We start from the raw sequence: 125,415 nt of genomic DNA, 5'->3' as shown, positions 1-125,415 counted from the left end.
ATATTGCACCACTGCACTCCAGCCTGGGCAATAGAGCAAGACTCTATCTCAAAAAAAAAAAAAGTATGTGTCCCCTTCTCCCTTCCCTGGCATCGCATCCCTCCCGCCGCACCCGCATTGACCAGGCTTTCTATGCTGCCTCATTTACCCTTCTCCCCAACCCCCACGCAGGGGGCTGAAGTGCCCCTTCTCCACGTTCAGCTCCAACTTCTCTGGAAAGGGACTCTGTCTCCCTCATCTCTCCCAGGCCCCTGGACTCCCTGGCTCCTCCCTCCTCCACTGCCTCTTCCTCCCTATTCCTCAGACACAGCCACTCCCAACCTCCAGGCTTTGCCCTCTTCTCCCTCTATGGCCCTCAGCCGCTCCCAAATATTCATTCACTCCTTCATTCAGCCAAGGCACGGGGGCCGCCATGTGCTCCGCTTTGCCTTCTGTTCGAAGGAACAGCTTGGGAGACAGCTCCTGCCGAGAGGGAGAGCATGTTTGGGGAGGGCAGTCATCGCACTGTGATGAGTGGGCAGCTGAGAGTCCCCGGACTTCCCCAGAAGAATCTGAATTTACACTTCTCTTCCTGCCACCCAAGGCCAGGTCCACCTACAGTGTCAAACGCTAAGGCCCCTCAGGGTCCCTCCCGGCTGTGAACCTCTCTCCCCAGGCCTCCTTCGCTTGTGCTCCTTCCTGGCTCCTGCCCGCCCTAGGGGGAGCCTTGCAGGAGGCAGGGGGTGGTGGCTCGCGCCTATAATCCCAGCACTTTAGGAGGCCAGGGCAGGTGATCACTTGAGGTCAGACGTTTGAGACCACCTGGCCAACATGGCAAAACCCCGCCTCTACCAAAGCTACAAAAAATTAGCCGGGAGTGGTGATGCACGCTTGTAATCCCAGCTACTCGGGAGGCTGAGGCAGGAGAATCACTTGAACCCAGGAGGCGGAGGTTGCAGTGAGCCGAGATCTCGCCACTGCACTGCAGCCTGGGTGACAAAAACAACAACAAAAACACACACACACAAAAAAAGCTTGTGGAGGCGGCAGACTACCCTGTGTCTCCCTCCTCAGCTTCTCATTCCTCTCACTCCTCAACCCCTGAAACTTGGCTGCTGTCCCCTGCTCCCTCCTGGTGCCTCCAGCAGTTTTGCTAACTCCAACTGTGCTTCCCTGTCTCAGCCTCAGCTTTCCGGCCCTTCCTGCAACATGTAGCTCTGTTATTCCCTCCCTCTTCCTTGAAACACTGTTCTTCCCTTGGCTCCTGTGACACCACACGCCCCTGTTTTTCTAAAACCCACATCTGGTTGGTCAGTTAAAGGCCTTCTGCGGCTCTAAACTCTGTACGGTTGTTCCACCCCTGCCCGCTTGGCCAGGGCTGCTGCTCCGTGTGGCATCCTGTGCTCCCTGCAGTGGGGGACTGTGCGTTTCTGCTGTTAGGGTTGCCAGATTCCATAAGTGGAACAAACTGAAACTCACTGTTTATCTGAAATTTATTTTCTATTTTATTTATTTTTAGACAGGGTCTCACTCTGTGGCACTCTGCTGGAGTGCAGTGCAGTGGCACGATCTCGACTCACTGCAACCTCCGCTTCCTGGGTTTAAGTGATTCTCCTGCCTCAGCCTCCCAAGTAGGTAGGATTACAGCTGCGCACCACCATGCCCGACTACCATTTATCTGAAATTTAAATTTAACTGGCCAGGCACAGTGGCTCACGTCTGTAATCCCAGCACTTTGGGAGGCTGAGGCATGTGGATCACATGAGGTAAAGAGTTCAAGACCAGCCTGGCCAACATGGTGAAACCCCATCTCTACTAAAAATACAAAAATTAGCCAGGCATGGTGGTGGGCATCTGTAATCCCAGCTACTTGGGAGGATGAGGCAGTAGAATTGCTTGAACCTGGGAGGAAAAAAAATAAATTAAAATAATAAAATAATTTGAGACAGAATCTTGTTCTGTCTCCAGGCTGGAGTGTAGTGGCACCATCCTGGCCCACTGCAACCTCCCCCTGCCAAGTTCAAGCTATTCTCCTGCCTCAGCCTCCCAAGTAGCTGGGATTACAGGTGTGCACCACCACACTCGGCTAATCTTTGTATTTTTAGTAGAGACGAGGTTTCACCATGTTGGTCAGGCTGGTCTCAAACTCCTGATCTCAAGTGATGCCCTCGCCTTGGCCTCTCAAAGTGCTGGGATTACAGGCATGAGCCACCATGCCCAGCCGTCTTGTATTTTTATGTGCTAAATTTGGCACCAGCTTGGTGCCTGGTGTAGAGCACGCACTCAGTAAATGTTAGCTGAAGGAATATGGGCAGTGATGGCGGCAGGCACAGGTGCTGTGGGGCACAAAAGAAGCAAAGTCCCTAGAGGAGGTAACACCTGAGCCCTGCAGATGGAACTATTAGGTCATACACCAACAGCCCCTCCATGGAGATATCTCCCACAGCGGGTTGAATAGAATCCCCCCAGATTATATGTTCAAGTCCTAACCATCCCCCTACCCTGTATCTATGAATGTGAACTTAATTGGAAATAGAGTCTTTGCAGATGTAATTAAGTTAAAGCTCTTGGGATGAGATCATCCTGGATTTAGGGTGGGCCCTAAATCCAATGACTGGTGTCCTTAGAAGAGAAAGCAGAGGGAGATTTGAGATACAGCAGGAAGACAGCATGTGAAGCCAGAGCCGGAGACTGGAACGAGGCAACTAGGAGTCAAGGGCTGCCAAGGAGAGAGGCATGCAGTGGGTTTTCCCGCAGAGCCTAGGAAAGGAACCAGCTCTGCCAACACCTTGATTCTGAGCTTCTGGGAGAACTGGGACAAAACGAATTGCTGTTGTTTTAAGCCATCTGGTTTGTGATACTTCATTAGGGCAGCCCGGGAAAACTAACACACTCCCAAGGCTCCATGTTTCCCAAAATCTCTGTTTCTTCCTTCAGGACCTTCGCCCCCAGAACCCTCTCTAGTACCAGACCTCTTATCCGGCCTGTGTAGCCAACCACCAGCATGGCCCCAGTAATCTTTTGTTGTTGTTGTTGTTATTTTTTTAAGACAGAATCTCACTCTGTTGCCCAGGCTAGAGTGCAATGGGGCGATCTCGGCTCACTGCAACTTCTGCCTCCTGGATTCAAGTGATTCTCCTGCCTCAGCCTCCCAAGTAGCTGGGATTACAAGCATGTGCCACCATGCCCAGCTAATTTTTTTTTTTGTATTTGTAGTAGAGACGGGGTTTCACCATGTTGGCTAGGCTGGTTTCGAACTCCTGATCTTAGGTGATCCACCCATCTCAGCCTCCCAAAGTGCTGGGATTACAGGCAGGAGCCACCGCAACCCGGCCTCTTTTTTTTTTTTTTTTTTTTTTTTTTGAGACCGAGTCTTGCTCTGTCGCCAGGCTGGAGTGCAGTGGTGCCATCTCGGCTCAATGCAACCTCCACCTCCTGGGTTCAGGCAATTCTTCTGCCTCAGTCTCCCGAGTAGCTGGGACTACAGGCACCCGCCACCATGCCCGGCTATTTTTTGTATTTTTAGTAGAGACGGAGGTTCACCATGTTGGCCAGGCTGGCTTCGAACTCCTGACCTCGTGATCTGCCCGCCTTAGCCTCCCAAAGTGCTAGGATTACAGGTATGAGCCACCGCACCCGGCGCCTCTGTTCTTTATAACCCAGTCTCAGATGTTCTGTTACAGCAGCACAATGGACTAAGACAACGGCAGAACCCCACCTTTGCTCAGGTGATGGGTAGGGGTCATGGCAGGTGTGCTGGAGTACAAGCACCATGGGTCCAATCCAAGCCTGGGAATCCTATTCTCCTTTGAGGGATTGGTTTAAGGGGCATGGGCCTATTCTGGGATTCCTGGGAAGGGTTGTTCTTCCTGATAACAAGACAAATGCCAAGGAGAAAGTCTCTGCTCCCTGCCCCTCCTCTCCCACTCTGGAAATTGTCCTCAGAGGATGGGATGCTTGGAGCAGCTGCAGCCATCTAGTGATCATGAGGAGAAATCTGATACGTGGAAGGGACAATGCTGAGAAAGAAGAAGCACCTGAGACCTTGATGACCACTGAGTCTCTGTCAGTGGTGACACTGACCTCCTGACTCCTTAGGAAAGATAAAATGCCTGCTTTGCCCAAATCATCACTGAGTGGCTGTTCCTCTACTTGCAGCCACATGCATCTTAACTGAAAGGGAGGGGACACAAAATTTTGAAAATATGTCTCTGGTATCACCCAGCTTGGGACTGGCTTTCAGCTCTGCCACCATCAAGCTGTGTGATCTTAAGCAGGTGACCTGAAGCCTCAGCCTTTCATCTGGAAAATAGGGCTGCTCTGGGGGAAAAATAACCCAGGTGAGGCATTTTGCACATGGTGGTTGGTATATATATGCATTCATTTCATTTGTTTATTCCTCCATTAATTTATTTAACAATCGGATTTAAACACCTACTATGTACTTGCACTAATAGGGTTTGGGAATGTAGTTGTGAAAAACTAACTAATAAGCACTTGAAATTGGTTCTTACTTCTACTATTATTGCAAGACTTTGCCTTCAAGGAGCAGGTCCTGATATGTTGGTAAAATCAAGATAGGTTTGGCAGAAGTGATCTTCTTGGACCTACCAGTGTGGGTATCTGTAGTGACAGGGGCCGGGGACAGATAGGGAGGGGAGGAGCCGTTAGGAAGGGAGCTGGGGGCAGTTAGGGAGGGGAGGAGCAGTTAGGAAGGGAGCTGGGGGCAGTTAGGGAGGGGAGGAGCAGTTAGGAAGGGAGCTGGGGGCAGTTAGGGAGGGGAGGAACAGTTAGGAAGGGAGCTGAGGGCAGTTAGGGAGCTGGGGGCAGTTAGGAAGGGCTTTCCTGGGGAAGTGGTGCTTGGGACACCTGAGGCTGATTCTCCCAGCAGCCATTTGTTAAGCACCTACTGTGTACCAGCTGCTGTGGAACTGTGTAAGTTGCTGGGGTAAGATAGGTGCCCCACCCTCCGGGCTCACAGCCTCCAGTAGGTGATAAACAGGTATGTGGGGTCAGGTGCAGTGGCTCATACCTGTAATCCCAGAACTTTGGGAGGCTGAGGCAGGCAGATAACTTGAGCCCAGGAGTTCAAGACCAGGCTGGGCAGCATAGCAAGACCACATCTCTATAAAAAATAAAAAGTTAATTGGGTGTGGTGGCACACACTTGTAGTCCCAGCTACCCAGGAGGCTGAGGTGAGAGGAATGCTTGAGCCAGGGAGATTGAGGCTGCAGTAAGCTGTGATCTTGCCACTGCACTCCAGCCTGGGTGACTCAGTGAGACCCTGCCTCAAGAAAAACACAAAAAAACAAAAAACAAAAGCCAGTAGGTGGTTCCATTAGATTGTGATAAGTGATGAGATAGGGAGGGGGCAGATGTCCTGCAGAAGGTGATATCTGAGCTTCATTTTGAAAGGTAAATAAGAATTAGACAGCAAGGGGCCAGGCACAGTGGCTCATGTCTGAAATCCCAGCACTTTGGGAGGCCAAGGTGGGTGGATCACATGAGGCCAGGAGTTTGGGTGGATCACATGAGGTCGAGAGTATGAGACCAGCCTGGCCAACATGGTGAAACCCGGTCTCTAGTAAAAATACAAAAAAATTACCCAGGCATGGTGGCACACGCCTGCAATCCCAGCTACTCGAGAGACTGAGGTAGGAGAATCATTTGAACCTTGGAGGCAGAGGTTGCAGTAAGCCGAGATCGCGCCACTGCACTCCAGCCTGGGCAACAAAGCGAGACTGTCTCAAAATAAATAAATAAATAAATAAATGAAAACAAACAACAACAAAAAAAACCAGGCTGGGCACAATGGCTCACGCCTGCAGCACTTTGGGAGGCCGAGGTGGGTAGATCGTGGGGTCAGGAGTTCAAGACCAGCCTGGCCAAGATGATGAAACCGCATCTCCACTAAAAATACAAAAAATTAGCCACCGTGGTGGCAGGCGCCTGTAATCCCAGCTACTCAGGAGGCTGAGGCGGAGAATTGCTTGAACCTGGGAGGTGGAGGTTGCGGTGAGCCGAGATCATGTCACTGCACTCCAGCCTGGGCGACAGAGCGAGACTCTGCCTCAAACAAACAAACAAAACAAAATAACAACAAGAAAAAAAAAAAAGAGAGAGAGAGAGAATTAGACAGCAAGGAAAGGAGGAGCTTCGTTCCAGGTATTTTTTTTTTTTTTTTTTTTTTGAGATGGTGTCTCACTGTCGCCCAGGCTGGAGTGCAGTGGTGCGATCTTGGCTCACTTCAACCTCCGCCTCCTGGGTTCAAGCAATTCTCCTGCCTCAGCCTCCCAAGTAGCTGGGACTACAGGCACGTGCCACCACGCCCAGCTAATTTTTGTATTTTTAGTAGAGATGGAGTTTGCTGTATTGGCCAGACTGGTCTCGAACTCCTGACCTCGTGATCCACCCACCTTGGCCTCCCAAAGTGCTGGGATTACAGGCGTGAGCCACCGCGCCTGGCCCCAGGTATTGTATATATAAAAACTTGGAGGAAAGAGAGGGGACTTGGGGCATCCTGGGCATTTCCAGTTGTTGAGTGTAGCTAAGGCATATCGTTAAGTGGGATAGTTTGAGAGCTGTATTGTTTCTGAGGCTTTGATTGCAAGTGACAGAAAACAGAAATCAACCAGCCTTCAACAATAAGGAAAAAATGTATTGACCTACTCCTTACATAACTAAAAGGTCCAGAGGTTCAGGCCAGGTGTGGTGGCTCACGCCTGTAGTCCCAGCACTTTGGGAGGCTGAGGAGGGCAGATCACCTGAGGTCAGAAGTTCGAGATCAGCCCGACTAACATGGTGAAAACCCGTCTCTACTAAAGATACAAAAAAATTAGCCAGGCATGGTGGTGGGTGCCTGTAATCCCAGTTTTTTGGGAGGCTGAGGCAGGAGAATTGCCTGAACCTGGGAGGCGGAGGTTGCAGTGAGCCGAGATTGGGCCATTGTACTCCAGCCTGGGCGGCAAGAGCAAAGCTGCATCTCAAAAATAAAAATAAAAGGTCCAGAGGTTCAGTGACTTCAAGTGAGGTTGGTTGGGTGACTTTTTCTCCTCCACCTCTGGGTTCAGGTGATTCTCATGCCTCAGACTCCCATCTTTTCTTTTTTTTTTTTTTGAGACAGGGTCTCACGCTGTTGCCCAGGCTGGAGTGTAGTGGCACACTCATGGCTCCTGGGTTCAAGCAATCCTCCCACCTCAGCCTCCCTAGTAGCTGGGACCACAGGCACATGCCACCACACCTGGCTAATTTTTTTTTTTTTGTGTAGAGGCAGGGGTCTTGTCATGTTGCCCAAGGTGGTCACCAACTCCTAGGTTCAAGCGATTCACCCACCTCTGCCTCCCAAAGTTCTGGGATTACAGTGTGAGCCACTGCACCTGGCCTTGGGTGGCTTTTTCCATCTCCTTGTGGTATTCTCCATAGTGTTGGCTTTCCCCGAAGATCAAAGATGGCAGCCAACACTCCTGTGCTCATCTTCCTGGTCTTTGTCTTATATTTACAACATGCTGATTGGACCAGCTTTGGTTTCTAGTTCATTTCTGAAGCATTCATGGTATCCAGGTCCTTGGGAAAGGCTGGCATTGGCATGGGATCAACGCCATAGCACCACATGGATCCCCAAACAAAAAAGGGGAAGGGGGATGGATGTCAGGGGACCAGATTTTGAAGGAGATAAGTCATGCTAAGGAGCTTGATCTTAATCCAAGGAAAATTAGAAGCAGAGGATTGACTTGATCAGATTGGGTTTTAGAAAGATCCCCCTGGAGGCTGGGTGCAGTGGCTCACACCTGTAATCCCAGCAGTTTGGGAGGCTGAGGCAGGTGGATAGCCTGAGGTCAGGAGCTCGGGACCAGCCTGGCCAACACGGTGAAACCCCATCTCTACTAAAAATACAAAAAAATTAGCCGGGCGTGGTGGCGGGCACCTGTAATCCCAGCTACTCGGGAGGCTGAGGCAGGAGAATCGCTTGAACCCAGGAGGTGGAGGTTGCAGTGAGCCGAGATCGTGCCATTGAACTCCAGCCTGGACAACAAGAGCGAAACTCCATCTCAAAAAAAAAAAAAAAAAAAAAATCACCTTGGCTGGGCATGGTAGCATGTGCCTGTAATCACGGCTACTCAGGAGGCTGAGACAAGAGGGCAGCTTCAGTCCAGGAGTCCAAGACCAGCTTGGGCCTTATAGGGAGACTGTATCTCAAAAAACAAAAAAGAAAGATCACCCTGGCTGTCGAATAAAGAACAGATTAGAGGAAGGCAAGAGAGGAGGCAGAGAGTCCAGTGGGGGACTCTTTCAGGAATAGGATGAAGGCCAGGAGGGGCAGTGGGAGAGGGGACTTCACAAGAGTTGGAGACTGATGGATCAGGAAGTAAAGAAGAGGGAAGAGTGGAGGGCCACTCCCAGTTTTCTACTTTGGATCCCAATGGGGAGAGAGATAAAGGGTCTGTAATCCCAGAACTTTGGGAAGCCTAGGTAGGCAGATCACTTCAGGTCAGGATTACGGGACCAGCCTGGGCAGCATGGTGAAACCCCGTCTCTACTAAAAATACAAAAAATTTGTCAGGTATGGTGGTGCATGCCTGTAATCCCAGCTACTCAGGAGACTGAGGCAGGAGAATTGCTTTAATCTGGGAGGTGGAGGTTGCAGTGAGCCAAGATCATGCCACCAGACTCCAGCGTGGGCAACAGAGTGAGACTCCTTCTCAAAAAATAAAATAAAATAGACCGGGCATGGTGGCTCACGCCTGTAATCCCAGGACTTTGGGAGGCCGAGGTGGGTAGATCACCAGAGGTTGGGAGTTTGAGACCAGCCTGACTAACATGGAGAAACCCTGTCTGTACTAAAAATACAAAATTAGCCGGGCATGGTGGCGCATGCCTGTAATCCCAGCTACTTGGGAGGCTGAGGCAGGAGAATCGCTTGAACCCTACAGGCGGAGGTTGCAGTGAGCCAAGATCGTGCCATTGCACTCCAGCCTGGGCAACAAGAGTGAAACTCCGTCTCAATAAATAAATAAAATAAACGGAAGAGGGATAGGGAAGGGGCAGGCTGGGCACATGGTGGTGAAGATTGGTGAAGATTCAGAGATGGTTTTGGACAGGACTGGGAGACAGCAAGTGATGCTGAGTCCAGAAGGCAATTGGTAGGATATAGGGGTTCAGAGCCTGGGGTCAGGGGTCTGGGCTGGGGAAGGAGGGGGTTATCCACAGCCCACAGTTTGATATATCTGAGCCTGGGGAATTGAGGGAGTGGATCGAGCCCAACGGACCCACATGAAAGGTTTGAAGTCCAGCTAGGAAGGGAGCCAGGCAGGAGCTCACATCCTGGAGCTAGAGGTGGCCCTGTCTGTCCAGTCCTGCCCAGAGTTGGAGTGAGAACATACCCGCCAAACGTCCTTTGGGTTTAGAGATAACAAAGTCACTGGTGACCTTGGAGGAACGGTTTCTGTGGAGTAGTGGAGTTGGGGAGTGAGTGGGAGGTGAGGACAGGGATGGAGGGGTGTGAACATCTCTTTAAGAAGCACTTTTTTTTTTTTTTTTTAAGGCAGCAATACTGCTAGCTGAAAGGGGCAACTCAGGTGAACATGGGATGGAGTGAGGGGTTGGAGTGGGGTACCAGAGGTGCAGGGGTGTGTGTGTGTTTAGGATGAATGGACTTAAGCAGGTTCATGTGATGAGGGGGGAAGACAAACATGAGTAAGGAGAGGAAAATGAAAATCAAGGTGCTCAGGATTGGGGTGTGTGTGTGTGGTGGGACTGGCGCTGAGGGTGATGCAAAGCCTGGGAGTGAGGTTGGCCTTGAAGGGGGAAGGTCCATGTATGCTACAGGGAGGGGAAGGAGCAGACAAAGGCCATGAAGGGGTTCCTCCCAGACGGCCTCAGTTCTCTCTGGAAGTGGGAGGCAAGGTCCTATGCTAAAAGCCGTATGGTGGGTGAAGTGGGGGAGGGGGACTGTGGGGAGAGCAGGAAGGGTACTCACTGCTCAGCCAGAAGCCCTGGATGTGCCCTGGCAGAGCAGAGCTCACCCGCAGAACCCAGCAGCCCTGAGGGAAGGGCTGGGCATGGGGCATGCAGATGGGTGAGCCAGGCCAGGGTTTGCAGGGTGAGTGGAGCATCCTGGGGCACCAGGTGAGGCTCAGAGAATGGTGAGCCACCTGTTTGGCTGGATCATACATGGGCTAGAAACCCCTTGAGTACTGGGCTATGACACCTTTGCCTGGAAGGCAATAGGGAACCATGGAAGGCTGAGCAGGAATGGGACATAATCGAAGCTATATTTAAAAATTTGTGTTCAGCGGCCTGGCGTGGTGGCTCACACTTGTAATCCCAACACTTTGGGAGCCAAGGCAGGTGAATCGCTTGAGATCAGGAGTTCCAGACCCGCCTGGCCAAAATGGCAAAACCCCGTCTCTACCAAAAACACATGGCAAATTAGCCATGGTGGCGCATGTCTGTAATCCCAGCTACTCAGGAGGCTGAGGCAAAAGAATCATTTAAACCTGGGAGGCAGAGCCTAGTCTGCTGCATCCTCCCCTACGTGCCACTCCCAGATGTGCCTGTCTTGCCTCCCTCTGCCCCCTCCTTGCACAGCCACCGTGCCAGGGTGCTGCCAAGCGCCAGATTGCCACCTCTGTCACCTCTTTCAGCTTCTTCACAACCCTGGGTGGGGGGTGAGGTGGGGTGGGGGAAGGAGTGCCGGCTAGGCCAGGGGGGTCACCGACAGGGCCCAGAAAAGAGGAGGGCAGCACCCTGGGCCACACAGCCTGCCCAGGGCCCCAGTGGGCAGCAGGGGAGGGAGGAACCGAATTCCTGTCTGGGCAGGACTGAGAGGGTGGGGGCCCCAGAGGGAGCTGCTGTGGTCCTTCCACTCTAGCCCACCTCCTCCATTTCCCCAGGGTCACATCCCTCCAGGCCCCCAGTCGATGGAAGCACCTCCCCCCAGCCCCCTAATTGCTCAGCCAGGTCTTGGCTCGGATCCCACCACACTCCCTCCCCAACCCCAGGGCCCTCCCGCTGCCTCCCTCCCTCCCCAAGTTTAGCCCCTTGGCTGTGGCCACTGATGGCCTGGCCAGGGTCCCAGGCACCACACCACAGCGGCCAGGCTCGCTGGGCCGGAGCTCGGGACAGTCCCAGTCTGTCTGGCAGGGCTGGCGGGCTTGGGATTGGCTGGAGCTGCCCCCGCCTGTGGGAGGAGGGAGCGGCAAGGGGAAGCCGGATGGCTTGCCCAAGGTCACCCTCCTTTTCCCTCCCAGCATCCCTGTTCAACCTTTGTCCCCTCGGCCTCACCTTGAGGAAGGAGGAAGCAAGAAACCCAGCAGGCAGAGCGCAGAGAAGGCCAGTGAAGGCAAAGGGCTCCTGACACGTATTCATTCAGCAAACACTGCCTACTGTATGCCATGCCCCTAAAGCACAGCAGCAAACAGAGCCCCTGCCCTCATGGGGACACAGCCCAGCCAGAGACAGGCAAGGAAACCACCACAGGCATCATACAGACTTGTGTTTCTGAGCTGTGTGTGTGGCAAGGGCGCTGAGTGGGACTCGGCCTGGCTAGGGCCGGCTTCCCTGGGGACTGGAGAGGTGAGGAGCCTTTTCTGGCCCAGGCAAGGGATGCTGCTTCTGGCGGAGGCCTGTGTAGGGGCTGTGCAAGGCCTCAGTTTCCTCATCTGGAACACCGTAGGAAACAAATGTGCCCTGATCGCGCTTGCTTCCAGGCGGCCTGCAGCCCTCGAAAAGAAGGCGCTGTTGCTTCCAGTGGAAGGGTGAGCCAGAGCTCATCAGCGAAAATGGCGGGGAGGGCATTCCCGGGAGCCCTCCGGCTCGCGCCAAGCTCGGAGGTAGCTCGGGGAGGTGAGGGCCCCGGGTTCTCGGCCGCGCTGCCCAGCTTCCTTGGCCCCTTCCGCTGCCTCAGGCTGCAGGAGAGGAGGGGCTGGTCCCCGGGCTGCCTCTCCTTCCCTCCCCTCCCACACCCCCATGTTCCTGGCCACGTGGCACCTCTGTGCCCCAGGCCTGGGGGAGGATGATTTCTGACCTGGGGACAAGTGGAGCCAGGGAAAGGTGGGTGGGATCTGGGATACCGCGGAGCCCGGATCCGGTGGCGCAGCCCCGCCCCGCAGCCCCGGGGCGGCAGGGAGGGGGTGCTGTCTCTTTAAGAGCCTTCAGGCTGCTGGGAGCAGATGGCCAGGCCGGCCGGGGCCCCTTGTCCTTTGTGTGGCTTCGCACAAAAGAGGGGGCCAGCTGGGGAGGGGGCGGCTGTAGCAGGTGGGAGGGGTGGGGCCTTGCCCCTCCCCCTCCTAACCCTGCACCCTTGCCCCTCCATGAGGGGGTTCTTCACTAGGAATGCGCCTTCCCTCTGGACCCCGTGGCCCCCACAGTCGCCCCCAAACTCCTAGGACACACTTCCTGTGTCGTGGCCCACCTCCTAGGCAGAAGCCTCATTGCATCAGGGCCTAGGGACTCTCCCAACCCCCGCCCCAAGGAATAAACCTCCCCTCCCTGTCCCCACCTCCAGAGCAGAGTCTTCCTTTGGCCCAGAGTGCCTGGCTCTAGATAGAAATGAAGAGAATGAGATTCTTAGGAGGCGGGGGAGAGGGATGCTGGGCCGAAGGGAATCCAGTGGCTGGGGATCCCTGCTAGAGAGACTGGGGGTACCTGGGGCAGCCCTGGAGTAGGGAGGCAAGAAATAAGCAGGATGCTGAGCCTGGGGGTGGGGGCAAAGAGGCTGGGCCGGGTCCCCAGGTTTGAGTCTGGAAAGGAGGCAAGGGGGGATGGGGGGCTCCACTGAGGCCCTGCCTAATAGGGGGCGGGGGCAAGATGGAAGACAGCACGGTAGGAGAGGCTGGTGTGCAGCAATGGTTGCCTGCCAGGCAGGAGGGGACAGAGATGAGAGAGTCTCCAAAGGGTGGAGGTGCTGGGGACAGGGATGGCGCCCTGCTACTCAAGGAGGGGTCGGCTTGGGAAGACTCTCAGTCTTGAAGCAGACCTCCTTAGCTCAGACCAGTCCCTGGTCCATTCATTCTCCTCCTTTGTCCAGACCTCCTCACCCTGGGGCTTGGTGCCCAATCCATGATTCAAGAGGAGGATAAAGGCCCCGTAGCCCTGGCCCGAGGTGTGGCGGGCAACGTGGCCGCTGGCTGGGTGGCCCCATGTGACTCGACGGCGCAGCAGCCGGGTGGGGTCGAGCCTGGCTTTCCCTGGCTGTCCGCAGGAGCCCCCAGGAACAAGCGGCCCCAGCCGGGTCGTGGCCCGACCGCAAGACCCCGGCCGCTCGGCCGCAGGCAGCGGGTGGGGGCAGGGATCCCTGGCTGGGCCCTGGGCTGCCTCTAAATTTAGGAATCTGATTACAGAGTGGCCAAGGAAGGGAAGGGAGAGGAGGGCGCGAGTGCGGGCTCGGCTCAGTCTGGGCACAGCGGGGTGTGCCCGGGTGGAGGTGTGTCCAGGAGACTGGGGCTCCGGGTGAGAGGGGCGGCGGGCGGGGGCTTCAGCTTGTGTGCGCTGCAGCACGTGCCCCGGGCGGCGGGGACGGGCACGGGCGCAGCTCGCAGGCTCGGAGCCGCCGCCGGTGTGTGCGCTGGCTCTTTGTGTGCCTGGCAGGGTGGCTGGGTCTGGCTTTGAAAGTCTCTGCCCACCCCCTCCCCCATCTCCGTCTGTGCCGCTCTACCCGCTTCCCTGTCTGTCACTCTGCCCGTGCTTGTCCGGGGGGAGGGGGATGCTGCTTCCAGCTGGGGTGACAGTGAACCCAGTGGGGAGGAGACCCAGCTCCTCTCTCCCCTGCAGCCCAGACCTTCCCCTACACCTCCCACTCCCCATCCCTCAGCCCTTGCTACCACTGTTTAGGGGTGCACACTGCAGCAGTTAAAGGGAATTGGGGAGACTCTTGGGGACCCACAGATCCACCAGAAGCCAGCCTCTGGCTGGGTAGCTCTTGGAGGAATTCATTCCTTGCCTGTCCAGCCTCCCATCCGTTCTGGCCCCCAAGGGCGCATGAGGGGGGTCCCCCCTGCGGAAGGGGGGCGGGGAGTTCCTTGGCAGGAAGGGAAATGGAAGGAAAAGCTGGGCTCCACCCGGGCGGGCAGGCGGCCCCAGGGCCCCCGGGGCAGGCGGCAGTAACCCGAGCCCACTGGTGTGTGGTGCTGGTGTGCGCGTGGGTGGGGCTGACCCCTGGCTGCTCCTGGGGGTCAGTGGGGTCTCCCCCAGGGGCAAGTCTAGGAGCCCAGGGAGGCGAGGGGAGCCCCCGCAGCGGGACACGCGCCCCACCAGGGTCCTGATCCCACCCCCTGGAGGTCTGGCCCCGGCCCCCAGGCCCCGCCCCCCGGGCCCTCCCTCCCACCCCAGGGCCAGATGTTCAGCTGGCGGAGGCATCGGCTGGGGGAGGGGTGCTGAGGCCGCAGCCGGCACTACTTCCCTGCCAGCAGCTTCATTGTGTGCGCGAGGAGCGAGCGGCGGCGGAGAGCGGGCGAGCAAGCGGCAGCCCGAGCGCGGCGGGGAGAGCGAGCGCGCCGGGGAGGGTGCGAGGCGGCGCCCGCGGCTGCGCTCCGCCCGCCTCCCGGCAACTCTGCCCAGCGCCGCGCGCCGTGCGCGCCGTCCCGCCGCCGCCGCCGCCGGTGCCCCGGCCGGCTGCCGTCGCGGGCAGGGGTCTTCTTGGGACACGGGTCCCCGCCCGGGGACTGGGGCATCCCCGGCGCAGCCGAGAGGCGCAGAGCCCGGGGGGCGCAGATTGCGCTTCAGCGCCCGGCCGCTGAACGGCGTGGACAGGTGGGCGGTGGGGTTCCAGGGCGCCCCGAGGACAGGGGGCCCCGACTTCAGGGGAACCCCAACCCTGAGGGGCGTACATAGTAATCGCGCCCCAGCCACACCGGACCTTGCGCTCATCCCTTGCGTCCCTGACTTCTGCACAAACTTTTCTGACGCCCTGGTCGTGGGGGTCGTGGAGAGCGCTGGGGCTGCCAGGTGGGCTCCCACCCCGCCGGACCCTAGCCACGCTGACCTCCTGCCTCTCCTAACCTCAGTGGCGACCTCTCCAGGCCGGGCCGGGCTTGGCACTCGGAGCGAGTGCGGCAACCACTGTCGCTCTCCGAAGGCTCCCGCGCCCCCCGGGGCAGCTGGGCGGGGTAATGCCCTCGGTGATGGAGAAGCCGAGCGCGGGCTCTGGGATCCTGTCCCGCAGCCGGGCCAAGACGGTGCCCAACGGCGGACAGCCCCACTCGGAGGATGACAGCAGCGAGGAGGAGCACTCGCACGGTGAGCCCGGTGGCCTAGGGTTAAAGGCGCGCCGGCCTGGGGGGAGCGGAGTGGGGCGGGAGGGGGAAGAGTTGCAGACCACGAGCCTGTTACACTGATGGCTCCTGCCTCTCCTGGATTGGAGCCTCTGCGTTGCTTCTCCCATAAGCCCAGGCTGCCGGCACAGCCAATCTGGAACCTGGGCCCCTAGCTGCTGTGGAGGCGTCCTGCCGGCCCCTGCCCTGCCCTCAGCCCCTCAGGGACCGAGGCATCCCTCCCTTGCATAGAGTGGGTCCCTCATACCTTGCCACCTTGCAGGGAACTGAGTTCTGGCTGGAGCAGGGGCTGGAGAGACACCTCCACACAGAGCTGTGAGGCTCCTGTGGTGGGAGGGAGCCTTGGGTTCCTTGCAGGGCTGTGGTCCAGGTCTAGGGGCTGCCCTCCAACCCCGCTCCCCTCCCCCCAGCCGGAACAAAGCACCCTGCTTGGCCTGGGCTCTAAAACTGTCCCCTTGTCTACCCTCCAGCCCCAATGGCCATGGCTGGACAGGGTCTTTTCCTCTTCCAGTCCCTTCTGTGGCTGCAGGTAACTGAGGGGGACAATGAGGGAAACGTGAGCCTCCTGGAAGGTGGGGGCCCTGGGTGGTCAGGAAGGAGAACTCCAGGCCAGCCACCTCCCCCGCCACATCCTCCCTCCCGCCCGCCCTCCCTGGAGTCCTGACTGCCTCCCCTGGCTCCACAGACAGCATGATCCGCGTTGGAACCAATTACCAGGCCGTAATTCCGGAGTGCAAGCCTGGTGAGCGGCAGGACAGGCTGTGAAGTGGGGTGGGGGTGGAGGCCTGGGGCTTGGCCTGCAGCCCCACCTGGGGCACCCTTGGCTGGCTCCCCTGGAAGGACAGGCTGGCAGGGGTGGGTGGCCCCACAGCATGGTTTGCTTTCCTGCCCTGCCTTCCTGTCTGGGTCTCTGCCCCTCCTTCCCTTCTGGGCCTCAACCTCCCTGGCTCCACTCCTCTGCTGCCCTCTGGCCATGGGTCCAGGCTTGTGCCACCAGGCTGATCTGAGTGTATTCCCTCCTGCTCCTCGGCCTTTCAGAGAGCCCCGCACGCTACAGCAACAAGGAGCTGAAGGGGATGCTGGTGTGGTCACCCAACCACTGTGTGTCAGATGCCAAGCGTGAGTGGGGCACAGTCCTGGGATGTGGGGGCTTGGGTTCATCCCAGCTCCAAGCTAGCTCTTCTCAGAAGGGGGCTGGAGGCTGAGGTCCAACCCTTGCCCTGGGGCTCGTGTTCAGGGACCTGGCTGTTGGGGGGTGGTCCCTTTCTGGACAGGCCTGGGTTAGGAGCTATAACCCCCTTCACTGAGACCCTGCCCGTGCTGTCCCTGCAGTTGACAAGTACATTGCGATGGCCAAGGAGAAGCATGGCTACAACATTGAGCAGGTGAGCCTTGGCCCCCAGGGACTTGGGAATGGGGTGGAACGGTGCTGGGGGCAGCTGAGCCTGAGCTGCCCCTTGCCCCGGGCCAGGCGCTGGGCATGCTTCTGTGGCATAAGCACGATGTGGAGAAGTCGCTGGCCGACCTGGCCAACTTCACCCCATTCCCTGACGAGTGGACAGTAGAGGACAAGGTGCTGTTTGAACAGGCATTTGGCTTCCACGGCAAGTGCTTCCAGCGGATCCAGCAGATGGTAAAGCCCTTCCATCCCCACTCCCCGGTGCTCCTCTGCCCCTCTTTTCTGAAGAGCTTACCTGGGGCCCAGAGTCTTGAGTGGGCCCCAGCTTCTGGCGTTGCCTCCTCCAGCTGCCTGACAAGTTGATTCCCAGCCTGGTGAAATACTACTACTCTTGGAAGAAGACCCGCAGCCGAACTAGTGTGATGGACAGACAGGCCCGGCGGCTGGGGGGCCGCAAGGACAAAGAAGACAGGTGGGGGCAGGAGCAAGCACTGGGCATGGGGGTAGGTAGAGCTCCTGGCAGCTGCCTCATTCTCTCCCTGGCCCCTGTGTCAGCAGTGATGAGCTCGAAGAGGGTCGAGGAGGCGTGAGTGAGGGAGAGCCCGATCCTGGAGATCCCAAGAGAGAGGTGAGCTCCCAGAGCCTCTGGGCCCTGCCTGCCTGTCCTCTTGCCTCTCTCTGGCTCTGCACCACCCACCTGCCTCTCCTTTCACTGGCAGCCTCTACCCTCTCGGCCCCTGAATGCACGCCCAGGCCCTGGGAAAAAGGAGGTCCAGGTGTCTCAGTACCGCCACCACCCCTTGCGAACCCGGCGTCGCCCACCCAAGGGCATGTACCTGAGCCCTGAGGGTCTCACGGCAGTGTCAGGAAGCCCGGACCTTGCCAACCTCACGCTCCGAGGTCTTGACTCTCAGCTCATCTCCCTCAAGCGCCAGGTGGGGCCCTGGGAAATGAACGGGCTATGCAAAGGGGGCATTCGGCACCTGGGAACTGAAGTCTGGGGGGGAGCTGAGGTGTAAGCAAGATGGTTCAGGGGCCGAGCCCCATCCTCTGAACTCTGAGTAATGTGGTGTTCTTTTTGGGCCTTCTTTTAAAAACTGGTCTGCAGGCTGGGTGCGCTGGCTCACGCCTGTAATCCAGGCACTCTGGGGAACTGAGGCGGGCGGATCACCTGAGGTACACAGTTCAAGACCATCCCCGCCAACATAGTGAAACCCTGTCTCTACTAAAAATACAAAAATTAGCTGGGCGTGGTGGCACACACCTGTAATCCCAGCTACTCGGGAGGCTGAGGCAGGAGAATCGCTTGAACGTGGGAGGCGGAGGTTGCAGTGAGCTGAGATTTCGCCACTGCACTCCAGCCTGGGCGACAGAGTAAGATTTCATCTCAAAACAAACAAACAAACAAACAAAAAACTAGGCCGAGCACGGTGGCTCATACCTGTAATCCCAGCACTTTGGGAGGCTGAGGTGGGTGGATCACCTGAGGTCGGGAGTTCGAGACCAGCCTGACCAACATGGAGAAACCCTGTCTCTACTAAAAAAAATACAAAATTAGCCAGTCGTGGTAGCAGGCGCCTGTAATCCCAGCTACTCAGGAGGCTGAGGCAGGAGAATGGCTTGAACCCAGGAGGCGGAGGTTTTGGTAAGCTGAGATTGCGCCATTGCACCCCAACCTGGGTAACAAGAGTAAAACTCCTTCTCAAAAAAAAAAAAAAAAAAAATATATATATATATATATATGTATATATATATATGTGTATATATATATATGTGTGTGTGTATATATGTGTGTATATTTATATATATGTAAAAAATATAAACTGGTCTGCAGAAAGGGGAGAACCCCAGCGGCTCCCCTACTGAGTAGTTGTTTAGGGGGAACAAGCCAGATGGTGGATGGCAGAAAGCTTTGCCAGGGCAGTGGTGCTGGTGTCCGTGCAGAGGTAGGGTCCCGTGAGGGGCATAGTGGCCTGCCTGAGATGGGAGTCTCATGTTCCTCCACTTCCTGGCCTTCCCAGGTACAGAGCATGAAGCAGACGAACAGCAGCCTGCGCCAAGCCCTGGAGGGCGGTATTGATCCACTCCGCCCCCCGGAGGTATGGCTGCTCTTTAAATTAGGGTGCAAAAGGGGATTTCTCTCCAGAGGTAGAGCAGAAAGAGTACTGCTTGGGGAGCAGGGCTGCCATTTGCATGGTTTTGAGTCTAAAGGATATGTTGTTCCTTGCTTTCCAGGCCAACACCAAGTTCAACTCCCGCTGGACCACAGATGAGCAGCTTTTGGCTGTCCAAGGTGGGTTAAACTGTGGTGAGAAGAGAGGACCCCAGGAATCTATCTCCCCACCCTCCAAGGAGTGGGGGGGCAGAGGGGAAGGGTCAGGGAAGTAACTAGTTCTAAGGGGTATTGACACTGCTGCCCTTTTGACCCTTGCAGCCATCCGTAGGTATGGCAAAGACTTTGGGGCTATTGCAGAGGTGATTGGGAACAAGACTCTGACCCAGGTGAAGACTTTCTTTGTGAGCTACCGGCGCCGCTTCAATCTGGAGGAGGTGCTGCAGGAATGGGAGGCTGAGCAGGATGGGGCCCCTGGAGCCCCAGTCCCCATGGAGGAGGCTAGGAGAGGGGCTCCATTGCCAGCCCCAGCCCTAGAGGAAGATGATGAGGTGAGAAGGGGGTGAGAGAAACCCCTCAGAGAGGAGAGGAGAGGCGAGGCGAGGCGCTGCCTTGGTCCTTAGACTGGGCTGAGGGTGGGAAGAGCCTGGCTTTTCACTCTTTCCTCTCCCCTCAGGTCCAGATTACATCGGTCTCCACGTCAGTGCCCCGATCAGTGCCCCCTGCGCCACCACCCCCTCCACCTCCCACCTCGCTGTCCCAGCCGCCCCCGCTGCTGAGGCCACCTTTGCCCACGGCTCCCACTCTGCTCCGACAGCCACCCCCACTGCAGCAGGGCCGCTTCCTCCAGCCCCGGCTGGCCCCCAACCAGCCCCCGCCGCCTCTCATCCGCCCCGCTCTGGCTGCCTCCCGCCACAGTGCCCGCCCTGGCCCTCAGCCCCCACCCACCCTGATTGGAGCCCCTCTGGAGCCTCCAGCGCCCTCACTCTGAGTCCTGAGGTCCTCCACCAACCACAGGCTCCAGGACCCCTTTGCTGGCCGTCCCCAGGCATCTCTGGTGTCACTGAGGACAGAAGGGACTAGGGCTCTGGCGGGGTCTTTGTCAGACCAGAGTTGTGGACAGCTCAGCCCCGCCCTTTGGGTTCTGCATGTGTTCCTGGCAGCTGGGCCTGTCTCCTGGGGCCATGGCCGGGCTCCGGGGCCTTTGAGCTGGCCTGAGGGCACTTTCGCTTCCTGGCCGGGACTGGAATGGCTGCCTCCTAGTCTGCTGGGGCTTGGCCTCTGGGTCCTGCCCTTTGTGTGTCCGGGGTAGTGACCTTAGTGTGGAGTGGGGAGAGGGCAGTTGGGTGTGCTGGCTGTTCTCATTCCTCTTTCCCTTCTTTTAGCAATAAGTCTGGGGTGAGGTGGGGAGGGAGGCTGCAGGGGGGGAGGTGGGCAGAGCGGCCTTACAGCAGCAGAGGCTGGAAGAGAAACTCTGTCTTCAGGGGCCAGCTGGGAAATGCTAAGGAGCTGAGGGTGCCCACCAAGCCCACCTTCCAGAAACTTGGAGAAATGGGGGTTGGGAACTTATGCAGACATGGATTTATTTTTCAACATTTTTTAAAAATTAAAAAAAATAAAATCTAAGCTTACTGAGTTTTCTTTCCCTTTTGGTGCAAGGGCCCTGGGCTTTGCTTCCTGTCTCTGCCCTGTGGGTAAGTGGGGAGCTGGGCCCACCCAGCACTGGCCCCAGACAGGAATCAAGTCTCTCCTGCAAGGCAGGCGGGCTGGGCTACATCTTGCCCACAGGGGACTGGGTCCCTGCCTGGCTGGGAGAAGAAACAGGAGGAGGCAGCTCAGATTCCAAACATTCTCTTTATTACGTGTTTGATCCAGAGGAGAAACTAAGTGCAGGGTTAGGGAGGAGGGGGCTAGACGGGGAGGGGCCACCTTGCCTGGGTGCCCCGGGCCCCTACCCCCTTTGGGAGCCAAGCCATGCCCTCCCGGCCCCCTCAGAGCACCCGGGCTGTTCCATAGGGCAGGAGGGGGGAAGGGAGGGAGGGGGAGCCCTTGGTCTGAGCCGCAGTAGGAGTGTGGGGCAGGAGGGCTGAGGTTGGCGAGGCCCCTTCCTAGGACGCAAGGGCTCGGCTTAATCGCTGAGCCTGGCCTGGGAGTGGGGGTGATGAAGAGGGGTGGAGTCATCATAAATCAAAAAAAAAATAAAATAAAATAATAAAATAAAAAATAAAACCCATCACAAAAAAATGTACAACTCAGGTGAGGGTAGGGGCAGCCTCTGTGTAGGACTCCCTCCCCCAATTTCTCAAGAACAGAAACAGCAGAGAAATAAATTAAGGGATGCAGTGGCCACCACCAGCCAAGCGCCCCAAACCGCCCACGCCCACACTGGCCACTGAGGGTAGCAAGCTGGGAGTCGCTTCGCCTATCTGTCCCCCACCCTGTGGAGGGCAGATGCTCCCAGCCCTGCTGCCTAACCCAGCCTTCTGCCAGGTGGCCCTGGGCAGTGTCTCCTGAGAGGAGGGGGCGACAGTGTCAGGAAGAAAAGGCAAGGCTGAGAGATGAGAGTGGCGAGGGAAGTCACTGCTATGGAGAGAGCTGGTGCCCAGATTAATGCCAATGAAGGGGAAGCCATGGGGAGAGGAAGGGCGAGGGGGCTGTGCTTTCAGACAAAGGCTCCCCCATCACAGAGTGCCCAGTGGCCCTGCTCTGGAGACCAACAGCCCAAGAGGCCCCCTGGGGACCGAGGAGCCAGTCTGCCCTGCAGTCCCCTCCCCTCTCCCAGCCCTGGGGTCAGCCCCTCCTTCTACCCGGGAGGGGTGGGAGAAGATGGCACAGACTTTTGAGGAGGGAACACATGTCCCCACAGCAGCTTGTGGAAGGAAATGCCCAGCTCTGGGAAGGAGGGGCAGAGGGTACAGTGTGGAGGGAGGCGGAGCCTTGTGCCAGCCCTCTAGCCTCGGCAGCCCCGGAGCAGCCCCCAGCCCCACCCACTGCAGGGCTGCGCAGCACCCCCGCCCCCTGCCCCACCACCCAGGCCTCCAGCCCAGGGGCCTGAGGTCAGGGGAAGGCCACCTCTGGTGGTTTGCTTGGAGGGGAAGGAGGGAGGAGAGGGGAGAAGCCCACAGTGGGCCTGGCGGAGGGCCTGACGGGAGCTCCACCACTCTTGCCTGAGAGTGTTCCAGCCCTGAGCCACCCTCCCGGGAAACCCCACAGATCCAGTCTTGACTGTCCCAATGGGGCAGGGAGGAAAGGTGGCCGCTGGGATTTTTTTTTTTCTTTTTTCTTTTTGGTAATAAAAAATTTCTTGGTTTAGGCGAAATACTCTGTGCAACCGCAGTACCGAGGGGGAGCCCTGCCCCCCCATCCACCCTCCCCTTCCTTTGCCTCCAGTAGGGGAGAGGGGAAGGGGGAATCTCTGGGCAGGGGTGAATGTGGGGGGCGGGAGAACAATCTCTCACCCCCCACAAACATGTAAGAGAAAACTGAGAAGGGCCAGGGAGGGGAGAAGTGCCAGCAGGGGAGACACACCAATCCATCGCTGCAGTCTCGCCCAGGTGGGGCGGCGCGGCGGCTGGCAGCCCGTCCAGCTGGCCCGCCCCCGCCGCCCCCGCTCCTGGCAGCCTGTTAAAGCTTCAGCTCGTTAGCTATTTTGGAGGCAATGTTTTTGAAGGCCATGGAGGTGCCCGATATCCGCTTAAATCGAACCCCATTGAGAGAGAGCCGCGGCAGTTTGCACACCTCCATCTCCCACTGCACGAAGTCCTCGTGGCCCGGCGTGCCGTGCATGCACAGCAGCATGTACTTCTCATGCAGCTCGCTCTGGCAGCTGTTCGCGTCCAGCACCTTGCGGATCTCCCGCATCATCTCGTTGGGCTCCATGGAGCTCGTGGTCTTCATACTCCACGTGAAGCGGAGGGAGCGGGGCTTGGCCTCCCGAAATTCTTCTTTTTCTTTGTCGTTGCCGCCACTGCCCACCACATGAGGTCTGTGGAGACGGCAGAGGCGGGCGTCACGAGGGTGCTGAGGCACCCCACCCCAGGAGAGCCACCCTGGCAGACAGCCCCTGAGCCCAGAGAGGAGAGCAGGAGGGAGCAGGAGCAGCCAGGCGTGGCCCCTGGCCTGCGGGGGCGGAGGGTGGCAGTCCTCCAACCCCCATCTCTCAGGACAGTGAAGGGGAGAAGCCAGCCTTGGGGTAGGTGGGGTGGGGTCAGGGAAGACGCCAGTGCCCTCAATAGCATGAGCACAGACTCTCCAGAAAGAAGCCTCGGAGCACAGGGAGGTGGGATAGTCCAGGGGTAGGAATCTGTAGCCCCGACCACCCGACCCAGAACTCCGACTTCCAGAATATACCAGACCTGAGAAGGGCCCGTAACTCCTGCAATTGGGTTTGGGAAGGGGAAACTCTCTGAGGAAAGGGAGGCCCCAGAGGGTAGGGACAGGGCAGAACCACGGGAGGAAGAGCCAAGTGGCAGAAGGAAGAGAGGAGCAGGAGGCTGTGGCAAGCCCGGTGGCCCGGGCAGGGCCAGTGCTGGCTCCAGCCCTCTCACCTGAGCGTCTCCACTCGGTCTTTGCTTTCAGGTTCATTCAGGTTCCTCAAAAAACAGAGCGAGGGAGAGTTTAGTGCTGGGATCTCTCGCTCCTTCCGCCGCCACAGACCCAGATGCGAGTGGGTCTGGGGAGGTGCCACCAGTGGGTGGGCAGGACCCAAGCCCAGGGCCCTCTGCCCATCACCTGGCAAGCCAACAGGGCTCTGCAGCACCTCACACTGGCGGCTCAACCATTCCTTTCCAGCAAGGAGCTCAGCACATGGGGCCTGTCCCTCCCCACACTCCCAGATCTGTGCTGGGGAGAAGGAGCCTCTGCTCTGGGGGAGGAGGGGGAGTGGCTGTGCACGCACTTCACTGAGCACACTGAGCACACGGCCCGGCACGAGGCTGCTCCCCCACAGCCAGGGCTCACGCGCTGTTCTGGGGGTTGCGGGTGTTGAGTGCGTTTTTGGAGCCACACGCTAGGGTCTCAGGACTGCAGTCCTTTTGGAGGAAAGGGGCTGCAATGCTTTGGATCTCTGTAGGAGGAGGGGCCGTGGCTACGCAAGGGCCTCTGTCAGGAGACTCAAAGTGCCAAGGCCTGGGTCTGTGTGGTAGTCACCTGGGGATGGGTGCCTGCTGCTAAGTGGAAAAGACCGCCTCCTCCGACCTTTCCCAACTCCCCTACCTGCTGGCCTGCCAGGCCATCTGCTCATACACAGGGAGGACGAGGGCGGGGTGGGGCGGGGCAGGGCAGGGCAGACACCTTGGGTGGGTAGGTGGGGAAGAGGTCTGGCCCCGCTGAGCGGCTTCTCCAGCTCCTGGCTGGAAGATGGGTGTCTGGAGCTAGGAAATTGGGGATTGCAGAGGAGGAAGGATGTGAGAGGAAGGAGGAAGAGCAGCAGCACATAGAAATAAACAGGAAGACACAACCAACACAGGGGTGCATACAAGCACACTGCGAGCAGGGAGCCCGGCTGTGCGAGGAAGGCACCCTCCCTGCTCTCTCCAGACCCCCTGTGGGGCAGCCCCCTGCTGGGGCCCCTTGAGGCAGCAGCCAGCCATGCAGTCAAGAGCTGGGTGGGAGGAGGAGGGGATGGGGAAAGCCTGAAGACCCTGTCTGGATGTTCCTCCATCAGCTGTGGCACCAATGTGCCTGCCAGGCACCCCAGTCCCATTGCAGGGCCTGAGCAGACAGCCTTGGGGAACAAGCACTCTTAACCTGGCCCTTGGTCTTCAGCTTGGTATTTGGCCCCCGAGGCCTGCAGAGAGGATAAGCATAAGGCCAGGGGTGAAAGAGCCAGGAAGGGGCCTGTGAAGGGAGACCCCTGAGTAAGGGTGCAGCGATCTCCTGTTGTTTTGCTAAGGCTTGGGGTAGAATGGCCCTTGCCCTAGAATGTCCCAGTTCCCCGCACTTTGGAAGAGACAGGCCATACCTGGAGAAAACAGCCTAGAGGAGAAGAGGCTTGATTTATCCAGATGCTGCTGGTGGCAGGGGTGCTGGGGCAGGGGTGCGGGTGGGTGGGGCTAGTTCTGCAGGAGCTGCCAGGAGGGGGTGCTGTGCTCCATTTGTGAGACAAAAGCTCCTAAGGTCTGGGGGAGCCAGACTGAAACCTTGGGGCCCCAGGGTCCCTGTAGTGTCTCCAAAGTCCTGCGATCCCATAGGCCACGAGGAAGAGGTCACACAGCTCTGAAGTTCAGGAAGCCCAGGAGCCAACAAACAAGATACCATCCCAGATGCACTTGTAACCCTGGAGCTTCCTCATAGCGCATGCACGTGACAAGGGAAAGGGCAGGAAAGGATCCCAACACTTGTGACCAAAACCTGGGGTGAGGGGGAGTGGGGGTGGGGTGAGGTGGGTGAGAGACAATCTTAAAGGGAGGCTTCCCTGAGACAGTCTCCCCTTACTTGAGGACAGGCGTAACTGTGGGCCCAAGGAAGGCCCTCATTTTTAAAGCCATTTGCCCTGAGTGGGCCAATGTGGCCTCTTAGCCCTGCCTGTTTGTACTGGGGGCACGGAGGGCAGGCCTTGTGCTGATGCCCAATCAGAGGCAGTCTTCATCCCTTTAAGATGGCAGAGAGAGGAGGGCCACACAGACTTGGTTAAGCAGATGGAGGAGAGTAAGAGCCAGAAAAGGGGAGTTAGTGATGGAGGCAGGACACAGGACACAGACACACACACACACACACACAGCGGGCTCAACGCCTACCTTCTGGCAAACCTGAAAGACAGATTTCTAAAAAAACAAACAAAAAAAAAGACAAAATAAAAAAAGAAATAAAAAAAAAACCAACAAGACGGTATGTGGATAAGCAGGTGGGGAGGGTGGCTTTACAGGTTCAAGGGTCATCCCATTTTCGGAAGAGCCGCTCAGCGAGACTAGAGTCCCAGACTTTCAGATCTGCCCACACTCTCTGCAGGCCTCACACTTGCATTCTGGGGCTCGGATGGGGCAGTGGCTTTGGCTCCTCCAGCAGAGTGGAGTGAAACGTAGAGGAAGGGCAGGCGAGCCTGTTCTCTCAAAGCCCCTGCTGCTTCCTGAGCTGCTACTCCAAGGCAGGGAGACGAATGGCAGGATGGGGATGCGGAGCATCCCAGGAGGCCAGCCAGTTGGCTGGATGTACTTCAAGCTGCCCCTCTGTGGTGGCTGGGGGCTCAGGTGTAAGAAACCCCGTGAAGAGACCCCCACCCTGGGTCCAACACAGGAAAGCTTTGGCACATCGGAGTTAGGTTAGGGAGGAGGCCACTGTAGGCCCTCGCCAGTGATTTCATTTATAGGTTTCACCCTAAGAACCCCCAGGCAGAAGGGCATGGCTGCAGCTGCAGCCAGAAACAGAACCAACTAGCGGGAGAGGCAGTCAAAGGGGCAAGAGACCAGGACAAAATTTTCCTTGCTGGCCCCAGCCTGGCTCATGCCTCATGACTTTGCAGCTGCGTCACCAAATATAAGTTTCCATGGGAACCCAGGAGAGAAGGGGGGGCTTTTATTTTAGCATCTGAGTTCACACTCTCCTAGAGAGGAGGCGGCATCGGCCATCTGCTTGGGGCCAGGGAATGAGGGGTGCCTGTGAGGAGTTGGGGAGAGGCCTAAGAGGGGTGGGCCTGGGCACATAAGGTGTTGACAAAGACCTAATTTCTTGTGCTTCCTGAAGCCTCTTCTAACCCCAGGACCCAATACCGGCACAGTGTCCCAAACCCCAACCCCCAACCCCCAACCCACCCCGAGTCAAGTAGGAAGGCCTGGCCTGAGCCTCTCTGCCACCCAAAGCTCCTTGCTTACCTGCGTACAAACTTGGAGGTGAACTTGCTGAAGATGCTCCCAGAGGCCCCCCGCCGGCCCTGGCTGTGGCCAGAGGGAGAGGCTGGGGTCACACCGTAGGGCAAATTCTGCTGGTCCCGCACCTGTCGGAGCTGCCCAGCATGGAAGGTGCTTCGGCTGGACACACCCCGCGGGAAATTAGTTCGGTCTGGGGCTCCACCACTGCTGCTGATGTTGTGGGCGGATGGGGAGGCGACAGGGACACGCTGGGGGGCTGTGCTGTGGGAAGAGAAGTGGGGTTGAGGGGGACGAATTAGGGTACAGGACAGCCATCATCACTGGGCACCTGGACACCCTGTGGTGGGGACAGGGAGGGGGATGCTAGGGCAGAGGCAGCCATCACGAGGACACAGAAGGAAGGGTGTGACTACTGAGGACAGTGGTGAGAAGGAAGTCTCGTGGAAGTGGAAGGAGATGGTTTGGGAAGGGAGGGAGGGAGGCAAGGAAGGACCCGTGTGTGGAGTGTGGCTTAGACTGGAGAGAGCGGGCTCCCTGGGAGCCGGGCAGACTGGACCCTCAAGGGGGCAATGGGGACCAACCCTTGAGGATTGAGTCCCTGTGATGCCAACTATCCCCGGGGTCCCTAAGGAAACCCGGGAAGGTTCAGAACAAAAAGGTTTCCCTTTGGAGCCTCAGGACAGCTTCCTGCATACCTGTTCTGAGAGGGAGAACTGGAAAAGAGGGGCATTAATGCTTTTTGTTCCCTCCACTTCCTGGCCGCAGGGGACAGACCCATTTCTTGTGGCTAAGATGACAAGAACAGAGCAGGACCCCCAAGTGGGAAGAAGAAATTGCTGGGGCAAGGGGATAGGGTGGGCTGAGGGCAGCAGGTGCACCAGCTGCCCCAGCACACTTGCCTGGGCCGCGGCACCTCACAGTTACTCTCCGTGGGGGGCAGCCCAGAGGCCTTGTTGGGGTGCACGGAGGCCGACATGGATTTCTGGTGCTGGCGGGGCCGGGCCGCAGAGACTGCGGCAGAAGCAGAAGCCGTGGAGGCCCGGGACCCTGGCATGGTTAGGCTAGGAGACAAAAGCAGCGGAGAGGCCCGTGTTAGGGGTGAGTGAGGGCGGGAGGCCTGGATTAGGAAGCAAGGGCAGGGGAAGGGCCAGAGCTCGGGAGCTCCGGCAGGGTAGAGGTCAGGCCTGGGCAGCAGCGGGATGCAAGTCAGAACTGAGGAATGCGGGGCTGGGAAGTGGAGGTGAGTGAGGTCGGGAAGCAGCGAGGTGGGTCAGTGCCTGGGAAGAGGAAACCAGAAATGAAGGAGAGCAGACAAGGGGCCGCTGCCTCCAGGCTGCACTGGCCTCCTAAGAATTCTAAGAACAGGAGAGTTGCTTCTACAGAAAGAGTGGGGTATTGCTGAGGGGAAACTTTCATAAACTCAGAAGAGATAGAGCCAGGAATGCAACACCAAGAAATGCGGCCAGTGAAGGCTGGGGAGCTCTGGTCTCATGGGGATGGCTGGAGTCGCCCTCTATGTGTACACCCCTCAAGGTGGGCATCTCTTGGTTCTGTGCTGAGCTGGGACCCCCAACACAAGGCCTTAGCTGTTCATGTCTAGAGGAGGGCAGCTGCCATGCCCTGGCCGTGGTCAAGAAGCGAGCATGTAGCTGAGATGGCCATGGTCAGCCCCACCCTTGGCAAACTGCAAGAAGCAGTCAGAGGAAGATGGGGAGGAGGCAATGGCGTGGAATAGGGGAGGGGAAAGCTGGACTGGACACAGCCAGGATGGAACTCCAGGGAGCAGGGAGCAATGCGCTGGCAGGGACAGGAGATGGTGCTGCTGACAGACATCACTCTGTGAGACATGGCTCCTAGGGAGTGGGGCAGGCAGGGCCCGGGTCTCTCACCTGTCTTTGCCATTCTGGATGGAGGCCTGGCCGAGGCTGGCCCGCTCCAAAAGTGGGGAATTCCTGCTTCGATTTGTGCTGGTGGAGAGGACGCTGTTCTGTGGGGAATAAAGAGCAAGCATTCTATCAGAAAGCCAAGTGGTCTACAGCCAGGTTCTCCCCCCAGGTTCATGGAACAGGCTTCCTGTCCCTTCCACCTGAAGCAGACAGTGGTAGGTTAAGGAAAGGATTCTGCATTTACTCCTGGGAGTGAGGCTTCCTACTATAAGCAGAAGTAGCAGCCAAAGGGAAGAGTCTGAATTAAGAGAAGAGCTGCCTGGAGAGGGCAGGCCCCACTGCAGGAAGGAAGGAGAGGGCGGGGGGTATGGCTCACCGTGGAGGGGGTTGGGGTGGTCTTCTTCCTCTCCAGACCGGGCAGGGGGCTGGCAGGCACCTTGGCTGTGCTGCTGGCTTTCCGCCCTGACTCCCGGTCCTCCTCAGGCCGCTTATTTTCTGCGTTGTTACTCTGAGTCTTCTTAGAGTAAGAATTAGAGGTGGGAATGGCAGGACCAGCTGCTGGGCCAGAGGGAGGGTGGGAATGGGTAAGGCCAAGGGGTCCACTGAGCGCCAGCCCCATGCACGCTCATCTCCTACAGGGCTGGCCAACAACCCAGCAAGCCCCCATTCCACAGAGGCGAGAGAAGGGAAGTGGCTTGCCCATAGCCACACTACTGTTAAGTGGCTGTACCAGGACTGAAACTTAGCTGTGTTACCCAGGTCCCCACAGAACCTGTGACCTCTCTGGAGAGGGGTGAGTCCCCACCTACAACTCCCAAAAGCATTTACCCTGGTCGCTGAAGCGCCGCTGCTTGGGATTGGCCGACACGCTGCGCTGTACCTTGTGGGATGGGGATGGGGCGCTGCTATTGGTCAGATCAGCTGAGGGCCGGGGTTTCAGGGTGATGGTGTCGCCTTCCAGCTGAAAGAAACAGAAAACAGCTTCAAGGGAGAGCAGAAGTCACGTGCAGATCCCTACAGATGGACACATTTACACATACCGCCCTCTGCCAACACTCAAACACCCCAGGATCATACCAGACATCCACTTGTAAGACCAATACATCCCCCAGGAGGAGACCCTGGAGACATACATACTCTGACACAGACAATGACAAACACAGCCTCAGAGAGGAATACATAAGCCCACACACCCAGAGACACAAACATCCGCAAGAACACATGTCCAGACTCAAGACCACTCCCCTCAACACAGAGCAATATGGGCCTATACCAAGTGTCACCAGGTGCCTCTTAAGGATCCCACCACCAGAGGGAGAGCAGGGCAGGGAGGCTGGGAGTTCATGTGGGGACACTCAGATGATGAACAAAACCCAAATGGGCAGAAGAACAATCACAAAGTCTCCAGATCCACAGACGGGAAGACGGACACACACACACACACACACACACAGATACACACATCCAAACGTAAAGCACTAGACAGAAGCAACAGACTCAATCGCCGGGTATGGTGGCGCATGCCTGTAGTCCCAGCTACTTGGGAGGCTGAGGCAGGAGAATCGCTTGAACCCGGGAGGCGGAGGTTGCAGTGAGCCAAGATCCTGCCATTGCACTCCAGCCTGGGCAACAAGAGCGAAACTCCGTCTCAAAAAAAAAAAAAAAAAAAAAAAAAAAAAGGCAACAGACTCAAGCTTCCCATCAGACACACACACCCACCCACCCAGAAATGTACACTTCCAGATACAGAAAGAGACACAAAGATATCTAGATCAACGTAGAAGTGCTAGCCAATGACCTAGACGTATCTAATCAATGCAGACTATCCTAGATCAACTCACCCGTATTGAAACTCTGACCCAGTCCCACACTGACCCTAACCAGCCTTCTATTAATTCACTCATGGAGATCAGTGAATGGGCCAGAGGACCTTAGACACCAAAGCTGAGGCTTAAAATTGGTGAGCAGAGAGCACACCTACTCAGAGATGAGCTTCTGCCCTCAACAAGTGTTAGAAGCATGGGTGCTACTGACAGTGAGGCTGGCCAGGTCAGAGAATGGAGCAGGGAGCACACACCTCGGAGCTCTTGTAGCCCAGGAGCAGATAAGTGGCCATCACCTCGTTGTATCTCTGGCCCACCAGCGAGTCCTGGATCTCTTCCCGTGTATAACCCATGGACACCATCAGCTCTGCACAGGGGGACATACAGTTAAGACTGGCCTCAACTCCTAGGCAAGCTTAACCTCACAGCCCGGCACAGCCTCACCTGTCCGCCGGGGGTCCTTGTAGTCAGGGAGTGGCTCCACGTAAGGCTTTAGTTCATCATCTTCGTGACCCACATTCATCCATCGATCTTTCATGATTTGCTGGGGAACACAGAGAAAGACAAAGGCAGGGGGAAGAAACTCAGCTGGAAAGTTTCTGTGGGGACCCCAGGCCCTTCCGCCAGTTGGGCTCCACTGCTCACCTCTAAAGTGCCTCTCTTGCTGGGATTAAGAATGAGAAATTTCTTAAGCAGGTTTTCACAGTCCGTGGACATGTAGAACGGAATACGGTATTTTCCCCTCAGTACCCGTTCCCGCAGCTCCTGTAGGAGGATCCAGGGTTAGAAAATTGAAATCACCCCAAGGCCAAAGGAAGAAACCTAATATCCAAGATCCTGAGAGCTTAAGCCTGGCCAAGCAGACATAAATGAAATATGGAAGAAGGCAGACAGCCTGGGGAAAAGACACCTCACCAGAGAGGCAAGTGAAGTCAAATACCCTCGTACCCTCTAACTTGACCAGTCCGAGGCCTGCAATCCGGAGTGCCTTGGGGGATGAACACACACACAGTTTATCCCATCTTTCGAGAAAGGAACTGAGGTTATTCATTCCCAGGTGCAGAAGGCCTTTGACTGCTGCTACCTCAGCAAGCCCTTCTCTGAAGCTTTGGCTCGGGACAAATGTAGACAGGTGGCAAAGGCGGGAGGTCAGGGCTAAGACCAGAGGCCGAGAGGAAATGAGAAGCAATAAAAAGCTTGCACTTCACTCCACCTTGAGGTTCTGTCCATCAAAAGGCAGGGATCCGCTGACCAGTGTATAGAGGATAACTCCTAGGCTCCACACATCCACCTCGGGTCCATCATATTTTTTGCCCTGGAAGAGTTCTGGGGCAGCATAAGGGGGACTGCCACAGAAGGTGTCCAGCTTGTTCCCAAAGGTGAATTCATTGCTGAAGCCAAAGTCTGCAATCTTGATGTTCATATCAGCATCCAAGAGCAGGTTTTCTGCCTGGGAGGTAAGATGGAAAACATCAGGGACCCAAGTGAACCAGACTAAGGCCCTGGGCAGGAAGGAGCTGAGGGGAATGGGAGAACAAACGGAAAGTCATCTTCAGTCTCAGAACTTTCTCCACCAATTTCAGGGCAGGGCTTCAATCAGCATGAATAGGCTGGGCAGGAGGAAGGCAGTGCAGGCCACTCCTCACACGAGCAGCCATGGGAGAGATGGGATCTGAAGGCCCAGAGACCCTATGAGCTGTGCAAAGCTTCAGCATCAGGCCCAGGTTAATCAAATCATGTCTGTGAGGACTCAGCAGCCAAGAGACCCACAGGTGTCCTCAAACTTGAGTATCTTGGTAATGGAGATGGTATGTGCGTGCCTGCCTGCAAAGCAGCTGGAATACAGCTGTGGAACTTTCAGCACTCTTCCCTGGGTCAGCTACCAGGTTGCCTGAAAGACCGAGAAAGCCTGGAGTGTGCCTGCCTCGCTTGGCAGCACTGAAAAGTGATGTGCCAAGAGGTGAAATGGCAGAGGCCCCCTGCTCAAGGGCTGGAATGGAACCCGAGGTCAAGCCACAAGGCCTCTATCAGAGGCAGCCCTAGGGGCTTTCTGGTCATCTCAAAAAAAAAAAAAAAAAAAAAAGAAAGAAAAAAAGAAAGAAAAAAAGAAAGGCTGGAGTTTCCTGGAACACTCAGGGCCTGATGGTTATTGATGGTTTTATCATGGAGAACCAAGAGGCAACAACCTGGCCCCCACTCAAAGGCACAAGGAGAAGTGCATGCCTTACCTTTAAGTCTCTATGGACAATAAACTTCTGGTGACAGTACTGCACAGCAGACACTATCTGAAAGGAAGGAAGAAGGGTTAACCCAGGGGTGCCTGAGGGTGGGCCACGGGGGCTGACAGAGCAGTGACCCTGTGACCCAGTGCTAACCTGCCACATGGATAAGCAGAGCCCAAAGTACTCTCCAAGGGCCACTTACAGACAGGCAGCTTATCCTTACATGTCAAACCCCAAAAGGCAGAGGTCAGGCCTAGCTCCTACGGAGGGAGTCACACCTACCTGGCGGAATTTGGCTCGAGCCTCTTTTTCTTTCATCCTGCCATGAGCCACTAGGTAATCAAATACCTCTCCTGTAAGAGACCAGGCAGGGATCTCAGTCAGAGCTGGCTGGAGGTGGAAGAAGTGGGGGCACAAGAAGAGGCAGTTCCACACCTACCGCCACTAGCGTACTCCATGACAAGGTAGAGCGTTTTCTCAGTCTCAATCACTTCAAATAATTTAACTACAAGAGAAAAGGCCAAGCCTTAAGTCAAGAAGCAAGAGGGGCCACATACTGCTCTTCAACATGTCCAGGAGCATCCTAGGAACGAAAGTCTCCCCTCCTTTAATGATCCCCCACTCCCAAGAACAAGTTCCTCTCATGCCAGCCAAACTGCTAAGGACAGCCCAGTGTGCCAGAAGGGGAGATGGATTTTGAGCTGAGCTTCCCCAGGGGCATCCTTGAAGACTGCAGCCTCCAGAAGGCAGTGCGCCTCCAGGAGAAGATGACATGCTGGAAAGCAGTGCCTTGCTGTTGGGGAAGAAGAAAGAAATGACAACTTGTGCTCACCTATGTTGGGATGATTCAAAACCTTCATTATTCTTACTTCGCGGAATAGCTGGAAGATAAAATACCAGGGGTCATGCTTGCCCAACTTGCTCCCCTCAGGTCTCTCCAAACACAGTCCCTGCCAGGATTATTTTTTCCCAAAAAACCAAAACCAGGCAGAGAAAAGAAAATAGGGTGGTTGTCTAGCTCATGCCTGGCCTTCCCCATGGCTGGGAAGTTGGGGAAGCTGGAGGAGGGCTGGCTGTGGGGACGTGCTACCCGGGATGGCATCAGGATGAGCCAGCCATGCCCTCTGCTGCGTCTACCAAATCCAGCCCCAAAACAGCAGGCGGGTTTTGGCTGGGTGCCTCTACTGGAGGGAGTGTGAGCCCATGTGTGTGAATATTCAGAACCTGAGCTGCTGCCTTGGTTCAGTGACAGTACACACCCCAGCTTGGTCTGTGTAAAGGGGTGGTAGAGCACCAGAGGGGGACCTCATCATTTTCTGATTTACAGTAGTCAGAGGGCTCTGTTCTAGGGGATAGGCCTTTCCTTCCTGGGCCTCCAGGGTGGTGACAGAAGAAGCCACTCCTATATATAGCTGATGCCAATTTTAATCAAATCCACCTCCACACACTCACGCTCTCTTTGTGAAACAAAACCAGGGGTTCCAAACCATGTATTTCCATAAAGAAAGATGACAGAAATGAACTCCTTCCCCTCTGCGGGGGCCAGAGAACTGGAGGTGGGGCTTTTTGTAATTTCAGGCCTCATCACTTGCACAAAGAACAGAACTAGTTTTTGTTGTTGTTTTTGTTGGGGGTAGGGGAAGCCCTAATTCAAGATATGGTTTATGGAATTAAGTGAATACATTTGTTTCCCCTTTAATGATGCCCCAGAGCCTTCCTGAGCTAGAAAGGAAAAGAAGAAAAAGGCTTTCCAATCCTCAGGAACTCAATGCTGACCTTACCCTTTATTAGGGCGTAGGTTTTTCTTACTTTTTTCCCTGGTCCAACAGATATTTTGGATGAAGAGGCAAAAAGCCTGGATACCACCCTCTGGGGCAGTAATGGGGAGCAGCACTGAAATGGGGCCAGAGGCAGCTGCCAGGGCTTCTTCCCCTGAGGCTCCTCACCTGGCATGGAAGTGACATTCTTCTGGGAGAACTTGGGGTTTTCTGGGCTCATCTAGACCCCTGAGGGGGCTAGCTTCTTCAATGTTCATTTTTCAGGGATCATTGCTGAGATCACATTTTTGGCCAGAATCAGACTGGCTTTAGTAACAAAGAGTCTCAAAAGGTTTTGAAAATGGCTCTATTTGTCTGGTGTTGGTGCCTTTCAGAGAGTCAGGAAGAATTAGGGAGAAAAACCAAGAAGAATTAGGGAGAAAAACAAGGTCGGGAATAAGATGGCTTGGTGGACAGGCAATTATTACAATGGCAGGCTAGACTGCTCCCAAGGCCAAATGGCCCACCCCACGCTGACTTCTTCTTCTGTGGGGTTGGAGCCAGGATGTCATGAGCAGCCCTTTTTCCCTTCCTCCTGGAAAGCGCCAAGCAGGGACACCCTGGTGATGACAACAATGTTTCCACTGAACTGAAGAACCCTTGAAGGGATCCCAGGGGTAACAATAAGTAGGAAACACCTTGGTTCTGGCTATTTGCACGTCGGGGGAACAACTCATCCACTCTAATTCCATGAGCATTGCCCTCAACAACAATCCTCAGCCGCTACTCCTAAGGTTCCCAGTATCACTGTATCTGACTCTGTTAGCACAAATCATGCCTTCTCCTAACTCAACTGCCACAATATGCTTACGGAGAAAGTATCTGATTTGCCACAAGATCAACAGAACTAGGTTTTCTTCAGAAAATTTGAGCTGGAGCTCATTCTCTAAAAGGTAGCTGGCACAGAACCCAGGGGCAGGTTCCCTGCTTCCTCTTATTCTTGTATTTCTAAAGCCATTCCCCTGGATCATTCCAGATCTTGAAGTAGCTACATGTGTTTCTAGTAGTGGCTACAAACATGTGTTTTTGCATAGGGCTGGCCACAAGCCAGAAGATAACAAGATGCAGGAAGTAGGTCAGACAGGTAGGCCAAGTGGCTGGGAATGAACAGAAAGACTTCACAAGAGCCAGTGCCTATGGCCAGGAAGCCCACTCAGGAGGAGTCACCACAGAGGATCCAACTAAAGCCCCGAAGGTAGCAGAGCCATGGGAGGGAATGGTTGGGGGGTGGTGAGTGAAACGGCCAGAGAATTTAAATTAGGAATTCAAGAGAAGGTCTAAATGGGGTCAGTAGATCATTGACCCCAGAAGACAGATTTAGAAAGGGACAGGAGGGCTGGGGGCAGTAGTTCACGCCTATAATCCTAGCACTTTGGGAGGCTGAGGCGAGCGTATCACTTGAGGTCAGGAGTTCACGACCAGCCTGGCTAACATGGTGAAACCCCATCTCTACTAAAAATACAAAACTTAGCCAGGTGTGGTGGCGGGCGCCTATAACCCCAGCTACTCGGGAGGCTGAGGCAGGAGAATCACTTGAAACCAAAAGTCGGAGGTTGCAGTGAGCCGAGATTACACCACAGCACTCCAGCCTGGGCGACAAGAGTGAGACTCTGACTCAAAAAAAAAAAAAAAAAAAAGGACAGAAGGTGCCATGTGCTTACTTTCTGGAGGCTAGAGGAGTTCAGTTGAGTCTTGTCAATGATCTTCACAGCTACCTGTGGATGAGACAAAAAGGCCCCAAATCACTTCTCTGAACAGGCGAAACCCAGGATTCCAATCTACTTCCTCCTTTATATTTCCTACTCCTTTTCATCCCACAGCTTTTTGCACCCCTATATCTCAGATCTCATTTCTGCTGGATAAACAAGAGGTTGGCTGCAGTAGTAGTCCCATCACCACCTGCTGGAGTGTCAACAGGGCTGGGAGGTGCTGCTATGTCCCCAGTCCCAGTCCTCACCTCTTTCCCGGTCAGGATGTGTCGGGCCAACTTCACCTTGGCAAAGTTACCCTTGCCAATGGTCTTGAGGAGCCGGTAGTTTCCAATGTGGGGCTGCTCATCAGCAGAGGTGGCTGAGTTGCGGCCCCGAATCATGTTGGACTTACTGCTGGGCTTGGAGTCAAGGTGTCCCAAGGTGGGCTGCAGGATGGAAACAGAGATACCATTACATGCTACACATCCAGTCTTCTAAACGCTCTCTGCAAAATATGTAAGGGATGAGGGTGCAGGGGCAGACTCCAGGGGGCTGGTAGGCATGTGAAGAATCATAGGGCAGAAGAAGAAAGGAGAGGGGGCTGAGATGACAGCCAGTCTTCACTCCAAAGGAGCATATCATAAGGTCCAGTGCCCAGGTCCTGTGGGTAGCAAAGCTCAGGAGCAGAGCTGTCCCATCACTGGCTCCCTGAACCTCCACTGGCAACACAACAGCTCGTCTGGTTCAGGAGGGAGAGCCGGTACCCCGCCTCCCTCCATGCTGCCTGTGCACAATGCGAGAAGACTGCATCTCAAAGTCACAGTAGCAACATGGTCATAACTGCTTCAACGCCCTCATCGCCACCCAAAACTTACATGAACCTTTATTTTTTATTTATTTATTTTTTTGAGACAGAACTTTACTCTTGTTGCCCAGGCTGGAGTGCAATGGTACGATCTCAGCTCACCGCAACCTCCACCTCCCGGGTTCAAGCAATTCTCCCACCTCAGCCTCCCGAGTAGCTGGGATTACAGTCATGCGCCACCACGCCTGGCTAATTTTGTATTTTTAGTAGAGATGGGGTTTCTCCATGTTGGTCAGGCTGGTCTCAGACTCTGGATCTCAGGTGATCCGCCCGCCTCGGCCTCCCAAAGTGCTGGAATTATAGGCGTGAGCCACTGCGCCTGGCCATAATAACTTTGTTGGGTAGAAACGCGGTAGCCCTTCCTGCATCGAAAGACTACATGGCCGGAAGTCGAACCCGAGTCTCCCGCGTGGGAGATGAAATTTCTGCCGCTGAACTACCAATGCCCCCACTGAACCTTTATTATTTATCACTTTACATTTATTTGCCGTCTCCCCCAGTAAAAATGGAAGCATGTGAAAGCAGGCATATATTCTTTATTCACTGATACATCCCAGCACTTAGAGGGACTAGCTTATGTTTGCTGCTCAATGAATACTTGTACAATGAAAGAACTGAACGATTAGGTCTGAGCAAGGCAGCAGTCTGCCGTGCTCTGCCCTCCTGGCTCAAATGAGGGGATGAGGAAGCAGAAGCTACAACGACCAGCACTGAACAGGCATATAAACATAATACAGGTTGAATATCCTTTATCCAAAATGCTTAGGACCAGAAATGTGGCAGATTTTAAATTGTTTTGGATTTTGGAATATTTGCATATACATAATCAGATATCTCAGGGATGGGACCCAAGTCTAAACATTTATTTTTCATGTGTACATTATATACATGGCCTAAAATTTCATGACATTTTAAAATAATTTTGTGCATGAAATAAAGTGATTGAATTTTGATTATAACCTGTCATATGGGATTATGTGTAGAATTTTCCACTTGTGGCATCATGCTGGCATTCAAAAAGTTTAGATTTTGGAGCATTTTGGCTTTTGGATTATGGATGTTCAACCTCTACAAAAAGGGTATGGTCTAGACAAAAAACATACATCTATGTGAAGACGTGTACATTCCTCAAAGTGCTAAACACAGACTGTGAGCCAGCAATTCCGCTCCTCAGTATATACAAAAGAGAAATGAAAACAGAAATCCACAAAAAACCTGTAACCAAGGTTCACAGCAGTATAATCCATAATAGTCAAAAAGTGGAAACAATTTAAACAAACGCAGCATATCCTTACCGGGGAATATTGGTTGGCAGTAAAAAAGAATATATGCTACAACACAGAAGAAACTTGAAAACAATGTTGAGTAAACAAAGCTGGTCATAAAGAACCACATATTGTATGATTCCATTTTATGAAATGCCCAGAACAGGCAAATCTGTAGAGACAGAAAGTAGGCTAGTGGTTGCTGAGAAGGATGGGGGAAATTTAAGGGTGAAAACTAAGGAGTATGGGGTTTCTTTTTGGGATAATGAAAATGTTCTAAAATTGATTGTGGTGATGGATACACAACTGTGAATTTAAATTTCAAATGGATAAGCTTATGGTATGTGAATTATCTCTCACTAAAACTGTTCAGAGTCTGGGCCAGGCAAGGTGGCTCATGCCTATAATCCCAGCACTTTAGGAGGCTGAGGCAGGAGCATCACTTGAGGCCAGGAGCTCGAGAGCAGCCTGGGCAACATAGGGAGACTGTCTCTACAAAAAATTAAGAAATTAAGAAATCTTGGGAGGTTGAGGCGGGTGGATTGCTTGAGGTCAGGAGTTCGAGACCAGCCTGGCCAACATAGTAAAACCTTGTCTCTACTAAAAATACAAAAAATTAGCTGGGCGTGATGGATTACAGGTGCCTGTAATCCCAGCTACCAGGGAGGCTGAGGCAGGCTTGAACCCAGGAGGAGGTGGTTACAGTGAGCTGAGATCGCACCACTGCACTCCAGCCTGGGCAACAAGAGTGAAACTCCGTCTCAAAAAAAAAAAAAAAAAGTATTAAGAAATCAACTGGGTGTGGTGGCACGCACCTATAGTCCCAGCTGCTCTGGAGGATGAGGCGGGAGGATCGCTTGAACCCAGGAGGAGTTCGAGGCTGCAGTGAGCCATGATTATGCCATTGTACTCCAGCCTGGGTGATAAAAAAAATATGCAGAGTCTAGTCTAACTCCTGATTAGAGCCCTGGTTTATGTCTCACAAAGAACATCTGGAGCGATCGCTCCAACATACTGCAACAAAGCATATGAGGCAAGAGCCTCATCCCAGAACCACCCAGAGCTGCCTTGGAAACTTCAAGGAAACAGTTTGGAGGGCAGCAGGGTGACCAGAGGAGTGCGAGTGAAAGTTCTTCCTTTCACGGCCCCTGCTGGCTGTAAGTGAAGCACTCAAAAACCACAGAGAAAAAGAATGACTTGCTACTACCCAAGGAACTGTCCAGCATTCCTAGACAAGAAGCTTGCTAGCTCAACCAGATGCTTTTCAGGCAGAAACGACAGCAGCAAGTTAAGTACAGTATCCTGATTCTGACATTTCCCCTTCTTCATTGTGCCCATGTAGGGCCTTTGCATAGTAGCTGCAGGCTGTCTTTTGGTGAGCTGTTTGACCAGATCCAAGAAACACATGGGGCTGGACCTTGGAGGAGGAAGATCCCATGCATTTGGTAGATGTTTGAAGGGGGAGGCTCCTCACATCCCAGAAGAGGCCCTTTTAACTTCCTTCCTTCTCTCTTCCTCATCAACCTTTGCATCTCCATGAAGCCCCCCAGCTCTTACTGTCTGCTCATTCCAGCCCACAGGGCTCTCTGGTGCTCTGTTCTCCATGCACCCTATAGCTTACCTAAGCCTGGTTGGTCCTTGAACAGTGTCTGCAAGACAAGTGGATTTTTAAATACCTGCTTTTTTCCCTTCCAAAAGAACTCTAGGGTTCACACCCCTTGGAGAGAAGGGCATTTCTAGGCCCTGCTGGCACCTGATTGGGCCAGTCTCCTGAAGGGTACCCTAGCTCTGTCCAGCAGGGTACTGAAAGCCTGGTCCCCTCAGTCTACCTTTTTCTCAGCCCCATCCTCCCTTTCAGTGCTGCTAGACTGCCTCCAACCCTACCCAGTCTGCCTAAGGGGCAATGAACAGGAAAAAAACCTTCCTTCTGCCCCAACTCCTACTAGAGGAAGATGGGTGGGAAAGTTTCCTTGGCAACCTCTAGTTCACCTTCTAAGTTTGTTGTCACTCCCTGTTTCTCCGAGGATATAAACCCAAGGCAGCAGGAAGTGTGACGGTCTCTAAGTTCTCAAAATCCAGACCAGGGATTTAGCATCTACCTGCAGACTTGGGCCTTTTGCCAGCTGAGACCAAATCTGGGCATCCCATGCCCATCCTGAGCTCTGCTCTGCCCATCCCTCTTGGTGAACCGAGGGGCTGGTCTGTGTGGCACAGCAGGTCAGCGTTCCCTGCCTGGCCCTGCTGCACACTGGGCCTCAAGGAGCTTAACAACCACAAGCAAGATTCTGCCATTCATTCTCTTCCTTTCTGGTTAAGACTGTCGGAGATAAACTGCCAGGTTTCAAATCCTAAATCTGCCACCTACTCAGCACATATTAACTTTATTATTATCATCAACATCATCAAGCCAGGCACAGTGGCTCATGCCTTTACAGGCAGCACTTAGGGAGGCAGAGGCAGGAGGATAGCTTGAGCCCAAGAGTTCAAGACCTGCTGTTCACAAAAAGGAAAAAAAAAAAAAGAATATATTTTAAAAGGCAATATAGTGAGACCCCGCATTCACAGAAAGGAAAACACACACAAACACAAAAAACCCCAGAACAAAACAAGTGTAACATCAACATTATCAAGAAGGAGGTGAGACTATTACAAATGGGGAAGAGAACTACCCAAAAAACGACCAGTGGCCAATATTGCCAGACATCTGTGCCAGGCAGGATCCTGAGGAACTCTGCAGTCCAACAGAACCAGGTTCAAGTCCTGGCTCCCCCACCTACAAGCTTTAATTTCCTTATCTGTAAAGTGGCAATAAACATTCCCTACTTTACACAGGTAGATGAAAGAATACATGTAAAACGCCTTATCCAGTGTTCAGTAAGAGCAACCATTATGTCCCCAAATACTGCTGTCTGCCAATCCAGAAGTCTCACTGTCAAAACAACCTTCCAAATCGAAGTTGAGCCCACTAAGCCAGCTACAGCTCAGTTGGAGGCTGACAAGAGATGCTATGGGCCTTTCTGCAGAAGGGGCCAGGTTGAGTGCCCGCTCTCCTCCAGACCTGGTGAAATGCCACACTCCCTCAACCTGTTGCTAGCCGACACCAGCACCTCTAGCCTTCAAAAGAGGGAAGAAGGAGAGTCAGGAACTCAAGACACGGTGGCTGTGAAGGGCTGGTCCCATGCTGGGTATCCAGCACAGGGAAAGAGAGGAGGTTCTGCTTGTTCAGGAGCCAGAGAAGCAACAAGCACTGGTGCTTGCTCTTTGATCCCCTGCTCCAAAGTCACCAACCCCCTTTTCAGGACTGAACCACAGGACTCCAAGTGCTCAATCCTTCCCTTACTTACCCCTGCACCCCCTCTTCTATGCTGTAAGATGTCTCCCACAGCAGGGATGTGAGCCAGGGTAAAGAAGCAAGCCGCTGGGAGGAAGCAGAGAAAAGAGAAAGAGAAAAGAAAGGAGAAAGTCTCCAACAGAAATGCTTCTTGGGCCAAGGCCCCAAGTGAGGCAACTTCCTCACCTAGCTGCTTCCCTGAAGGATAAAGAGGTAAGAGTATGCAGTGGCTAATATGGACAGAGAGTTTCCCTTTTTTGGTTCTGGCTGCACCATTCAGCTTGGCCCTGGGTCTCACCAACAGGATGGCGGGCTGAGGATTAGCTGCCCTGCTGGGCCAACTCAATAGGACCTGGTGAAAGCCACGCTCTCCCCTCTACCACCATCCTCCCTGCTTATAGTAAGATGTGGCACACCAGGCACTCCTAAAGCTTTGGCCTATATCATACTCCACGCAGGCCCTAAAGGATGGAGGAGGCCTGTCAAGAGTAGCCCCTATGGCTCTCAAGTAGCCTTTAGAAAGAATAAGGAGTCACCCTGCAAGGCAGTTATTTGGAACCAAAAGGCAAACCAAGCAGTTATTAAGCAGGCCTGATTTGGAAGTAGGGCTGCAACAACTTTGGGGTCTGCTACTGAGAGGAAGAGAGAAGGCAGGACATGGAAGAGAAAATAAAAAGATAGTTTTGCCCACTGGGCCTGTCAGGCCCCTTCCGCCTGGGATCTCAGACTCGGCCTAGGCGTGTTGTCAGGCTTGCCCGGAAGACAGCCTCCACCCCGAGAGGCCTGGCGCTGACTCAGGTAGGCAGGGCTCCTGCCCTAATGCTGGAGGCTCCTACCAACAGTTGTCCCGTGGAAAAGCTCATGCTTTGGGGCTCTGCATTCAGGGCTGGCCTCAAGTGTCCTTTGGCTTCCCGAGGGCTGAGAAGGGGCCAAACCAGGAGGGGTGATACTCCCTGGCCAGAAGCAGAGTAAGCCAGGCACTATAGAGTCAGGGGAGAAAAGTGTCCCTTGGGCACCAGCCCTGGGCGATGGCCCCAGATCCTAGGCTCCCCCTCACTGTAGCACCGGGGCATCCTCTCTGAGGCCTCGGGCCTCTGCTTCCTACCAGCCCCTCTTTGCCCACTTGTCAAGCCGCTTGTTCTCAGGGGAGACTCTTCTGGTATGTGCCCCCTCTTCCTTTCCTAGTCAATGCCTCTTCCACATCTGGACACCTTCCCATGAATATTACTATGCTGGACTCAGGCAAGGCGCCCCTTAGCAGCTCTCTAAAGATCCTATGTTTGAGGTGAGAGGGTAGAAAGAGGAGGAGGCAATCCTAGAATAAAAAGGGGGACAACATACCCGACTGGAGAAAGGGAAAAGGACTACCAGCGACTTCCATTCAGCAGAGCCCACAGCAGAACCTGTCAGGCAGCGAGGGCAAAGTACAGAGGCCGGGAAGAGCCAGGCCCAGGGCGGGGGCTGCCGGCTCAGCCAGCCACCCTTACTCAGCCGGAGCAGGCGACACCTTCTACCACCTCGTCAGTGAAAAGTAGCTAAGCAGCCAGGCCGAGCGGTTCCTGCCTGGGAACCTGGACGGTGTCGCAACCGAAACCACCACTAGCAGAGAGACTGGGTTTGGCAAGGAGAGCAACAGGGACAAAGCCCCGCTGGCTTCTCAAGGGCCAGAGCCTGGTGGTCAGGAAGTACGTGCAATTCCAGGACAGTACACCAGAAGCAAGGTGGGAGGGAAGGGGCAGGAGGGGAATAGGGCAGGAAGGGAGACAGAGAGAGAAAGAGGCGGGTTTAGATCAACTTCCTTCTCCCCTCCCCCTGCCTCCCTCCCCGGAAGTGGGCAGCCCCACCCTCCCCAAGGTGCTTTGCTGGGTAACAGCTGGTGAGAGGGTGAGGAGACTCACTGCAGCCACGGCTGTCATAAAACCCTAGCTCACCTGTAGCAGATGGGACCTGGGTAGGGGCAGATGACTTTAACAAAGCCTCCAATAGGGCTGGGGAGGAATATGTGTGACTCAGATGTGCTGACCCAGAGTGGCGGCCCTGCCAAAGACCAGCAAACCACCCCCTCAAGAACGAAGTGGGGAGGAGAGTAAGCAGAAACCAGCAAGCTGACAGTGGCGGATGGACCTCCTACTTCCTAAAAAAGCAGTGCTTAACCTTGGAAACATGCACATTCCACTTAGACACAAAACATTTTGAGCATACTTTCAGGGAGTTCGGGGACTCTGTAAAGCCCCCTAGAGGTCTATGTTTTCTAGATTAAGAGCCTTTACCACTGATAGAGCATTCTATCAATGAAAAAATCATGTTTAATCCTAGATTTTGCCCAAAAGCTAGAAACAATCCAAATGTCCCTTTTAAGTTCCTTCCAGCCCTGCTTCTGAAAGTTCATCCCTAGGTTCTCACTCACCTCCAAGTTTCCAGTCACCAATCCCCTGCCTTACCTTCAAAACAACACTGCTTTCTCAAGGAATTCCAAAGGCCTGGGATTCCTCACACCTTCCTCCTGCTAAGCCCCCACTATCTGGGCACATGGTGAGCACGGGACAAGCTGGATGTCTCTCATCTGGAGAAGACTCCCTTCCAGACCAACGACCCCTGTCTATGTGCTGGTTGCAGCCTTGCCTCTGATTCTCAGAACAATTTCTCATTCATCCCCTATTCTAGGCTAGGCTCTTTCTCATTAAGGAACTCTGTGACCTTCTCATGTTGGTAGCCATTAACCCTCTAGGGAAGGGCAAAGCTTCCTCTGTGCTCTCACAGCACTTAAGCATATATCCCTGCAAGACCATGCTACTCAGGAGTGGCCAAGAAATGTTTGCCTTACACATGAGCCCTGGCCAACAGATTCAACATTTCTGATGCTACTGTATGTCCAGCGCTTACACTTTGTTTTCTCCAAACACAGACCCACAGGGTAGGTAGTCTCCCTGTTTTCCATTGAGAAATTGGCATTCAGAGGTTATGAGACTTGCCCAAAATCTCACAGCTTCTCAGTACAGAGCTGGGGCCGGAGCCCAGAGCTTTTGTCACCATTTCAGCACTCTGCTGTTCTTGACAGTCAGTCCCCCTTACCAGTTTCTCATCAACCCTTCTTGATGCCTAATCGTGCTCTCATTTCCCCCAAAAGATAAGCCCCTGGCTCCTCCTCCAAAAGCTAGGAGGCAGAAGGTATGAAGACTCAGGAAAGGTGCTCGGGACAATGGGAACGACAATGTTTGATTCAGGCCAATGGTGGAGTGCTGTTTAAAGGCCTATCCCAGTGGTTCCACAGCAACCCTTCATTTTCCCAGCCCCCTAAAAGTAGGCCCTGACTTCAGTGGGCCCACTGGATCCTGGGCTCACGCTTGCCTGGGCCCTCTGGCCCTTCACTCACTGGTAGACTGAGAACCAGAGCAGGATCAAACAGCTTCATTTTTCTAGTCCCTTCATTTTTCTAGGGCTTTGCCATGTGACAGGACTGTTTCCTCAATCCTATTTGTGGGAGACAGTAAGGGATTTTGTAAACTGAGGAAATACAAAGCACTGACTTCAAACAGAAAGGCTGGGAAGAAATAGGGTAGGATTTAGATAAAAAGCCACATGGGGGCCGAGCATGGTGGCCCCCACCATGTAATCCCAGCACTTTGAGAGGCCGAGGCTGGTGGACTCGAGGTCAGGAGTTCGAGATTAGCCTAAGCAACATGGCGAAACCCCATCTCCACTAAAAATACAAAAATTTGCCGAGCGTGGTGGCATGCACCTGTAATCCCAGCTACTTGGAGGCTGAGGCATGAGAACTGCTTGAGCCTGGGAGGTGGAGGTTGCAGTGAGCAGAGATTGCACCACTGCACTCTAGGCTGGGCGACAGAGTGAGACTCTGTCTCAAAAAAAAAGCCACACGGGGCTGAGCACTGTCGCTCATGCCTTAATCCCAGCACTTTGGGAGGCCAAGGTGGGAGGATGACTTGCGCCTGGGAATTTGAGACAAGCCTGGGCAACATAGTGAGACCCTCTCTCTCCAAATTCAAAAATTAGCCAGGCATGGTGCCATGGGTCTGTAGTCTCAGCTACTCGGGAGGCTAAGGCAGGATAATTGTTTCGGTCCAGGAGGTGGAGGTAACAGTGAGCTATGATTGTGCCACTGCACTCCAGCTTGGGTGACAGAATAAGACTCCTCTTTTATTTATTTATTTATTTTTTTTGAGATAAGAGTCTCACACTGTTGCCCAGGTTGGAGTGCAGTGGTGCGATCTCGGCTCACTGCAACCTCTGCTTCCCGGATTCAAGTGACTCTCCTGCCTCAGCCTCCTGAGTAGCTGGGATTACAGGCGCCTGCCACCACACTCAGCTAATTTTTTTTATATTTTCAGTAGAGACGAGGTTTCACCATGTTGGCCAGGATGGTCTTGATCTCCTGGCCTTGTGATCTGCCCGCCTTGGCCTCCCAAAGTGCTGGGATTACAGGTCTGAGCCACCACACCCGGCTTTTTTTTTCTTTTTTTTTGAGATGGAGTCTTGCTCTGTCACCCAGGCTGGAGTGCAGTGGTGCGATCTCGGCTCACTGCAACCTCCGCTTCCTGTGTTCAAGTGATTCTCCTGCCTGAGCCTCCCAAGTAGCTGGGATTACAGGTGCGTGCCACCACGTCCAGATCATTTTTGTATTTTTAGTAAGATGAGGTTTCACCACCTTGGCCAGGCTAGTCTTGAAGTCCTGGCCTCAAGTAATCCACCCGCCCCAGCCTCCCAAAGTGCTGGGATTACAGACATGGGCCACTATGCCCAGCCTCTTTTTTTTTTTCGAGACAAGGTATGACTCTATCACCCAGGCTAGAGTGCAGCAGCACGATCTTGGCTCACTATAACCTCTGCCTCCTGGGCTCAATCCATCCTCCCAACTCAGCCTCCCAAATAGCTGCAACTATAGACCCATGGCAATACGCCCGGCTAATTTTTGTATTTTTTGTAGAGACAGGGTTTTGCAAGCTTGTCCAGGCTGGTACTGAACTCAACAATTCAAGTGAACTACCCACCTTGGCTTCCCAAAGTGCTGGGATTATAGACATGAGCTACCATTCCCAGCACAAGACTCTGTCTCTTAAAAAAAGTCATGTGCCTGTGGCAAGTCCCTATTTATTTATTTATTTTTAGACACGGTCTTGTTCTGTTGCCCAGGCTGGAGTGCAGTGGTACGATCTTGGCTCACTGCAATCTTTGCCTCCTGGGCTCAAGTGATCTTCCTCTTGAGTACCTGGGACTACAGGCATGGACCACCAAGCCTGGCTAATTTTTGTATTTTTTGTAGAGACAAGATTTCTCCATGTTGCCTAGGCTGGTCTCGAACTCTCTGGGCTCAAGCAATCCTCTCACCTTGGCCTCCTAAAGTGCTGGGATCACAGGAGTGAGCCATTGCGCATGGCCATATGGGACATCTTGTAACTGGGAGTTGGAGTCCCTTGTTTTTTTAACCCTTCCTCCCTCACTGTATCCAGAAACCGTCTTTTCATCCTTTGATTCTGAGCAACTATTGCTATCAACTGCCAAGAGTCAATAAACCAGAGGAGCATTCAGTGTAGGAGAGCTTGTAAAACTGGCAGGCACTCACCAGTGGAGAGCCTGGATGCTCCCACCCCCAAAATTAACTGTGACTGTAAAACTTAAGAAACAGCCACATTCCTTTACTATCCTATTGTAGATGGGAGGCAGGGGCTGCTCCCTCTTTCCAGCCAGGGTAAGAGCCTCCCTCACAAAGGATAACCAGAAGAGCCTGCAACTTAAGCACAAAGCCAAAACCAAGGTGGTTTACTGCCCTTTAGCTCTCTGAGCTGCAATCCTCACCACAAGGCAGGAAGATCAGCACTGCAGCCTGGGCCATGAGGTGGGGCTCCCCCAGGACTCAAGCCTGCCTGGGAAAAACCTGACATGGCATAAGAGGTGAGAACAGAGAGCAACCTCCAGCTCACTCTCCTTCAGGCCTGGAAGCCACAATGCAAAGAGCACTCTCCAAATCTCCTCTGTCTTCAGAGCCACTTGAAATGCTGGGCTCCTCTTGAAACTAGATTCTACTGAGCAACCAGGGTTTTAGAGGCTTCCAGGACCACTTTCATCCCTGAGAATTTGCTTGCTGGGGTCTGGTCGCTAAATCCCCAGCTACTGTTGCCCTAGCAAACCTTTGTTGAGCAGTACTCTGGAGCCCTGGCTCCAGTTGCAAAGCTCAGTGAGATATGGCTTCTGCCTTCCAGAAACTTAGAAGAGGTAAACTATACAGAAAACTTAATATAGTCGCTCTGTCCACCTCTGTTGCTTACCAGCTGACTGAACATGAGCAAAGTGACATAACTTCTCCAAATCTGTTTCCTCATTTGGGACATAAAGATACTAGCTGTACCCATTTCACAGAATTAGAGTGAAGATTAAATGAGAAGATCTGGCCAGGCGTGGTGGCTCACGCCTCTGATTCCAGCACTTTGGGAGGCCAAGACAGGCAGATCCCTTGAGCCTAGGAACTCGAGGCCAGCCTGGGCAACGTGGCGAAACACAGGCTCTACAAAAAAAACACAAAAATTAGCTGGGGTGTGGTGACATGTGCCTGCAATCCCAGCTACTTGGGAGGCTGAGGTGGAAGGATCACCTGAACCCAGGGAGGTAGGCTGAGGCTGCAGTGAGCCGTGATCACACTGCTGCACTCCAGCCTGGGTGACAGAGTAAGACCCTGTCTCAAAGGAAAAAAAGAAAAAAGAAAATCCATGTCAGTGTTTACCATAGAACCTGGTGTTCAGTAATGTCTTGATGACGTATTCTATTATTATCTAGCTTCACTTTTGGGTAGGAACCATTGTTTCCCATCTCCAAGGGTTCTCTGGGCTCTGGGAAGAGCTACGATACCTAGAAATTTGACTCTAAGTACCAGTAGAGCTAAGTTGATTCCTGTCATCCTGGTATTCCCTCTAAACAAGGAAAAGTCAAATTCTTGCCATGGCTGGGCAATCAGGCAAAGAGGACCCTCTTTCCTAACATAAAACCATCCTGCAGGAGGAGTAGGTGAATGACATGGTGCCCATGCCTCTGCCCTCTGTGTGGCCCAGAGGATGATGACAGTGGTCCTGCCAGGGTTCTTCCCTTCTTCATCAGTTCCTTAACTCCCTCCTCCCAGAAAAGGTCCATGAAACAACTGACATACCAGTACCACACGGTGCCAAGGGCTGGGGGAAGCTCACACTGCCAGCCTTGCACTTTATGCGGTTCCTCCCATACCAGTGGGTTACCGTAACCATGGAGACCAACAAGTTCCTCCATATCACAGGAGAGCCAGCCTGCCAGTAGCCCAGGGCTCTGGGGGATGGGGGTGGTGGGGGTAGACAGAATGAAGCCAGCAGCATAGAGGTTTGGCTCACTTTACAGAGGACTGTGGGGAGGTAGCAGATCCTAACCAGTGCAGCTGAGGTGGCTGGGCTTCCTCCTAACCTCGTTTTCTTTGCCTAGTATGTATGTTCTTGGCATATTTTCTGGGCTCTCTAGACACTGGGCTTTTCTTCCTAGCTCCACTGCTGTATACTGGGGCACCATATATGGTATAGTAGTGAAGGGTGTCATTCTGGAGTTAGACTGTAGTGATAACCCAGCTCCACCACTCTGTACATGCACATATACAAAAAACTGGAACAATAAAGAGAAGATTAGCATGGCCCCTGTGCAAGGATGACACACACATTTGTGAAGCATTCCTTTTTTTTTTTTTTTTTTGAGACAGAGTTTCGCTCTTGTTGCCCAGCCTGGAGTGCAATGGCGTGATCTCGGCTCACCACAACCTCCGCCTCCCGGATTCAGGTGATTCTCCTGCCTCAGCCTCCCGAGTAACTGGGATTACAGGTATGCACCACCACGCCCGGCTAATTTTGTATTTTTAGTAGAGACAGGGTTTCTCCACGTTGGTCAGGCTAGTCTCGAACTCCTGACCTCAGGTGATCCGCCCAGCTCGGCCTCCCAAAGTGCTGGGATTACAGGTATGAGCCACTAAGCCCGGCCCATATTTTTTAAAAGATTAAAAATTTTATTATTTCAGGCTGGGCATGGTGGCTCATGCCTGTAATCCCAGCACTTTGGGAGGCCGAGGTGAGCGTATCACCTGAGGTCAGGAGTTCGAGACCAGCCTGGCCAACATGGTGAAACCCCATCTCTACTAAAAATACAAAAATTAGCAGGACATGGTGGCACGCACCTGTAATCCCAGCTACTAGGGTGGCTGAGGCACGAGAAACTTGAACCTGGGAGGCGGAGGTTGCAGTGAGCCGAGATCACACCACTGCACTCCAGCCTGGGCCACAGAGCAAGACTCTGTCTCAAAAAAAAAAAAAAAAAAAAATTATTATTTTGAATAAATAAATAAAAATAACAAGAAAAAAGAATGGGTCAGAATTGTAGTACAAAGAGCTACCCAGATCTACACATACTAAAAGGAAAGTGGTCATCTATCCTACGTGCCTTCCTATGATCCAGGTAAGTCCTCTTATCCCTTGTTTATCTTAAATCCAGACACTGTCTTAGCTGGGAGTGGTCACTCACTTCTCTAGACTCTCAGCACTCTATCTGTACTCTTCATTTCTTCTTCTTTTGTGAGATGAAGTCTTGCTCTCTCGCCCAGGCTGGACTGCAATGGCACAATCACAGCTCACTGCATCCTCAAACTCCTGGGCTCAAGGGATTCTCCTGCTTCAGCCTCTCGAATAGTTGGGACTACAGGTGTGTACCACTATGCTCGGCTAGTTTTTTATTTCATTTTTTTTTGTAGAGATGGCATCTTGCCATCTTGCCCAGGCTGGCCTCAAACTCCTAGGCTCAAACAATCTTCCTGCCTCAGCCTCCCAAAGTGCTGGGATTACAGGCGTGAGCCACCACACCCAGCCCCATTAATTTCTTGTTTGTGTCCTCATATCTTAACCCCCTCATGCTCTGACAGATCAGAGCCAGTACCTCCCTCACCTTCATATACCCTCAGTGCCCAACGGTGCCCACACCTAGCTGGCCCATGTTACAATACTTAGGGAATAAGAGAGGCACATGGCCAGGCTGGTCTCGAACTCCTGACCTCAGGTGATCTGCCTGCCTTGGCCTCCCAAAGTGCTGGGATTACAGGCGTGAGCCACTGCACCAGGCCAGGTCTGTCTTATTCATGGCCCAGAACAATGCCCAGCACATAGTATTCAATAAAGTACTGAATGAATAAATGTGCACAAATGAATAAATAAGAAAACATGTTGCAGTGTCTTCATGACAGTCTTTGGGACCAAATGATAACCGATAGCCCACATCAGTGTACTCTGCAAAAAATACCCATGAGGGTAGTGAGCCATGAGATCCCCTATCCCAGTGATGGATGAAAAGTGAGTGATCACCAAGGTGAGCTGGAGACAGACTCAGAATATAGGCACAGCCAGGGACCAGCAGCGCCCATCCCACTTGCTCCCCTGAATCAAGCCCTAGCCGTCCTTTCATCAGAGGGAAAACCCTCTCCTTCAAACTTCCTGCTGCCCATGACAACCCCCAGGTCCTCCCACTTAAGACAGTTCTCTCTGCCTCTCTACATTTAGTTTCTCTACTGCTTTGCTATCAAAACCATTGTGTCTTGCTGTGACAATGAATGCAACTCGAGCCATTCTAAGAGCTACCAATTGGGGACAGACAGTGACTTGTATAAGAATCTAGGAGACAATTATTTATTGTTTGCCACACTAAGAGTTCTGCTTTGATATTTCTTACTTGAACCAATGTACTGACTCTAAGGCCCTGTTAACTCTAGGGTGTCAAAATAATTTCATCCATACACACCTGCCTCCTGTCCTGCTGCACAAATCAGCATTCCCACCCTGCCCCCAACCCCTCCCCAAACTGCCTCCTGTTACAGAAAAGCAAAGGAACTAAAAACGGCAGCTGGGGAGCTCAGTTGACTCACCCAGCATAATCATCTCCTCCCAGAATCTCCCATCTTCTCCTGGGGTTTTTGCCAACACAAAGTGAAAAAGAAGCATGAGATCTTAAAAAAAAAAAAAAAAAAACTCTCAGCATTTATGCAACAGTCTTTCTACCTGGGTACAGATTTAACCCTTTGTTTCTGCCCTTTCCAGTGTGGTTTCCTTAAAACTTGCTTGTATGCTGAGGATAAGATCCAGCCTGGAGCTGGGAAACAGGCCTTCTAGACCCCCTAGTCCCAGCATTGCTTCTGGAAAGTGCAGAACAAGGCATGTGCCTCTTCCTGCTGCATCTTTCTCTGGAAGTGAACAAATACTGCCTCCCTACTCCTCCAGTTTCAAAGAGGGAGTTGAATAAGGAGGAGGAAATGTCAGAAAAAAACACTGGGACAAAGTTTGTTGCTCCAGAAGTCACCATGGCCAGAGGTCAGAGCGCATCAGAAACCACCCCAAGGCTGTCACTGCCACACTCACCTCAGAACTGTCTCCTTGTTGGGCCAGGCTGCAAAGTGACTACTCCACTTAAATGACCACTAAAAATCCAACTGGCCGATCTTTCTAGAAGCAAGCCCTTACTGGGCTGCTCCTGCTGAAGGGAGAGGTGCTATCTTTCTCCTGCAGCAGATCATTAAAAAACCAAGCAGGAGAGGGCACCATAGTTGTAGAATGAGGGCATCCTGTTTCAGGTGCTACTGGACTATGGATCAAATCAGCTGACATGGAGAACCCAGACAAACCTGCCCCTCAAGGCAATCACAGAAGACAAGGGTAGCTCTCCAGCAACCTTTCTGGGTAGGAAGAGGAGGGTGCTTCTTTTTTGTCATTTGGCATATAGGAGGACAACTTACTTGTATGATAGATAGTGCCATGACCACAAAATATGATTTTTTAAATGTTTTTTTTTTTGAGACAGAGTTACTCACTCTATCGCCCAGGCTGGAGTGCAGTGGTGTCATCTCAGCTCATTGCAACCTCTACCTCCTGGGTTCAAGTGATTCTCCTGCCTCAGCCTCCAGAGTAGCTGGGAGTACAGGCGCTCACCACCAGGCCCAGATTATTTTTTTTGTATTTTTAGTAGAGATGGGGTTTTACCATGTTGGCCAGGCTGGTCTCAAACTCCTGTCCTCAAGTGATCTGCCTGCCTCGGCCTCCCAAAGTGCTGGGATTGCAGGCGTGAGTCACCGTGCCCAGTTGAATACAAAATAAAAAGACACTTCCACAGGCAAATGCAAATCTATTGCAGTATATTAGTCAAGAAATCCCCAAGTTACCAAAAGTTCTGTTCTGAGAAGGAACTCTTTCCATAGAAACATGTTACAAATGGTAGCTGTGTTCTCAGGCCAGCCCATGAGGTCCCAGCATAGTATTTCAAGGGGTACGTGAATCGTACTTAAGAGTTAAAACCATAGCCCAGAACAGGAAATGAATTCAGAGTTCCAACTCAGGACCTGGGAACAGATTTTTGCTCTCCAAGCACCATGGGCAGCAGACACTGGGGCTCCCTAGCCCTCAAGCTCTGGGTGAGGGCTTGAATCAAGAAGACTTGAGCCAGGTGCGGGGGCTCACTCCTGTAATCCCAGCACTTTGAGAGACCGAGGCGGGCGGATCACGAGGTCAGGAGATCGAGACCATCCTGGCTAACATGGTGAAACCCCATCTCTACTAAAAATACAAAAAATTAGCTGGGCGAGGTGGCGGGCGCCTGTAGTCCCAGCTACGCAGGAGGCTGAGGCAGGAGAATGGCGTGAACCCGGGAGGCGGAGCTTGCAGTGAGCCGAGATCGTGCCACTGCACTCCAGCCTGGGCAACAGAGCAAGAGAGACTCCATCTCAAAAAAAAAAAAAGACTTGAACAAGAGAGCTTCAAAGCATTTGGGGTAGAGCTTAAGGCTGGGTAGGAGAGAGGGTCTGAGAAGATATAAACCCAAATGGAGATGAGGATTGAGGCTAGAGGAAAAGAATTTTAAATGGGTGCTGCCTTACACAAAAGAAGAGCTAATTAAGGAAGACCAGGTAGAACAACTTCCAGCTAGAGGAGAAAAGACAACCTGCGACAGTACCCTGACATAACAGGGACAAATGCTCTTTACAACTGTCTTCCCTACTAGGCAACTGACGCGGGGGCTGTGCTTCATACCTGCCTTACTGGGCTTGCCACTGCTGCTGCAGTCTCAACCCTGCACTGAGAGCTGGATCCTGTTACTAAGTGGCCATGGCCTGGGCAGGTATCCTGGCCAGCTTGCCAGATCAACGGAGGATTAATTTGTCAGCAGTTAGGTGAACAGTGGAAAGCCCAAGCTTCTCAGGGAGACTGAGTATATGTCAGCTTATGGCTTTAGGCTGAAGGTGCCCCTCAAAGCCAACCACTGCTGTTTATTCACTGGCGGCAATGACAATTTCGCTCCAAGGGGCCCTTGCTGTTTGTACTTTCTACCTAGGAGCAGAGTATGGCAAACCAGATGACAGCCATTTTCCATTACATGTGCCTTATTAAAAAGCACTTTTTTTTTGAGACAGGGTCTCTGTCACCATGCCGGAGTGCAGTGGTGCGATCTTGGCTCACTGCAGCCTCGACCTCCCCAGGCTCAGGTGATCCTCCCACCTCAGCCTTCTGAGTAGCTGGGACTACAGGTGCCCACCACCATGCCCAACTAATTTTTGTATTTTTTGTAGAGATGGGGTTTCACCATGTTGTCCAAGCTCCTCTCAAGTGATAGGCATGAGCCACTGCACCTGGCCAAAAGGCACTTTTTATACTTAATTCATCCTTTCAGCATCCTATGAAAAGAGTCTGGGCTGGGTGCAGTGGCTCACGCCTGTAATCCCAGCACTTTGGGAGGCTGAGGCGGGCAGATCACTTGAAGTCAGGCGTTCGAGACCAGATTGGCCAACATGGTGACACCCCATCTCTACTAAAAATACAAAAATCAGCCGGGCGTGATGGCGGGCACCTGTAGTCCCAGCTACTCAGGAGGCCCAGGTGGGAGGATCACCTGCGTCGGGGGAGGTCGAGGCTGCAGTGAGCCGAGATCATACCACTGCACTCCAGCCTGGTTGACAGAGCAACACTCCATCTCAAAAAAAAAAAAAAAAAAAAGAGTCTGATTGAACTGTCTAAGAGAAGGGAACGGCCCAAGGCAGCAGAAGACCTGGGCTTTGAGCTTTCTAACCTCTGTGGTATGAACCTGGGAATGGCACTCTTTAGTGAGATTAGCTCATGCACTGGTCGAAGCCCTCAGGAACCAGAACCACCCATTACAAGTGGCTGGGAGGAAGGGGGCCGCTTTTGGGCATTGTTAGACGTGCTGCTACACAGACTGTGGACAAAGGAATGCTGGGTGTTTTGAAGGAGGCAAGCAGCCAAGTCTGTAGCTCTCCACCTCTGAATTCACTCAGAGATGGCAGGGAAGAAAAGATGGCTCCAAGAGGAATACAGCTCCTACCCAACAAATCCTAAAAGGCAGCTCTAACTGGCAATAGGAATGGTGGCATAAATGAAGAACCAGAACCAAGGAAGAAACCCACCCAGGATACCTCTCATCAGTAGAATTTAGCTGGGTGGCCACAGGCCACGGCTACCCATTCTGTTGCTCTACATAGTTCATGCTAACTACCAAGGACAAAGAACCCCACAGCCATAAAGGGGTCCCTACCAAGTCTTGAAAACAGAAGGTAAACAATCAGAAATTACCAAATATCCATCTAAAGCATGGACAGCAATGCCTGGCAACATGCTGGTTATTTCTATAATTCCATATCCTTTCCCAGCTTATTCTGTAGGTTGCCAGAAAACATAGCTTGGACTTCTTTACTCAAAGCTTATCATGAATTCTCTGCATCTCCAGAAGGAGATGGATGTTTTCTCCAAGAGAGTCCTGCAGTTGAAGGCTAAGTTCTGGTCATCTACGCACATGGCTTGAACTTGCACTTGGGTTCAAGTCTGTACCCAGGCAGAAAGGCTGCTGTATAAATGGAGCTAGAAAAGGCTCCAGCAGCTTAACCATTTTATCCCTTCCACAAAAGGCCACTCTACTCTCCCCTGATGAAAACACGCACATCCCGCCCTAGATGTATGGGCCTGGAAACTTTGCAAATCAACAGTCTTTATGGGAAATGTGATCAGTGTTTCACACACACATGCGTGTGCAGTGTGGCCAGAGTAAGTCCATTCTCATACACAGTGCTTATTGAAGCTGGGCGCTGCCTCTTCAGCTGTGAGATAAAGGAAACCTGTGTGCATGCGTATGGGGAGGGAAGTGATGGTGCTGGTGAAAGCTCAGCCACACTTCCAGCTCCTGAGTGTGTCTGCCATAGAATCCAGCAGCCTCTCTGGCAGCCAGGCACCCATCGCCACTGTCCTTCACACAACATAACAGGATCACTGTTTAGGAAGATGGGATTTTTGGTGTTGGGTTTTGTAGCCCATGAACTAGCATACATCTGCCCCATCTCAAGGGCAGTTTCCTGAAACAGCTGCAGGTCCTGGGCCCCTGCAGACAGGATTTGAGAAAGATAAACAAGATGCCAGAACTAGAAATTTTAGGGTGATAAAGGAATGAAAGTTGGCCACAGTGTCTCACACCTGTAATCCCAGCACTTTGGGAGGCTGAGGTAGGCGGATCATTTGAGGCAAGGAGTTCGAGACCAGCCTAAGCCACATAATGAGACCCCCATCTCAACAAAGAAAAATTAGCTGAGCGTGGTGGCTCATGCCTGTAATCCCACACTTTGGGAGGCTGAGGTGGGCAGATCACGAGGTCAGGAGTTTGAGACCAGCCTGAACAACATGGTGTAACCCCATCTCTACTAAAAATATAAAAATTAGCTGGGCGTGGTGGCGTGCACTTGTAATCCCAGGTACTCAAGAGGCTGAGGCAGGAGAATCACTTGAACCTGGGAGGCTGAGGCTGCAGTGAGCCGAGATCGCACCACTGCACTCAAGCCTGGGTGACAGAGTGAGACTCCACCTCAAAAAAAAAAATTAGCTGGGCATGGTGGCATGCACCTGTGGTCCCAGCTACTCAGGAGGCTGAGGCAGGAGGATTGCTTGAGCTAAGGAAGTTGAGGCTGCAGTGAGCCTTGATTACACCACTGCACTCCAGCCTGGGTGACAGAGTGAGACAGTCTCTTAAAAAAGGAGAAGGAATGAAATTGTCCTCTTCTCACAGCTGAAAGCCCTACCCCATGGGAGCAGACTTTTCCCACCTGGTCCTAAGGCCTCACACACACTCCCATTTACCTTTCTTCGCAGACCAGGATTCCTGCTGGTATCTCCACTCTACCCTGACAGCTCTACCATGTCAAGTGACCGTAGTATCTAACGCTGATGCTGGTTACCCCATGAAGAGATAACCAAGGTCATGTGAGCTGGGCCAACAAGTTCTGCTGCACTTGTTTATAGACAAGGGGATTAAAACAACCTGTCAAGGGAGGGGAGGGGGCAAACCCTGTGCACAGGGCAAGCACTGGCAACACAGCATAGAGGCCTCCCGCCAAGAAATTTTTTGCTCAAATATAAAGCAGAAATCTCTCACCAAACACCAAACCAGCTAACTATGCCAAATACCACTTATGATCAAGTGACCTTGAGGCACTGCTCAATTTTTCCAATGTTCTTTGGGTTTTTGGGGGGTAGAGTGGAGGGAAAACTAGGAAGGTAGGCAACATAAGGTCCCTAAAAAGCCCCAAGTTCAATTAATACCCAAGCAAAGCATGTAGGGCTGAAAAAAGAGGAGATGTCTTAAGGGTATATTTGTATAAAGCAAGCATTCAATTCTCAGATGCCTAAACTCTCAATCAGAAATCAAAATGCCAAAACAGAACTTTCTGTGACCACTTATGTTGGAATCAGGAGGAAAGTAATTGCTTTTAGCTGCAGTTCCAGTGCAGAGGGGATCAGGCAGCAGAGAGTCTGGACACCAGGCCAAAGTCATCCTCTCTAACCAGAGGGTCAACCTGACAATAACAGTCGCTGACCGCAAGACAAAGGAAGGAAGAGGGAAAGGTGGTCAGCACCTGATCCCCTGGCCTCAGGCACTACAGGCCGCAGAAGCTATATGGCTATGGCGCAAAAGCTGACCCCTGGCTCTGTGAACTTACAGGCTTTCCACCGCTCCTCTGCAAAACCATTTGTCACAGCCCCTAAATAACCAATCTTCAGGCCAGGCACAGTAGCTCATGCCTGTAATCCCAGTCCCTCGGGAGGCCGAGGCAGGCGGATCACCTGAGTTCGGGAGTTCAAGACCAGCCTGGCCAACATGGTGAAGCTCTGTCTCTACTAAAAATACAAAAATTAGCTGGGCGTGGTGGCGCATGCCTGTAGTCTCAGCTACTTGGGAAGCTGAGGCAGGAGAATCGCTTTAATCTGGGGTGTGGAGGTTGCAGCGAGCCGAGATCACGCCACTGCACTCCAGCATGGGCAACAGAGCAAGACTTCGTCTCAGAAAAAAATAAAATAAAATAAACAATCCTCCCCATTCAGCAGGGTAGGGCTACTACTGGCTGGTCTCTGCCTCAGGCTCTCAAGTCTTAGCCGCGAGAGGATGTTTCCTTTTGGGTTTTCCCACAGCTGGCTGTGGAGGCTGGCAGAAGACTCAAGTGGTGCCCCTTTCCTAGCCAGCCAAAGGGGGAACGTGAAACAACTGCTGGCAGCCTGTGCTCCCACTCCAACATCCCCTTTCTCGCAAAGGAACAGCTACCACTCTCTTGACCTTTCAGCCCGTCTTGTTGAGGCCAGGGAAGATGCACCCAACCTAAGAAAACTGAAGGTAGTAAGTTAGCGACAAGAGAATGCAGCTTAGGAACTAAAGAACCTGGCTTTTGGGAAAAAAGGGATATTGTACTCTAAAGGATTCTAAGAAGAAACTCCCCAAACCACCCAGCCAGCTCTTCTGAAGAGCAGGGGTATTTAGGAGTGCTTTCCATTTCCCAAGCTATTAGACAACAGGGTGGCCTTGGGCAGACTTGGCAGACATCTAGCTGGGTCACCATCACCCCTAAGGAGACTGGTCTCCAGTAGCAGCAGAATGAGTGCACACACCTGCCACAGAGTGCCAGCCCGGGACAGTAACGTGCTCCAGAGTTCACATACTCATGCGCCCAGGAATCTCCTCCAGATCACTGCTGACATGCAGAGCAGGGAGGTGGACTGAGTCCCGCTCTGAGCTGGTCACTCCAGTTTGCCTGGCAGGGTAGGGGTGGGGGTGGGGGCAGGGAGAAGTGGGGGAGAGGAGAAGGAGGGGGAAGGGAGATTATGATTCTCTATTTTCAAGCCCTGCCTCTAAAACCAGGGAGGGAAGTGCCAGGGTTCCCGTTGCAGGAGCTCCAATCTCTGGGCACTACAGAGCCAACCAGCTGCATAAGAATTTTGGAGAACGTGCACATCAAACAAGTTGGGAAAAGGAGGGGAAACCAACCACAGTAGAAGTGGGTTGGTCCCCTGCCAAGAACTCTGAATGGTACTCCTATCAGAACTAGAACATAGCAGGAGGTGGGCAGGTTTGTAGCCTCTGGGAAAAGGCAGGAGGGAAAGCAGTAAAGACTGGACAAGCATGGAAACAAAACTCACTCCCTGGCAGGAGATGACAGCCTATGGAGTCAGAAGTGAAATGCTGTCCCAGTAAACCTTTCCCAGTAGGACAATCACATTCTAACCTTAGGTCAATTTTCATATGCTTCGCCGGCTATGACCTGGACCCTGCAGTGTGGAACACGGTCACTTCTACAACCGTATAAGTTAAGGTCTGCACTCCAAGCACTTGTGAGGGAAGAGGGACTCTCATTGGCTGTGTTGTGCAATCTAGTCTGTGGCCAAGGGCAAAGCAGAAGCCACAAATGATGGGCCCTCCCACAGGGAGAGGAAAGCTCCTCCCTTTCCAGAACACAGCCCAAGGCTGCCACAGAGAGGTGCTGTTTAGTGACAGAAATATCTGTCAGGAGTGGCCGGAGGAATGGCCACTACGTACTGCCTCTTTCTCACCAACTGCTACCATCAGCCTCCACTGGCTGCCTCTCAAAAGCCTGCAGAACCTCCGGTGGCAGGAGTGTTCTCTGAGTCATTCCCTCAAGAGAAAAGGGAAAGTGGGCCTGAATCCTGGGCCTGAAGAAGCCTCACAGTGCCCTCAGCCAGCCCTTGCTGCAGAGCAAAAGCCAAGGATTGAAATCCTGGACAACCTACTCTTCACCCACACCTGCACACAGCGAATACTCTTCACCCACACCTGCAGAGTGAATACTCTTCACCCACACCTGCACACAGCGAATACTCTTCACCCACACCTGCACACAGCGAATACTCTTCACTCACACCTGCACACAGCGAATACTCTTCACTCACACCTGCACACAGCGAATACTCTTCACCCACACCTGCACACAGCGAATACTCTTCACCCACACCTGCACACAGCGAATACTCTTCACCCACACCTGCACACAGCGAATACTCTTCACCCACACCTGCACACAGTGAATACTCTTCACCCACACCTGCACACAGTGAATACTCTTCACTCACATCTGCACACAGTGAATACTCTTCACTCACACCTGCACACAGCGAATACTCTTCACTCACACCTGCACACAGCGAATACTCTTCACCCACACCTGCACACAGCGAATACTCTTCACCCACACCTGCACACAGCGAATACTCTTCACCCACACCTGCAGAGTGAATACTCTTCACCCACACCTGCACACAGCGAATACTCTTCACTCACATCTGCACACAGTGAATACTCTTCACTCACACCTGCACACAGCGAATACTCTTCACTCACACCTGCACACAGCGAATACTCTTCACCCACACCTGCACACAGCGAATACTCTTCACTCACACCTGCACACAGCGAATACTCTTCACCCACACCTGCACACAGCGAATACTCTTCACCCACACCTGCACACAGCGAATACTCTTCACCCACACCTGCACACAGCGAATACTCTTCACCCACACCTGCACACAGCGAATACTCTTCACCCACACCTGCACACAGCGAATACTCTTCACCCACACCTGCACACAGCGAATACTCTTCACCCACACCTGCACACAGCGAATACTCTTCACCCACACCTGCACACAGCGAATACTCTTCACCCACACCTGCACACAGCGAATACTCTTCACCCACACCTGCACACAGCGAATACTCTTCACCCACACCTGCACACAGCGAATACTCTTCACTCACACCTGCACACAGCGAATACTCTTCACTCACACCTGCACACAGTGAATACTCTTCACCCACACCTGCACACAGTGAATACTCTTCACCCACACCTGCAGAGTGAATACTCTTCACCCACACCTGCACACAGCGAATACTCTTCACCCACACCTGCAGAGTGAATACTCTTCACCCACACCTGCACACAGCGAATACTCTTCACCCACACCTGCACACAGCGAATACTCTTCACCCACACCTGCACACAGCGAATACTCTTCACTCACACCTGCACACAGCGAATACTCTTCACCCACACCTGCACACAGTGAATACTCTTCACCCACACCTGCACACAGTGAATACTCTTCACCCACACCTGCACACAGCGAATACTCTTCACCCACACCTGCACACAGCGAATACTCTTCACCCACACCTGCACACAGCGAATACTCTTCACCCACACCTGCACACAGCGAATACTCTTCACCCACACCTGCACACAGCGAATACTCTTCACCCACACCTGCACACAGTGAATACTCTTCACTCACACCTGCACACAGTGAAAGCACTCCCTTACTCCAGAAGATGGCACATGGCAGTAGGGGGAGCATCAACAGTCATCTCAAAAGGCACCCAGGACTGGGAAAAGAAGTGATGGCTTCATATTTAAAGCATGCCTTAAAAAAACAACTTTCTGTATGCACGCACGTACACACACACACAAATATGTATATACACACACACAAACATAACTGATTTTATGTATGTGTGTGCAGGTATATACATATATACATGTAAAATTGATATCCAAATTAGATCCACATGGTTTCTGCATTTTTGCCCACACTGTATTATGAGCTGGCTGTCTCCCCTTCCCCGCCTGCAGCTCCAGACTAACTCTCTTCCCTTCCTAGAGTCTCATTCTGGAACCTCACTCTGGGTTCCAGCCACCTGTCTTCAAATGTAGAATGGCCTCTCAGACCTCAGGTCTTGGCCACAGCTTTCCACTGCCTGGAACACTTTCCCTCTAGCAGTCACTCCCATTGCTCTTTGTGGTGAGCCTCAGCTCAGACATCGCTTCCACCAGGAAGCTTTCCTGATCCCTGCGTCATTTCACAGGGTCTCTCCGGACATTTCCCAGCTTGGGCCTTCCTGCACTAGCACTTCATTGCTTGCTGAACAGCCTCCTTCACAACTCTTGTTGGCTGTCTTGTTCACTATTACACAGACTGAGAGCAGCATAAGGGAATTTCCAAGACTAAATCACTTCGTGTCTTCAGTGCCCAGCCACAGTGCCTGGCACCTAACAGGCTCTCCAGAAATGCTTCCCTAACTCACCATGGGAAGTCTCGGGGTCAGAGTCTTCTTGCTTTTCTCAGAGTGACTCCTCACCCAAAAGCTCTTTGCATAGCTCTGCTCCATGTGATCCCTTTTAGCCTGGGTCAGGACTAGAATGCTGGTGCCCACTTTTAAATCATTCCCGGCTGGGCGCCACGGCTCATGTCTATAATCCCAACACTCTGGGAACCCAGGTGGGAGGATCGCTTGAGCCTAGGATTTGAGACCAGCCTGGGCAATATTTTAAGACTCTGTCTCCACAAAAGTACAAAATACAAAATAAATAATCATTCCCTAGGGCCTCTGGCACCTCTATGGACACAGTCTCTGGCAGGATTTCAGAGCTCCTCTCCAGTGTGTAGAATTGGGGCCTGCTACCCTTCCACTTGTCCTTTCCCAGCTTGCCTTCTGCCGTTGAGGGCTGCAGCCACCCTTCTGAAGTGATGGCAGTGGGGGCACGGTGCCAAGGGCCTAAGATCCATTCTACACCCAGCTCTGCACAATTTATGTCACCTTGGGCAAGTCATTCACCCTCCTGGGACCTTTGTTTCTATGCTTATAAAATGAGGCACCAGAGACGAGCCCTGAGTGTCTTCCTGTGTGGATGCGACAGCCCTCAGTGCCTCTGTGCTCACAAGCCTTCCAGCTCTCTTCAAGACCACAGCAGGAAGTGGGCATCGTCTTCATGTCCTGAAGATCGCTTCCTGACCTTGACTTACGTCAAGACAACCTGCCTAAAAGTCTGGCTCCGGAAGTAAACCTCACCTAACATGCCTCAACACCAGGCTGGAAAATCTCTTCCACCTAAGGCTGAAAAAATGAAAAGCAACCTAGGTAGACAACTCCAGAAATCAAGATACTAAGCAGCAGCACACCTCAGAAACATGACAACCCTAAACTCTGGGTGCCCTCAAGAAGGATCATCTCCCTCCCTAGACTTCATTTACTCACAATTTACAAGCTCCTGGCCCCTCCCAGACTCTCCACATACCATAAATGTGGCCACAAGGCACAGGGAAAGGCACAATCTATTTCCAACAGGCCCCAGGGCTCTGCAGCCTTAGTTTGAGCAGCCCAGAGTAGGGACAGCTCCTGTTAGGGTAAGTGGCACACCTAGTTCCTAGCACCTGCCCCCACCTGCAGCATGATCCCCTCAGCTCGGCAAGTCTGCAGGCTTCCAGGTGGGGAGCTGCCTGCCTGCCGCGAGCAGGTAATCCATGAAGAGAAATTGAGTTGGCAAAGCCTAGCAAGCAGCAGTTTCAGCCTCCCTGCCCAGGGTGGGGGTGGGTGGGGCGAGGGGGGAGCAGGGAGGCAGGTACAAGCAGACCAGTTTAACAGGTCTTTATTTCCACCACCCCACACAGCTGGTGCCTTCTTCACCAGTTCAATAAAAAGAGATTCAAAAGTCAGATGGCGCTTTCATACCACACATCACAAAGACCAGAATCAAGGTAGAAGAAAATGGTCATCCTTCTCACTCTTCCCCCACTCACAGTGGTCTCGGAAAACATGGTCCCTAATCTCACAGTTTATGGGTCAATCAGGAAAAGCAACTGATCTGCTCTGAGATGCTCAAAGGAAAATCTGGGTCCTCACCATCATCAGGCGCTGAGCTGGTGTAAAATCAGTTCTTCCCGTGCCATGCTCCTGGGCTTTTCTCCCACTATAAATAACTCCAGCCTTCTGACAGACCACATGATCTCTCCAACGCTGGACAAAATTCCCAACACTAGTGTTCCTCTGCCCACCCATCAAAAAGGCAAGACTGAGCCCACTGTAACCAGGAGCAACAACGCAGGCAGACACATTGGTGTCAGGGGCAAGGACAGAACTCAGCAAAGCCGGGAGGGCTTGGCTCTCTGGCCCTGGTTCCTACTCCAGGAAGCCAGACGATTTCCTCAGCAGTGCATCCTCCCTGTGGTTTCCTCTCCGAGTTCTTAACACAACCCAGCAATGGTGTAAATCTTCTCCCTCATCTTCTCATCCTGAAAAAGCACTTCTTTGTAGTGATTACCACACCTACTTAAGATACTGGTTAAAACTTGTGACTTACACAGCCAAAGAATCAGATAGACAGATATCTGATTTACAAATCAATATGGACACACTTCCCTAAGGGTAACTGTAATGGAGAATACCCATGTTACGATTTTTTTAATTAATTTTTTTTATTTTTTTGAGACAAGGTCTCAAGCAATCCTCCCACCTCTGCCTCCCAAGGAGCTGGGACTACAGGCCTGCACCGCCACACCCAGCTAACTTTTCTATTTTTTATAGAGACAGGGTTTCACTACGTTGCCCAGGCTGTTCTCAAACTCCTGGACTCAAGCAATCTGCCCACCTCTACCTCCCAAAGCGTGGGGATTACAGGCATAAGTAACCGCACCCAGCCTCATGTTACAATTTAAAAAAATTTTTGTTTCACAAATAATTCATTGAGAGGTGACCATGTCCAAAGTACTCCAACAGTTTCTGGGTGTCCAAAGTGATACAGACAAGGATAAAATACAGCCCAGCCTTCAAAGAAGGTAACAATCTAGTAGGAGATAAGCACAAATCACACAATCCAGTGTGGGACCCAAATCCAGGAACTGAAGTTATGGTCAGCCTATTCCCCCAATTTACTGTCTATGGCTTTTGTTTTTTTTCAGAGGAACAATGGGCTAAGAGAGATCTGAAGATCCCTGTGTCACTTCCAGCTAGGACCTGGCCTTCCATGAATGAGGATGCCTGCCCACGGCATCAGCCATGGTGAGAGTTAGGCAGTGCTGGAATGAGAAGCCAACTCTGGGAAACTCACTGAAGAACCAGTCATTTAGCTTTTCTTGTCTTTCATCTCCCTCTGGAAACTTGAGACAGGCCCAGTACACAAGCAAAGGTGACATGAGAAGTGCTTAAAAAACCCAAGTTGAAAATAATGCCACTCAAGACTCTTGGTAATGGAAATGAAGTTGGAAAAAGCCCCTTACAATACCAACAGAAGAAGTTCTCTTGGGGAGGAGGTGGAAGGGATTCCTGAAGTTCTATATCCAAAACCCCAGTATCACAATGCTAGCTGTGACCAAGGAGGCACATTTATATATTTTTCCTTTACTTCCCAATTATTGGTTGTCTGGTTTCCCTAATTCCCATTCAACCAGTTCTATAGCTCAGCCCATAAAACTATACCTTGGCCAAGTATGGTACCTCACACCTGGTATCTCAGCACTTTGGGAGGCTGAGGCAGGTGGATCACTCGAGCCCAGGAGTTCAAGACCAGCAAGGGCAACATGGGGAAGCCCTGTCTCTACAAAAAACGCAAAACATTTGCTGGGTGTTGTGGCACATGACTGTGGTCCCAGCTACTCAGGAGGCTAAGGTTGGGGGATAGCTTGAGCCTGAGAGGCGGAGGTTGCAGTGAGCCAAGATCATGCCACTGCACTCCAGCCTGGGTGAGAGAGTGTGACCCTGTGTCAATAAATAAACAACTGTACCCTTATCCATCAGGCTACCAGCAGGTTCAGAGCTCTTCAGGAAGACAGCAGGGAGGAATGAATACTAATTCCTGACAGTGCCTGGCAAGAAACAAAATTCTCTAGACAGACAGAAGATTCTATGACATCTAAAAAAAGTCAGTTAATCAGAGCCTGGGGGGTAAAGATTGCGGCCCCAGTCTACTGTTAGGAAAAAGACACAATTCTGAATCTAGTTCTCCTATCTTAAATGGGAAAAGCTAGTGAGACGGTTGGTCCAAATCACCTCAAAAGAAAATTACTTCTTGAAATTAAAACAAAAAACAAAAAAAACAGATGAGGGTGAATGGGAATTGGTTTATTTAAAATCTTTCCTGTACAGTAGATAGTGGATTAGCTACACAAGCCTCTTCGGAAATGATGTACCAAGAGGAATTTGATAATAGAAGCATTCTGAATGTGAAACTGGGAGTTCAGCACCTAAACGTTTCTTATTGAGAAAAATCCTCACACCACAGTCATAATGAAGGTTTAACATCAGTGTTTGACATTTTGTCATTAAGAGATTGGTTTTAACAGTCTGGATTTGGCAGCCTGCCCTATCGGCTGTTTCACAAGCAGTTTCTGTGGTTTCAAGAAAGGCAGGGTGTTCGCTTTTAAACACTACTTTTTTTTTTTTTTTTTTTTTTTTTGAGACTGAGTCTTGCTTTATTGCCCAGGCTAGAGTACAGTGGCGCAATCTCTGCTCACTGCAACCTCTGCCTTCTGGGTTCAAGCAATTCTTATGCGTCAGCCTCCCAAGTAGCTGGGATTACAGGTGCACACCACCATGCCTGGCTAATTTTGGTATTTTTAGTAGAGACAGGGTTTCATCATGTTGACCAGGCTGGTCTCGAACTCCTGGCTTCAGGTGATCTGCCCGCCTCGACCACCCAAAGTAACACTATCTTAAAATATATATTTCAGAATAGGGTCCAATCATTCCAAGAGAGAAAGAGGGAAGGAAAACCAAATGAAATAAAGGAATGTGGTGCTACCAAACAGAACAGGAGCACACCAGAGAGCAGGGTAGAAGAGACATTATTCACCACCGGCACCAAAATGGCAAGACAAGCCAACTTAGTACTTCTTACTACCAAGTTAGAAAATTAGGACACAAAAGTGGCACTAAAGACATGAGCTTAATAAAAGGAAATCCCTACACGAACTTCATCTCTCCAAAATCAACTTACCTGGCCCAAATCTATCTGTTTACTTGAAAAAACACAACAAAACCACCCCAACGGTGCCACATCAACGAAAAGGACTGTCATCAATTAGCAGCCACACCTCTCTGCCAGCATGAGATGTCGGTAATTAAGGTAGAGATTTTTCTCCCTGGGAATACAAGTACAGAAGGGCAGAGCCCCTATGGACCTAACCCATTATGACAGCCTTTTCATTAGGAAGGAAAGCACTGCCACACTCTCCAAGGAAGCCGCGGCCATAGCATTAAAGAACACCTGAGTGAATAGCAGCTACCTCTGTTGAGAGATAAAAATGTATTGGAGATGGGGTACGGGAAGGGGCAGAACCACTCCGAAGAAAGCCAACAGGCTGTCTTTCTCAAAAAACGTACATGGACCTTGGCTTTTCCACTCTTAACAAAAAGGGCACCTGTGGTCCCAGCTAGTTGAGAGGCTGAGGTGGGAGGGTCGCTTGAACCTTGGGGGCCGAGGCTACAGTGAGCTGAGATCACACCACTGCACTCCAACTTGGGTGACAGAGTGAGGCTCTGTCTCAAACAAACAAACAACAAACAAAACACCAAAGAGATGGGTTCTAAAGTAGTTCAGAAATTGCACATAACTACATAACTGGGCTGGATACAATGGCGACTGCCTGTAATCCCAGCACTCTGGGAGGCCAAGGCATGTAGGTTGCTTGAGGCCAGGAGTTCCAGGCCAGCCTGGGCAACATGACGAAACCCCATCTCTACAAAAAGTGCAAAAAATTAGCCAGGCATAGTGGCACACGCCTGTAGTCCCAGCTACTTGGGAGGCTGAGGTGGGAGGACTGCTTGAGCCTGGGAGGTCAAGGCCGAGATTGCATCAGTGTACTACAGCAGCCTGGGCAACAGAGTCAGACTCTTGTCTCAAAAGAAAAGAAAAGGCACATAACTGTGATTTCGGATAAGTAAATCTTATTTATTTATTTAATATTAGAGATGGAGTCTTGGTTTGTTGCCCAGGCTGGTCTCAAACTCCTGGGCTCAAGTGATCCTCTCACCTTGGCCTCCCAAAGTGCTGAGAATACAGCTGTGAGCCACCGACTACATCCAGCCCTAAGTGATACTTTAATCAAGGGCAACAGAGCAGGCACAGTGGCTCACGCCTGTAATCTCAACACTTTGGGAGGCCAAGGGGGGTGATGGTCACTTGAGCCCAGGAGTTTGAGACCAGCCTAGCCAACAAAGCAAGACCCCATTCTCTACAAAAAATAAAAATAAAGCCAGGCATGGTGGCTCATGTCTGTAATCCCAGCACTCCGGGAGGCCAAGGTAGGCGGATCACCTGAGGTTGGAAGTTCAAGACCACCACCAGCCTGACCAATATGGAGAAATCCCGTATCTACTAAAAATACAAAAAAAAATTAGCCGGTGGTGGTGCATGCCTGTAATCCCAGCTACTCGGGAGGATGAGACAGGAGAATTGCTTGAACCCGGGAGGTGGAGGTTGCAGTGAGCCGAGATCAAGCCTTGCACTCCAGCCTGGGCAACAAGAGTGAAACTCCATCTCAAAAAATAAATAAATAGGCTGGGCGCGGTGGCTCACGCCTGTAATCCCAGCACTTTGGGAGGCCGAGGCAGGCAGATCACAAGGTCAGGAGATCGAGACCATCCTGGCTAACATGGTGAAACCCTGTCTCTACTAAAAATAAAAAAAAATTGGCCGGGAGTGGTGGCGGGGACCTGTAGTCCTAACTACTTGGGAGGCTGAGGAGGAGAATGTCATGAATCCAGGAGGCAGAGCTTGCAGTGAACCGAGATCGTGCCGCTGCATTCCAGCCTGGGCAACAAAGCGAGACTCCGTCTCAAAAAATAAATAAATAAATAAAAATAAAAATAAAAAAATTAGCTGGGTGTAGTGGGACGTGCCTATTAGTCCCCAGCTGCTCAGGGGGCTCAGGCAGCACTGTGTAAGTCCAGGAGGTTGAGGCTGCAGTGAGCCATGTTTGGGCCACTACACTCCAGCTTGGGGGACAGAACAAGATCTTGTTTCAAAAAAACAGTGGTGGTGGTGTGTGTGTGTGGCTGGTGGGGGCACAGTGGTTCACACCTGTAATCCCAGCACTTTGGGAGGCAAAGGCAGGCAGATCACTTGAGGTCAGGAGTTCAAGACCAGCCTGGCCCACATGGTGAAACCCTGTGTCTACTAAAAATACAAAATTAACCAGGTATGGTGGCAGGCGCCTGTAGTCCCAGTTAATCAGCAGGCTGAGACACAAGAATCGCTTGAACCCAGGAGGCGGAGGTTGCAGTGAGCCAAGATTGCGCCACTGCACTCCAGCCTGGGTGACAGAGAGAAACCCTGTCTCAAAAAAAAAGTGGGGGGGTGGGGGGTGGGGGGAGGGCAATAGCTTGCTCACCTCTTTACTCTCATCCCACGCTGGCATCTTAAAATAAAAGGCACCCTTGCCAAAGTTAGACAAGCAAGTAAATTAAACCATACACTCAAGTTTAACTAAAATTCTGTAGAGAGACACAAAGTAACCATTCCTACTAAGAAACAACTGCAGACATCTAGGATATCTAGATGTCTAGTCCCCATAGCTAGCCATGTGCACAGCTATGGGGATCGGCTTCAGCAGAGAGAAGCAAACCAAAGGAGAGACTGAGCAAATGCAAACAGGAAGTAGTGGCATAAATTACACCAGCGATGGGATAAAGAGACACATAACAGGATATCCAGAGTTCAGCTCCCAGGACTGAATTGGCAAGTCCTAAACACACACAAGGCCTGGCACCACCAGCTACGGTGCTCAGGGCTGCTGGTAGTCAAGGCTACAAGCAAGTAGCTCTGTGCCTGTGTGTGTGCAAGTGGCACACAGACGGTTGTAAGAGACAATCTGAGTTTGCTTCCTAGAGACAAAATATACACAGTCAAGATCCACACACAAAAGCTGCTTATGTTTTGTGGGGTTTTTTTTTTGGTGGGGAGTAGGGTGCTTACAAAGAAAGAGTTCTAGAATCCCAACATTTCATGGGTGCCACAGAGCAGGACAGTCAAACCTAGAAATCCATCATGTCCTATACTTTAAGGTACTTAATTGTTGGTTATTAATTTTAGGACTCGGGGCTTTGGTTTTTCTAAAGGGGTTCTTGAAATTCCGGAAGATGGGAAAAGATAAAGATGTGAATCAGAAGCTGGGGTTAAAGAGGGTTTCTTAAAAAGGTCTCCCATAGCTCTTGCATAGAGCCCTCAATAGTAGGGAGGTAAGCCCAGAAAGCTGTTCCCACTCCATCCACACCATTTCAGCCACATTTACCAATGGCCACCAAGGACAAAAGAAACAACTGGAGGCAGAGGAGGCCATTTGTGACTCTAAATTCCACCTGCAAGACATCTGCCTCACACTGACTGGGAGCTAATCCTAAGGAAACTATCTTCTACTGCCTGGACACAACTGAAGCCAGGGACAAAGGATTCTTCACAACCAAGAAAAGCTGGTTCTGACAATGACATACTCTGGACCACCTGGGTTTGTAGCCTTAAACAAGTTATTCAGCATTTCTGGGCCTCTATTTCCTCACCTGTAAAATAGTAAGATCTACTAACTTACAAAGAGTAAATGAAGCCAGGCATGGTGGCTCATGCCTGTAATTCCAGCACTTTAGGAGGCTGAGATGGGTGGATCACCTGATGTCAGGAGTTTGAGACCAGCCCGGCCAACATGTTAAAACCGCATCTCTACTAGAAATACAAAAAATTAGCCGGGCATGGTGGCAGATACCTGTAATCCCAGCTACTCGGGAGGCAGAGGCAGGAGAATCGCTTGAACCCAGGAGGCGGAGATTGCAGTGAGCCAAGATTGTGCCATTGCACTCTAGCCTGAGCAACAAGAGCGAAACACCGTCTCAAAAAAAAAAAAAAAAAATTAGCTGGGCATGGTGGCAGATACTTATAATCCCAGCTACTTGGGAGGCTGAGGCAAGAGAATTGCTTGAACCCGGGAGGTGGAGGTTGCAGTGAGCCAAGGTTGTGCCGTTGCACTCTAGCCTGGGCAACAAGAGCGAGACTCTGTCTCAAAAAAAAAAAAAAGAAAAAAAAAAGAGTAAATGAGTTAATGAATGTAAAACAGCTAAACAAGTGCTTGCGACAGAGTAAGGCCTCAATAAATGTTAGCTATTCTGTCTACAGCTAAAGATACACAGCCTCAGAGGCAAACCATGCAAAAATGAGGAGACCCTGGCTACTCTTCAACCACTCAGTCCATTTCCTTTAAGGCTGAGTTTCCCAATGACTTGGACCAGATTAATGTGCTTAGAGGGCCATCCAGGAGGTGCCATTACTAAGCTGTTGCCTTAACTAATAGAGTAAACAAATATTTGAAATTAAAATTCTTTTTTTTTTTTTTTTGAGATGGAGTCCCGCTCTGTCGCCCAGGCAGGAGTGCAGTGGTGCGATCTCGGCTCACTGCAACCTCCGCCTCCCAGGGACAAGCAATTCTCTGCCTCAGCCTCCAGAGTAGCTGGGATTACAGACGCCCACCACCACGCCTGGGTAGGTTTTTTATATTTTTAGCAGCCAGCCTTGGCCAGGCTGGTCTTGAACTCCTGACCTCGTGATCCACCCGCCTTAGCCTCCCTAAGTGCTGGGATTACCGGCGTGAGCCACGGCGCCCAACCCAAAATTAAAATTCTTTATCTTCCACATAGACCAGTAGCTGAAGAGAGAAAATAGCACATTAAGTTCAATTCTGGAACTGAAATGCATGCCACATGTAAATCTGAAAAGAAATATGCTTTGTGGAAAAAGCAGATTATGGGACTTGCTGAGTGATGGGAAATGGAGCTATGATCCTGTATGTAGACACGAATTGATATGTTGAGCACTTGATTGAACAGTTTTAAAAAAATGATTCCAATGAGATGTGATTCTGAGCAAATGACATGAGTTTTTGTTGTTTTTTTTTTTTTCATTGAGATGGAGTCTCACTTGGTCACCGAGGCTGGAGTGCAGTGGCGTGATCTCCGCTCACCGCAACCACCGCCTCCTGGGTTCAAGTGATTCTCCTGCCTCAGCCTCCTGAGCAGCTGGAACTACAGGCACGCGCCACCATACCCAGCTAATTTTTGTATTTTTAGTAGAGACGGGGTTTCACCATGTTGGCCAGGATGTCTCGATTTCCTGACCTCGTGATCCGCCCATCTCGGCCTCCCAAAGTGCTGGGATTACAGGAGTGAGCCACTGCACCCAGCTGACATGAGTTTTAAAAGATTTGCTTAAAGTTGGTCAAAGTGACTATTAGAGGAGGCCCAAGGTCTATTATTTGTAGGACTTAGGGAAGCTGTTAAAAGTTAGAGGTGCTATGGAAATTGGAGAATGAGTATATGCAAAAGAACAAGGTTGAGAATTACAGGGTAGTTTAGAGATTATATACTACTACAATTTTCCCTATCACTTAAGGACTTAACAAGGAAATACAAAGTTCACACCCTGCTACAAACACTCCAAATAAACCTACCTCTTACAGGAAAAATAAAGTATACCTACATAAGAGTGGGGTTTATAGGTATGTTTCATTAAGAAACAAGGGTTAGAGGCCAGATGTGGTGGCTTATGACTGTAATCCCAGTACTTTGGGAGGCCGCAGCAGGTGGATCACCAGGTCAAGAGTTCAAGACCGGCCTGGCCATCATGGCAAAATCCTGTCTCTGCTAAAAATACAAAAATAAGCCGGGCATGGTGGCATGCACCTGTAGTTCCAGCTACTTGGGAGGCTGAGGCAGGAGATTTGCTTGAACCTGGGAGGTGGAGGTTGCCACTGCACTCCAGCCTGGGCAACAGAGTGGGACTCTGTCTCAAAAAAAAAAAAAAAGAAAGAAATAGGGGTTAACCCGGGCATGGTGGCTTGCGCCTGCAATCCTAGTACTTTGGGAGGCCAAGGCGGGTGGATCACGAGGTCAGGAGTTCAAGACCAGCATGGCCAACATGGTGAAACCCTTTCTCTACTAAAAATACAAAAATTAACCGGGTATAGTGGCGGGCACCTGCAATCCCAGCTACTCAGGAGGCTGAGGCAGGAGAGCTGCTTGAACCCGGGATGCGGAGGTTGCAGTGGGCCGAGATCGTGCCACTGCACTCCAGCCTGCATAATAGAGCAGGACTCCCTCTCGGGGGGAAAAAAAAAGAGAGAAGAAAAAAAAGAAAAGAAAGAAACGGGTTTAAAAGAGTCAAGTACAAAAGGAAAAGAAACAAAAAGAAACAAAGTATGTCAGGTCTCAAGCCACCCAGGGAATAGACTATTGAGTGTCTGGCCTTAGTGACTGCAGCCTACCAGCCCTCAGCTATTGTAGGCACCAAGGTTCTTCAAGGATAGAAGCTGTGTAAGCTTTGCAGTTTTCAAATTTGGAATTGACCAATACCCAACATAAAAAAAAAAAAAAAAAAAAAAAAACACAAACCTACTGTCATAATAAAATCCAAGTAAGCCAAATGATCTTTTTAATGGAATAAAAAAACACAAAGTAATGCTATGTATTCAAAGGAGGAAATGAGCCAACTTTGCCCAGGGTCCATCAGGTCACTGAGAACCAGCTTCCTCAGCTAGAACAACTGAAAACCAAGACAGCAAGTGCCTTCCTGAGGCCCAGCCAGGGCCCCAGAAATTGCAAAACAGAGGCTCATTATGAGGTCATAGCAAGTAATCAATCAATCGAGGACAGGGATTATCAGTCCTATCTCTGTTTACAAAAGAGTTCTCACACTGTCTGGAATCCCTTTACTCTTACTGATGACGTCAAATGGCTTTCTTCATGTGGGTGATAGCTACTGATATTTATTGTATTAAAATTAAAACTGGCCAGGCACAGTGGCTCAGGCCTGTAATCCCAGCACTTTAGGAGGCAGAGGCAGGCGGATTACGAGGTCAGGAGTTCAAGACCAGCCTGAACAACATGGTGAAAACCCTATCTCTACTAAAAGTACAAAAATTAGCCAGGCGTGGTGGCGCATGCCTGTAATCCCAGCTACTCAAGAGGCCGAGGCAGGAGAATCGCTTGAACCTGGGAGGTTGCAGTGAGCAGAGATCGCGCCATTGCACTCCAGCCTGGGTGACAGAGTGAGACACTGTCTCAAAAAAAAAAAAAAAATTACAACCGAGAAAATGTTACACTATTAACTAATGTAAAATTATATTACAGGGCCAGGCGCAGTGGCTCATGCCTGTAATCCTAGCACTTTGGGAGGCTGAGGCAGGCAGATCAATTGAAGCCAGGAGCCTAGCCAACATGGCAAAACCCTGTCTCTATTAAAAATACAAAAATGAGCCAAGTGTGGTGGTGTGCACCTGTAATCCCAGCTACTTGGGAGGCTGAGGCACAAGAATCGCTTGATCCTAGGAGGCAGAGGTTGTAGTGAGCTGAGATGGTGCCACTGCACTCCAGCCTGGGTGACAAAGCAAAACTCCATCTCAAAAAACAAAACAGGCTGGGCGCAGTGGCTCACGCTTGTAATCCCAGCACTTTGGGAGGCCGAGGCGGGCGGATCACGAGGTCAGGAGATCGAGACCACGGTGAAACCCCGTCTCTACTAAAAAGACAAAAAATTAGCCGGGCGTGGTGGCGGGCGCCTGTAGTCCCAGCTACTCGGAGAGGCTGAGGCAGGAGAATGGCGTGAACCCGGGAAGCGGAGCTTGCAGTGAGCCGAGATTGCGCCACTGCACTCCAGCCTGGGTGACAGAGCAAGACTCCGTCTCAAAAAAAAAAAACAAAACAAAACAATAATAACAATGATGATAATAACACAGCCAGGCACAATGGCTCATGCCTATAATCCCAGCACTCTGGGAGGCTGAGATGAGAGGATTGCTTGAGCCTGGGAGGTTGAGACTGCAATGAGCCGAGATCATGCCATTCCACTCTAACCCAGGTGACAGAGTGAGAACCTGTCTCAAAAAATAAAAAATTAAAAAAATGTATGAACCAAAGTCATGGAGAACCAAACCAAGTTTTGTCTACAACCATGATTCTTACAGTTTTTGGTTTCAGGACTCTTTGCATTTTGAAAAATAACAACACCCAGAAGCTTTGGTTTATATGAATTTTATCTATCAATATTTACTATATTAGAAATTCAAATGAGGAAAAATTTAAATATGTATCAATTCATTTAACAGAACATAGGTAAACTCATTACATGTAAACATAAACGACTTATTTTTAATAAAAAACTTATTTTCCAAACCACAACTAAATATATACCGAGGGAAGTCTACCTGATGATCTAATCTTATAATGCAATCAAAACACAACAGCTGACCAAAAAACAGGCCGGGGCAGCGGTGGCTCATGCCTGTAATCCCAGCACTTTGGGAGGCCAAGGCAGGCAGATCACCTGAGGTAAGGAGTTCGAGACCAGCCTGACCAACATGGAGAAACCCTGTCTCTATTAAAATGCAAAAATCAGGCAGGCATTGTGGCAAGTGCCTATAATCCCAGCTACTGGGAAGGCAGAGGCAGGAGAATTGCTTGAACCTGGGAGGCAGAGGTTGCAGTGAGCCGAGATCGTCCCACCACACTCTACCCTGGGTGATAAAGTGAGACTCGGTCTCAAAAAACAACAAATACTAACAAATTAAAGAAACAAAACAAACAAAAAAGAGATGAGTATAAAAACTGAAAAATTTAGGCCAGGCGCGGTGGCTTATGCCTGCAATCCCAAAACTTTGGGAGGCCGAGGCGGGTGGATCACGAGGTCAGGAGATCGAGACCATCCTGGCTAACACGGTGAAACCCCATCTCTACTAAAAATACAAAAAATTAGCCGAGCATGGTGGCAGGCGCCTGCAGTCCCAGCTACTCAGGAGGCTGAGGAAGGAGAATAGCGTGAACCCAGGAGGCGGAGCTTGCAGTGAGCCCAGATCGCACCACTGCACTCCAGCCTGGGCGACAGAGCGAGAGAGACTCCGTCTCAAAAAAAAAAAAACTGAAAAATTTAAAAATGGAAAAAAATGAGAAAAATAAAAAACAAGACAGGTTGCAGTGGCTCATACCTGTAATCCTAGCTCTTTGGGAGGCCGAGGTTGGCGGATCACTTAGGCCAGGAGTTCTAGACCAGCCTGGCCAACATGGCAAAACACTGTCTCTACTAAATATACAAAAATTAGCCGGGTGTGGTAGCGCACACCTGTAATCTCAGCTACTTGGGAGGCGGAGGTGGGAGGATCAACTGAGCCTGGAGAGGTCAAGGATGCAGTGAGCTGAGATCACGCCACTGCACTCCAGCCTGGGCGACAGAGTAAGACTCTGTTTCAAAATAAATAAACAAACAATAAAGAAATGAAAAGGGAAAATGAGAAAAAAAATTGAGAAATAAAGAAAAAAGGGGAGAAAAAGAATAAACAAGCCACATATTTAAAAAAACAAAAAAACAACAAAACCCACAGGGCCAGTGGAATATGTATCAGAAGGAGGAAATCAGTTATCTTTGGTCAAAGTCCCTCACATCAGAAAGAACTAGCTTCTGGAACCAGAAGGACTGCAAACCAAAGTACTGAATGCCTCTTTGAGGCCCAGGCAGGGATTATACTGGGGCTGGGAACCAGCAAAACAAGAGCTCCTTATGAAGTCATAGCAAGTAACCAACCAACCGATCAAGACAAAGGCCCCATGTTTTGTCTGCTACAGTGGTTTTCTCACCTTTGGTCTCAAGAACCCTTTATGTGCTTAAAAAATTATTGAGGACTACACAGCTATCTTATTAGAAATTGAAACTAATTTTAAAAAATACTGATTAATCCATTCAAGATCATAAACCCACGTTTATACTAATAATCTTTTTAAAATAAAAAACCTGTATTTTCCAAAACAAAATGAAATTTCACAAGAGTAGCAGTGCTTTACATTCTTGCACATCTCTTTAATGTCTTGCTTAATGAAAGGCAGCTGACTTCTCTCTGCTTCCACATTCAATGTGTTTTCATAAGTTGTTTTGATTGAAACATATGAAGAAAATCTCACTTCACAGAGACATGTAGTTGAAAAATAGAGTTCAACAGCCTTTCAGATACTGAGGATTTTCTTCTTTGATACTACACCAAAATTCAACAAGTGGTAGTTTTTAAAGGCTAGTTGCAATGTAGAACCTGAAATTTTATCAATGAACATTTCATATACTTTTACGTTAAAATCCATTAGTCATCCTGCACTTTGTTTTTTTTTTTTTTTTTTTTTTTCGAAATAAGGTCTCACTCTGTTGCCCAGGCTGGGGTACAGTGGCACAATCACAACTTACTACAGCCTTGACCTCGTGGGCTCAAGAGATCTTCTCACCTCAGCCTCCTGAGTGGCTAGGACTACAGGTGCATATCACCACGCTTAGCTAATTTTTAAAAAATTTTAGCAGAGATGATGAGGTCTTGCCATGTTGCACAGGCTGGTCTTGAACTTCTGACCTCCGGCGATCCTCCCTCCTCAGCTTCCCAAAGTGCTGACATTACAGGTGTGAGCCACCATGCCTGGCCTCATCCTGCACTTTGAACGGCTCTTTCACCCACTAGCAATCTGGAAAATATTTCTTCACTGAATTGTGCAGAATTTCCAAATACTGACATTTCACACAATGTCAAAAAATCATACTCATTAATTTTACTACCAATCTCAGAAAAGTTTTAGCAGACACAAGTTTTCCAAAATTCTAATTTTCACTTGAAAACTTGAATTTTATCAATGGCAACAATGACAGGCTCACTTTGTTCATTTTCATAAAATGTCCATAGAACAACTCTAGTTTGTCCATCAGTTGTTCTTTCAAGAAAAAATTATGATCCCTGCAACTGGTTCAGCTCCAACACACGTACTTTCCTCAAGTTTGGCATACAGCAGCAATGCTTCATGAATACTTTGTATTTCCTCACTTGGAATACCTTTTTTTTTTTTTTGAGATGGTGTCTCGCTGTTGCTGGCCCAGGCTAGAGTGCAATGGTGCGATCTCGGCTCACTGCAATTCTCCTGCCTCAGCCTCCCGAGTAGCTGACGTTACAAGCACCCACCACCACACCCAGCTAATTTTTGTATTTTTAGTAGAGACAAGGTTTCACCATGTTGGCCAGGCTGGTCTCAAACTCCTTACCTCAGGTGATCCACTCGCCTTGGCTTCCGAAAATGTTAGGATTACAGGCGTGAGTCACCACGCCTGGCCTAAAGAGACCTTTATTAAAGGGTTGATAAAATAAAAGACTGGGCATGGTGGCTCACACCTGTAAGCCCAGCACTGTGGGAGGCTGAGGCAGGCGGATCACTTGAGGTCAGGAGTTTGAGACCAGCCTGGCAAACATAGTAAAACCCTGTCTCTACCAAAAACAAAAAAAAACAAAAAAAAACAAATAGAAAAACTAGCCAGGCGTGGTGGTGCGGACCTGTAGTACCAGCTACTGGGGAGGCTGAGGTGGGAAAATCACTTGAACCTGGGAGGCAGAGGTTGCAGTGGGCTGAGGTCGCACCACTGCACTCCAGCCTAAGTGATACAGTGAGGCCTTGTCTCACACACACACACACACACACACACACACACACACACAATTAATAGTCTTGGCCAGGCATGGTGGCTCATGCCTGTAATCCCAGCACTTTGGGAGGCCGAGGCAGGTGGATCACCTGAGGTCAGGAATTTCAGACCAGCCTGGCCAATGTGGCAAAACCCTGTCTCTGCTAAAAATACAAAAATTAGCCGGGCGTGGTGGTGGGTGCCTGTAATCCCAGCTACTTGGGAAGCTGAGGCAGGAGAATCACTTGAACCCAGGAGGCGGAGGTTGCAGTGAGCACAGATCACGCCACTGCACTTCAGTGTAGGAGACAGAGTGACACTCTGTTTCAAAAATAAATAAATAAAAATAAATAAGTAAATAAATAAAAATGATAGTCTTTAATCCTTCATTCAAGACATTCTCAAGTAAAAATGGCTTTTATTTTTCAACCACAAGTTTGTGGTGGGAAAGAAGACCATGACAATGACCACTGGTAGAGTTTAGTGCCACTTCCTTGATCCATGTTACGGCACCAGCAGTTTTCTCCACCACTGCTTCTGCACCAAGGGTGCAAATGGAAATAAAGTTGTTCCAGGATAAATCATGAGATTCAGGAAGTTATTCAACCCTTTGAATATTTATCACCATTTGTATCTGCTGCTGAGCATTCACATAAATTATTCTTTGATGAGCAGTTGGTGCTGATACAGCAAGTCGAGCCACATCTATAGATTTGCTCATTTGTAAGGTGAAAGTAAAATTCTGTAAATAAGATATTAACTTGGTCTTCATGTGTGCAGCTACATCTTTTTTTTTTTTTTTTTTTTTTTTTTTTTTGAGATGCAGTTTCGCTCTTGTTGCCCAGGCTGGAGTACAATGGCACGATCTCGGCTCACTGCAACCTCCATCTCCTGGGTTCAAACGATTCTCCTGCCTCAGCCTCCCAAGCAGCTAGGATTACAGGCATGTGCCACCACACCCGGCTAACTTTTGTATTTTTAGTATAGACAGGGTTTCAACATGTTGGCCAGGCTGGTCTCGAACTTCTGACCTCAGGTGATCCACCTGCCTTGGTCTTCCAAAGTGCTGGGATTAAAGGCATGAGCCACCACACCTGGCTAAATCTTTAATTTAATGAATCCTGGTAACATTTAAAGCGGCACTGCCTTGAATTTTACTGACTTTTCATCCAGTGGGCATTCAGGAATGTCAGCTGTTCAAGACTTCATTCGTCTCTCAGTTTCTGTGTGGGCTTTTCCAGCCAAAGCAATGTGGCAACTTATCCTGTTAGATAGAGGCTTCAGTGACTTTTTTATTTCTAGTTTAAAAGCTGGAAGAAATTTTGGCTTTTAAAGAGCTCATAGTACGTACGCATAAAATATGCAACTCCTTTTTCTTTAAACTCTAAATGATCTTGAAAGAATGCCACAACTTAACCGGTACCATAATACTACATGAAAATGTTCTGTCGCATAAGACACAGTAAGGTACATTGTGAACATTTATGAAACTGAGAAGGTAGCTTTCATTATACTTTCATTTCTTTTCTTCTTTTTTTTTTAGTTCTTATTTACAGTTCTGCCCAGTTTCTTTAGAGTCCTCCTTTATACTTGTTGGTATGTCCACTTCAGTATTTTTCAACATACAAGTTGCAGCTATGGGTTGAAAAAGCAAGTCTTCTAATCTCCCTTTTTTAAGCCAACAATCCACCCTTACATATAAGAGAAATATTATAAATTTTTTTCTATTTTAGAATAAGGTGCTAAAATAAGTTGTCAATAAAATTTTTAAAATTAGGAGTTTTCCCAAAAGTTTTTACAAGCTTACAAGCAAGTTTTACAATTAGTACTTATTTCTTATATTTTCTCAAAGGTTCCAGGAAAATGTTGGGATTTCAAAATAAGGATTTATTAGACAGTAATGAAGTGTACAAAAAGATGATAGCAGTTATAACTGAAGAAAGCTAGTAAGAGCACAGAAGTTCTAAGAACAAACTGAGTCCATCAATGAAAACTTCCATATTTTTAAAGTACTACCTTAAAAATTATAGAAAACACAAGAATACAGAATTACATATTTCATTAGCCAGAAGAATGTGATGTCACCACCCATCATTTAGCCTCTGGAAAATGCCACTGTATACTGGTGAGGGAATGAGAGTGAAAAAGGCAACACTGTGTTAATGTTAGGACGAACAGACTTCGTGTATCACCTGAAAGAGTCTGAGGGTCTCCAGATCACACTTAGAACCGAATTCAATATTACAGTGTCCAAAATTCTCAAGTACCTCTCCAGATCTCTCCCAAGACAGGGTCTATACTTAACGGCATTACCGATGGGTTAGAGGAAACAGCCTAGAATCAGCTTAAACCCTGTCACCAGGGAAACCAGAATGCTGTCCCTAATAAGTTGCCAAGCCTGGCTTTACTGAGAGAAGTGGCTCCAGAAACAAGAAAAAAAAATGTTTTCTAAAGCAGTGAATCCTTAATGTACAGAAATCAGAGGAATGAGAGAAAAAAAGGACCAGGTGGTCTGGGATTCTATACCTGAAGGAGATCTCAGAAGGAGATCAAAATTCATATCCTGAGCCATGCCATAAACAGGCACAGAAACAGGTTAGGGAGAGTGGAACAAGGAAATGAAAAACCTAAGATGGACTGGAACGAGGACACGATAATGAAGAAAGAGAGTTCAAAGAAACCAAACAGAAAAAAATAAAGTGAAACAAGTCAGCAGAGGGGGCAAAAGGAAGAGAAAAATACAATGAAAGAAATAGTCCCTGATGAGTTTTTTTTAAAAAAATTTTTTAGAGATGAGCTCTCACCATGTTGCCCAGGCTGGCCTCAAGCAATCCTCCAGCCTCAAGTGACCCTCCTGCCTCAGCCTCCCATTACAGGTGTGAGTCACTATGCCTGGCATCTCCATGAGTTCTGAGGGGACACTGTTACCTTCCCCCAGCCACAGCTGCAATGTGAAAAAACTAAGCAACTTACCTGCTGCTCTGCGAAGGCATGCAGGCTCCAGAAATGACAAGAGATGAAGATAAACAAGCAACCAACAGAGACCAAAATCTGAGCTCAAGATTCAAAGTCCGCAAATTTCCAGGAGCAGAAATGCCTGTGTCCCTTTGGGTCTCTGAAAGGGAGATAACAAGAACCTGCCCTTGAAGGCCACTCTACGAGGGAAAAAGGAACCTACAATCATGGGCTGCTGAGTTCCCACATGGTCTTTAAGAAAAATTGGGTGCTTTCTCCTGTGGCCAAAGGGTCAATATCGTACTTGAAGAAAGGAACATGGCTGAGTGTGTAATCCCAGCACTTCAGGAGGCCAATGCGGGAGGATCACTTGAGGCCAGATATTCAAGACCAGCCTGGGCAACACAGTGAGAACCCATGAGAAAAAAAAGAAAGCAAGAAAGAAAAAAGAGAAAAGAAAAAAGAAAGGAACATGATGGTATGAATCCCTGCTATTGGTGCTGCAGAGTAGAACCCTAGGGCTTCCCCTTTGACACACAGATCTCAACTCTCAAAAAACTCAAGCTCTGGTGACTTTGGATTTGGCCTTCTAGCCATGGATGAGGCTGCACATCCACCGCCATCATCTGCAACACAGAAATACAGGCAGGCAGTGGGTGGTGTTTTTTTTTTTCTTTAATCAAGAAAACTACCTAATATTGATGCCTTATAAAAAATGATCTAAAAGTGTTCTCAGAAGTATATGAATCTCTCCAGTAGCGTTCCATTTTTTTTCAGATAGGTGATTGGTAAAAAAGCAAACTAGGGAGGGTGCAGTGGCTTACGCCTGTAATCTCAGCACTTTGGGAGGCTGAGGCGGGCAGATCATGAGATCAGGAGTTCAAGACTAGCCTGGCCAACATGGTGAAACCCCGTCTCTACTAAAAATACAAAAAAAAAAAAAAATTAGCCAGGCATGGTGGCGGGTGCCTGTAATCGCAGCTACTCGGGAGGCTGAGGCAGGAGAATCGCTTGAACCCGGGAGGCGGAGGTTGCAGTGAGCCAAGATGGTGCTACTGCACTCCAGCCTGGGTAACAAGAGCAAGACTCCATCTCAAACAAACAAACAAACAAACAAACAAACAAAACAGAAATGTTAGAAAAAGCACCTATAGGACCCCAGTGACTTGAAGATGCCAGAACAAGATTTTTTCAACTGATTACAGAGAAATCCCAAACATCACCCCTTATACTGACCTAGAGTTGTGTGGTGCTCAGATAAAATTCACTGTGTTGTTCAACTGGAACAATAATGACAATGATCATTTTGCTGTGCCAGGCGCTATTCTAAATGCTTTCTATTCATTAACTCTTTTAATACTCATAACAGCTATACCTATAAGATAGGTACTATTCTTCTCCCATTTTACAGATGAGCAAACAGACACAGAGGGAACCTAAGATCACAGGAGAGGATGATCCAGGATTCCAATACAGGAAATCTAGCCACAAAACCTGCTCTTATTGTTTGTTTGAGACAAAGTCTCGCTTGTTGTCCAGGCTGGAGTGCAGTGGCATGATCTCTGTTCACTGCAACCTCCACCTCCCAGATTTAAGTGATTCTTGTGCCTCAGCCTTCCGAGTAGCTGGGACTATAGGTGTACAACACCACGCCAGGCTAATTTTTGTATTTCCAGTTGAGATAGGGTCTTACCATGTTGGTCAGGCTGGTCTCGAACTCTGACCTCAGGTGATCCGCCTGCCTTGGCCTTCCAAAGTGCTGGGATTACAGGCATGAGCCACTGCACCCAGCCCACCAAACCTGCTCTTAACCATAGTGGAACCACTATCGGAAGTCAAAAAGTGTTCAAAAAGTGTTGGAGTCTCCTCTCAGCTGTGCCATAAGCTCAACATAATCAGTACACTATGTGAGATGGTGCTGGCCTACGGAGCCCCACTTCCTGTGACTGGAGAACCAGTAATTCAAACTTTCATGGGCAAAAAGACAAAGCAACAATCTCCAAGTGGCTTCAATACTACATGCAAAGATAGCCAATGACAGTCTTCTGTGGCGGAGAAGTAGGGAGTGATGGAGTCAGTGAAAAGTCCAGAAGGTGGAGGGGGCCAGGTGTGACCTGTAGTCCCAGTACTCTGAAGCTAAGGTGGGAGAATCACTTGAGCCTAGGAGCTATTTGAGGCCGCAGTGAGCTATGATCACACCACTGCATACTAGCCTGGGTGACAGGGTGAGACTCTGTCTCTTAAAAACAACAACAAGGTCAGGAGCGGTGGCTCACGCCTGCAAACTCAGCACTTTGGGAGGCCGAGGCAGGCGGAGCACGAGGTCAGGAGATCGAGACCATCCTGGCCAACATGGCAAAATCCCATCTCTACTAAAAATGCACGGTGGCTCACGCCTATAATCCCAGCACTTTGGGAGGCCAAGGTGGGTGGATCATGAGGTCAGGAGATTGAGACCATCCTGGCTAACACAGTGAAACCTCGTCTCTACTTTAAAAAAAAAAAAGTACAAAAAATTAGCTGGGTGTGGTGACGGGCGCCTGTAGTCTCAGCTACTTGGGAGGCTGAGGCAGGAGAATGGCATGAACTCGGGAGGCGGAGCTTGCAATGAGCCGAGATCACGCCACTGCACTCCAGCCTGGGTGACAGAGCGAGACCCTGTCTCAAGAAAAAAAAAAAAAAAAATTAGCCGGGTGTGGTGGTGCATGCCTGTAGTACCAGCTACTTGGGAGGCTAAGGCAGAATTGCTTGAACCTGGGAAGCAGAGGTTGCAGTGAGCTGAGACTGTGCCACTGTACTCCAGCCTGGGCGACAGAGCAAGACTCCGTCTCAAAAAAACAAAAAAAACAAAAAGACACAACAAAAAGATGGAGAAAAAAGGGAGCTGCACATGGGATATCAGAAACCAAAGCAAAACTCGTGCTGAAATGGTAATCAGAAGCAATGAGTAGCTCACTGTAGTATCAACAGGGGTAACTAGTCCCCAAGGACAAGGTCTAGGCTGGCGCTCTGTCTGCAGGTAGTTACACTCACTAATTACTAAACGTTCATATTTTGGCATTTCCTGCTTAGCTAGGAGACTGGAAAATAATCCTACCTGGCTGGGCCTTGCTCCCTGAGAAAGACTCCCTACTGCTATTGCACACGTGGTGACCGGTAGCTTCCACCGTTCCTACAGGTTGTTTCCCATGGCTGAAGTCCCTGTAAGCTGCCACAGACCAAAAACTATTTTTTCTCTCTTTTCTTTCCCAGCAGGCCTGGACAGACAGTCCCATTGCGTGGACCAAAAAAGGCCTGGGATGTCACTGAATTTAGCAGCCAGATCATAGCAGTAAGGAGTCCTGCTCCCCTTCCAGACCCATAAATGAGGAGCCAAAGGCAGACCCAGTCCCTTCCTCCTGGCCAGGCTGAGGGCCTTTCACCAAGTTGTGAACTGGGAAGGGGGCCCAAAAAAGGAGTTAATGTTTTAGAGCTTTCAGTGAAAGGTGTAAAAAGCAAAGCTGTCTTCAGGTTCAGCATAGGGTGGAGAGAAAGCCTCCTCCCTGGAGTGAAGGACCAGCTCAGAGATCCATTCAGTGTTTGGGGAGAAGGGGGGTGTTGACAGATAGATGTCTTCCAAACTTCCACCTCAACAAACACAGCCCCAAAGGAGGCAGACCTTTGTATTGCCAACTTCCCAAAGAGCACACAAGAAAATAGGCCGAGGCTGCCCAAAACCAGCTTGACTGGTTCTACAGAGAAGCCCCTGGTCTGCTCCGCCTTCCTCATGTTAAAAAGAAAAAGGCCAAAAAGGTGGCTGGAAGCCAGTCACTGAACACAGCCCTCCTCTCTTTCTGCCAGGCACCAGTTGTCCCTCAGGATCACCTAGCTACCAGTATCAGTGTCCATCTCCCCTCCTCTCCTACCAAATCTTCTGTTTGTTTAGTTTTATAAGCCTAAAATTAATGATTTGGTGTAAAAAGGAAATGAATTTACTCTTGCCCTTTTTGCCATTTTCTAACGAGAAATGTAAGGAATAACCGCAAGTAGGGGGAAATAAGTGCCAACCCAAAGACAGACATCTGTGGAAAGAACCCCCACAGGGACTGACAAACCTTATTTATCTTGAGATGGGGCCTCACTCTGTTGCCCAGGCTGGAATGCAGTGGCATGATCACAGCTCACTGCAGCCTCAACTTCCCAGGCTCAAGTGATCCTCACATCTCAGCCTTCTGAGTAGGTGGGATACAGGCATGTGCTACCACACCCAGGTAACTTTTTAAAAATATTTTTGGGCTGGGCGTGGTGGCTCACGCCTATAATCCCAGCACTTTGGGAGGCCAAGGTGGGTGGATCATGAGGTCAGAAGATCGAGACCATCCTGGCTAACACGGTGAAACCCGTCTCTACTAAAAATACAAAAAAATTAGCCAGGTGTGGTGGTGGGCGCCTGTAGTCCCAGCTACTCGGGAGGCTGAGGCAAGAGAATGGCGTGAATCCGGGAGGCGGAGCTTGCAGCGAGCCGAGATCGCACCACTGCACTCCAGCCTGGGCGACAGAGCGAGACTCTGTCTCAAAAAAAAAAAAAAAATTTTTTTTTGGCCAGGCAGGGTGACTCATGCCTATAATCCTAGCACTTTGGGAGGCTGAGGCAGATCACGAGGTCATGAGTTCAAGACCAGCCTGACCAACAGGGTGAAACCCCGTCTCTACTAAAAATACAAAAATTAGTGGGGTACAGTGGTGTACGCCTGTAATCTCAGCTATTCAAGAGGCTGAGACAGGAGAATCACTTGAATCCGGGAGGCAGAGGTTGCAGTGAGCTGAGATTGCACCACTGTACTCCAGCCTGGGCGACAGAGCAAGACTCCATCTCAAAAACAAAAAAAAATTTTTTTTTTGTAGAAATGAAGTCTCTCACTATGTTGCTCAGGCTGGTCTTGAACCCCTGGGCTCAAGTGATCCTCCTGCCTTGGCCTCCCGAAGTGCTGGGATTACAGATATGAGCCACCACGCCTACCTTGAGAAACTTGAAACATTCCAGACAAAAACAGACATGAAGATAAAGGGATCTAGCCTATTTATACTTATCAGAGGAGGAGATGTCTAGAGGGCAAGAGGAGGAACTCGGATGCCTCCTCCTCTGAGACACAACTGGAAATCAAGAGGTCAGATTCTCTCTGGGTGCTGTTTTAGAATCAGCTGTTTGCACCGTCTCAGTCTAAAAGATGAGCAACGATGCCAGGTGCGGTGGCTCCTGTGATCCCAGTACTTTGAGAGGCCACGGCAGGCGGATCACTTGAGTCCAGGAGTTCAAGACCAGCCTGGCCAACATGGTGAAACCCTATCTCTACTAAAAATACAAAAAGTGGCCAGGCGTGGAGGTGCGCACCTGTAATCCTGGTTATTTGGAAGGCTGAGGCATGACAATTGCTTGAACCTAGTAGGTGGAGGTTGCAGTGAGCTGAGATCCTGCCACTGCACTCCAGCCTGGGTGACAGAGCAAGATTGTCTCAAAAAAAAAAAAAGATGAGCAATGACCTTCAATGGCCTATATCAAAAAGGAAGGGGGCGGGGGGCAGTAACATTCTGCTCAGGAGTTAGCACTCTCAGGGTTAACCTGGGGATAGCCTGGCTCTCCAGCAGTGGGAAGAGGGTGACTTCCTCCCCCACAGGTTTGTAAAGGCTCACTCTTCCCTTTACAGAGACAGAAGGGAGAAAATGCATAGATAACACTTCAGTGACTCACTCATGTTTGATGAAGGCTGGGAGGAGGCCTGGAGAATCCAAGCTTCAAGCGCAAAACGTACAAATACTGGAATCTCCCGTCAAGAGAAAGAAATTTAGCCACCTATCTGGTTTGTCATTTTGCTGAACTTCCACTGAAGGAGGAAGGGCCAGGTTTAAACTCCACCCACCCTTTCCACATCCATCTCAATTTTTGCTTTGATGGGAAAGTGGGGCAACTGGCGGCCCCACCATGGCTAAAAGAGAATCAAATCCTTTCTATACTTTTTCTCAAAGCAGAGGTCTAGTAGCTCCAGTCCACAGCTTAACCAAACAGAGGGAATAGGGGCTGGTCCTGGTTACTGCAGGAAAGCCTCATCAGGCAGTCTCAGGAAAGGAAGATGATCACCCTCCTCACCCTTTCCATCTGCTGAGGTTACTTCATTCCAATCCATTAATGGGCTTCAAAGTGCTGCTGGGGGGAGTCCATTTAGCAGAGAAGCTATCATGGGGCCAAAGGTGGTACCCACCCCCTACCCAATTTGTCGATAATGGGCCACAAAGTCTGAGGCTTGGCTGCACTCTAGACATAAAATATTCATTCAAGTCGACATAATACATACGTAGGAACCTCATGGAAGCTCCTGGGAGAAGAGAAATGCCAGCCAGGTGGCTAAGTGCTCAATAGGAAAGAGTTCATGAAGGCCTGGGTTAGTCCTGATCAAATGCCCACTGAGAATTGGGTTGTTCCGTCCAAAGGGGAAACAATCTAGTCTGAGAAGTTCTGACTCCCAAGAGCTCAAACCCTGCAAGTCTCTTAGGCAAGCAAAGTCTCAATCCCTTCCTACCTCATAGGCACCAACTCTGCTTAGGGCATTTATGCTGAGAAAAATCTCCAGCCCAAACTTTGGTTGGTCTGAAAGATTCAGTTATCCCTGTGCAAACTTTATTTGAATCTGCAGCAGGCCGAGTTTCAACAACTGTCTTACATCCATCTGTTTAGCTACTTCCTGAAGTCCATAAATTGGAGAAAAGTAATTTTTTTTTTCTGAGATAGTGTCTTGCTCTGTCACCCAGGCTGAAGTGCAGTGGCACAAACACAGCTCAATGCACTCTCGACCTCCCCAGCTCAAGCCACCCTCTTGCCTCAGCCTTTTGTGTAGCTGCAACCACAGGCATGTGCCACCATGCCCAGCTAAATTAAAAAAAAATTTTTTGTAGAGATGGAGTCTCACTTTATTGATGGTCTTCAACTCCTGGCCTCAAGCAATCCTCCTGCCTTGGCTTCCCAAAGTGCTAGGATTACAGGCATGAGCCATGGTGCCTGACCAGAGAGAAATTATTATCATTTACTAGGTACAGTTACTTTTCAGGTTCAAAGGTTACGAACTCCAAGGACTCCCAAAGCCCTTGATCTAACAACACTTCCTTCCTGATCTCTAGGGCCAAGCCGAAAGTGACACTATTTGGTCTGACATTCACCCACATTCCTGACCAGAAGGCAGCACCACCAAGGAGCCCCTGGCCAGAATCAAAGGACAGAGAGAATTAGCACCAGGGCACACTGCTGCACAGCTCAGTGTGGAGTGAGATGCTAGCTAGCTGATCCAATCTACCTAAGTGACACCAAAAACAAAAAAATATATTTATCCAGCAGATCACCTGAGGTCAGGAGATCGAGACTAGCTTGGCCAACATGGCAAAACCCTGTCTCTACTAAAAATACAAAAATTAGCCAGGCATGGTGGTGGGCACCTGTAGTCCCAGCTACTCCAGGAGGCTGAGGCAGGAGAATTGCTTGACCCAGGAGGCGGAAGTTACAGTGAGCCGAGATCACATCACTGCACTCCAGCCTGGGCGACAGAGCAAGACTCTGTGTCAAAAAAAAAAAAAAAAAAAAAAAAAGATTTATATATATATATTTTTATCCAGAGTCAACAATGGGGGTCCAATGAAGAGTGTTTGGAGTAGTTCAGCTGTTCTTTATAGGATCTTGTAACTGTTTTCTTCACCAGTACTTCTAAACTCCCCTTCCTAGAACTGAGAGAATAAACAATGCCACTCACTGCCTAGAAGCCTGACAGCAGCCCCCTCCCTTCCCACTGCAGCAGAAGTGGGGCGAGTTTTCTCTCAATCCCCCTCTCATAATTTCTGAGGCCCAGAGGTGGGGCAGGTACCAGATGGAGTAGCCTCTCCCCCAGGTGTTATGGAAAACTCTAGCAGGTGAACTCTGGAAGCTGGACCTTTCTCCAGGCTTGCCTGTGACTGCTGCTGCTGGCTGGAAGACAAACAGTCATCTTCCTGATGGCTTTCAAAACTGCCAAGCTTCAGGCCAGCAGAGCCATTTGGAAAAGAAGTGAACAGAAAGCTCAGCTCACAGACTAAGAATCCCCCAAACTACCAGCCCCAGATTAGAACCCTCCTTCTACAAAAGCAAGAAGTCTATGGCTGTGAAAAAGCACATCTGGAATCAGGTGTCACAAAAACCATCTTAAAGACAGGGCTTAACTTTTTTTTTTTTTTTTAATCTCCTACTTTCACTGTTATAAGCGAAGTCGACAGCAAACAGGCAATCTCCCTGTAATGCAAGGTTTATTTTTATGCTTCAACATTTTCAGTGTCTGCGTGTTTCAGAGTGATCAAAGGGCTCCTGGAAACAGGTTCTCATCAGGCACATTTTTAAAGAAGAGGGAGAGGAAGAGCAAGAAAAGAGACTGGAGACAACCAGTGGTGTCTGTTTACCTATTTTCTGGTAAAACCAGTTTAAATAATTTAAATTTAAATAAGGTGACAGAGGACCTTTAGGGGAGGAAATCAGCCCAACTAAATCCCCATTTTTAAAAAAATAACATTAAGACTATAGTAATGACCAAGCTTCCATGACTACTTTAGCTAAAATCACAACAGGACCAAGAAGAGGTTTCTTTCACTTGGTGGCATGATCTATTCTCGGAGGCCAGTGTTTGATATACCTGGCCTTGTGACCTGAGGAGCTGCTGCTTGTCTTTTTTCCTGTTTTAAAGAATACAGGAATCAGGCCCGGCGCAGTGGCTCACGCCTGTAATCCCAGCACATTGGGAGGCTGGATCACGAGGTCAAGAGATTGAGACCATCCTGGCCAACATGGTGAAACCCTGTCTCTACTAAAATCCAAAAAATTAGCCGGGTGTAGTGGTGTGTGCCTGTAGTCCCAGCTACTTAGGAGGCTGAGGCAGGGTAATCGCTTGAACCCAGGAGGCAGAGATTGCAGTGAGCCAAGATTGTGCCACTGCACTCCAGCCTGGCGACAGAACGAGACTCTATCTCAAAAAAAAAAAAAAAAAAAAAGAATACAGGAATCTGTCTGGAATAGGTGCATCCAAGGTTTTCCAAAGTCCCTGCTTTTACTGGAATGAGACTTAATATTAAGTCGATACAGTGACTGGCTACCCTGAGAACAACAGTAGAAGGTATGAAAGGGCTAAGGAGAATCTAAGTCCATAAAGAGTAGAAATAGGATGGGTAATTAATAATCGTAACAGGATGACAATGTATGCAGCTACTGCTCTGGGCAAAGTTATCAAAGAGCAAAGAGCTTACTTACATTCCCAAATGGTCACTGATTGCTGCTATCATGGAATCAGTGGATGCGCACTACGGTGGAATTCCTACTATATGCTCAGCAGTATGCTAGGCATGTAAGGAAGAAAGGAAATCAACACACATCACAGGAAAAATAACATGGCAATAATACATTTACATGTAGTAAGCAGCACAAAGAAACCACACTGAGGCAGTCTGTTACTCTGCTCTGCTGAACACAATGCCCCCCACCAGCCTCACTGAGAGAGTAGGCACTCCATCACCACTCCCCAAATGCCTGAGGGTGCCAGTCAGTCACTTGGCCTCCTCCTACCAGCTCACGATCAACAGTCTGGGAAAGTTCTCTGGTTAAGCAGGGTTTACCTGCTAAAACAAAGGTTGTGAGAGGAAAAAGGGTGGAATAAGCAACCTCAAGAGGGCCCAGAGAAAGCAATTCCCAGTAAAGAGAGATAAAAAACCGGTAGGCAAGGGAGAGAAAGACTGCGAGACACAGAACATGCTCCTCTGTGTCCAAAGACCCCTGTCCCATGCAGAACCAGCTGCCAAACCCAGTGATGAAATGGAAATCAACCATCCCTCCCTCTCAACCCCTATTTCACCCCCAGAAGCAAATAATGCACAAGTAATAAAAGGGTCAACGCTGCAGAGAAAAACTCTGCCTAGAACTTCTCTTGAGTTCCTAACTGCCCAGGTGACAGAGGGCCAGGGTGTAACAAAATTGAAAAACCAGTAAAAGAAAGGAGATAAGATTTTTCAAAGAAGAATGTTCACATGCAAGAGAATACAACAACTGCTCTACCGGGCTACAAAGAAAGAAGGGATTAAGAAGGAAACATAAAGGATGGAAGGAGGGGAAAGAAGGCAAAAAGCACAGCAGCTCCGGGGCGGAAGCACTTCTTTTTCAAGTCAAGTTTTTTTGGCCTAGTAAAGTTCTCCACCAAGAAAGGTATGACAGGCAGGGGACTCTGCATAGAGCAGTCAGCAAAGGAAGCTAGAGACGGTGAAAGAAAGGGGAGCGGTGGAAAGTGGACGTCTCTGGGATCAAAAGTGAGATGACACAGAAAGGCTAAGACTTGAGTGACAAACCATAGCAGTGATTGCCAGGATGAGGGGGACCGTGTAGAGTCGTGAGACTGAGGTGTAGCTCAAGAAACTAGCATGCAAAACACCTGGACTTCCTGGGAATTACAGAGACTTAGCCAATAGGAACAGAATGGATCCAAGCATGGTGGGGGGATACACAGGACATGAAGAAGGCAGAAGACTAATGTGGAGATGAAAGGCAACGCTGATTAAAAAGCACAGTAAGGAAGATGGGGTGAGGGTGGAGAACAGGAAGGCAACAAGCGAGAAAGAAAATACTCTAAGTGCCAGGCACGGGAGTGAAGACACAGAAAGTCATCATGGTTTGTGTTCCAGCGTACGAAGACAGAAAGGCAAAAACTGTGATGCAGTGAGGTCTGGGAAAGGACTGAGCAACAGGTTGTGTTAATACGGTGGGGCCAAGTGTCTCTCGGTTGGAAGGAAGAGCCCAGTAGAAGGCTTGTAGAACACTCACAGAGAGAAACACGAAGCCCAGGGACCTAAAAGCCAAACCCGAGGGGAAGAGAACAAGAGGGATCCAAAGACTCTGAAGGGAGTGATGATTGGAACCCCAAACGCAACCTGTGGGAAAACTATGCGCATGACAGCTGTGGGGAAACACGGAAGCGACAAATGCCAGCGCCAGGATCCAGGGAGCTCCTGGAGCAAAGAAGGGAAAGTGATGAGCAAAGAGTAGGCGAAGGATTTGGAAAGGTGATGAGGGTGGAGCTGGTGGGTTGCAAGCAAGAGGGAGAGCACAATTTGGAAAACGAAGAAGCAGGGTAGAAAAAGCTGGGGGAACTGCAAGGGGCCAGGGATCGAGAGCGCAGTCCAGGGCAAGGACCCTGAGGGTGATAACCCAGAGACTGGCAGAACCGGTGCGGGAGGAGGGGAAGCGAGGCAGGAGAGACGAAGGGAGAGGTGGACAACGATCTATGGCAAATCGCGGGGTGCTGCTATTCGAGGAGCGGGAGGGTGGCTGCTTTAAGCGTGGGTGGAGGAAGACCAGAAAGGCCCCTGAGAGAAAAAGGGAAGAGAAAGGGAAGCTGGGGAGGTGACACGGAAGAGCGCAGGAGGGCGGTGAGGGGAGAGGGGGTTGGCAGAAAGACAAGTGTGCAGCTTGGAGTCAGGACGAGGTGGGTCCCAGGTCAGGACTCGGAAGCGGGATGTGCGGAGCCGGAGCCGGGAGCCGGATGACAGGGCAGCCGAGGCTTGCAGGATGGCAGCAGGGGCAGGAGGAGAGCAGAAGAGGGAGGAGGCTCCGCAAGGTGCAAGGGGCCCAGCCAGAGAATTCGGGGAGCCCTCGGGGCTCCTTACCTGCTCCGTGTCCCTCTCGTTCAGCGTGGGTAGGGGGGTCCGAGCGCTGGACATGGCGCCGGTATCTCGGGGGAGGGAACCGAGAAGCTTGGAGGAAGGGAGGGAAGGGAAGGCGCGGAGCCCGGCCGGGCGGGGCTTCTCACAGCAGGAGCACCCGCCGCATGGGCCCCGGCCGGGGGTGCGGGGAGGCCGGGCAGCCGCTCACGCCAGCCCGGGGATGCGCCGCTCGGGCTAGGCCGCGCCGGCTCCGAGCGGCTCCAGACCGCACCCCCCCGACCCCCGGCTGGGCTGTGCCGACTTTCGGCCGGGCCGCGCCGCTCCGCCTACTCTCTGCCGCCGCAGCCGGCCGCCTGCCTCGCTCCTCCCCTACCCTCAGCGGCACTGCTCCGCGCCCGGCACACAGGCAGCCGCCGCCGGACCTGCTGCTCCCAACATGGCCGCCACCACCGCCGGCCCTCGGCTCTTTCCGCCGGCAGCAGCCGGAAACATACGAAGCGGCTAGAAACGGGAGGTGGGGCGCGTCTTCTCCTCCCGGCCACAGACTACGGGTGAATTCCGGAAACAGCCGAAGAAGGTAACCCCCGGGGACGCGCGCACCCCCTCGATTCCGAAGACGAAGCTTCGGCTCTGTTTACGGAAATCCACGAAGCGACCCCGGGAACCTACCCCCCGCCCCCGTCCACGGCCATCCAGCCACGCCCACCGGCCTTTCCCCGCCCACTTCAAGAGGGCTTTCGGCAGTTTCCGGAAATACCCGAAGCTGCTCCGCGTGCTGAGCCGGCCACGCCCCCTCCCACAGCCCTGCCGAGGGCGGTCGTCGGCCATTTCCGGCAACACCCGAGGCCCTCCGAGCACCCGGTCGTTTCCCCGGGTGGCTCTCGGAGTCTGATTCGTTTCGTGTCTTTCCGTCAGTTTTCGGGCATTTTCAAACCTTGAACAGGAAGCGTGGGTCACCTGTCTGTGCTTGTGATTTGACTAAATAGAAAACAAGATTGTTAGTCGTCCCTGCGATTGGCATCCTCTGGTTCTATAGCAGCTTCCTGTCTGCATTTCTGTCCATCTGTCGGTCAGCTCATAAAATCCATCTTGTTTTTATCATCTAGCCTATCAATATACCTGTCAAATGCAGCATCAGTCTATTGCCTGTCTGCCACCGTCTATCTTGGCTTCTATGGATCCATCCGTGCATTCCCGCATCTAGTCCGCAGGGCTCGGCAAGGCCCCAGGCAGGCCCAGGGCAGCGTCCTCTGGACCGGATGCGGGAGCGTCCAGGGCCCTGCATTTCAGCCCCAGCTCTGCCATGTGCCAATGCTGCATGATCTTGGAAAAATCACATAACATCACTGAGTTTAGGCTCCTCTTTCCTATGCCTTTGCTCCTGCGTTGACACTCGAAATGACATTTCTGAATTCCAATTACCTTTTAAAATGCCTCTGCAAAATAAGGCATTTAAAGTTTATTTTCTTTCCTCCTCTGGGCCTAATTTTCCCCATCAGTAAAGTGAAGCCATTGGATTCATGAACTCGGAGGTCCTTCTCGGCTTCAGAGAGCCCTTGACTAAGAGGAAGTCTGTATGGCAACTGCAGTCCACTCCTCACTTCCCCTTACACTGTGTTACCAAGGACAGGCAGTATCCTGGGCTGATTTCCCCAGCGCCAAGCTGTCCTCATCCATAGTACCTGGAACACATTGGAACCACACCCGCCCATCAGTGGCTTAAGGTGGACAGGAGGCAGAGGCCCCACAGGAGTCAGAAACCAGACTCAGGCAACAGGTTCCCAAAGGTACAGGAGCAGAGAGGCCCCAGGAGTTATTGGGAAAACTGCTGACTGAACCCCTGCTACTTGACCTCCAACTCCCAGCTACAGCATCTTGAGCTAGCCTTGATTCATCCTATCAATCAGAGAAATAGGCATCTGAGCAGATGTAATTACCGGGGTATGAAAGTACTTCCTAAGGCAACAGGTATCACTACACTCTTAGTAAATCCCTGGGACTCCAGCACTGCTCCCCATGCCACATGCCAGCTCTATTCAGGCACCCAACCGTTGAGGAAGAAAGTGGTGAAGGCACAGCCATGAAGGTGAGGGAAACAGAGAAGGACAGAGGACATTTCACTCCCCCAACCCAAATTCAATCCTTAAGAATCATCTGCCCTCTGGTGGCCAAAAGGAGACACGTTGCTGATTCCTGTGCCTGGTATCACCTCTAATGCCAGGGTCTGGAAAGCAGGGAAAAAGAGAGAGGAAGCAGTTGGTGGTCGGTGTTCCAGCAGTCTCTCCCTGGTCCACACTCTCGTCTAAATAGACTCCATCTTCTCCAAGCTTCTCACTCTAGCTCTAACCCCTGCCTCACCCCTGCCCTTTGACCTTCAGCCCCAACCCCTACCATATGTATTCTTTCTCTTCCTTGCTAGCTTTGCACAAGGCTGCTGAGCTTGTCTCCCTGCCTAGACTCCCTCCAACCTACTGCATCAGACATGTCAGAATAATCTTCCCAAAATCCAGCTCCAATAACATCTCTGCTCTGCTAGAAAGCTATCACCAGCTCCCTCACCGGTTATAGGCAGGGCTGGCTTCATGGGCCCATGACCCATGCAGTCACACAGAGCCCTGTACTCAGGAGGGCCCTGAGCTTGGATTAATGCTCTGCTGTCACCATCTTGAAATTTTTTTTTTAAGAGTGAATCTCGCTGTATCGCCCAGGCTGGAGTGCAGTGGTGCAATCTCAGCTCACGGCAACCTCCACCTCCCAGGTTCAAGTGATTCTCATGCCTCAGCCTCCCAAATAGCTGGGATTATAGGTGCTCACCACCACGCCCAGCTAATTTTTTGTGTTTTTAGTAAAGACAGGGTTTCACCATGTTGGCCAGGCTGGTCTCGAACTCCCAACCTCAAGCGATCCACCTGCCTCGGCCTCCCAAAGTGCTGGGATTACAGGTGTGAGCCACTGCGCCCGGCCCACTATCTTGACATTTTTGACCAAAGGGGCCATGCATTTCCATTTTGCACTGTGCCCCACAAATTATGTAGCTGGTCCTGGCTGTACGAAAAGCCTTTAGCCTGCATTCAAAACTTTGCTCAATCTGGCCTCACATTACCTTGCAATAACCTCTCCAAGTATCACTGATCACACTTCTCCCTAACTCCCACCCTGCTGCCAATCTCTCTCACTTCCGTGCCTTTGTTCAAGCTGATAGATGATTGCCCGTCATCCACCTCAGCTTCCAGAATCACTTCAAGATCCAGTTCAAATCTCACCTACTCAAATCCATGAACCCTCCTAGTTCTCCTCAAAGATGAATTATTGCCACACATTTACCCCCTCTCTAAATCTGCAAATTCATTCATTCATTCATTCAGCAAATCCCTATTGAGCACCTACTATGTGCAAGGCATTGTTTTAGGCTTTTAGGTAGATCGGTGAACAAAATAAAGATCTCTGCCTGCCAGGCGCAGTGGCTCACGCCTGTAATCCCAGCACTTTGGGAGGCCAAGGTGGGTGGATCATGTGAGGTCAGGAGTTCGAGACCAGCCTGGCCAACATGGTGGAACCCCCATCTCTACTAAAAAAAAACACACAAAAAATTAGCCAGGCACGGTGGTGGGTATCTGTCTGTAGTCCCAGCTACTTGGGAGGCGGAGGCAAGAGAATCGCTTGAAACCAGGAGGCGGAGGTTGCAGTGAGCCGAGATCACGCCACTGCACTCCAGCTTGGGCAACAAGAGAGAAACTCTGTCTCAAAAAAAAACAAAACAAAACAAACTCTGCCCTTGGGGAGCTTACTTTTCATTTTGAGGAAGACATACAACAAACAAAAGAGTCAGTATTAAGTGATATCAGAAAAAAACAGAGCCGGCTAAGGGGGGTCAGGATTACAGGGGTGAGAGGGTGGAAGACAAGCTACAGTACTGAGGGGGTTCATGAAGCCCTCACTGAGAAGGTGACACTTGAGTAAAAACTTGAAGGAGACCGGGCATGGTGACTCACGCCTATAATCGCAGCACTTCGGGAAGCTAAGAAAAAAAAAAAGACTTGAAGGAGGTGAAGGCATGAGCTCTGCAGACATCTAGGGGAAGAGCAACCCAGGCAGAGGAGCATAACTGGCCCATTTTAAGAGCAAGGGGCCAATGAGCCTGGAGCACAGTGAGTGAGGAGGTAGGTGTGTGGCGACGGGAACCAGGCCGGGTGGGCTACCATTGTGGTTTTCCCTGGGAGTGGGATGAGTTGCCGCCGGAGTGACATGATCTAACTCGCTGCTGGGCTGAGAACAGAGTGAAAGGGCATGACAGAAGCAGACCCAGGGGACTAGCAAGGAGGCTTTTACAACAATTCAACGGAGAGATGCCAGTGGCTTGGGGCCAGGCAGCAGCAGTGGAAGTAGTGAGAAGTGATCAGATTTGGGACATATTTGAAAGGTACAGCCAACAGGCTTTCGGAAGGGTTGGGGTTATGAAAGAGGGGAGTTAAAGACGATTGCAGGGCCAGGCGCAGTGGCTCACGCTTCTAATCCCAGCACTTTGAGAGGCCGAGGCGGGCGGATCACGAGGTCAGGAGATCGAGACCACGGTGAAACGCCGTCTCTACTAAAAAATACAAAAAATTAGCCGGGCGTGGTGGCGGGCGCCTGTAGTCCCAGCTATTCGGAGAGGCTGAGCCAGGAGAATGGCGTGAACCCGGGAGGCGGAGCTTGCAGTGAGCCGAGATCGCGCCACTGCACTCCAGCCTGGGCGACAGAGCGAGATTCCGTCTGAAAAAAAAAAAGACAATTGCAGGTTTTCCCGCCTGAACAACTAAAAACAAAACACACACAGAGAGTAAAACTGCCGGGAGGTGTTGGCATTCAGCGGGCCCTTCAGGGCGACAGACTTTCCATCCTAGAACCATGACCTGATTTGTCCATCACCTCGCCAGAGAAGGCCCTGGTACCGGTGAACGCTGCTGTGACTCAGTTGAAGCCTTGATTGGCCACATTTCGGTACTATGCCAAGGGGCGCTGGTTCCTCCAAAACCTGCTGAGATCCCTAGAGTTATTCAGGGCCTGAAAAAAAACAGTCAATAGTGCTCAAACTGGTAGCTTCAAACAGCTCACAGTCAAGGAAGCTGTGTTGAATGTTTCAGAGGCCACTGGGGTGTGGACATGGAGATCATAGGTGAGTGTGGCATCACTGGCTACAATGTTTGAAGATCCATCTTTAACATTTGATTTATATTTGATTTATGATTTGAATGTTCTTGGACCATAGGTGATCAGACTACTATCTGAATAAAATGTGTCAAAAATTTTAAATTTAAAAACATTTCAAATTTTAAATTTATTTATTTATGTATTTATGTATTTATTTTTTTGAGATGGAATCTCCCTCTGTCTCCAGGCTGGAGCGCAGTGGTGCAATCTCAGCTCACTGCAACCTCCGCCTCCAGGATTCAAGAGATTCCTCTGCCTCAGCCTCCTGAGTAGCTGGGACCACAGGCATGTGCCACCACGCCTGGCCAATTTTTGTATTTTTAGTAGAGACGGGGTTTAATCATATTGGCGAGGCTGGTCTCGAACTCCTGACCTCATGATCCGCCCACCTCGGCCTCCCAAAGTGCTGGGATTACAGGCGTGAGCAAAGGCACCCCAGCTCTTTTTTTAAAAAAAATAAGGCCTGACCCGGCATGGTGACTCATGCCTATAATCTCTGCACTTTGAGAGGCTGAGGTGGGTGAACGAATTGCTTGAGCTAAAGAGTTCGAGAGCAGTCTAGGCAACATGGCAAACCCCCGTCTCTACAAAAAATACAAATTTGCCAGTAGTCCCAGGTACTCAGGAGGCTGAGGTAGGAGGATTACACCTGAGCCTGGGAGGTCGAAGCTCCAGTGAGCTATGATCACACCACTGCACTCCAGACTGGGCAACAGAGTGAGGCCCTGTCTCTAAATACTAATAAATAAATACAATAAAAGCCAGGTGTGATGGCTCACGCCTGTAATCCCAGCACTTTGAGAGGCCAAAGTTGGTGGGGGGCATCCCTTGAGTCCAGGAGTTTGAGACCAGCCTGGGCAACATAGGGAGACCCCTGTTAGCTGGGCATGGTGGCACAACTGTAGTCCCAGCTACTTGGGAGGCTGAGGTGGGAGGATCACTTGAACCCAGGAGGTTGAGGTTGCAGTGAGCTATGATTGCACTACTGCACTCCAGCCTGGGCAACAAGGTAAGACCCCTTTTTCCCTTTCGTTTCTTTCTTTTTTCTTATTTTCTTTTTCCTTTTCTTATCTCTTTTTTTTTTTTAGACGGAGTCTTGCTCTTTCGCCCAGGCTGGAGTGCAGTGGCACCATCTCCACTCACTGCAACCTCTGCCTCTTGGGTTCAGGTGATTCTCTTGCCTCAGCCTCCCAAGTAGCTGGCATTAGAGGCGCCCGCCACCATGCCCAGCTAAGTTTTGTATTTTTAGTAGAGATGGGGTTTCGCCATGTTGGCCAGGCTGGTCTTGAACTCCTGACCTCAGGTGATCCGCCCGCCTTGGCCACCCAAAATGCTAGGATTACAGGTGTGAGCCACCATGCCTGGCCAGAGCTCTTCCTTTACTAGCTCTGGAATGGCAGGCAAGTCACCGTGTTCATCTCGTTGTACCTGTTTCCTCACCTGTATAACGGGCGCAACATGAGGTGATCTGTGATGAACCCAGGGTAGGTGTCCTATCTGTACCCCATAGTTTCTAACACAGTGCCTGCCCATGGGGTCCTTTATCGATGTTTGTGTGATCTGAGCAACGCAGGATGGTCACCCCATCTCCCATCACACACCTGCTTTTCCTGCTTCCTCTGCCCGCCCCCACCAGATGTGGGGCTAGAGGAGATCCAAGCCATTGACATCGGTGTTGGGAACCCAAAGGCTGGCTCCTCTTCCTTCCTGGACGCTGGTACATTTGTCCTGAGAATGAGGGCGTTCTTTCTAAGGGAGAGAGGGACTGAGCAGATTTGGTGGCATGATGGCTCTGGCTGAGGCACCTGGCTCCAGGGAGGTAGGAAGGCACACACCCCAGGAGGTGTTGCAGACCCTTCCCTGTCCCTGCACCTGCAAGCAGCCTCAGTGGGGTGCCCCCCTCCCAAGAGACTCCGATGGCAGAGAGGGTCTGCAAGCCCATTAGAGACCCTCTCCCATCCCAGCCACCATCTTCTTCCATAACTTAGGGGTGTGCAGGATTTCACAGTTTACAAAGGGCCCCAAATGCAGAGTCTCATTTGAGCCACATAGCAGCCCAGCTGTGTGTGGGGTGGAGGTGGGGGTGACTGCCGCATTTTCTGCAGAGAAACAGGAAGCTCAGATTGCAGGAGCATCTGTTGGAAAGCCTCAAGGCCTGGACCAGACCAGTTCCACCACTGGGGTGCGGCAGGGGCCCAGCCAGTGTCCCCCATTCCCATTCACACTCCCAAACGCTCCAGTTTCTCTTCAAGGAGGGCAGGGGTGACTGTTCCCTTGTCTCAGACTGGCTTTGTCCACAAGAAAGAGAGGATTACCTGCCGGGCACGGTGGCTCACGCTTGTAATCCCAGCACTTTGGGAGGCCGAGGCGGGCGGATCATGAGGTCAGGAGATCGAGACTACGGTGAAACCCCGTCCCTACTAAAAATACAAAAAATCAGCCGGGCATGGTGGTGGGCGCCTGTAGTCCCAGCTACTTGGAGAGGCTGAGGCAGGAGAATGGCGTGAACCCGGGAGGCGGAGCTTGCAGTGAGCCGAGATTGCGCCACTGCACTCCAGCCTGGGTGACAGAGCGAGACTCCATCTCAAAAAAAAAAAAAAAGAAAAGAAAGAAAGAAAGAGAGGATTACCAGCATTGTGATATAAAAAGACATATATATCGGCCAGGCTCGGTGGCTTACACTTGTAATCCCAGCACTTTGGGAGGCCTAGGCGGGTGGATCACCTGAGGTCAGGAATTCAAGACCAGCCTTGGCAACATGGTGAAACCCCATCTCTACTAAAAATACAAAAAATTAGCTGGGCATGGTGGCGGCAAGCACCTGTAATCCCAGCTACTCGGGAGGCTGAGGCGGGAGAATTGCTTGAACCCTGGAGGCGGAGGTTGCAGTGAGCCGAGATTGCGCCATTGCAATCCAGCCTGGGCCTCAAGAGCGAGACCCTGTCTCAAAAAAAAAAAAAAAAAGACAGCCGGGAGCGGGTGGCTCACGCCTGTAATCCCAGAACTATGGGAGGCCGAGGCAGGAGTTATCACGAGGTCAGGAGTTCGAGACCAGTCTGGCCAAGAGAACAGCCTGGCCAATATGGTGAAACCCCGTCTCTACTAAAAATACAAAAATTAGCTGGGCGTGGTGGTGGGCGCCTGTAATCCCAGCTACTCAGGAGGCTGAAGCAGGAGAATCACTGGAACCCGGGAGGTGGAGGTTGCAGTGAGCCAAAGATCACACCATTGCACTCTAGCGTGGGCAACAGAGCAAGATTCAGACTCAAAAAGAAAATAAAAAGACATACATATATATCTGGTCTTCATCCGGATTTCTGGCCCAGAACTAAAACTCTTGGAGTTTCCTGAGTGATGGGGAGAGAGGAGCATCTTTTGTTATTCATAATGTATCTCTTTTCACCACACCTGAGTTCACACTAATGAGATGACTCTTGGAGGATGGGGCTGGTGGCCAGAGGAACCAACCACGTGATTAGGGGATTGCAACTTTCATCCCTACCCCAGACCTTGGGGAGGGAAGAGGGGCTGGAGATTGAGCCAATCACCAGTGGCCAATGATTTAATCAATCATGCCTAATGAAGCCTCCATAAAAACCCTAAATAATGGGGTTTGGGAGGTTCCAGGTCAGTGACAGCACCCCACCCACATGCCAGGAGGATGTCTCACTCCAACTCCACTAGGACAGAAGCTCCTGTGCTTGGAACCCTTCTGAACCTCGCCCTCAGTACCTCATCACCTGTTTGTCTATATCCTATGTAACTTCCTTTATAAACAAGTAAAAGTAAGTAAATATTTCCCTAATTTTTTTTTTTTTTTTTTTTGAGACAAGGTCTCATTCTGTCACCCAGGCTGGAAGACAGTGGCTTGATCTCTGCTCACTGCAACTTCCACCTCCTGAGTTCAAGTGATTCTCCTGCCTCAGCTTCTGGAGTAGCTGAGATTACAGGCACCCGCAACCACGTCCAGCTAATTGTTGTATTTTCAGTAGAGATGGGGTTTTGCCATGTTGGCCAGGCTGGTCTCGAACTCCTGATCTCAGGTGATCCACTGCCTCAGCCTCCCACAGTGCTGGGATTACAGGCGTGAGTCACTGTGCCCAGCCTGTTTTCCTGATTTTTGTGAGCCATTACAGCAAATTATCAAACCTGAGGAGGGGGTTGTAGGAACTTCTAAATTTGGGCTGGTCAGAAGTACAGGTGACAAGCTGGGACCTAGAACTGGTATCTAAAGCAGGGGCAGTCTGCTGGGACTGAGCCCTTCACCTGTGGGGTCTGTGCTAACTCCGGGTAGTGAGTGTCAGAACTGAATTTTAGCACAGCTGGCTGGTGTCTGCAGAGTCGGAGAATTGGTGTGGGCGCCCCCCTCCCCACTAACATTGGTGTCAGAAGTACTGGGAATGTAGAAAGTTTTTCCTTGTTAGGTATCCAAAAAGATCTCCCACACCTGGATCCCAAGGACGGCAGCTGGGAGGGCAGGAGGTGGCTGGCTTCAGAGAGCCAAGGAGGTCTGGGAAGTCAGGAAACGGGTGTGTGGCTCAGCCGTCAGGGGCAGCGGCACTTCCCCAACTTCTTCAACCAAACTCATGGTTGGGCCTCAGCACTACATGGATGAAGGTGCCACCACCAGCCCTGAGAGTCACCAACATTTGTGCAGAGTTTCTCCGGTGTTGCACCAGGATGCAGGACCAGGGTCAGGGACTCCAAGCCAGTGTGGAGTAGGAAAGCCCTGGGCAATCCATCAGTAAGGTCCTTCCAGCCTGGGCTGGAGTCACATCCTCAGCCCCACTTTCTCCAACTCTTTCCTGGAAGCCCAGAGGTGCCACACACAGCTGCTGGCCACACACATTCACATAGTCCCCAGGGCCCTGGCTGAGGCTGGGGAGACCCCTATTGGCCAAAATGTGGGGATGAAGTTACTACCCACAGTCACTGTAGCAACCACCCTGTGCTGAGAACCACACTCCAGGGACCAGCATGCACTAGAAAAATGTCACACAGGAATACACACTCAGAGGGCACTCGAGAAACATTTATTGAGCACCTACTATGTGCCAGGCCCCAGGCAGGACACTTGGAAAACAAAGTCAATACAACCTGGTCCCTGCCCAGGAGCTCACAGTCTAGAAGGCCAAGCCATTAATCATAGAACAGCAAAGGTGCATTTAGCTTCACAATTTTACAACAAAGTTTTACATACGTTTTCTCAAGTGTAAACACCCAGCAACACAGTCATGTTGTTTTAAAAGCACATTGGCATAAATGTAAACACAAGTCACAGGATTGAAAGGATAAGAGAAAACCATTTGCAGTATTTGTGCTTGCAGAACCAGATTTTTAGCATTATTTATTCCTTCCTATCAGGTAGGATACAAGTTTTGCCAATCTGCGGATAATGGTGTTTGAGACATGGGAGTTCTGTGGCCGGCCTGCCTGCCTCATGTAGTGGCGGAGCCACACTAGATACAAGGCATCCTGAAGCCTTGGCCACTGCCTTCTGTCCACCACACCTCACTGTCTTTTAATGTCCCCTAGACAAAGATCCTGTATATTTTTAGGCTCCTCCTGAGCTTGTCAGATGGGGAGAAGAGACCATGTCCCAGGAGCCCACCAAGTCGTGAGATCCCTCATACCTGGCTTGGCACATGGTGACACCCCATCAGATAAGCACGCAGCACACGCTGCCTAGGCCCAGACCCTGCCTGCCCGAGATGCCTGGTTAGTCTCAAAATCTGGCAGTGTTGGCCGGGCACAGTGGCTCATGCCTGTAATCCTAGCACTTTGCCAGGTAGAGGTGGGCAGATCACCTGAGGTCAGGAGTTTGAGACCAGCCTGGCCAACATGATGAAACCCCATCTCTACCAAAAAATACAAAAATTAGCCAGGCATGGTGGCACACGCCTGTAATTCCAGGTACTCGGGAGGCTGAGGCAGAAGAATCGCTTGATTCTTGAACCTGGGAAGCAGAGGTTGCAGTGAGCCAAGATTGCACCACTGCACTCCAGCATGGGCAACAGAGCAACTCCAAATAAAAAAAACAAAACAAAACGTGGTGGTGTCAGTGTCCTACAGGAATAGCTACCCTCCGAGTCCTACCTGTGCCCCCACTTCTCCTATGTGCACATTTGTCAGCTGGTGCAGAGGTATACAGTCCTGCTTGCCACACCTGCCATAGGCTCTAAACAGGACAGTGCAGCTGGGGTTTGAGAGGGGGCTGCCTGTGTGCTCCATCTCACCAAAGGGAAAACCACGCACAGATCTGGCCCGTTGGTTTAGTTTAGGAAGGTAAGGAATCCGGTGAAGAAACCCAAAGTGGCCTCCTCATGGTCCAGGGAATAGGGGAAATCAGCAAGCGTTTGGGTTTAATTAAGCCAAGGGTTGAGTGGGATGAAGTTGGACAGCTGAGGGTGCAGGTCTGTAGGGCTGGAGAAGGCAGGGCTGAGTTTAGGACCCCTGTGCCCCTCACCATCTCACGGAAAGGGAGGAGAGGCATCTTTCCACCTGCAAGCTGGCTACTGCCATTTCACTTTAGAAAGCTCAGGATAAGCTGGGCGTGGTGGCTCATGCCTGTAATCCCAGCACTTTGGGAGGCTGAGGCGGGTGGATCGCCTGAGGTCAGGAGTTCGAGGCCAGCCTGGCCAACATAGTGAAACTCTGCCTCTACTAAAAATACAAAAAATTAGCTGGGGCATGGGCATGGTGGTGGATGCCTGTAATCCCAGCTACTAGGGAGGCTGAGGCAGGAGTATCATTTGAACCCAGGAGGTGGAGGTTGCAGTGAGCTGAGATCGCGCCACTGCACTCCAGCCTGGGCAACAAGAATGAAACTCTGTCTCAAAAAAAAAAAAGAAGAGGAAAAGAAAAAGCAAGCAAGCAAGCTCAGGCTAATTCCCAGCTCCCTGGTTGTGAGCAGCCCTGGGCTTCTACAGTGACCTCTTTTGGGCAGAGGCCTACCAGGTGAGCCAGAAGGTACAATGTTAAAGAAAACTGTTTCTGACCCCATTTCCAGAGCAGAGAGGAAGGGAGGGGGTGAGACGGCCACAGGTGACTGATAGCATAAGTCAGCCCTCGTTCCTGGGCTCCACAGAGGCCTGCCCTGGTGCTGTCCCACCTTCGGGAGAGGTGGCTCCCTGGCTTCCCCGAGGACCATCTTCCAACCCTCCTGCCCCTCAAGGTTGCTCTACGTGGCCAGGTATCCTGCTAGCAAACCCTTTTCCCCAATGATGGCCCAGACGGAACTCTTAATAAAAAAAAATAATTTATTGTCAACAAAGGTGATATATACAACAGGAAAACAGATGTAAATGAGAACAGGAGTGAATGGGGTGCCCAGGCCCAGCTTCAGGCCTCTGCAGGGGTGGGACAGGAAGAGGTAATGGAGGCCTCCTGGTTTAGAAGCCTGAACAAGTGGGGAGGGGAGGTGTCCCCCGAGGTAGTGGGACTCAGTTCAAACCCCCTTATGACCACTCTTGTGTAAGGCACTGTGCCAAGGGAGAATGGTGGGGAGCAGGGGAAGGGTGGAAGGAGGTCATGAGGGACAAAGAGAGGTGGGGGTCAGCGAAGGACTGGGGTAGGTGTTCTCCACAGGCCCAGTGCCCTACTGCACAACAGCCTCGGCCACCCTCGCCGACCTCAGGCCTGTCCAGGAACAGACACTTTCCAGTGCCCTAAAATAACAGTGGATGCTGCCCCCGCCCCCTCCTGCCCTGGCACCTGTTTCTACTCTCTCGACCAGGTGGGTGAGCCAGGCAGGTCCGAGTTATAAGCCACTGGGGGACGCTGCCTCCTCCCTCCCTCCCTCCCCAGGAAAGCAAGAATTTACACCCCATTCCCTTTCTCCGGCTTCCCCGCCACAGTAGTGCTGGATTCTGACAGAACTGTCGGCCAGTCTGAGGTGTCACCTGCTCCCACACGCTTGGTGCCCTGGGGATGCCTGGACCAGTCTTGCAGGAGGCTGACTGCTGGGGGCTCCTCCATCCGCACGCGGATAACCTGGAGATCCAGTGTCCCGCGGAGCCCCGGAGGGGGAGCTGGGCAGGGATGAGAGCAGAGAGCAGTCAGAGCCCCCCAGGCACCCCACCACGAGGATGCTCCCTGGAAGCTCTGCAAACTGTACCCACATTTCCAGGGCTTTCATTATGTCCACAGCCCAGTGCCTGGCATGAGGGGAAGCCCAAGGACGGCAGGGAGCTCCACTCCTGGGTGATCGAGGAGGACTGCCGCCAGCTAGAAAATGAGGCTCATAGCCTCCCTAGGGACAAGCCAGATGAAGCCAGGCCGCATTCCTCCTGTATGTATTTTGGCACAAGGACGCCCGGTGCTGCGTGCCTCTTCCTGCAACTCCTACCTGCAACTCCATTTTATCTCAAACTTACTGGGCATCCTAGCCTAACGGGTTCTGCCTGAGTGGGGCAGAGGTGATGGGGTGGGAACACCCAGAAGCAGTCTAAGGGATAGCTGTGCCCACCAAGGAGCTCATGAGAGACTACACTGGGGAGAGAAAAGACCCCTGGCGAACTTCCACCAGGCTCTTTATCTCCCGAGTGTCAACACCTACATCACCAAGACCAGGCGTCCACCTTAGCAGTATGGAAAAGGCACTCATAATGGGCAAAGCTGGGCCTCGAGGCAGAGGAAAGAGGACTGCCATGGCTGTGTGCAGCCATAAAAAACGAGCACACAACAGGGACGTGTGCAAAAGTTACGTTACATTAGGGCTGGGCATGGTGGCTCATGCCGGTAATCCCAGCACTTTGGGAGGCCAAGGTGAGCAGATCACTTGAGGTCAGGAGTTTGAGACCAGCCTGGCTAACATGGAGAAACCCTTTACTAAAATACAAAGAAATTAGGCAGGCATAGTGGTGCACCCCTCTAATCCCAGCTACTCAGGAGGCTGAGGCGGGAGAATCGCATGAACCTGGGAGGTGGAGGTTGCAGTGAGCCAAGATCATGCCACTGCACTCCAGCCTGGGAGACAGAGCGAGACTGTCTCAAAAAAAAAAAAAAAAAAAAAAAAAGTTACGTTACATTGAAAGGCAAAAACAGAAAATGGTGATTTCAACTACTCCACTGTCTATATTGGGAAGGATTCATTTGTGTGTGTTCCTTTTCTACCGTTTTTAGAGACATGATTATTTAAAATGTGGCAGAGAAAACAGGTACAATTTTGCTGTGCAATGTGCTGGAATTTAAAATGACTTAGTGGCTGCCACCGAATTTTTATCACCTACCAAATTCTATTCTGTGTTCCCAGAAGCTAGTTTGTCTCCCTGATAAACTATAGGCTCCCTGAAGGAACACTGAATCTCATTTGTTCATTAATTTGACAATAATTTATTGAGCACTATACGCCCAATGCCGTTCGGATTGCTGGGGTACAGCGGTGAATGGAGCTCCCTAAGTGGCCTTCTGGGACTTCACATTCTAGTTATCAGAGCCAATAAATAGGATAAACAAATAAAAAATGCAGTATGTTATATATGGACAGACGCAAAGTAGCAAAGTACACCAGGCAAAGGAGATAGGACAGCAGAGAGCTGACAGGGGACCAGAGACACAGAGGGAGCGAGGAGCCAGCGAGGCGGACAGGTGAGGGAACAGCATTTTGAGCAGAGGGAGGAGCAAGTATGGACGCCCTGGTGGAGCACGCTGGCTTCCCCAGGAACAGCAAGGTCAGTGCCTGTGTGGGGAGAGGGGTGTAGGGGGAGAGGTAAGGAGCCTGTGGGGAGCTCACTGGTCACCACGAAGGCTCTGGCTTTTATCTGGAGTGCAACAGCAGCAGTACAGAAAGGCCGTGAGTAGAGGAGTGACTGGATCTGACTTGTGTTCTCAGCAGGGACACTCTGGCTGCTACAGGAGAGCAGAGCATAGCGGGCAAAGCTCAGCAGCCAGGAGACCTGGCTTAGGTTTGTTACAGGAACCAGGCGAGAGCTGGCCCTGACTAGGGTAGCGGCAGTGGATGTGGTGACAGCAGTGTGAGCGCTGAACTTGTTTTGGAGGATCGGCTGCTGGACAGATGCTGGGCTGGAGAAAGAAGAGGATGACTGTGTGGGTGTGGCCACAGCAAACTGAAGCCTGGGGCTGCCTGTTCATTGGGAAAGGGAAAATTGTGGAGTCTGGGGGTGGGGTGCATTGGGGAGATTGGGGGGTTCAGTTTCAATGTGCTGAGTTTGAGACTTTTTTCTTTTTTGAGACGGAGTCTCGCTGTGTCGCCAGGCTGGAGTGCAGTGGCACGATGTTTGAGATCTTTTAGACAATCATGTAGAGATACCACCTGGGCAACTGGAAAAGAGGATGGAACCAGGAAGGAGCGGCCAAGATGAGCGTTACGAGCACACACGGCATTGAAAGCTGTGAACCTACATGAGATCTCCCAGGGAGCGAGTACCGACACTGACCCATGGCTGGGGATACTTAAGCACTTACTCATTCACCAAACACATAAGCTGGGCCTACGCTGTGCCAGGCACTGTTCTGGCTACCGGGGATATTACAGTGCAGGATGCAAACACCCTAACATGCAGGCCCTTACATTCTAGAAAGGGAAAGGCAGACAATGATATGACGTGTTCCAACAATGGGAGCTGAGAGTGAGCGGCAAGAGAAACTGAGAAGGAACAGTTAGTGAGGGAAGAGGAACACCAGGCGAGCAGCTGCCGGAAAAGCCAAGGGAAGAAAGCTGTCTCCAGGAAGGAGTGAGTGATCGGCCCACTGTAACCATCAGATCAGAAAGCAAAGGACCAGCCAGGTGCAGTGGCTCATGCCTGTAATCCCAGCACTTTGGAAGGCCAAGGCGGGCAGATCACTTGAATTCAGGAGTTTGAGACTAGCCTGACCAACATGATGAAACCCTGTCTCTACTAAAAATACAAAATTAGCTGGGTGAGGTGGTGCACGCCTGTAATCCCAGCTATTCGGGAGGCTGAGGCAGGATAATCGCTTGAACCTGGGAAGTGGAGGTTGCAGTGAGCCGAGATCACGCCACTGCACTCCAGCCTGGGCAACAAGAGTGAAACTCCATCTCCAAAAAAAAAAAAAAAAAAAAAAAAAAAAAGAAGGACTGCCAGGCACGGTGGCTCACACCTGCTGTAATCCCAGCACTTTGGGAGGCCGAGGCAGGCGGATCACGAGGTCAGGTGTTCGAGACCAGCCTGGCCAACACAGTGAAACCCCATCTCTACTAAAAATACAAAAATTAGCTGGGCATAGTGGCAGGCGTCTGTAATCCCAGCTACTTGGGAGGCTGAGGCAGGAGAATCACGTGAACCTGGGAGGCAGGGGCTGCAGTGAGCTGAGATCATGCCACTGCACTCCATTTTGGGCAACAGAGCTAGACTCCAACTCGGGAAAAAAAAAAAAAAAGAGAAGGACCAAGAACAGACTACTGAATTTTATGGAAGTCAACGGCGACCTTGCCAAATGAGCAATTTTAGTGTGGAGTGCTGAGGATGAAAGTTTGAAGCAGATTCCAGAGAGAGATGGGAAGCAGCTGCTACAGAAAACACAGTCCAGCTTTACTGAAAAGGTATAGGGACAAATGAAGACAGTGGCTAGGGGGACGAGGGGCTAAGAAGGAAGAAATAACAGCTTTGTGTAGGCTGATGGGGAAGACCCAGGGGCATTGTGACAAGGGGGAGGTAGGATAGGCTTTAGTGATGAGGACAGGGGCCAGCCTTTGCTAGGAGCAGTTCAGTTACATAAGCTGGAGAGAAGGCAGGGAATTCAGCCTGGGTGCCGGAGGGAGGGGGGTTGGGGGCAGGGGACACTGCTTACAGGCAAGGTGTCTGAGTGGGTGGAGTGGATATACATCAGGCTGCCAGGCGTAGTGGCTCACGCCTGTAATCCCAGCACTTTGGGAGGCCGAGGTGGGCAGATCATTTGAGGTCAGAAGTTCAAGACCAGCCTGGCCAACATGGTGAAACCTCATCTCTACTAAAAATACAAAAATTAACTGGGTGTGGTGGTGGGGGCCTGTAGTCCAGCTACTCAGGAGGCTGGATTTCAAGCGATTGCTTGAAAACAAACAAACAAAAAAAAGAAAGACAACAAGCTGCCACCTACTAGGTGAGTGGCCCTGAGGGAGGTACCTAACCTCTCCATGGCTCAGTTTTCTGTTCTGTAAAATGGAAATCATGATACTTTAGAGGATGTTTGTATGGATTTAATGAGGTAACATTAAGAGTTCAGGCCAGTCGCAGTGATGCATGCCTATAATCCCAGCACCTTGGGAGGCCAAGGCAGGCAGATCCCCTGAGCTCAGGAGACCAGCCTGGGCAACATGGCGAAACCCCAGTCTCTACAAAACAAATACAAAAAGTATCCAGGTGTGGTGGTGCACGGCTGTAATCCCAGCTACTCAGGAGGCTGAGGTGGGAGGATCACTTGAGTCTGGGAGGCGGAGGTTGCAGTGAGTGGAGATTACACCACTGCACTCCAGCCTGGGCGACAGAGAAATCCCAACTCAAAAAAAAAAGAGTTCAGTACATAGTAAGGGCTCAATAGGTAGGGACTTCCCAACCCAAGAGAATTAAGTGCCAGTTATTCTTTTTTTTTTTTTTTTTTTTTTGAGACGGAGTCTTTCTCTGTCCCCCAGGCTGGAGTGCAGTGGCGCGATCTCGGCTCACTGCAAGCTCCGCCGCCTGGGTTCACGCCATTCTCCTGCCTCAGCCTCCCGAGTAGCTGGGACTACAGGCGCCCGCCAACACGCCCGGCTAATTTTTTTGTGTTTTTAGTAGAGACGGGGTTTCACCGTGTTAGCCAGGATGGTCTCAATCTCCTGACCTCATGATCTGCCCACCTCGGCCTCCCAAAGTGCTGGGATTACAGGCTTGAGCCACCGTGCCCGGCTAGTGCCAGTTATTCTTGGCAGCAAGGAGAGCAGAGGTAAGGATAGGTGCGGAGGTTGGGAGAGCGAGGCCTGAGATCTGGTAGAGATCAGAATCCCAGGGCCATAAAAAAAAAAAAGTGAGCTGGGAGGATTTAGCAGTCTCTGGGACAAACTGAGCCCTTCTGCACCCCTGCCCCAGAAATGCCCCTCTTTCCCAGAAATGTCACCACCAGAATGGCAAGAAAAGGCAGCTATCAATCATTCACTCATCTTTTCCATGAATTTTTTTTACCAGGGGCTCTCTTTGTGCCAGGCACTGTTCTAGATGGTAAAGATACAACAGTGAGACCTGGCGCGGTGGCTCACGCCTGTAATCCCAGCACTTTGGGAGGCCGAGGTGGGCAGATCACCTGAGGTCGGGAGTTTGAGACCAGCCTGACCAACATGGAGAAACCCTGTCTCCACTAAAAAAAAAAAAAATACAAAATTAGCCAGGCATAGTGGCACATGCTTGTAATCCCAGCTACTAGGGAGGGTGAGGCAGGAGAATCGCTTGAACCTGGGAGGCAGAGGTTGCGGTGAGCCGACATCGCGCCACTGCACTCCAGCCTGGGCAACAAGAGTGAAATTTTGCCTCAAAAAAAAAAAAAAAAAGATACAATAGTGAACAAAAATAAACACCCCTGCCAGGCGTGGCGGTTCATGCCTGTAATCCCAGCACTTTGGGAGGCGGAGGTGGGCGGATCACTTGAGGTCAGGAGTTCAAGACCAGCCTGGCCAACATGGTGAAACCCCATCTCTACTAAAAATATAAAAATTAGCCGGGTGTGGTGGCAGGCGCTTGTAATCCCAGCTACTTGGGAGGCTGAGGCAGGATAATCACTTGAACCTGGGAGGCAGAGGTTGCAGTGAGGCAAGATTGCACCATTGCACTCCAGCCTGGGTGACAAACAAACAAACAAAAAACACCCTTGTGAAGCTCACACTCACACTTATGCACACACATGCTCACTCTCTCACTCCGCTTCCTCCTTTGTCTGGCCTGCAAACACAAGTTCTTGCCAAGGTATCCTAAGCCAGATCCCTAGGTTCTACTTAAACTAACACCAGCGAGGGCCGTGCATGGTGGCTCATGCCTGTAATCCCAGCACTTTGGGAGGCCGAGGTGGGCGGATCACCTGAGGTCAGGAGTTTGAGACTAGCCTGGCCAATAGGGTGAGACGCGATCTCTACTAATAATACAAAAAAATTAGCCAGGCATGGTGGCGCACGCCTGTAATCCCAGCTACTCAGGAGGCTGAGGCAGGGGAATCGCTTCAACTAGGGAGGCGGAGGTTTCAGTGAGCCAAGATCGCGCCACTGCACTCCAGCCTGGGCGACAAGAGCAAAACTCCATCTCCAAAAAAAAAAAAAGAAAAACACAGGCCAGGTGCGGTGGCTCATGCCTGTAATCCCTGCACTTTGGGAGGTTGAGGTGGGCAGATCACGAGGTCAGGAGATCGAGACCATCCTGGCTAACACGGTGAAACCCCGTCTCTACTAAAAATACAAAAAATTAGCCAGGTGTGGTGGTGGATGCCTGTAGTCCCAGCTCCTTGGGAGGCTGAGGCAGGAGAATGGCATGAACCTGGGAGGCAGAGCTTGCAGTGAGCCGAGATCACGCCACTGCATCCAGCCTGGGCGACAGAGCAAGACTCCGTCTCCAAAAAAAAAAAAAAAAAAAAGGAAGAAAAACACCAGCAAGACAGAGAGGCTCCTCTTTCCATTACTTGTCAGTGGGTCATTGTGGCCCACCTCCTCTCCTGGCCTGCACACTCTCCCCATCCTCCTCCAGCAAGGTCCTCAGAAGGTTCTAGAGTCTTCCCGGAGTACCTCACATTCACATTCATCAGCTCAGCTAACCTGACCATAGGTGGCCTTTTCCAACTGCTAAATCCACAATTTTTACACCTCTAATTTTTTTTAAAGTGGCAGGATCTTTATTTAAATAAAGTCTTCAGAGAACTTCAATACGTACATAAGAACACAGAAAGTAGAGCCATTCTGGTCGAAGCTTCACAGGTTTCTTAGAAATCTATCCAAGCTTTGGGTTCGTGAGACCATCTGAAACCACAGGTCCAGAGCCTCTGCTCTGCAAAGAACCGCCATGGGGGCCCCTGGTTTTTAAAGATTTACTGCCTCCAGCCTATATACCTGGACACAGAGTTTTGGGGGACAAGGGCTGTCTCACTCATGCCATCTCCCAGGGCGCTTCCCTCGGGCACAGGCTCCAGGAACACTTGTGTACCACTGAGGTATCTTCTGTGGTTTCCCAGGCATCTCCAACCTCCATGAAGGCTGCCACTGCTGACAACACCCTACAGTCACCTCCGCCCCTCTCAGATCACTCAAGCAGCCTGCTGAAGCCCCTTCCTCTCAGACTTTGCCCACTCACCCCAAAGAAACCTAAAATCTCAGGGATTCTCTTCTCATCTACTCACCACTCCAGAAAGGTGGAGTTTGCGCACAGGGTACCCCAGGACTCGAAATGAAGGCTCCCTTTCGAGAATGAAACCAGAAGACCCATTAGACAGTGGAAGAGGTCAGCCATTTAGAGCAGGGATCCACCGGAGAGAACCAGGAGACTCGGGACACGCTCAAGTCCAAGCAGCACACACGGTCTCAGGGAGCCAGGACTGGAATGTGACTCAAGCTGAAACTTGAGACAGTTAAAACTGTGATCTACGTGAAAGGGTGAGGCCTGCCTTGAGATCACAAAACGGGGGGCCCATATTTAGGCAAATAAACAAAAGCAACTACACACACACACAAACACACAGAGAGCTCTCGCTGAAGGATACAAACCAAATTAAGAATGTTATGGCAGTGAAAAACCTTGTGAGGGGTGAGTGGAGTGTGACTAAAGGAGTACATAATACGCTGGCTTTTTTCTTTGTTTTTTTTTTTTGAGACAGTCTAGCTCTGTTGCCCAGGCTGGAGTACAGTAGTACAATCTGATTGGAGTACAATCAGAATTTACTGCAACCTCAAATTCCTGGGCTCAAGTGATCCTCTTGCCTTAGCCCCTAGTCTTAGTAGGGACTAGAGGTGCACACCAACATGCCCAATTAATTTTAAAAATTCTTCTAGAGATGGAGTCTCCTTATGTTGCTCAGGTTGGTCTCGAACGCCTAGCCTCAGGCAATCTTCCCACTTTGGCATCTCAAAGTGCTGGGAATGACAGGTCTGTGAGCCACTGTGCCTAGCCAAGGCTTTTTTCTTTATGCACACCTGTCATCCCAGAACTTTGGGAGGCCCAGGTGGGAGGACTGCTTGCACCCAGGAGTTGGAGACTAGCTTGGGCAACACAGCGAAAACCTGTCTCTACAAAAAATTTAAGAATTAATCTGGTGTGGAGATGCACACCTGTGGTCCCAGCTACTCAGGAAGCTGTGGCAGGAGGACTGCTTGAGCCTGGGAGTTTGAGGCTGCAGTGAGCTATGATGGCGCCACTGTACTCCAGCCTGGGCAGGGACTCTGTCTCAGAAAACAAAAACAAAAGCACACCTGCTTTTTAAGAGCCCTGTTCTCAGGCCGGGCGCGGTGGCTCACGCTTATAATCCCAGCACTTTGGGAGGCCGAGGCGGGCGGATCACGAGGTCAGGAGATCGAGACCATGGTGAAACCCCGTCTCTACTAAAAAAAAATACAAAAAATTAGCCGGGCGTGGTGGCAGGCGCCTGTAGTCCCAGCTACTCGGAGAGGCTGAGGCAGGAGAATGGCGTGAACCCAGGAGGCAGAGGTTGCAGTGAGCCGAGATCGTGCCACTGCACTCCAGCCTAGGGGACAGAGCGAGACTCTGTCTCCAAAAAAAAAAAAAAAAAAAAAAAAGAGCCCTGTTCTCAAGAGAGCCTCCAGCCACCTCGTTGGCCATCATTCTATGGCTCTAGTTCCAAACACACATTTCAGACAAGTTGGTACAAGGAGACATGCACTCCTGACCCATTCACTTCTTCAAGAAGCATTTCCTGAGCGCCTGTAAACTATGCTTGGCATGGAGAGGTGAACAGAGGACGAGGCTCGGTCTCTGCCCTGCTGGACTACATTCCAGTCTCATCCTAATTCTGTCTGCTGGGTCATGTGTGGTTGGCAGAATGATGCCTCTCACCCTAATCCCTGGAACCTGTGAATGTTTTGTTACATGGCAAAGGGGAATGAAGGTTACAGATGAAATTAAGGTTGCTCATCAGCAGACTCAAAAAGAGATTATCCTGGACTGAGTAGCCCAATATAATCATGAGGGTCCTTGAATGGGGAAGAGGCAGATGAGCCGGAACCCAGGGCAGTATCTGAGAAAGACTCTACTAGCCACTGCTGGCTTTGAAGATGGAAGGAGGCCACAAGCCAAGAAATGCAGGCAGCCTCTAGGAGCTGGTCAAGTCAAGAAAATAGATTTTCCCCTAGAGCTTCCATTGGAAGGAACACAGCCCTGCCAACACCTTGATTTTAGCTCAGTGAGACCCATTTTGGACCTCTGACCTCCAGAACTGTAAAATAATAAATCTGTGTTTTGTTTTGTTTTTAGAGAGGGTCTCATTCTGTCGTCCAGGCTGGAGTGCAGTGGTGTGATCATAGCTCGTTGCAGCCTTGAACTCCTGGGCTGAAACAATCCTCCTGTCTCAGCCTCCCAAGTGGCTGGGACTACAGGCACAAGCCATGTGTGTTGTTTTAAGCCATTACGTTTGTGTGGTTTGTTACAGCAGCAAATAGGAAACTGACATAAGGACCATGGGGAAGAAGGAACCATTTCTTTGAGAAATGGTTTTCCCTTTTGGAAAAAGGAATGGACATGTGCCCTTCTATACAAGTTATTTTTGTAAGGGCCAAATAAACTGTATGTAAGCTTCTTCTTTTTTTTTTTTGGAGACATAGAGTTTCACTCTGTTGCCCAGGCTGGAGTGCAGTGGCGCGATCTTGGCTCACTGCAACTTCCACCTCCCAGGTTCAAGTGATTCTCCTGCCTCAGCCTCCCAAGTAGCTGGGATTACAGGCGCCTGCCACCACACCTGGCTAATTTTTATATTTTTAGTAGAGATGAGGTTTTGCCATGTTGGCCAGGTTGGTCTCAAACTCCCGACCTCAGGTGATCTGCCCGCCTCAGCCTGCCAAAGTGCTGGGATTACAGGCATGAGCCACCGCGACTTGCCTTGTATGTAAGCTTCTTAAACTCAGTAGGACACCAAACAACACAAGCACTTACTGCTGTTATGAGGCAATTTACTGAGCTGGTGTCCCCTGGAGGTGTCTGTCCACTGCTCATCTCGTCTATTCTCTGGACACCTAACTGAATTGCTGAGTGGCCCCATCTGGGCCTCAGCTCCACCAGGGTAAGGTGGGCACCCCTCAGGCTCTAGCTAGAACAAACTGCATGTGTGGAAATCAGTATCAGGCTTCTGGGAAACACTGGCCTACCCCGACCCAATGACCAATTCCAGGAAACAAGGAAACACTAAGAAAAGCCCATCTGGTCAGGTGCCGTGGCTCATGCCTGTAATCCTAGCAGTTTGGGAGGCTGAGGCAGGTGGATCACCTGAGGTCAGGAGTTCGAGACCAGACTGGCCAACATGGCGAAACCCTGTCTCTACTAAAAATACAAAAATTAGCTGGGCATGGTGGCGCGCACCTGTAATCCCGGCTACTCAGGAGGGTGAGGCAGGAGAATCGCTTGAACCTGGGAAGTGGAGGTTGCATTGAACCGAGATCACACCACTGCACTCCTTTGAGTGAGACAGCAAGACTCTTGTCTCAAAAGATAAAAAAAAATAGGCCAGGCGTGGTGCACTTTGGGAGGCCAAGGCAGGTGGATTACCTGAGGTCAAGAGTTTGAGACCAGCCTGGCCAACATGGCGCAACCCTGTCTCTACCAAAAATACAAAAATTAGCCAGGTGTGGTGGTGCACGCCTGTAATCCCAGCTACTAGGGAGGGTGAGGCAGGAGAATTGCTTGAACCTGGGAGGCAGAGGTTGTAGTGAGCCGGGCTTGTGCTACTACCTGCCAGTCTGGGCAACAGAGCAAGATTCTGTCTCAAAAAACAAACAAACAAAAAAAGGAAAGCTCAGCTTTCAGGCCAGCCTTCCTCATCATTCAGATCCCCCTGCCCTGGCCCCGTGTCCCAGGAAACCTAAGCACCACCCACCCCTACCCTGGGCTCTGCCACAGAGCAGCCTCTCCGAAGCCCAGCCCAGGAGCGCTGCCTGCGAGGTCCCCACTGTGCTTCCCTCTCAGGAGGGCTCACCTGGAGAGGGGCTTTCTGCCCGGGGAAGGCCTCCTTCCACTGCTTCCCTGTCTTTGGATGAGTCCTTGCTGTCTGGGCCCCTGAGCTGGGTGTGGGAGAAGAGCTGCAAGACGAAGCCGGCGGGGAAGCTGCCATCAGTGAAGTGTCGGACCTCGGCTGGTGCTGCGAAAGTCTCCGTGGGCGAGTCTGGCGATGGGGGCTCTGGAAGGGAGGATGGGATGGAACTGTGAGTGAAAAAGCCTCAGGGGCTGCAGGCGCCCTGCGCCCGGGCCCTGCTGCATCCTCACTGACGCGGATTTCCTCAGAGCACTGTAGCCAGAGCCCACGCCTCCCCCTCACCTGGGTCAGGGTCCAGGTTTTTGGTCATAGGTCTCCCTCTTTTCTTTCTGACTGGCTCTTCCCCTGGGGGCTCCTTCCATCTCTGACCACGGGGCTTCTTATTTCCTGGCTCTGTGACAGGGACAGCTGCAAAAAGAAAAGACCTCATACCCTTTTTAAGAGGCCATCCCCGAACCCTGCCACCCCAGGGCTCCTGAAGATACCTGCCCAGAACACAGGGCCTGTATTTCACCCTGTCCCCAAACCCCCACCTCCACCGGGGCTCACTGGCTTTTCTGCTGACTAACCAGGAAGCTCGAGGGGGCGGAGTCCCCTGGGCCGGCTCCTTTTAGGGAGGGATGGGTTATCCTCAGAGTCAAGAAGAACGACAATTTCGGCTGGCATTCTGGCAGGGTCTGGGTTGGAGTCTGGATCTGGATGGGCATCCTGGCCTGAGTCTGTAGGGAGCAAGAGCACAATGAGCTTCTAGTGCCCCAACAAGTCTGACTTCTCCCTTCGCCCGCCCCAGGACCAACTACCTGAGTTGGGTGGGGATGGCTGCTCAGCTCTCACATCTTGCAAGAGGGCCACCCCTTCACTCCAGGCCTCCAGGATGTTGCTCTTCTCAGAAGGGCTCAGGTCCAAGGTGTGAGGGTGCTGCTCCAAGATGTGCGAGCGAGCCGTGTCGGCTGAGGGTGCCCGGATCTCAGCGCCACACACCATGCACAGTGCCCGCCCGCTGCCTCCTGGGCTGCTGCCCACCAGGAACTCCTGCTCCCAAGACACCTGCTGCTTGGGCTCCTCGCAGCCATCACTGCCCGCCTCTAGCGGGCTGGGTCTAGGCGGTGGGGTCTTCTCCTGTTGGGTTACTGTGAGGGGAGAGGGGGAGGGTGTTATCACTAAAGGTGCCCACAGCCGACAACACTTAGCACGTCTCCAGACTCAGTGGTTTGAGTGGGATGGGGGAGGAGAGCATTTCTGTCAAAAGTGTCCTTCTTCCTTCCCCTGGAGCCCATGAGGCACACGCCACACTCAACACAGCCGACGTGCCCGGGATCCCATGACTCTCGCGTCTATACTTCCTCTTGATCTAGTCTTGGACCTTAGGACTACACATACTTTCCCAACAGGCTGCATTCTTGCAGGTCTCCAGCCTTTGCACATCTGTCCAGACCACCCTGATTGGGCTGGGCAACATCATCCCTGTGAAGCTTTCCAGAACCCCAATCCCTGACAATAGATTTCATCCAAATCTGACTTCTACACTTTCTGGAGGGTGAGGAAGGTAAATTCTTTTAATTTTTAAATTTTATTTATTTATTTTGAGACAGAGTCTCACTTTGTCACCCAGGCTGGAGTGCAATGGCGCAATCTCAGCTCATTGCAGCCTTGACCTCCTGGGTTCAAGCGATCCTCCTGCTTCAGCCTGCCAAGCACCTGGGACTACAGGTGAGCGCCACCACACCTGGCTAATAATTTTTTTTATTTTAAGAGATGGGGGTCTCATTTTGTCACCCAGGCTGGAGTACAGTGGCGTTATCATAGCTTACTGCTGCCTTGAACTCCTGGACTCAAAGGACCCCTCCAGCCTCAGCCACCTGAGTAGCTAGGGCTACAGACAGATGCATGCTATCACACCCAGCTAACAAAAAAAAATTTTAAGAGATGGGGTCTTGCTATGTTGCCCAGGCTGGTTATGAACTCCTAGGCTCAAGCGATCCTCCTGTTTCAGCCTCCCAAAGTGCTGGGATTACAGGCATGAGCCACCGTGCCCGTTCTAAAGGCCACCCCATCCCCTCAGAACTCGCCTCTCTTCTCAGTGCTCACAGAGCATTTACAGCCACGGTCCCACTCCTACTGCTGCCTGATACCTGCTCTTTGTGTACACATACAGACCATAAGCTTTCACAGGGCATCAGCCCTTTCCAGTTCAGCAAAGAAGGCAGCCTTAGACCTGCATCAGCCTGGAAGCTCAGTGCTTTTACGAAGTGCCCATGATCCTTCACGGCTGCATCTCCCTCCTACCTTCCAGAGAGGATGGGACATAATTAAAACACAGGAGGCCCTAATACCTGGGGGCTGCATGGAAGAGGTGGTATGAGAAATAGGAGCCTCGGCTTGCATGGATACAAGAGGTGGTGTCTGAAAGAGATACGAGATATGTCTTGTACCTATCTCTCATGCGACCATGGGCAGAAAACCTGACCTCTCAGTTGCAATCAGCTTTCTTCCCTACTAGTCTTCCAAAACAGCTCTCATCCAAGTCAGCAGTGCTAAACTCTGCAGTCAGTTTCTCAACTTCGTCCTCTGCCGATCACCTCTTCCATCTTGATTTTCATCACTTGCGTCTAGGGCATGACCTTCTGTTGGTTCTTCTTTTGCTTCCCTGGCACTCTTTCTCAGTTACGTGTGCTGGTTCTTCCTCATCTCTTCTCAATATTCCCTCCCTTCCTCTGGCTTGTTGCTGAAGAACCATCTCCCCTCACCAGAGCACCCCATTCCCCTTATGCTTCATCTCCAACACAGCACACGTCACCACCTGGCACTTGTTTTTGGGATGTTCACTGCCTGTCCCCTTACCACACCATTGAATCCATGACCACGGCCAGGCATGGTGGCTTATGCCTGAATCCCAGCACTTTGGGAGGCCAAGGCGGGTGGATCACCTGAGGTTGAGAGTTCGAGACCAGCCCCACCAACATGGAGAAACCCCATCTCTACTGAAAATACAAAATTAGCTGGACGTGGTGGCACATGCCTGTAATCCCAGTTATTCTGGAAGCTGAGGCAGGAGAATCACTTGAACCCGGGAGGCAAAGGTTGCAGTGAGCCGAGATCGTGCCATTGCACTGCAGCTTGGGCAAAAAGAGCAAAACTCCGTCTCAAAAAAAAAAAAAAAAAAAAAAAAAATCCATGACCACACAGATTTCTGATGTTTTGCATCTGTATCTCCTGGCATGTAGTGGCATTTAGTAATGTGTGATGAGGGACTGACTCGGTCTCCAACCTGCCATCACTGGAGTTTCCCAGGACTCAGTCCTTAGACACTTCTCTACTTCCTTCTCATCCCACTGTCTGCCTGCTGGCAATTTCCGTTTACGCCACTAGCCAGATACTCCCAAGAAATCCAGGCACACGTATCTGACTGCTTAGTTGACCTCTCCACCTGAATATGTCATAAATAGGCATCTCAAACTTAATCATATTCAAGCTTTCACTCCCAGTGTCCCACGAGCACTGCAGCCTTCCCCATCTCGGAAAATGAGAAGGCTGTTTCTCCAGTTGCTCAGGTCAAAAACCTTGAATTCGATCTTCCTCTCTCCACCGAAATCTTTGCAGAAGTTTGTGCTGCCGGACCTTTGCACTTGCTATTCGGCTTGAAGTGCTCTTCCTGCAGATATCTGCAAGGTTGGCATCCTCAATTCCTTCGGGTCTGTGCTCAAAATTCACCTTATTAGAAAACCCTTTCTGAACCACTCGATATATCCAATTAAATACCCATTCCCCCTCTTTCTCCTTTTCCTGCTTTAGTGATCTCTGAACCATTTACTGCCACCTAACATACTATACATGAACCTATTTCTCTGTCTTTAGCCATTGGTATATATATGTTCTTCAAAAACAGGGTTTTGGTTGCTCTGTTTACTGCTACTACTTCCCAGCCTAAAAACACTAGCCTAAACAGCCTAAAGTAGATGTCCAGTGAATATTGGTTGAATGAATTCACCTGTCTATTCTCGCCCTAACAGTGGGGATAAGGCCACCCTTGCAGGGTTGAGAGGATTAACTGAGACAGCCTCTGACAATGCCCAATGCACACTCAACAAATATTAGCAGAAGTAGGAAAACAACCTGTCTTTTGGACTAAATGCTCCAAGAAGGGAGGTGACCTTTATTTCCTTCATGAATTTTATAACCCTTCCAGTTCCAAAAAGGATGACAGGCAATGCAGACAGATATCATTCTGTTCGGCTGAAGTTCAATGAATGGCCTTGCTGCTCTCAACCTCTTCTGGGTACTATCCCGCTTAAGAAAAGCGGGGTGGGAGAATGGAAAGATATTTGCATTTTCATGCATATTAACTCTCCCACAAAGATGGCTCTTTGTTTTCTTATGGTTTGCAAGCTCCTGAGGACTAGAAATCGGTGAAGCGGGAGGGGACAGCGAGTGTTCTGAGATTGTTCCTCCCATCCACTCCCAAAGCTAATCTCATTCTAGCACTGCACTGCTTTTCCAAACTAGCTGTTGTATGCAGTCCCATTCATCCCTTCTCTCCAGAACCTGACACCTGTGGCTCCTGCAAGTGGAAGGCCTGGGAATGGGGATGAAGCGGGGTGGTGGGCAGGAAAGCGTTATGCTCGGAGAGCCCTTAAAATTCTCCTGGAGGTCGGCAGCGGCGCCCGCCTGCAGTCTCCGGCCTAGAGGCTTCGCCGCCCCTCGGACTAGAACACAGCCCGGCCGTTGTGCTTGCCTCCGCCTCCGAGGCTGTGAGACGGCGGCCGCAACCACCTCAGCGCCTCTGGGGATCCGGCCTCCGGTGCTGGGCCCGGGAGAGGGGGCGCTTGGGCACCGGAAGATCCGGAGCGTGCGGGGCGTGGATCGAAGTCTCCAGACCCTGGGCGGGGGAAAGAGGGAGGGAGGGGGAAATCGAGGAGGCCTGAGCTTCTAAACCATGGTGGGGGAGGTGCAAGAGCGCGTCCTGGACCCATATCCGAGAGAGAAACCTGGGCCCCAGGCTGAAGGGGGTGAGAAGGTGCCCGGGTCCCGGACCCCGACTGGGGAGGGACGGCCCCGGCCCGGGCCCCGCACCGTGACGCGGAAGTGGGATCCCCTCCATCCTCACCTCTGAGCATCGGCTCTGGCCGCGGAATTACGGCCACCACCATGGCCTCCTCCTCGTCCTCCCCTTCCTCGCATTTGAGCGTCACCTCGAAGCAGTCGAGTGCGGCGCCCTCGGCCTTTAGGGCCATGGTGCGGCCGTGGGCGATAGCGCTGGCCGGAGGACTGGCGCGCAGGCTTCGGCGCGCAGCCGGCAACCACCTCCCGCCTCCTGGCCGGAACGCGCCGGGCCCGCCGCCCGCCCTGCGCAGCCACCTCCCCGCCGCCCGCCCGCCGGGCCTGCGACCGGCGCGTCCGGGCCTCCCCGAGACCTCGGCGCGTCGGGAGCCCGGGCGGGGAGGGCTCAATCCGGGGCCCCTGCCCCCCGCCGCTCCCTTTTATGGAGGCTCATTGTCGGCGCCCGCCCGGCCGGCCAGCGGCGGACCCGCCCCCGATGCCGCGCGGCCAATCGCGCGTGGCCCCGCCCCGGGCACGCGGCCCCGTTAGAATCCCTGGACCCGGGAGGCGGCGGGAAGGGCCGAGGGGACCCGGGGCCGCCCGGTGCGCAGAGGCAGAGGGGCCCCCAAAACCCTCAACGCGGGCGCCTCAGTCGGCGGGCCGAGCCCGGGGTTTCCCTCCGTTAAGAAGTCAGTTGGGCGTTTCTGCTGGCGTGGAGAGCGCTACCAGGTGCCCCCGGATTTTGATCGGGAGTCGCTTTTGCCTTTCCGTGGACAAGCCTTCCTCCGCCAGCAGATGCCCCGGGCAGGAAGAGAAGCGGTGGGTGAGTGGAAAGGGCCTTGGTGTGGAAACGCAGAGACCGAATTCCTTCTCATCTGCCAGCTCTGTGGCCGTGGGCACATTATCTGTTTTCTTAGTCCGGCTCATCGTTTCTTTCAAAAACCATTTTGGACCCTTCTTGGAAGGCAAAGAAGAGGAGCGGAGTGGACTGTGAACGGACGTAAACCACCCTGATGGGTATGATTTCCATTTTTTACACGTGAGTCCAGAGATTTTGTGACCCTCTCCAAGGACACACAGCAATCCCTTGAGAGCCCCCAAACCAGAGTCCAGTTGCCATGACATTGCTGCCCTATAACCACACTCTGGGTGAGCTTTTACTTCTGTGACATGGAATGTGCATCTCCCTCTTCTATAGCAACCCTCATGAGATTTCAGCTCAGAAAATGCAAAATGTCTGACACTGAAAATCCATCTTTAAATGTCGTTATAGCAGACTAGACACAGTAGTATTCAGAATCGCGTAGTAGGATGGGGGTGGAGAAGAGGTGTGAACTAGTCTATATGGATTGCAGTCAATTTTTTTATTTTTTATTTTTTTGAGACAGAGTGCAGTGGCGCCATCTCGGCTCACCACAGCCTCCGCTTCCCAGGTTCAAGCGATTCTCCTGCCTCAGCCTCCCGGGTAGCTGGGACTACAGGCGCGTGCCACCATGCCCGGCTAATTTTTGTATTTTTAGTAGAGACGGGGTTTCACCATGTTGGCCAGGATGGTCTTGATCTCTTGACCTCATCATCCGCCTGCCTCGGCCTCCCAATGTGGGATTACAGGCATGAGCCACCGCGCCCAGCCTTGCAGTCTATTTTTAAAGGAATTATTTTGTTATGCGCAAGTGTATCTGATATTTTAAAGGTTTTACAGCAAAGGTATTACCAAGCCTGTTTAACTATTTCTACTGAATGGTCATTCTCTACCATTTGCTACAGATCCCTTCCGTGCCCCTCTGCTCTGCTCTGTGTTGCAGTGGGCTGAGTCTTGTAGGGGGCAGTTTCTCAGGCTCCCAGAGCATCTGGCTTCAGGCTTCGTTTTAGCCAATGGGAGGCAGTGGCAGGAGAAGAGAAGGCAGGAGGAAAGAAAAAGCCAGGTTATTTCTTCTCTTTTTCTCTCTTGCCCAGGCTCAGGTGACATCTCCAGCAGCAGATGAGGCCTCTCTGTGGCTCCCGCTCATGGATAGGTAGCTGTGGTCCCAACATCTGTAGGGTGATCCATGCCGCGGGCTCTATTCAGTCCACCTCCTCTTTTTGTCCCTGCAGGTTAGGAGTTGTGGGCAGCTTCTTGCTTTTGCTAATCTCTGTACTGCCTCTCTCTGTCCCCTGCTGGGCTTTCCAGACCTCTCTGTTAACTCCTGTTAATCGTGTCACCAAAACCTTGCATTACATTCTGTCTGTTTTCACTACTTAAAGTGGTTACCTCCTGGCGGGGCGCAGTGGCTTACAACTGTAATCCCAGCAGTTTGGGAGGCCGAGGCAGGTGGATCACTTGAGGTCAGGAGTTCGAGACCAGCCTGGCCACCATGGTGAAACCCTGTCTCTACCATAAAAAAAAAAGAAAAAAGAAAAAAGAAATTAGCCCGGCATGGTGGTGTGTGCCTGTAATCCCAGCTACTTAGGAGGCTGAGTCAGGAAGATCGCTTGAGCCCAGGAAGCGCAGGTTGCAGTGAGCCAAGATCGTGCTGCTGCACTTGACTCCAGCCTGGGCGACAGAGCTAGACTGTCTAAAAAAAAAAGTGCTTCCTATTTTCCTGGTTGAACCTTGAGTGATACAACCAGTATTGTACCACCCAATTAGTAGACATTATTTCTTTTGGGTCATATTATTCTCAGCTTAGAGCAGGAAGTTGAAGCTTAAAGGGTAAGATTACTTGCCCAAGGTAATACAGCAAGAATCTTATTTCATCCAACCTAGAGTGAATATTTCCCCCACATTTTATTTATTTTTTATTTTTTATTTTTGAGATGGAGCCTGGCTGTGTCTCCCAGGCTGGAGTGCAGTGGCGCAATCTTGGCTCACTGCAAGCTCCGCCTCCCAGGTTCACGCCATTCTCCTGCCTCAGCCTCCCGAGTAGCTGGGACTACAGGCACCTGCCACCAAGCCTGGCTAATTTTTTGTATTTTCAATAGAGACGGGGTTTCACCGTGTTAGCCAGGATGGTCTCCATCTCCTGACCTCGTGATCCACCCGCCTCGGACTCCCAAAGTGCTGGGATTACAGGCATGAGCCACCGCGCCCAGCTTCCCCCACATTTTAATATCCCTCAAATGGCGATGCTTTCTATAATCAACATCAATGTGAAGTTTAGGACTGAGGTTTAGGACTATCAAGAAAGTGAAAGATGGCTTTTCTGGCATTCAGATTGTGCCGTTACCAGCAGAAGGTAAGCTATGTTTAGAATGAGACATAGATGAAGCCACTTCATG

At 51.3% G+C, this 125,415-nt stretch overlaps 3 protein-coding genes and 1 pseudogene across 28 annotated transcripts; 2 read left to right on the top strand and 2 right to left on the bottom strand.

Moving 5' to 3' along the window:
• Window positions 1-14,391: 14,391 nt before the first annotated feature.
• RCOR2 (REST corepressor 2) lies at window positions 14,392-20,386 on the top strand. Of its 4 annotated transcripts, XM_063642461.1 has the most exons (14): window positions 14,424-14,727; window positions 14,982-15,213; window positions 15,760-15,777; window positions 15,934-15,990; window positions 16,287-16,367; window positions 16,581-16,633; window positions 16,720-16,881; window positions 16,995-17,119; window positions 17,206-17,275; window positions 17,367-17,582; window positions 18,669-18,746; window positions 18,883-18,940; window positions 19,082-19,311; window positions 19,437-20,386. In XM_063642461.1, the coding sequence occupies exons 2-14, from the start codon at window positions 15,087-15,089 to the stop codon at window positions 19,749-19,751; spliced, it is 1,590 nt and encodes a 529-aa protein (XP_063498531.1). In that variant the 5' UTR covers window positions 14,424-14,727; window positions 14,982-15,086; the 3' UTR covers window positions 19,752-20,386. The 4 variants fall into 4 exon arrangements, with proteins under 4 accessions (XP_063498537.1, XP_055154009.1, XP_063498542.1 ...); XM_063642467.1 differs by lacking the exon at window positions 15,760-15,777 and having other exon boundaries at window positions 14,392-15,213; XM_063642472.1 differs by lacking the exon at window positions 19,082-19,311 and having other exon boundaries at window positions 14,421-15,213.
• A 209-nt stretch (window positions 20,387-20,595) lies between these two features.
• MARK2 (microtubule affinity regulating kinase 2) lies at window positions 20,596-93,895 on the bottom strand. Of its 16 annotated transcripts, none has more exons than XM_055296937.2 (19): window positions 92,776-93,895; window positions 36,271-36,450; window positions 35,975-36,028; window positions 33,329-33,377; window positions 32,936-33,001; window positions 32,779-32,849; window positions 32,503-32,559; window positions 31,488-31,724; window positions 30,920-31,039; window positions 30,719-30,818; window positions 30,529-30,641; window positions 29,280-29,412; window positions 28,828-29,009; window positions 28,455-28,552; window positions 27,465-27,626; window positions 26,569-26,826; window positions 25,498-25,524; window positions 23,308-23,352; window positions 20,596-22,745 (listed from the first exon to the last, which is right to left on the bottom strand). In XM_055296937.2, the coding sequence occupies exons 1-19, from the start codon at window positions 92,827-92,829 to the stop codon at window positions 22,385-22,387; spliced, it is 2,367 nt and encodes a 788-aa protein (XP_055152912.1). In that variant the 5' UTR covers window positions 92,830-93,895; the 3' UTR covers window positions 20,596-22,384. The 16 variants fall into 16 exon arrangements, with proteins under 16 accessions (XP_055152912.1, XP_055152843.2, XP_063498474.1 ...); XM_055296868.2 differs by having other exon boundaries at window positions 28,828-29,006; window positions 92,776-93,189; XM_063642404.1 differs by lacking the exon at window positions 92,776-93,895 and adding an exon at window positions 42,807-43,189.
• Window positions 49,076-49,174, top strand: LOC129461207 (uncharacterized; annotated as a pseudogene).
• An 11,308-nt stretch (window positions 93,896-105,203) lies between the features above and the next one.
• SPINDOC (spindlin interactor and repressor of chromatin binding) lies at window positions 105,204-122,601 on the bottom strand. Of its 8 annotated transcripts, XM_055298322.2 has the most exons (9): window positions 122,225-122,600; window positions 117,921-118,250; window positions 117,690-117,839; window positions 117,403-117,528; window positions 117,064-117,264; window positions 113,269-113,326; window positions 113,019-113,134; window positions 112,806-112,919; window positions 105,906-105,992 (listed from the first exon to the last, which is right to left on the bottom strand). In XM_055298322.2, exons 1-8 carry the CDS (start codon window positions 122,349-122,351, stop codon window positions 112,855-112,857), a joined length of 1,173 nt encoding a protein of 390 aa, XP_055154297.1. In that variant the 5' UTR covers window positions 122,352-122,600; the 3' UTR covers window positions 105,906-105,992; window positions 112,806-112,854. The 8 variants fall into 8 exon arrangements, with proteins under 8 accessions (XP_055154125.1, XP_055154471.1, XP_055154383.2 ...); XM_055298150.2 differs by lacking the exons at window positions 112,806-112,919; window positions 113,019-113,134 and having other exon boundaries at window positions 105,204-105,954; window positions 122,225-122,601; XM_055298496.2 differs by lacking the exons at window positions 112,806-112,919; window positions 113,019-113,134 and having other exon boundaries at window positions 105,204-105,992; window positions 122,225-122,597.
• Window positions 122,602-125,415: the final 2,814 nt, after the last annotated feature.

The sequence above is a fragment of the Symphalangus syndactylus genome, chromosome 1, assembly GCF_028878055.3.
Source record: "Symphalangus syndactylus isolate Jambi chromosome 1, NHGRI_mSymSyn1-v2.1_pri, whole genome shotgun sequence".
In the NCBI taxonomy this organism is placed as follows: Eukaryota; Metazoa; Chordata; class Mammalia; order Primates; family Hylobatidae; genus Symphalangus; species Symphalangus syndactylus.
The sequence above is the reverse complement of the archived record's forward strand: the minus strand, read 5'-3'. Positions and strand labels throughout refer to the sequence as shown.

Bases quoted from the DNA above. Each gene is read 5' to 3' on its own strand.
- RCOR2 (XM_063642461.1), top strand. From the start codon at position 15,087: ATGCCCTCGGTGATGGAGAAGCCGAGCGCGGGCTCTGGGATCCTGTCC. The intron at 16,368-16,580 runs GTGAGTGGGGCA...CTGTCCCTGCAG, and splicing joins CTGTGTGTCAGATGCCAAGC to TTGACAAGTACATTGCGATG. The intron at 16,634-16,719 runs GTGAGCCTTGGC...GCCCCGGGCCAG, and splicing joins ATGGCTACAACATTGAGCAG to GCGCTGGGCATGCTTCTGTG.
- MARK2 (XM_055296937.2), bottom strand. From the start codon at position 92,829: ATGTCCAGCGCTCGGACCCCCCTACCCACGCTGAACGAGAGGGACACG. The intron at 36,451-92,775 runs GTAAGGAGCCCC...TCCATCCTGCAG, and splicing joins ACGAGAGGGACACGGAGCAG to CCCACCTTGGGACACCTTGA. The intron at 23,353-25,497 runs GTAGGCGTTGAG...CTGTTTTTTGAG, and splicing joins TCTTTCAGGTTTGCCAGAAG to GAACCTGAATGAACCTGAAA.
- SPINDOC (XM_055298150.2), bottom strand. From the start codon at position 122,351: ATGGCCCTAAAGGCCGAGGGCGCCGCACTCGACTGCTTCGAGGTGACG. The intron at 117,265-117,402 runs GTGAGGGGGAGG...CCTCCCTTCCAG, and splicing joins AAACCTGGACCCTGACCCAG to AGCCCCCATCGCCAGACTCG. The intron at 113,327-117,063 runs GTGAGCCCTCCT...CATTCTCGAAAG, and splicing joins GGCAGAAAGCCCCTCTCCAG to GGAGCCTTCATTTCGAGTCC.